This window comes from Manacus vitellinus, unplaced genomic scaffold (assembly GCF_001715985.3).
Source record: "Manacus vitellinus isolate BGI_N305 unplaced genomic scaffold, ASM171598v3 scaffold_69_pilon, whole genome shotgun sequence".
NCBI lineage: Eukaryota > Metazoa > Chordata > Aves > Passeriformes > Pipridae > Manacus > Manacus vitellinus.
This window is the reverse complement of record NW_021940749.1, coordinates 858,918-1,003,096: the sequence shown is the minus strand read 5'-3', so window position 1 is coordinate 1,003,096 and position 144,179 is coordinate 858,918. Positions and strand designations below refer to the sequence as shown.

Here is a 144,179-nt window from a genome sequence, read left to right as displayed (position 1 = left end):
AGCCCCAAAACCTTCAGGCCTTCTTATGGCAACCATACATCCTCAGCTGACAGCAGGGGAAAGAAGGGAGAAGAAGGGGGGAAAAAGAGGAATTTTTGCATTCAGAGATGACTGAAATGCGTGCCAAGGGCATTTCCTTTCCCAAAGGGGGTAAACGTGGTGAGAGCTGTGGCACGGGATCCAGCACTGCCTTCTGGGCACCCTTTTCTGGGAGTGTCCCTTCACTAGGGACTGGAAACAGCTACACTAATCTTGGATGAAAGTTACTGCTAACAGACAAAGTGTCATTTCAGCATCACGGTTACTACCTCACTGTAAAACCCAAAAAGCTGTAAATTCAAAAAAGTATCCGCTCTTAGGTGCTTTTTCACCAAGGGCCACAAGCTGGGGTCTGCTCAGCCCCTGGTTGGAGAAAGCCATGGTAAGCCCATAGTTCCAAGTGGGACTGGTCATGAACTCCATGAGCAACAGGTCAAGCCAGAGCATGTTTTGGGCTACTGAAAGTGCACCTCACTAAGATGCATTTTTGAGTTAAAGGCCTAATTGCCTGGGTTTTCTTATAAACACCTTGCAACTGCTTTTCCTTAGATGAGTGGGAATTAGAATGCACTCTGTAAATTAACACAGCACATTTCTTTCCCTGAGCCTGCCACTCTGCTATCACACACTTGCAGGAGACGTCTCAGACTCTTGCTTTAAAATTCAAACATTAAATTAAGTTAGACTTGTTCACGTGATGCGAGAGGGTCTTAAAACCTACTTATTTTTCCTTGTATTATTTTTTCCCAACCATTGTACTATAACAGGATTATAAAAGTTTTAATTGACTGACATTAAATCTTCCCTGCAAAATTGTAACTTTAATACCCCCTAGGACTATTAGATTTTTATTCATTATTTCTCATTACTGAAAAATCAGTTTGAGAGCGCCCCTGGGGTCTTCCCCAAATAAGGATAAGATCCTATTAGCCCTACAAATCATACTCAAGTAAGTAATACTTACCCAGGAGAGAAAGCCCCTGGGGAATTAAACACAGATTTAGTAGCCAAAGGAAGGGAAGGAATGGGGACTAGAAACCGTCAGTGCTGCTCACTGATGTTTTCCTTCACATCCAGAGACCAGCTGGCAGCTCCAAGACACTTGGCTTTCCCGCACCATCATCATCCCAATCTGTAAACTGCTTAATTTGCATCAGGTTTCTGGGTTTCAGAACGCTGAGACACGTTTAGACTGTTTGACTATAAACAAATTAGCAGCAAATCTGCTGCACCTAAACAAAGCAGCAAGTAGGAGAGAGAGAAGGCTCCCTTCTCCACGATATTCTGGTTGCTTTGTAAAAACCTTCCACCCTGTTTAATCATCCCTGCAAACGTGTGTGAAGAACCTGTGATCCCTTTGCAGCAGGAGCAGTGGCTGGTCTAGCACTGCTCTATTTTGGTACTGAGCAGGTCAGAAGGGAGAAAGGTGAAAAGCATCGTTTTTCTCACTCCCCAATAAAGTTTTAACCCCTTCAAAGTTACATTTTCTTAAATAATAATAATAATAATAATAATAAATAAATTTGCTTAATTAGGCAAACAATGCTTTTCCCCTGGAGGCCCCAGGGGAGGTGTGGGCCTTGGAGGTGTGTCCCGCTGCGAGCGTGCGAGGGTCACGCTGGAGGGGCGCTCATATCCTCATATCCGGACCCACCAAGGGGGGGAATGAAGTAGGAAAGATAAATTATTGCCTTCTGGTTTCCAGTTTTCCAGGTGCTCGCAGTAAGTACCCACTGCTTCTTATCTCAGCTGTCACACCAGCAACAAACATCTCTGCAACTACTGAATTTAATTACCCTGAAGCCAGAGCAGCCCCAGTTCAGGCCAAACCCGAACAGCCCCGCGTGCTCTGGAGAAATCTGTGAGAAATGCTGCACAGGCTGCCATTACCTGCCCAGGTGGGAGGACAGAGCCCACTGAAAGATGCTCAGCACAGGATTTGCCTGCATCCTTCTGGTTAATCAGGTATATTTTTGTTCATTGAAACAGTCATGTACTGGGGCTGGGTTCTCAAACAACTCGTGTTGCTGATTACTCGAAGGGCATTTAAAACCCGTCCTCTAAAATGTCCCCCACCATGTTTTTGGTGAAATCAGAGTATCGGCTACCTCACATATGAACTGAGACCACACTCTGCCTGTTTCTGATGTGTCCTGCACGACTGACACGCTCCCTGGGATGCAATCAAAGCCATCTACACAGTCATGGGATTTTCGACTGGTTCCTGTTACAGCTCCATGTTAACATTTATCTTTCTCCTGTTCCATGGGTGTCCTTGCATACAGCAAAAGAGAAAACTAATTTTGAAAGAACAAATTTCTTTTTAATATTTACTCTCTCTCTCTCCTGCTCTTAACGTATTTCCAGCTTTAAGCACATTCTCCTGGAGTTATGATTTATTATCCTGACCTCTTTCCCGATCTAAGGGCAAATACTTCCTCTCCTAATGACATCTCGTTAAAGTTTTCAAACATAACATCTCCTCAGTCTTCAAAGCTCCTTCCATCCATCCATAAGCATTAGGCTTATTTGAGTCGTTTTCTCAGGCAGAAACTATCCTTGCTTGATCTAATGAGGATTTTTGTTAAAGTACATCTCAGTCACGATGTAAAACAGAGTGGGGAACGCGGCTTCTGCGCTCTGCCTTTTCTCCAAGGCATTGCTCGCTCACTCACTGCTCCACTCGTGATGCGGCTGAGCTCAAGTAGTACTTAAGTCCCTTCTCTGTTCTTACCTATGATATTTGACATAATCCTGACTTCTTCTAGTTTATTCCTGCCCATACAGTCAGTGATACCAGTGGCATTCGGTACCGCACCAGGTGCTCTGTAAGCAAGGTAAACATCAGTCTCATGGCCTGTCAATACACTCTCACACAAAACTTATATTCCAAACATTTATGTTATTAGCTGAGGTTATCATCCCTGGAGCTGGGCATTCCCACCAGTATGTACACCCTTTCGTAAGGGCTTGAAAACTTGTTTTCTTACACGAAGGAGGAGGCCCTTCCCTCCTTCAGTCAGGTCCACCCTTCTCCTCTGCATTTTATAATCAAACAGGAAAAGAAAGCAAAACCTCCCCCGTTATTTTAGCTCTCACAAGTGGCTGAACTGGTAGCCCAGAGCAGCTCTGTCGTCCTCCACATGAACAACATCAGCCCCTCTGAATGCTCTGCACAAGGAATGTGCAGTTTTCATTAGGCTGCCCCTAATGCAGAAAACGTGCACGTTCTGCGGGGTGGGATGGAAACCCGCCGTCCCTGGTGTGTCCATTGGTACAAATTAGTAAATCAGCCTCCTGCCAGAGCAGGCCAGGGGCTGAAAAGGTAAATACCCACTTAGCAAGGCAAAATAAAACCAGCTCTAGAAAGATGCGAGACCCCGAAGGAGGGCTGAAACAGCCCCTTGAAAACAGTGAAGTAATGGGCTTACAGTTTTATTATTCACATAAAGTTTAGTGACTTCAAAATGAACGCGAAGCCAAACAAGACTTGTTATCCCACTAAAATCTGGGCTGTAACTGAAGCCAGTACCCAGATGTTCTGTGGTAAAATCCGCCGCCTCGCTGCATAAAAGCACCACATACCCTGACGTACAGTCCTGGCTTGCCTTTATCCAAACCTACTTAGATTCTGGATTATTTTTCTAGCAATCTTTTAAACTGCCACGGGAAGCATAAAAGGTGGTCTCCTACAAAACCGTTCGGTACCAGCTTGAAATGTAACCATTTGCAGAAATAAATCAGGATTTCTTTTTAATAAACTGTTTATCACCAGCCTCTTGGGATATAAATTGTAGAAGAAAAAGCAGGGTCTGAGTTTAATAAACATCTTGTCTTTTTATATATATTAAGGCAGAAGACCCTGGCACACTTCAGAGTGAAACATCCGGCAAACAGGCTCAATCCAGCCCTACTGAAGGCACGGGACAGGGAGCAGAAGGCCACAGCATGGCTGGAGCTACCAGGAAGGGGTTTACCCCTTCATTTTCAGGGAACTTCTAAGGTGGGCAAACCTTCTAAGGAGGACGAAGGGGACTCGAAGACGGTGTTTCTGCCCATACGTGCAGTTGGGATGTATGAGCCAGGATGCTCCAGGGGCAGCTTGGGCTCTTGCCAAGCTGGCCAGGAGTAGTGTGGCACTGAAGGATGCTCAGGACTCCCAAGGTGGAGCTACAGCACCAACTGTGTCCCCAGCCCAGCTCACAGGAGCTGGAGAGGGGTGCTGGAAAAGCCGTGGCAGATGGGCTGGAGCTGTGTGCCGGGAGCTTTAAGCGTCAGCTGAACACGGAGTACGTGGTGAAGGCATTCGAGCCGAGCAGGGAAGGCAGCACAGGCGCTATGTGATTTTGAACAGCTTGCTTGACAGTTTGCACCATATTGTATTTATAAACATTGGGGGAAACCTAAAAGCTTTTCCTCGGCGTTTCCGAAGTCGCCGTCCACAACAACACAGGCGTGCGGGGCGATCCTGCACAGCTCTGCCTCACCTCTGTGACAGCCTTCTTACAATTAGTTAAGGGGCCCATATTAATCTCTGTGGGATCAGCATCCCACACAGTGTTCAAATTCCCTCTGAAACTGTGATACGATCACCACACCCTGACCTTCCCCAGGGTGACCGGGGCGGGAGGTGACCCGCTGGTCGGCAACACCAGCAGCAAGTTACAGCCGTGCCACCTCCTTCCAGGTGTGGCTCACACCAGGGAGCAGCTGGCTCTGCTCGGGGGTGCCACAGAGCGTGGCATGTCCCCACGTGTGTTGTGTCATCTCACTAGCAGGGCTGCCATGACACGCTGAGGTGCCCACCCTACACAGCAGAAACATCAGTGGGGTTTCTGTGCAGGGCCGTGCAGGCACAAAGCGTGACGCGCCCAAAACCTCATCACAAAAAGGTGACAAGGCAGAAGGAATTTTTCAGATGTATTACCAAGTCCTTTCAAAATGAAGAGGGGCTCTTTCTGCTGGCACAGAAAGCACACAAGGTATCTCTCTTCTCACCACAGAACAAAACACAGGCACAGGAGCCTGAATACACCCACACAGTCCCCACGCATGATGCACTGCTGCACATTTCAGCTTCATCACATTTTTAATGGTCAGAGTAGAACATAAAAAGTCCTCTCCTCCTTCAACTATTAATAGGTTTTAAATCCTAGACATTAGGTACTCACAGAGATTTGTAGTGGTACTAGAAAGCTGCCTGCAGCAGCTCTCCTCTTCCAGGTACGTATGTGTTTAACTATGAGGTAGGAGAGCGAGGCCGGCAGGATGAGGCATTCCCGACAAGGAGTGATCTGAAATGCCATTCCTAAAATAGCTAAGAATCAGCGATTTTCAAAGTAGGCTGAGCAGAAATACAAAGTTTTTTCCCCTGCTCCCTCTTACAGCCCAGCCAAGGGTGCTGATGATGTCTAACACCCGAGCGCTATTTTTACGGAAACCAGGTTATGGACAAGCCAGCAGTGCCTTGCCAGGGTCACTAATGTGATAAATCACTCGCTGTCAACCACCCAGGGAGGAATTCACCCTCCAGTCGCTCTCACCTCTTCCAGTTTTACACAGATACAACTCCATCATCTCGACCAAGCACGAAATCAGTGCATCGAGGCTGGAAGCCCATCGTAAGACAGTGCCAGATGGGGCTGCCAGTACTGCCTGACGGTAGGATGCTCCAGTGGAAGCACAGTGCCACACCGGTGTTACTGAATGTCTCCTGACATCTGCTCACAAACAGCCAGCCGGGCCAGGGAGATCCGTGTATTTACGGCAGGGATCCTGCCTCCCCGCTTAGCTCGCCCCATGCGGCTCAGTCAAGCCACCAGAACAGCGATACTATTTAAGTGCTTTAATTAACGATTGTAACTAGATGCTAACCAGATCCTTTGGCGGGGAGGGAAAATCCAAGGGAAGCTACAAGCTTCACAACCCTCTCTCTGAAACCAGCCTTGCAGAGGCTGCCTAAGTCCACGTCGATGTCCACCGGGATGATTTCCAGAACAGCCCTGGGCAGCATGGCACAGACAAGATCACGCTCATCCCTGGCACCAAGCTAACCCATCAGAGGAACCAGGGCACATTACTGCTCAAGTATTAAATACATCCAGAAAAAAAAAAGTCACAGAATCACAGCTTTTCAAAAATCCCCGCCAGCCTTTAACTGTGAAGGTTTAGACACATAAAAGTTATATCTGCAAGTGATTAAACAACGCTTTGTAGCCATTGTCTCTGCTGTCGAAATAAAAGCGCAACCCAGGCTGCACGTAGCAAATCTCCGCACTTACATCCCACCGTTGAGTCTTCTGTCTACTTTTTTTTGGTAGCCACTTTTTTTTTTCCCCGAAAACAACGTACGATGCTGGCGAAGCCGGAGCCTCTGCCTGCCTGGCACACACCCGCCCAGCGGCAGCGAGGACGAGCCGGGGGTTCCCGGCAGCCGCCCGGGTTGTGGGGCACCGGCCGCCGCCGGCTGTAAGAGGGCAAAAGCGGGGGGGAAAACCCAAAGCTCCAAGGCGAGGCGGGGACCCGGGAGGACGCCGAGGTTCCCCCGGCAAGCATCTCCGCGGCGGAGCGGTGCCGGGACGCGGGCTCGGCGCCTGCCGCCGCAGCGGAGGGACAGCGCCGGGTGGCCGCGTCCCTGCTCTGGCCGAAGGGTCCCGCACCGGGGTGGGGGCAACTGCACCACCCGCCCGCCCCGGCGGCAGTCGGAGGGGGCTCGTCCTGCCGCGGTGGCCGGTGGCCTACCTTGCGGCGTCCGGTCCCGTCCCGTCCGTCCTACCGCGGGAGGGGAGAGGCTTTTTTTTCTTTCGGGGGGCGGGTGTTTACCTACCCCCGCCCGCTCCGGGCGGGGACGGGCTGCAGCAGCGGGGACTGTGTCACGCACGTCCCTTCGCGCTTAATAGCCCTTCCCTTCCCACCCTCCCAGCGGGGAAAGGGGGGGAAAAAAAAAAAAAAAGAAGAATAAACAATAAAACGCAGGGAAAAGGAGCTGGGAAGCTCCCCGGGCACCCGCCGCGCCCGGGCGAGGGCACGCCCCCCGGCTTCTCCTCCTCCTCCTCCTAATCTTCCCGGGAGGAACGGCGGGGCGGGCCGGCAAAAGTTTTGGCGGAGTGGGCGCGAGCGGCGGCGCCCGCGGGCGTCTCTCGCAGCTGCCGCGGGCCGGGCCGGGCCGGGCCGGGCCCGGGCAGGGGGGTCCCCGGGGCGCGGCCGCCCCCGCCCCGTAAGCCGCTCGGCGCAGGGCGGGCCCGGAGAGCAGCCCCGGCACGGGGGGAGCGCCGCCCGCAGCCCCCGGCAGAGCCGCGCAGCGCTTTGTGCCGCGCCGCCGGGGGCTACTCAAACATCCATCTTGGAGGGTTGTATCCTGCCCGCAAGCCGGGACGGCGGAATGCGGGGCCGCCTGGCGCGCAGCGCTCTCCCACTCCTCTTTTTCACGCAGCCGCCGCTTGGAGGGGTCGGGGCTGCGGGAGCGCTGCGGAACATCCCGACAGCGACGGAGGCGGGAGAGAGGGCTGGGGAGACCGTCAGGGATGCGTGAGAAATGGGATTTATTAAACCCTCCTGCAATTTAGCAAACGGGTCTTGAAGCTCTACATTCAACCTCTCACCTTCTCCCTCATTACGTTTTTGTCAGAGGCATCTTTCAGGTTTGGGGAGTCAGGGGCAGTTTTCTTACCATTACCTGGGAGCAGAAACTATCCTTTGCCATTTAAAAACAAACCCCTCTGGTTTTGTTTCCTTTTTGGCACATCAGTCATAAAACCGTCAAGTGCTACATAAGCATTAAACAAGTTATTACTGATAGCAACTGATGGGTGATTTCCCTGAAGGTAATCATTCCTTCCTTACTACTTCAACAGATTTGGGAAGTACAAATAAAATAAATTAAAATCTCTTTTTTTTCTTTTTTTTTTTTCTTGCAAGGCAGCTGGGCAAATCTTACAGCAAATCCTCGGCACGGAGGGATGCAGATTATCACTTTCTGCAGGGTGACAAACAACTTCACTTTGTGAAGACACAATCCCCAGAGGAGCTCATGTCTTCAGGGACACATAGCTGTCCAGACCTCTGCTAATTGCCATTAGTTACTGCCACTTACCTCCCACTCTGTCAACTCACAGAGCAGCCGGGTCGCTCCAGGCAAGGCAGCGAGCACTCTGCCCAAGGGGCTGCTCAAAAGCATAAGTTCACCAAAAGTAACCCAGGATTAAGAAAAAGAGCCCCCCGGGAGCCACTATCCAGTTATCCTTCTGTTTTCATGTCCCTGTTTTGACATCTTTTACAGCTATCCTTATCATTTTCAAATAGGTTTCAAGGGTGGGAGTTTGGGGAAGGGAGGAAAGGCACAAGTTTAGAACTAAATTAGGTATGTTTAAGGGGAAACAAAAAATACCTGGTGTAGGCGCACAGCATCCCGACTTCTCCCTTTCCAGAGGATTGTTCCAACTGCAGCACCTCAACAAAATAATCTCAGCAAAATACACGTGGCTCCTCTTTCTGATGCAGAAGGCGCAGAGGTTCGATCATCCAAAAATGGGAGGATCTGACTAAATAAGAAAGCCAAAATTAGTAAAGAAAACCCGGTACGTTCCGAGCAGATTTTCCCCAAGCCTTCGGAGTGTGCAGGAGGCAGCAGAGAGGGATGTGCTCAGGTGAAGGCAGGCAGCTACCTTCGGGTCCGATTCATGGCACACCAGGATTTTGTAGAGCCTGCAGAAATGGCTGGCTCGGGTTTGAGGTCATTAGAGGTAAAATATTGCTACCCAGCCAAAGAGCTCTCGAGGCTGCGCTTCACACGCAGGCAAAGCGATTATTTTCAACCTGAGGACAGCTTTAGTGCTATTGTTCTTAGGGGGTATTACTGTTTGTGATTTCAGGGGGAGCAGGAAGACATCCCCGGGATATTATTTACAGAGGTATGTGAACACTGCACAGATAACTCTCGTTTTGGATGCCTGCAGCTCCACCTCTATCGCAACTGTAAATCTCTGTCGTGATTTAAAGCTCAGCACGGAGCGACTCCCAGCCAGGGGCACATTAAAAAAACACCTCCACAACTAGATTTGCCGCTCTCAAAAATTTATAAGGTACAAAAAACATTAAACACAGATACCAGAGGCAGATTTGGGATTCACATGCTGGAAGCCACGTGTATGTCTGGAAGGTACTAGGGCAGCCAGTTAAATGGATACCAAATAAACGAAAGCCCCAAATACAGAAAATTCTCCTGTGTAGGTGATTCCTTTAAACCATTAGATAGGGGACTATCCCAGGTATTATCCCAGCACATAGCAAATTGGCATTGAAGAGCTCCCCCTGAAACCAGAGGTGACTCAGGTTTGTACAATCTTTACAGGAACAGGTCCCAGGCATGGAGAGGTGCAACACCCAGGGCAAAGAAGTCCTTGACTGTAAAGTGCTGTTCCTTATGTTTGTGTGGCAAAACCGAGGAACCAAAGGGGCAGGAGATCAGCAAACCTTCAAATGACTTCTCCCTGGGCATTCATCTTCTCCTCCCACCCTCTCAAAGGCTTCCAGGGAACTGAGCAACATGGCACTAAATACTGATGAGAACCAAATTATTCATTCACGCGCAGTCGCAATCTCTGTCTGTAACTGCGGATCATTCGCTTGGGGGCTGGAACTGTTTTGATTTCAGTGAGAAAATAAACATCCAAAATTTGGAACATCTGCAATTGGTTCACAAAGAGGACTGTAAACTGTCTGGGTAAAAATGGCACTGCTCACGGTGTCACCACACTGGGAGACCCCGTTGGAGCGGATGGGTAGGTGCTACCAGGAAACGAGATGTGTGTTATTATGTGTTATGGAGAGAAAGAGCAGGAAATGTTTAGTAAGATATCCAGTGAATAAATCCTGAATAATAAATCTCTGCGAAACAAAAATGGAAACAGGCAATTGGATATTCTAGGAGGGGAGGAAAGAGGGATAATTCATCATATAAATAATTCATTGCAAATTTTAGCACCCGGCGCTGCTGCGCATTTGGTGTGGAGGACAGATGACACTGTGTGTGCTTGAATGTGTGTTTAATTGCATGTATATATAATTTTTTTTCCCAATTATATGGTTCTCATTGTGGTGCAGATCTGAAGATCTGCTATCAGTAATCCATTGATTAGCACTTGTCACTAGGGGAAGGGTACTGTTATTTATTAACATCAGAAACTGAGGTGCTAAACCAGACTCATCAATTGATTATGCCCAATAAACCAGGCTGTGATGGGTTTTAGTTATGCAGCATCACACAGTGCTCACTGTCTCAGAAGAGGAATGGGCTGGACAGCAGGGGCCTCAGGAGGCATCTAGGAAGCATCTGGCTTGGTAGCTGCTGCTGCCTCCCCCAGAGGAGCAACACATGACCGCCCAGGTGGAGCCCAAGCAGCGACAGCACGCAGGTAAGCGATAAAACCGAACGCTGTGAGCATAGAGATGGTGCTCCTGCTTCCAGCAGGAATGCTGATGTTGCTCACTGGGTCTTGCTTGCCCGTGGCTGAGCCACAGGTTCCACCTGAGGAAGAGGTTTTCCTTCTGCCCGCTGGGTTGCTTGAAGCAGAGTGACCTGTGTGAGAGGCGACGGCCCTGTAGGGCTGGACAGAGCATGACCCTGGGAGAACAGCTTCCCCCAGTGCTGCTGCTTCCCTGAGCACAGCCCAGGCAGGCAGGGAGGGAGCACCATACCCTACACACATCGCTGGCTCCCTGCTAGCCCCAATTACGGCTTCTTTTTTCTAATAAGAGCCATTTTCTCTACCCTCTCCTGGGAAAAATCAAAAGCACGTGCAGCAGTTGCTGCTGCATCACTTGAAAGTGCTGGTGGGAGAAGGCTGAAACAACACATCTCAACAGCAGAGCAGTGTTCATACAATTTCATGACACCCCATTACATGCCCTCTAGGCTTTACCCAGATGCAGTGTAGGCTGATGCATTGCCACTGACCCCAAGAAATTACACACTGGGGCTGCCCTCAACTCATTACTTGCCTATTTTATCCAATTATGTTTTATTTATTAAGCTAATCTTGGAACTCTCTTGGCGTTGACTGTTTTACACCTCCAGTGCATTCTTTTTAATCCTACTGTTTTATGAACTGATTAACAAGATGTATTGCTCCAACAGCACGAAAATACAACACAAATTGAAAAGATGGTCCAACTGAATCAAGTCTCCAGCACTGGCGTTTCCCACATCGCCACTGGAAAACACCTGCTGTTAGACACTACTGCAGCACTGGTTTCATTTTGCAAAATTTGATGTAATATCATAAAGCCAGATTAAAGATGAATGGTTTCACTCTAAAATCCCAGATCTGAAGGTGAAAAATAATGACAAGCAGACCTTTCATGCTCCAAGTGTTATTTCCTAATCATAACCTTATTCTACTGAGAAAGAAAAATGATGCTACTTTGCATAATTTAAATAATCGAATCTACTTTCCAGATAAAATTGTTAATAAACCATTGATTTAATCTCAAGTGCCCAACAGACCCCTTAAACTCTGATGCAAAGTATCCATTCCTTTAATTAAAACAAGTGAATTTAATAAAGATGAATGGTATGATAATGAGGCATATTAGGAAGTATGGGCTACTTTGATCTAGAACATGCACCCTTTGATTCTTATGTGACTAGGTGTTCCCACAGACACAGCCCAGACCCAGGTTCTTGTTATATTCCTGTCTTCAAAGAATAATTGCTTTAGACACGTCACTGCAAAGTGTTGATCCAAGGCACTATTTCTCAACCACACTGTTACATGCTCACACACAACGGAGTGACAAACTCTTTCCTTCCAACAAGAATAGTACTTGAAACTAAGCACTAACTCTTTTTTCCTTTTGCATGTAGTGCTTTTGCTTGTAGTGCCCTAAATTTCAGCTCTACATACAGCTTCATTCTGCTCCTCGTAAATCCTCAGTGCAACAGTAGTAATTGCAAATTTTAGGGCATATTTGAGGGGTCCATAAGTACCTCCCTGTGAAACACAAAAGACTGGGACCTATTAGGCAGAAAACTACAACAGATTTAAAAAACAGATTTGGGGTTTATTTTGGCAACTGATTGAGAAGGATTTACCTTTGCACAGGACAGACAAGGGGAGTCTGTAGTGTTCTAGTTCCTTCCAGGCCACTGAAAAATCCATGGCATCAACCTCTTCTACTTCTCCTTCCTCCCTCCAGGTGAAGACCACCCTTTGGTATCCTCAGCTCTCATTCCAAGGCTGAGGCTTCTTCCCTTCTGGTTAACCAGTGATAAGAAGAAAACATAAAATTACAAACTCTAATCAGCAGAAGCACCCAAGTTACCATGATGACAACATTCTTCCCTTTGGGCTTTCCCAGAAGATCCCGAGCTGGGTGTAACACAAATTCTGAGCGTTTTTGTACGTCTGTACCACATAACATTGCTGTGTGCAGTAGGTGTGGGCCCTCTCTGCACAGAACAGCCCTGGATGAGCAGTGACCCATGTCACTGAGTGCATTTAAAGAGCAGACACCCAGAGCACTCCTTGGAAATCAGAACATGCCATTTTCTTAATAGACAGAAAACACCAAGAAAGAAAGAGCAAGAGGAAAATTGTCAGTCATTGACCAGTGACAGCATTGCTGGGAGAATCTGAAATACAGCAGCACTAAGATTTGATTCTCTGTAATTACTGATAGGGAGCAATGAGGAAAAGAACGTGTCTCCTCTGTGGAGTCCCAGGTTTCAACTTTATCCATTTTCAAAGTCTGCACTACAGGCTGTAACGATACAAAAAGAGATTAAATTAAGCATGGTGCAACATCTGGCTACTGCAAAACTGCAACTAGCTGCCACAGAGTGCTTAAAGTATACATGCAGCTATGTTAATGCACATATGCTCCTTTTTTCTTCCCCAAGTGTATCCAACAGCACTTGGCAATTAGCAGTGATGTTTTGTGTGCTGGCATGCACATAGACACAGGGGAGGAGAGCTCCAGGCAATAACTGAGTGGGATGGTGAGCTGTGGAATGGTTCTTCTAAAGGCATTACTGAAGGGAAGCTCAGCCCGTATGATTTAGAATAAAAGATCACCTGACTGTTTTTTGTCAGAAATCCCATAGTATGAGGCAGTTGGCCTGCTTCATGTTGGCTGAAACCACAGGCTGTTCACTAAGAACACATTTTTTGGTTGGTTGGTGCAGCTTAGAAATAAATCTGATAGCAAGTGTGTCACATTCAGCTTTCTGTTCCCCCCAGGACGCCCCCAGTGCCACCGGGATGGCTTCGTTACAGAGAACACAGGTGGGTTATAATGACTTTCCTGTCTCATTAGGAGGTGAAATTAGTGATATCCATTTGCTTTGCTTTCCATGAAGAGCATGACTTGTCACCACCTCAGGGCCTGAATCTCCTGGGTGCTCGTACCACCCATGTGGAAGATAAGCACGATGTCCTCACAGCCAGAGTGTTTACGCTGCTCTCTGATGTATTACTGCAGCAGTTTGATCACATGAATTACAAATGTGTTTCTAAAAACGTGTTTTTAAAGGCTTTTGAAGCGCAAATCTGAGAGGTGACGTGCACACCAAAACTAGCGTGGTCCTGGTGGCAATGACATGGAGCTGCACCTCTGAATCCACGGACTATGGCTTTCAGAAAACTTTGCAGACTAAGACACACTTAATTCTGCTTTCTTTGCCACACTCCAAAGTTTTATTAGCTGTCTTTTAGGTAACTAAATTTAAGGTTGAACACTTTCCCTTCTCACTCCAAACACTTTCCCTTCTCACTCCCCAAATGTGTATTTTTTTCCTCTAAACCTTAAGCAAGTTTTCCAGTGCTTTGATTTTATATGGATTTAATAGCTAAGGGGTGTATTTATTATAATTAAATATGGGAAGCATATTAAGGGACAGAGGGAGGGAGTGCTAAAACAGTTCTGCAAAGTCAGACAGCCACAAGAAAATGGAAACATCAATGAAAGCTTCAAGCACTTCTAGCTGCAAACATACATTTCCTTTTCTGCATCTTTAGCATGGAACATTTCCTCTTACAAGCAAGCACTTGGGAAGCCAGGCTTGCTCAATTCAACCCTGTTGCTGGAACAATCCGATAGAAACAAGGACTACGTCCTATTTTCCCAGCTTCTGCAGCAGCCCGCTGGAGCTTTATCCCTCAAACACGAGCTCCATCTGGTGGGCTTTCCCAAAACGTCGAAGCATCCTTCCAGTCGTCCTGGAGCCAAATACAGGTGCCCCAACCTGGGAATTTTAGACACAGCTTGGTTCAGGGGATTGGTTTTGGTCCTCAGGGTCAAAGCCAGTTACAAACCGCCCCAAGGAGAACTGACAGGATCAGCAATCCAGCACCAGCACTTTGCCGCAGAGTTGGTCTTGCTTTGGTCTGAGTTCAAAGGACAACAAAGTGAAAGCTCCCCCTGCCTGGCTGGTCAGCTCTCGCAGAGGGAAGTCACCGCCACATTTGTGCCCGGGAGCCTCTGAATTCCCGTGCTTTGGAAACAATCACCGCAGCAGTCTTAAATGCATTTTCCAATGTCAAGCCTTACAACATCCCTGTGCAACCAGTACCATGCTCTTTACTGAGGAGAAAACAGGGAAAACGAAAGCTACTCCAAGAAGAGGATCACCTAAGGCAAACTGAGTCGGGTCACACGGCAAAGCAGTGACAGGAGCCCCGACCCTCAGCATCTCCTCCAGCCGCTGCACGCAGCCTCATCCATGGGAGACAGCACAGCTCAGGAACAGCAAAGTTCCCAAGTCTGCACTCTAGGATGTTATCACAGTTTTGAATCCTCTCTTATAAAACACTAGCTCCTGTGAAAGACATTTTGCTGTGCCTAAGCAGGACATCTATTTCAAAGATCTATAATTGCTTCCTGTCTCAAGTGTACAGATGATAAAGGCCAAAGCAGAAGATTACGAGTTAGCTGTAATAAATTGCATTGGCCAGGAAAGCAGAATCTGAACACACACGAGATCGAAATGATAGAGAACACAATTATGCAAAGCTTAAAAACCCACATCTTATGTAAGAGCAGAAGTTTGTCTCTGCCTCAAGAGCACAGCATGTGGGAACGCACGTAACTTGTTCGCCTTCAGTCCTGGTAGGAGCCTCCCCAAACTGGGCAGGGCAGCAGGATTCATATGGATATGTGGATGGCTCACACACAGCCTCAGACGTGCATGTGCAGCCAACAAGCCCCAAGTTTGTCTGTTTTTTCATTGTGTTCATGTTGTCAGGAGCAAAAGGCACAACAGAGACGCTTCTATTTACCATCCCCTTGCAGCCATTCAAAAGGAGTTGCTGGGGACTCTTGATAAGAGCAAGGACTGCTTGTTAGAAGGTGGGCAATTAACAGGGAAATGCCAGAAGAGAGCTGAATGTCTGTGTGTGGTCCTCAGGGAAGTCCACGGGAGAGTTTGCCTCAAGACATTAGGAAATCTGTGTAGATAAGCTACTACCGAAGCTATAAGGACCAAGGAGGAATTGACTGGATACATTTACTTAATTTTTCCTCTCCTTTTTACATCAACAGCTGGAGGAACACAGGGAATCAACCAAATCTGAGGGCGTGGAAAGAGCACCCCTGAACTAAGTGGCTGGAAATGCTTCTGGGTATTCCAAGTGGAACTGTTTGCTTAAAGATAATTATTTTTCTCAGCACCAGCTTTAAGGTTTTTCATACAAACTGATGAAATACTTTGCAGCCCCAGTTACTTCTCCCACTCCTCCACACAGAACTGGCATTTATTGTCTGTGAACACCCTGGCCTGCTATGCTGGAAGGCTTTGAGGAATGTTATTAGGATCACTGCTTAAAAAACACACTTAATACAAGAAACATGTAGGCAAAAAACTCACAAGCCCCAAGTTTCTTACTGGAATCTGCTTTCTCCTGGGTTCCATGGGTAGCTCTTCTCTTTTAATTCCTCTTTTGCTAATCTTTCTGGGGATAATCAGAATCCAAACTTGGAAAGGGAGTTCCCTGTGGCAAACATGTATCCCCCAGGGAGGGGGAAGTGCCCCATCACACCATATAGACAGTGTTTCCACAGTGCTGATCAACTAACACAGGCAGAGAGGGCAAACTCAGGCAATGCCTTCATGTGCAACCAACAGCTGATGATAACAACTGTCCCAAGGACAAGCCCCAAAAAACAAGGCCATCCCCTACATGCCAATATCCCCAATGTTGCTGAGAAAACAGGTCATTCAAAGGGTCAAGGTTCCCTTCTAGGATTTGTAAGTGTTGGCTTAGTAAAGAGAAAGAGAAAGGAAATAGCATTTTAAAACCAGGCAAAAGCAAAATAGGAAACGTGCAGCTTGGAAGTCACTCATTTTCCCCATCACCATCATAATCTGTGAAAGCAGGATAAGATGCAGTACATTTGTTTTCAAATATTTTACTCCTGTTAAGCAAGAAATGGGATGATGGAGAATTAGAGAGAGAGAAGGCATTAGCACCAGCTGCAGCTTAGTCACAGCAAGGCAATCCTGCTTCAGTAAAGGTCTGGCACTACGCAGACAAGGCAGCTCCTCAGGTGCTTCCTTAATACATCCCACTTTTCCAGAAAAGATAGTGTGGTTTCTCTGTGAAGCCACCATGATGATGATAGTGACCGTGTCCACAAAAATCCTGTCACCAGATCAAGGGAAGACCAGCATCAAAGCACTTCAGCCTGGCATCAATAAGGACATTTCAGTGTATTGACTGGATCACCTGCCAGCCCATCACCTCATTTGTCATGCACTAATTCATAACCTTCTCCTGCTTTATTGACAGCATTACAGATTTCCTTGGAATTGACCTGGATCTGCACTACAAACGTTCTACAGCTTCCATGTTCATTCCCTCCAGAGCCAATAGCCAGGCACTGTGGCCCTGGGTCACTGAAGCTGGATCTCCCAGGGACAGGTCTCACCTGGCTGAGGTCCTGTGTGGATTCTCTGGTATCTTATAAGCCCAGAGCACATGCTGAGATTTCCTTGAGATAAAAGGTTCCCCTACCTTCTACCTGCCCATCCTTGAGACCTGCTGGCTTTCTACCAAATTGACTGAAGCTGGCAAATGTGACATTTCGTGGATGATACAGTCACCAGGAAGGTCTGGCAGACAGATGCATGGGCACAGCCAGCACAGCTTCATGAACACTGCTCCATAGGAAACCAGGCAAAAAGCATGGACCACTTCTGCCTGGGTCCCTTCCCCTCCATGCAAGGGAAAGGCTGGGTCATAGCTCTGTTTGGGAACTCTGAAAAATAACCTGCTCCCTCTAACAAAGAGCCTGTGCCTTGGGCAACGGAAACCAGCTCCCATGAGGTGAGGGAATGGCCCGAGAAGCCTTTGGAGAAGTCAGGTATTTTTACTGTACTTTGTCACTCCAAAGGAAATGTGTTTAAATTGCCAGGAATGGTTTTTCATGCTGGTCAAAAATCATGTCATTTTGGGCAAATGCAGCCTTGCTCTCAGCTATGAGCACTGACCTTCTCCCTCCTGCTGAAACACCACACTCTGAGGGGTGAAGGAGGCCAAGGACAGGAAGGGTGTCCATTGTCCATTGCCATTCCAGCTCATGGAGGTGCACCACGGGCCTTTCCACATCCTGTAGGCAGAGAGGAGACAGTGGTTTAGCTCAGGAGGGCCTTCATCATGACAGGAAAAACAGCAGCAGAACAACAGTGTGCTTTTGTGAGCAGGACAGAACGCTTTGGAGCCCAATTAAACTCCCCTAGTAAACTTGGAGCACTCTTATAAAAGAGTAAATAAAAACCCATGGAAACACACTTCTCCCTCAGCAATGTGTAAACATAAAGCTGGCACTGAGAAAGCAAAGCAGGGTGGCAGGGAGTGGGCTCTGCCAGCCCGGAGTGCAGCATGCCATTAACACAGGCAAAGCTGCTCAGCCTGGGAAGACTTCAAAAATTAGACCCTGGTGAAGGCTGAACTCTGGGTTAAAACGAAATCTTAATTTTCTCTTACTGCTCTGCTCTTCCTGGGGACACAGTATGTTATGTGGCTTGGTTTAAAGTGTCACCAACCTTGCTAGATTTCTTTCCTAGAAGGACGAGGATGTATATTTATCATATTTAGCTCTTACACTCCAACCTCCATAGCTGAACACTTATTTTCTATAACAGAAATATGCAAGTACACGCAGGAGCACCTGCACATACAGTCCCCAGACCACCTGGAAGAACCTGAGTTTTCCACACATGTTTTTTCTATAGAGCAAGGAAAACCTGGGCATTTTAGCAAAGCCAGACTTGGCCTGGGCTCTGCAGAGCCCCGCCGGGTTTCTGGGGACTTCAGAGGTAGAATGTCTGCAGAATTTCAGGGACTAATATGTCAAAGTTTAAAGTAGCCTAAAGAAGTTAGTGGAGATTTAGATGCCTGCAACTGAAATGTAATAATTTTGAGAACAATTGACTGAGATGAATGGCATCTGCTTGGTAGCCATGAAACACTGAGCCAGTGTTACACCCACCAGCACACATAAATCGAGGTGCAGTGCCTGGATCATTTTCTTCCCAGATGAAGAAAGGCTTACAGTCTTCATATGATTAAGCTGGTCCAAATAAAACGAAATGAAATACTGCTCATAAACAATAGTGATTTTTACATACAGAAACTAAACAAATTTGGGTAGAATAGGCTGAAAGAATAAGAACAAACAGGAAACTCATAAGGGATATTCCTTCCTTATTAATATCCTCCCCCTTCCTGGTACTGCTCAGAGGTTTTTGTTGTTTGCATTTCCCACATCCCTTATCTGTGCTTTCAGATACAGAAAGCCACACAACATGCTATAGCTTGAATGTTTGCATTCATCAAAGTGAAAACTTCTATTAATAAGAACTCGATTATTTGGAAAAGGTTTCCTGGCAGTACAGCACCACCTTTTTAAGTTCTCTTCCAATGGGAATTTTACTTTCTGCAAACCTCATCTGACTCAAAAAAAAAAAACAAAACCAATGAAACAAGTAAATGGTTTGCTGTGACTCCAAAGTAAAGGACTGCAAAGGAATGAACGTGGAAAGTGGAGCCTGTCACAAGCACCTGTGGAACAGTAGGAAATTATGGTCAGCTTGTGAATAGTAGCACTAAGACCCCACGTGGGAATATTATTAAATTAACAGCACATTCAGATTAATTGCCCTTTTTTTTTTTTCTTCTGGGGACTTTTTTTTGTTTCAGTTGCCCAACAGGTATCTGGTAATGCAGAACTGTGGTGCTCAGAGGTCACCCTGCAAATGCAGTGGGTTTGATTTGGCAGGGAGGTTTTCTGGTTTTGCAGCTCTTTCTTAGCTGTGCTTCAAAGTGCTGCCTTATTAATTTATCAGACAGGGGTAGAAAAGCAGCCCCAGCATTCTGACCCCACCACACCCCAATCCTCAGGGAAGTCAGGTGTCTCTTCAGGCGTCACGAGCAGTGAGATGACAACATCCCACACAGGCTTTGAATTTTAACTATCACCAGTAAGGATTAGGAGCAATCCCTGTGAACAACCAATTTTGCTGGTATTACTAAGCCAGACTCGAGGCTGCTTTTAGTTAACTCTAATGCAATATTCATGCCTCAAACCTGATTTTAGCAAGTTCCCTTCCCTTCTAGAGAAAGCGCATCACTGGAGGCTCCAAGTCCCCTGTTTGACATCCCCACACTCACTTAACTCTTGACCACAGGAGAATTTTAACAGGGAATAAAGTAATCCCTCTCTTGCTACTGCCAGCATAAGAGAGTATTGTTATCCCAGTTCATAAGAAATCAGCTTTTCTCCTGTACAGCTTTTCTTTCCCACAAGAACCCTGAAAATAAGGGGTGATTCACTGCCCCTCCAAAGCTGTTTTGGTGTCTGAACAGGTCACTTATGCAGAAAGGACTTCATTTGAAATATCCTGCTCTTTGGTGCTGATGACTGTGTTTTTCTGGTATCCTTGCTAATCCCTTCCATTTGGCATAACTAGGATTGTTTCTTCTGACATTATTTCCACAGATTCCATGCTGGGTCATGACTATACAGGATAGGCTGCAAATTTGGCACTGGGGAGAGAAAGGGGAAAAGAATAGGAATTACAAAAAGACCAGCTCTGATTTCAATCTTCAGAAAAGGGCAGTTTTTCCTAACTTTTAGCATAGGGACATAATCTGGCTGGTGCTTTGTGCCTAACCTTGAGTAATAAGTTATAAGTGACTGCTATATTTAGTCACAGATGGCTGGTTTTGTGAACAACTTGCAAAGAAGCTATGCATGTGCCAGCCCTACAGGATAATGCCATTGCCTTAAATGGACTAACTTGGGATTAACACAACTAAGAGATGAGACACAGGAAGCCTGAACGCAGGAAGGCACAAAATGAAAACTTCCTCCAAGAAAATTAAAACATCTCCCTCTCTTCTCTCAGCTAAAGCAAATAACTCAATGAAAGAAACCAACCAGATGGCAAAAAAAGCAACAAAGGAGTTCTACCATTGGTCAAAGCTGTAACTTTTTTCTTCAGCAGGTCATGCCATACAAACATCCTGCTGTCGCTCCACGAGACTTCCCTTCTCCAAATCCTTTCCCTTGGCCATGGGAAGAGCCTCAGACCCCCCTTGGTCTGGTGTCTCCCATTAGACCAAGAAAGTTGCAATCCACAGGCTCAGTCTTGCAAGGTCTGACCTCCTGCAGTGATCACCAGACTGCACGTGGCACTGTGCCCCATCACATTCCTGCCTGCCCTCCTTGCCTCAGCCCTGCTCCCATCACCTCCAGCCCATGGCATGTTTGGAGGCCAGCGTGGACCTTCTGCTCTCCCACCAGCAGCTCTTGGACAGGAAGCACCTGGGTGTTTCCCTTTTATAGGGCAGGTGGAAGCGGGGCTGTTGCTGCTATGAGTGAAAACACAGCGTTAACCAGCATCCTGGCTCCTGGTGGGAAAGTGTTTTATTAATCAAAAAAATATTTTCCACCCCCGTGGTGTCTTGCAGGCCTTTAAACTTGCATCTGCACAGATCAGGGGAATTCTTCTGCCATTCTCACAGCAAAGTTAAAATACAGAAACCATTTTTAAATGTCAGGATCTTATTTTTTTTTTAAATAAGAGTGAGAACTTCAACCTGATTAGAAATATTCTCTCAGCTCAGCACAGGGTGCTCTGGGCAAGGTAGAATTTTCCATCTCATTACATTTCCAATTCATTGGAGTGGGAAGAATAGGGAGAGCTGGAGCAGCTGAGATTGCTTGAGCAAAATGTATCACCATACACCAGCTGCTTTTTCTCATTCTAGACTACAGAAGGAGAGAGAGGGGGATAAGACCAGAAATTTGGGGAATCTCATAATCCTAATTACCCAGAAACGTGTTGTTGCCGTGTTATCCAGCCTTCCCACCACAGGATAGTGTAGGTATTTGGGGCACCCCACATGCTTTGCTTGCAGCATTGCCATGAACCCAGCTCCTCTTGTACACAGAGTTTCTCAGGCCATTAAAGCAGCTCCCAACTTTATGAGCAATGTCAAAGTAACAATTTTTCCTTCCTAAAACAAATGACAGCCTAAGACTAAGGAGGGATGGTATTTAGTGATTTATAAAGACAGGCAATTCACTTATCACCAATGAAATCTTCCCATCATGCCACACATTATCTAAGAGTAGAAAGAAATAGATATAGACATAGAATGGAATAAGCATTGACTTGGCTGTCACCAGCAGACCTTCAGGCCTTCAGAAGAAAAAGACAATTTTAGAACAACAAATTTTTGGCAAGGCACAGAACTTTAAATATCTGGGAAGTAAAATAGTGGTCAGTCAAAACAAAAAACTTTAAGTCATGGATATGTTGGTGTCACATCATCACAGAAAAAAAAAAGGGCCAAAACCTCCCAAAAGACACCAGGCTTTTAAGGAAGAACTGGGAGTGTTGATATCCATTTTTGGCAAAGCTCAGGGAAGGAAAAAGGCCTGCTAAGAACACGATGGTTGATTTTAACTAAAATAACTCACCCCCTCAAAGCTGCCTGGGTCACTGCAGAAAGCGTATCCTTTGGGGCAGCACCTGCATTTGGGAAACATACATCACTCCAAGAAAACCAAGAGGAAAAACAACTTACAGGCATTTTATATGCATTTAAAAAGATACAGTATCATAAAAAAAAAAAAAGGAATCCCCCACACTAAGAGGGTTTAGGATTTGTGTGAGTCGGAGTTTAGTCCTGTGCCCAAGCCTGACAAACATTAAAAGCCTGTGACTGAGCAGAGGAAAAAAAACAAGATAGCCCTGCAAACAAACTATTTTCTTCCCGTGAATAGCCCGTGTTGAATCGTCTGCTCGGGGCAGACAATGCTTGCACAAGCTGTCAGATGATGAGTTAAGCACCACAAACGGCAGGAGCAAACCTGCCTGGTTGGTTGGGGGAAACAGTGGGACTGAATGAACGCGGAGGTTGCTGCCTCCCCCCAGGCACACACAGAAGCTCGTCTGTTCGGGGGATTCACGGCGTCTCTGAGTGTGGGGTGCTCTGCCCACAGCACTGGTCACCTGCTGAGACCTCCCATTGAATTGGGTTACATTATAATTGGATTTTCCGAAGGCACCTCATTAGCATTTTCCATGATCTCACCCTTATTAGCCAAAGCACTAATCAGGAGTAGCGCAGTTACATTGTTTGCTGGTTAAATTATCTGCTGCTGTGGTGTCTGCAGGCCAGCTCCAAAGTCAGGCACGGATAAAAACTCCCCTCTCTCTTACAGAGACCCGGGAGTTTATTCTGTAGCCAGTGTTGCAGTCAAACTCCTAATTTTCAATAGTTCATGGAAAAGCAATTTCCCTCCAGAGGCTGCTCTGCTCAGTGCTTTGCTTGTATTCTCCCCGAGTCCATACCGTGGGTTAGGAATGCCATTGCCTGGATCCGTGTCGGGGTCTGCTCTAAAGCAGAAAAATCCTTTCCCAGGGACTGTTCCCCATTGAGCCCAAAATCAAATGCTGAACATGTTTAACCCCGTAAGGTTCTTATTTCAGTGCACAGGCTTTTGTACACGGAAGGGAATGGAAATACCTGTTCTAAAAGCAGAAATGACACAGGCAGGCAATCTTGTAGCTGACGACTCTGTCTTTGCACAGCTCCAAAAGCTGTTTGTGTGGGAACTTCAATCGACATTAACTACTCCTGAGCTATCAGGAAAGCAGGCAGGACTCTCATGTGGCTTCATGGTGCAAAAATCTGATGCTTCTTTCAGGTGGGATCCCAGCAGGTTCAGGTACCTGTCTCCCAGCAGCTGCCTTCTTAAAAGCCTGAAGGGAAGAGACAATCTTGCAAGTAGATTGTGAAGTAGTATTTGCTGAACACCCACACACCATAGTTTTCTGACAAAATTTAATCATCTAAATACAATTTCACTTAAAAAGCCACATTTTATTCTTGGGTTAGAGGGTACACGGTGATCTTCAGACTCATTATAAGAATCATTTGGAAATATAAAGCCATATTCACTTAGAAATTAAACCCATTAAATATTTCTACTAAAATTCTTCTGATACGAATAAGTGCACACAGAAAAAACCCTGTGGTTTCTTTTCTCCATATAATTCTAGAGCCAAAACAAAATGAGAGCTGACCTGGACTCAGAAAGGGGCACCTTTTACTCAGCCTGGCATCACTGGTACCCTGTTTACAGTTCCACAAATGTGTTCAAACAGTGAAGCAGATTTCCTTTTTACCAGCCAAGAAAAAGATGTCAGAATTCGAGATGATACATCAACAAATCATTCCCTGGAATCAAGTAAGCCCTCTCTATAATTCTCAAACAACAACAACAAAAATCACAATGCTATTGAGTTTATAAGCTCTCGGATTCAAAACAGATGTGACAGCCTGAATCCCCAGCAAGGGCTGCATCTTTTCTCATAAGGCTCTTTAACAGATTCTCAAAGGCAGCATAAACAGCATCTTCAGAACAAAGGGCAGTAACGCTTCCCAGCAGAGTTTAACTGGATCCTGAGGATCACCAGCCTGGATGATCTGCTTTTCTATTGTCCTCGCAGGGATTTCACCACACATAAATCACATGCACTGAAGAGATAAGGAGCTGAGGGCAAAAAAAAAAAACCCAGAAGAAAACAGAATAATGAAGTTGCAAGACTTGCTTGCAGCCTCTGGTTTACACTTCTCCAGGTCTCGGGCTGTCAGTGCTGGGCTCCCTTCTCCGGGGGTGAATCTGCATGAGTAAATCCACAGGAATTATTTTGAGACTGAGAAAAACAACTCACTTGTGATTAATTTCCCTCTGTTTTGTAAGATTTTCACAGACACACCCCTAAAGCCAGTTCTATACATCCCTACAAGACTGTAATCAATTCACTACAAGGGGCAGTAGGAGTGAAGAAGCAGAAGAGGGTAGAGATGTCAGAGTGCACTGGTAGTTTCTCTCGACTTTCATCTAGTCCTGATGGTTTATAGAGAGCAAACATCAGGGTCTAATGATCTAAAACCCCCTGTAAAACCTTTGTAGACTTCTAAAAAGCTCAACTGACATTCAGCAGGGCTCATGGGTGTACCTGGGCACTCAGGAGAGTAGGTAAGTATGACAGAGGGAACAATTAGGCAGCAGTACCTATGGCTAAGCAGGTGTCTGTGGCTCAAAAACCTGTTTGATAGTAACTCACTCAAGGTAGGAAAAAACAAAACTGAAGAAAGATGCTATTGCTGGTGTAACACAAGCTTCCTGAAGTTTCAAAAGATTTTGGAAATGCTGTAACACATCTCTAGTAACACACATGCAAGTGTACACAGTATTTCACTTACACGAGAAACATCAAGAGTGAAATATTTCCAGCAGGGTTTTGAATTCGCCTGGAAGAGTTGCCCTGTAGCTGCTACACAGTAACCCCCTCACTCACTTCAAACCCACAGGGCTGATGAGATCCCAATGGACACGACAGAAAACCTGGTCCAAAAGGGCCACATTTGTGCAAGGTAGATAAAGCTGACTTTTAAAAGCAATGCCTTTCCAAAAGAGGCAACTTGACAGGTTCTGCAGTTAGAAACCACAGGTGTGCTAATGGCCTTTCTGTTACATTGCAGTAGCACAAATCAAGCTGTACTAGTAAAAATCCTGACAATAATCACATTTTCATTCCCAATGGGGATGGCAAAGCTGCTAATTAAATCTGTCTCGGCTACTTGGGAGCACTGGTAATTTCTCATGTAACATATGCACTGAGAACTAGCTAATACCAAAAATGTTTAGGGTCTGTGATTTTTTTTCCAGGAAAATTAGGATGTCAATTTATTGACTTTTTTTTTCCTGTCTGGTTTTCACTGAAGACCTCCACAAATCCATTTTTCAGTTTTTTCATTTTTTTCTCCCTCTCCCTACAGATGTCATTATTTTCAGTGGAAAAACTCCTCCTCTTCTTCCAATTAGCTGTAATTATAACAACATTAGCAGCAAATTAGGTACCTCGAGGGCAAAAATCTGGAAAGCAGCAGAGTGTGGAAAGGGAACAGGAGATGAGATTATAATGAAAGTAAGTGGGCACATCCTGCTGCTTCATGTGCTCATCTGGGCATCCTTAGGGCTTTGCAGGTTGATTTCTGCTTTCCCAGACGATGTCAAGATGAAGCAAAGGGCTATATTTTGGTTTGTCCCTGTGCCTGGCATGACTGGATCCAACATAAAACATACAGCTCAGGTCACAGAAATCCATTACTTATATCTGATGTTCTGAAGGGGTGACTGGGGTCCTTGAATACATGTGCTGAGAATCTTTCTGCCAGGAAAACAAATGCAGTAAGATTAATTTTGAAAGAGGAAAAGGCAGTACATGCCAGCAGTTGTGGCATGCAAAAGGGTTCTTGCTCTGAGTAGGCTTCTGAGCAATAAACCTCTTTCCCAGAGAATTTTGCATTTAAAAACTGGGTTCAGGGAAAATCTCCATAATCAATCTTTTTTTTTTTTTTTCAACTGTCTTTTCAATTTTGCATAGTTGGATAAGGAAGGAAGTCAACACTCCTTGCCAAATGAAGTGACATTAAGTACATTTGCTGGAAATCTTTCTGCCTTGCTCCTTAAAAATTAAACTCGAATCACTCAAAAAGCCCAAACAGAACCACACAACCAAGAACAAAAAAGCTCAGGAGCCAGGTCCAGGAACACTCATCCTTCCTATATTCTGATGAAGTTATTTCCAGCTAATTAGAAAGGGCTCAAATCAAAAAGTGCCAGATCCAAACCATCACACCACCCTGAGAGTTCAGTGCTGGACACAACATTGCTCCACAGGCTTGTGCTTAAGTGATCCTCTGCCAACTACCAAAACACATCTCTGGGGACAACAGCAGTCTGGAGAACAAACTTATAAAAAATATGAGTTTCCCAATTAATTTCACTTCTGTTCACCTCTGAAGTTATAACCTGTGATCTGTATTTTATAATTACTACTTAAGAAAAAATGCCCAGTGTCAAAGAAAAATTTGTTAGGGAAAACTTAAGGCTTTTCCTTAGAAATATCAACCTACTGAAATAGCATTCCTAAAGGAAACTGCTTCATGCCTAAAAGTTGCTGCACTGCTGATTTGTTTTTCTATAATGAAGTCCTAGCTCAGCAGAGATAAGATTTATCGGTCAGTTTATCATCTAATGAGAAAATGAAGGATGAGAAAATGAGATTCAGGAATGCTGCTGCACATACTGGCTCATTTAAACCCCCCATTGTAATTAGCACTTGCACAAAATAGAACAAAGAAATTGGAACATTGGGATACTTTGTCATCACATATTCTTGGGGTTTCTATCTTTGAAACCTTTCTCAAAATACTTACATGCAGATTTAATAGAGACCACTATATATAATATATGCACCTATATATAATATATTTAACTGAGAGAAGCTGGACTTCTGTGTGATCAATGGCTAATAAAATCATCTTTGTTTTGTCAGCCAAGATAGAAAGAGCCCTAAAGATGTTAAAGCAGACATCCAGTGCTATGATGGGACTCATTAAGAAATGAAGGACTGAAGGAAAAAAGGGCAGGGAAAGTCTCCAAGTGTCCTACTCACTGTCCCATTGACAAAGGAGGTATTTGGATGTTCTGGGCAAGGAACAGTAAATAAAAAGACAGGGCATGGATTTTTAAAAGGTTTTTTTTTTCAGGGAGCCAAAAGCCAAGTCATAGTCAAGCAGGATAAGAGAAGAACTCTCTTTCCTCAGATCCCCTAAGTGCACTGTCCTGGCCCAGGGCTGCAGTTGGTGGCCTTGTTTCATCCCCTGTTACAAATAACCTCCCTGTATCCTCCGGTGCAATAAATCACTTCAAGTCTAAGTGGGAGGAACAGCAAAATTAATCTCCTGTTCTCTCCTGCAGTCACAGCTCCACTTTCCCTGTGACCACATCAGAACCCTCCACACAGTTGCCATGTAACTACGGGAAGCTCCTCAGCCATTTTGGCAAGCTCCATTCCCACCCTACCCTCTCTTCTGGGCAAATATGGACAACAATAAATAACAGAATAGTTCCTCTGTAGCCATCTTCTTCTTCTGCATGTTACAAAACAGCTTCTGGACTCACCAGTCCCTGCCACCCCATGTGGTACCCACTCGCACCATGGAATGGCAGACTCCCACCCAGAAGAGATTCCTTGTGCTCCCTGGCATCCATCTTTTGAGTGGTCTGAAACAAGTACTTCAAAACAACCAGGAATGGTTTCAAGTCCAGGTACAAACATTAAATACTCCTCCTGGTTTCCAAAAAAAAAATAGTTTGTACTGACACTGTTGCAACTGTTTAACTCTGTTCATTTACATGGCTTTTTTTTCAGACCTGGCACCCTGAACTATCAGAGCAGATCAAGAACAGCAATGGGCATTTTGCCCTTAAGATGAAATGACATCCTAAAGCCTGTACTTTGTTAGCAAGGACTTCTAAACCTATGCTGGCCCCCGGGTTCAGCACATCATCAAATTCAGTCTTAGCTGGAGCAACAGAAGCTCCAAGGAGAATTCTGAGAATATCTTTTCTTTAGGACTATTACCAGGTGTTTAATGGGGCAAATGTGTGATCCTGTAACGTGTAATAGAGACGTTTTATGAATTGCAGTGAAGCTGAAAGCTGTAGCATAGGTGGTGTTACATTAGAAACCTCGCCTGTGTTGTTCTTACCCCAGCCTCTCCAAGGCAAAGCTGTCACATAAGCACTCGATAGATGAATAGGAAAGTTTGCTCTGCATCCCTCAAAGGCCTCCATTTAAAATAAAAGTACATTTAATATGTGCTCTGAACAGCTGCTGTCTTACCATCTGCCTTGTGCTGCACATCTGGCGGAAGCTGGTCAGGAACATACCACTGATAGTCTGGCTGCACAGAACAATAAAACATTATTGCAGCAATATGGCCTTCACAGACACTTCAAACAGAAGAATAGGGACATGATAAAAACATAATTGTGCTGTGAAGCTTTTCATTAGTCTTACAAAAGTAGTTTACCAAAAAAATCTTATATTTAGCTTTATGTTTCCACTGATCCAAGTCCCTCAGCTTGCTTCCTTTTCTATGGCACGGGGTTTAGATGCTGCACCCTTCAGAAATGTTGGTGTAAACCTTTCTAGATCCCACAAATCAAAAGAAACACTCACAGAACCAAATCAGATTTTAAAAGAGCTGGGGATTGAAGTGCAGAAGATACCAGCAGGCACCTCTGTACTAAAACATCTCAGAGAAACCTGGTACACCTGCCAGGTGAAGCTGTTCCAGTTCAAATACACCTGTAACATGCTTCACTGGGACAGGAATTAGTCATGGAATGAAGTTCCCTCCTCCCCTCCCTTTCCTCGTGCCACTAGCTGTTATCAAATAACTTATTGAAAATCTTGTGAGGTAGAAAAAATTCCCATCTTTCTTATAAGAGGAAGTATTGGGAAGGTTATGTCCATGCAAATACAGTTTTGTCCAGGGAAATCTTGCAAGAAAGAAATAGTGCATTATAGTTTACACCACACACTGTGGTAAATGAGCTGCAAACTACCACTAGAGAAAACAACTTTGGGACCAGACATTTCAGGTCAGGCTGTCTGTGGTGTAGGTAGTACATGTAGGCTTGTCAAATTCCAGGAAATTGCTGCTTCAGATCAGCTAAACTGGAAAAATAATTCTTGTTTTGCAGAAATTACTCTGACAAAATCCTGAGCCTTGCCAAGGGGAATCTTACAGATTCCAATCTGTAGGCAACAAATTTCAGAGAATTCTAAAGAAGTTTTGCCTAAATTAAGATGGTAGGATGAAGCTGTAGATACAGAAAACAGATTTAACTTTTCTGTTTTGCTGTCATCCACACTTACAGAGCAGTGATCACTCTCATCCTTCAGGAAAGAAGGAGCTATTGTATTTTCACACCAGTTGTACCATTCATAGGAATTGTTAACTGATTCCGTGCTTATGGGCAAACAACATAGGCTTTGATACAAAGCAAGGCTGCATTGCTTTTAGCACAGGTAGTTTTCCCACCAGTGCCTCAAATTACATTTATTTGCATTGGGTTTTTTGAGTTTCTGGTGGATCTTCTGTTCTCTGATCAACTCTTCTCTTTCATAGCTACTCGCACCACACAAACTCGAATGAATTTCAGAAACAAGACTAAACAAAATGTTTCCACTACCAATGTAAAGAGGAAAGAAAAAGTGCAAGACATAAAAAGACCGAAAAAGCAAAAGCACAGACTAAACACCCAGGATTAGGTATCAGGACACTCATTAAATTCTAACACCTTCCTTCATAGCTAACAAATTGCTCAGGGAGGTTCCCAAGGCTCAGAGCAGCAAGGCTGCACTGGCCCAGGCACAGCATTTCAGACAAGGGTCAGGATGAAACGGGGAGTTCCAAAGCAGCGAGGCAAAGTGACCCCGGCGCTCCGGCAGGAGTGGCAGAGCCATAAACCCGCTGATCCCTCACAGAACTAGAAACCCAGATGATGGAAGTTCAGGGAGAAGAGCCAAAATAATCTGGGCCAGTGTCCAAATTGCAGTGAAAAACCTTCTGCAATACTTCCAACTTTGATAAATAGGCAGATAAGCACACTCCCGAAGCACAGAAATTACTTGTCCGACCGCAGCCCTTCCATTGGATTTCTGCAGTCTGAAAGCCTTACATGCATTTTTCAAAAGGCTGTAACTTCCCAAATAATGAGCATCTTTCCATATGTGACAGCTTTACAGCCAGAAACAGGCACTGAATATTTAAAATGACATTCACCATTTTTAAATGCATTCTCACTAGATTGGAACAAGCACAGCCCACTTAGATAACCTGGAGCACTTCAAAAATACCTTTATTTGAAGCAGTATTTTCCTTGAAATAGATAACTCCCCCTCACATAACCTGCTCCAGTGCAAAGCTATTCTTCCTCGTGCTGAGGAAGACAGGACCCTGTTGTGTGCCAGGAAAAAAGGTAAATTTCCCATGGTGTGAGCCACACTCAGATACACCTTCCACTTCTGCTTTTTATTATTGTATTATTTTATTACTGTAGGTTGAAGGGTCAGAACTGGGCTCCAGAGAGTAGACCCATAATGCTGCTATACAGCTATACAGTTAGAAAGGGCTCTGAATGAGTGTTGTAAATTTACCTAAGGAATCAGCAAGACTCCAATCCAACAACTTTAATTTTCTAATTAAGGTACAAATGTTCCTTACCACAGAACAACCCCGTTTTTCTTCTGAGTGGCATTATAGATAGATAGTGTTTGACAAAGTAAATTTGATATTGATCTGGAACTAACAACAAACTGTGAAACCACAAATTCAGTTGCTGGTGTTGAGGGCACTGTGATAGCACCAGTTACTCTGTGGTCACCATGCTGAGAGAAAAACAGTGTCCTTGACACATGGGAAGTAGTGGGAATCTTACCAAGTGCTGCTGCTGCTCATGTGCCCTGCAAGGCCCTGGTTGTACTCGAGGATCTGCATAGTGAAGAACCATCCCACACCTCCCATAATTCACACAGGGTGAGAGGAAGAGTGGAGGTGGGTAACTGGGCCTCTCAGGCTGTACTGGGAGGTCTTTTGTCTGTCACAAAAATAAAAAGAAATGCATCATCAGCAGGATACAATGACCAACAGAATAGTCAAGCACAAATTCATCAATAAAAGGCAGTGGGGAAGAAACCCTCCTCTCTCAGCATTGGGTCACAATGCTGCCTGTTTAGCCCCTCCTGACCACTTATTGTTTAAAAATTATTTAAGAAAGCACCACAGCAGAGTCCTGGCACTTTTTATGTGAGAAAAATATTGGTTTCAAGAGCGTTTCTGGGTGTGTTCTATATTCAAGTATTCTATATCTTCATTACACACAGTAGCTTTCGATAATTTGAAGCAGAACTACATGGACACTTGCATGACAAGAAAAGTAAATAATTCTGGTATAGGACCAAAGTCAATGGCCTCAAGGTTTAGGCCTGCCTTTTCTTTAGGTCCTCTGCATTACAGTAAAGTCAACAGGAATTTGCTTCAGGACAGAGGAAGGAGGGGTAAAAGATGGTTAACATTCTGTGATTCTGTGAGTCACAACTAAACCATTCGACTTAAGAAAACAAACTAATAAATATTTTGTATGGTTGCTCTCATCTTTAAAATCCTTCACAAGCTTTGTTTAACCAAATCCCGAGGCAGGAAGAGACAAACAAGATCTTCAGTGTGAACTGTGGATGCACTGCAGGGACAGACAAGTTGTACATACATGTTACACAGCACCTGTACAGCCCTTCAGGTGTTGGCATTTCTCTTGATCCTACTGGGGAGGAGTGGGAAAGGCCTTTTAGCTCTGTTTTTAGACACCCCCCCTACTCACTGCCTCTGATACTACAGCAAGACCTTACTAGTACTGATGCTTGGGCTGGTTGAGAATAAGTCAATACTGAAGTTTCTGTTTCACAACAGTGTCAGGGAGGACAATAAATCATCACAGAACATGCTGGTAACCGGCCATTCTTTTAAAACATTGCACAACTCCATCAAGACAGGAAACCTCGAAATTTCGTCATTTTTTTTAATGGGGATTGAGAAAGCTCAGAGTTTTGCATGCCATGATTTTACTATGGCTTCCTACTGACACTACTTTGAAGAGATAAAAAGGATGTTGCAAGAAAAAATTATTGCGGCGGCTGCTCAGCTCATTTGTATGGAGCCCATTTTGTTCCTCAGTGATATTACCATCCCTGTAATTCAATTGCAGAGGTCAGGGTTAACTAGAGAGGCTCTTTATTTCAAAAGTTTGTTTGATGTTATAACCCTTATATCAAGTGCCAGTGAAACAATCAAAGTCCTCTGGACTTGTTTTTGGTAATTCCCCCCTCCCGCCTCCATTTTAAGATACGTTTGAAAAGTTTTTTGCAATAAATACTCCCTTCATCTACTCCTTTTGGAAGCCTTCTCTAATCGTTCCTCATCTTCTTATACTGCATTACTTCAGAATGATTTCATCCCAGGTGGTGACCTCATATAAAATCCAATGTCAATTAATGGAAGCCAGAAAGCTTTGAGTTGCGTGGAAAGTGAGAAAACAAAAATAAAGTGCACATGTGCTGGCAGTGGGAGCTTTCTTTTGCCTCATACCTGAGAGCTGAGTTTATTCAGTTGAGACTGCAATCTCTCGTTAGCTTTCTGCAGTGCTTCTTTCTCCTCGCTGAGTCTTTCTCGGTCAGATCTCTCCTTTCTGAAGTCTTCCTCGTATATTTGTACCTGCAATTGTTAATACCAAGGATGGGAATCTCAGCAGAGCCACTTCATCCACTTTTGTTGTCTGGTTGCTTTTTAAACACTGCCCAAGCAGCGGACTGCATTCCAAAGGGACCCCTCCTCTGGACAATCCTACAACCAGAAGTTTGCCCTGTCTTTTTTTATGACCAATACAAAATGACAAGTAATGACTATTCTCCAATGGCACCTGTCAATCAAAACAGTCCACAGCTTCAGTATTTGTAGATCCTTGATATTTAAAAGGCTGACTGAGAAATATCAGCTTTAAATATTATAAACCAGACAGTAAACACTACTATCAAGCTTTTTAAGGGATTAACAGCAGCAGGACAAAGATTTTACCAACACTTTTTCCAGTTTTCTCTTCCCTGCTGTATCTCAGGTGCAAGCAATTGGGGAAGAACCTCCCCACTCCAGTGAAGAAGCAGAGGGGAATGCAATGTACACAATTCAAAATGCAAATACAGATGTTTGACCTGGTTCCTAGAAAATAAGCTTCTGCTGAAGCCTGGAATGGTTTAGTTGGTTTTGTGTCCCCAGGAATCAAAGAGCTTCATCCCACTAAACAAATGTCTGACCACCCCAGGCTCAGGCAGCAAGAAGCAAGAAGCAATAATTGACACAAATCTGTCAATTGTTTGGTGTTAAGCTGACTGGCTGAATTCTCCAGCTAATGAATGGGCAGGAATTCACCCGGTGAGGAGCTGGAGGTTGGTGGCACTTCTACTGACAAATAACAGCAAAGGCACGTCTGGGTGGGAACCACCACCAGAACTTTCAGAAGTCCTTTCATGTCCTCTTGGTTGCTCCCTAAAGCTGCTGACAGTCTGTTTCCAAAGGCCTTTCTCACTGTGGCTCGTGCCCTGCCCATCAGATAGATCCAGTTTTCCTTTTGCTGGCAGCAGGACTATGACTTCACAGAAGGACTAAAGAAATGTTAATACCTCAGGGGAAGAAAAAAGTCAACACAGGGCGCTATAAATCATTTTCACAACTTGCCTGTTGCAGCTAATTTTTGCAAGGGTTTTTTTGGACCTGGTGGTCCCCACTAGATAGAACCTCCTTCCTGAATAACACCGTGGAAAAGGAACAAAGGCTTTCTGTGTGGCTGTGGGGGGACTCCGCTCCACAGCCCATGTGTGGAGAAGGCCTGCACAGCCCTGACCCTCCAAGGCAGAGGCAAAGCTGCAATCCCTGTGCCCCTTGTCCAGCTACACACTTCCCCCCTCAGTATTTCTTCACCTCTTCTCTCCCAATTTTGTCCCACCTCCCTCCCTCTCACTCCCCAGCCCTACAACCTGCTGAGGCTGCAAGGGAACCCCTTTGGCAAAGAGGGGGACACCTCCCAAGGAAAGAATGCCTTCATCTCTCCTGTCATGACCAGGGATGGGTTGATGACAACCAGGCTCTGGTGAGACCCTACCACGTCACTGTTTGTCCCAGGAGTCCCTTCTCCATACAGTTACAGCCTCCTGCTCCACTTCGTGTACAAGCAAGTCTGGGCTCACTGTACTGATTTATACAACCAGAAAAATACATTCATAACACGGATACCCCATGAGAATTCTGAAAAAAAAACACTGGTTTACTCTATTTTATTGTGTAGAATGAAATAAGTTATTAGTGTACAATCATGTGCAGGATTTTGTTCTCCAGCATGTGGCAAGCATTACATTAGAGAGCAAAATCTGGCTCTGCTGTCAAACGTGACAGAAACAAGTATTTTATTCCCATTGAATAAAATTCACATTCTGATCACATCCATTTGTGTGTCAATAACATTAACCCTAACACTGTCCAGACCCAAAATGTAAAATTATCAGAAAACTATAATGTTTTTTAAACAGGTTCTTTCATAAAGAAAGAAAGGCAGTGCACAAAGCACTTGAGTTGTTCAGAACAAAGATTTAAAAAGAAATAAATATGCATCTAAAGAGGTTGGGATGTAGGCTATGGATGCAAATGTTTTGCCTAGCACTTTGAAAAACTGCAGCGCCAACGTTCTAGTTTTCCAAGACTTCCTTTCAAAAACTCTGCGTAGCAAGTCTGCCAGGCACAATTCTTGGGAGACAAGGCAAAATTATGCTGTGTGAAATCCATCCAGCCTTAATTCCAGCTGCTCTTACCTGCTGCCTCAGCACTTCAAGTTGGGTTCTCATCTCCTCGATGCTATTCCTGTCACCCTTTCCCAGGGGAGTCCCAAGGACAGGCGAGTGCTGCTTTTTCAACACATCCAGAAGGGCCTGTAACACCAAACAGCAAAAATACTAAGTAGAGATTCATTACATGAAAAGGAAAAAAAATATCCTTTTAAATTCTTAGAAAGAGGTTTTCCCTTCACTTGCATTTGCCTCCATTATGTACCCTGGATATAAACCCCATGAATAACATATATCCATGACTAGGTCCACACTTTCAAAGATACCACACTACATCCATGAATTTGAGTCAGTGCAATTTAGGGGACTGTGCTTTTACTTATAACCATATACAATATTTACTTACAGAAATCACAGCTGCAAATCTCATCCATAAACAACATTTCCCTGTGCAAGTTGGAATTTGGGAAAACAGATAGGTGTCTAAACTTAGCTGAGGCCAAAAGCAAGCAAACAAAAAAAACCCCCAAGAAAATAAAAGCAATATTTTAAATTAAAAATGTGACTAGTGGAAAGTCGGACTGAAACATTTTTTGCACTTAAAGTACAGATTTCTTCAACTGGAACGGAGTAAACTCTCCTGTTGGAGAGGACGTTGTGTAGTCTCCATAGCTTGTCACTAGAGGGAGTTAGGAATACACACAACATTGTACCACTCCTGCTCAGCTTTATAGCGAAATTCTGCCACAGCTCTTTGCAGATCTTGTTTATTTTTAACAGCATTACGTTACACAGCTCTCCCTGGGACTGGAATAATTTTTAAGTAATTATCAAAAGGCCAATCAAAACCAAGCCCTTTCCATGGAAGGCATAGGAAAGGAAGGCTTTTTACCTGATGAGCTGCTGTCCCTAAGGATTGTGCAGAAGAGAAATTGCTATAATAGTGGCAAAGCTTGTGTTCCATGTCAACACATAAATAAGGCTGAACTTCAACATGGGAGTTTGTTAAGATACAGATACCTGGCCGATTAACTTACTTTTTGTTCCTTTTTAAGACACTTTTTAATATCTTTTTGAGGAGGTTCTACATCTCAGGATTATGGAGGGGAAAAAAAATAAATATCCAGAAAATTCAATATTCAAGAGGTTAACAGCAGAGAAAAAAAAGGTGAAGATTATTTTAAACTGCATTTGAAAGCAATACTGTGAGACTTTGTTTTATCATTTCAAATAAAAGAAGAAGAAGTTGTTTGATTTGTCATTACTTCAAGTGGCTGAACCTGCAATAGCAGGGGACTAGACTTAGAAAGGTCCCTTCCATACTTATGCGCATTCCTGACATGAGATTTGAAGGATGCAGATACACAGATAATCAGTAAATTACTGTTGGGAAAGTGTGTTACATGAATCGATGCTTCATTTAAAACAATGTTCTATTTACCCATCTGTCTTATTCCAAGCACATCATAAGGCAGCAAAAGAAAACATTGAAATAAGTTGTTTCACAAAACAATGTAAATGAACCTTGAAGAAAAGTTACACTGAGGCTCTGAGCAAGTCCTGTCAATGCATTTCAAAAAGAGCTAGAGATCATATGTTCTGACAGATTTTTTTATTATGGCAAACATTATGTTTTTTGGCTTGACTTTTACACATCATGGCCCTTTAGCTTGTTAAAGCACTTAAAGTTACACAGCAATGTAGTGTAACTGCAGTGTATTTCCTCAGGAAGTGTTTGTGGTTCACCATGAAATAAAAAATTGTTAGAAAACACCCACTGCTTTATGTGATCTTTTGATTAAACAAAATTACATTTATTACTTTCCCTCAGTTAAAAAAAAAAATCCCATTTAGCTATTTAATGGCAATTTCCTCAGTGAGACCTAAGTACACATAATACTTATATGCATGAATATATGTATGTATGGGTACAAACAGTAAGACAGGGCTGTGTCTTGTGAAGAGGAGCCATTATTCTCAAACACAGAATACAAGTAAAACAACAGTTTTAAAACTGTGTGACTTCTTTTTAACCACGGTGCACATAAAGTCATCTTTGTGCCATTTCCCTTTTGTTCTAAGGAGGGAGGATGTAGAAAGAGCTTAGAAATGACATGTAGAGGGGTTTCACAGGAGAAGCCAAAGATTCCATTAACTTTCCTCTTTGCAATGCAGCCCTACTACCTGCCAGGAACATGAATTAGCTCAGGTTGGGTCTTGCTTGTTTCCCCAATTCCCAAAAGCTGATCATGATCTGCTACCTTGTTCACCCAGGATTGAAAAGATGGGCATCTGGTAGTGTCACTGCCCGACAAGGGAGCTCCTGGAATTAAAAGAACAGCTCCTGGTCAGCAGCTCACTCCTGCTCCTACCTTGTTGAGACGGCTTATCTCCCCCTCATAGTGCTCTTTCTTTCTAGCCATGGAGGTGTTCTTCTGCTTCAGCAGCTTGTTCTCCTCCCTCATCTCGTGGAGGGCTTCACTGAGGACTTTTATTTCTTTCTGGGGTGCAAAAACACAGAGAGGTGCTGCTGAAGTGCAGATGGAAACGTTTTTCAAGAACAATTTTCAGAGTATCTTCTGCCTGACAGATGTGCTGCATTTTTTGTTGTCCCAAGCACAGCTGGGAAGGGAGGCAACAGGAAGGCAGATTGTTGGAAGCCCAGATATGATAAAGTCTGAAGACATTGTTTTAACCACTCACCACATGATGGGACAGAGACAACACAGCAAGCTAAATCCCTGCTCTCTGCAGTCACACAAAGGCATGAGAAAGCTGGCAGGCCAAGCAGGGCAGAATCATACAGACAATTATCCCAGACTTGCATTTCTCTTATGTATTCACAGTACAAGGCCAAGGCTAAAGGCTGGAGGAGTCCCAGCCATTCCCAGTGCCATGTAACACTAAAGACAAAACCAGATCTCAGTGTCACGTAGTCTTAAGGCTTTACTCACTACAGGAGAGATGAGACAGGTCTCAGCCCACTCTAGATTCACCATGCAGCCAATCAAGGCTTAAAAATCTACCTTTTTTTGAGCCCATCACAGTTGTTGAATTTCAATCTGACCATTCCTAGTGCATATGCCTACACTGTTGCCTTCCCAGCAAACTACCAGGAAGATGTCCCTACTTGCAACATGAGCCTTCCAAGATGGTACTATAAGAATTGTTAAGGCATGCTTGCCAACCTGTAAGTTTGACTCTCTTATTCTATGGCTTTCACAGTGGCTATTTTCAATTTACAGCAAAGGGAGCTGAGATCCAAATCAGACCCTGAAGCAAATGGCATCCCATGAGCTTCCTTTGCAGGGTAACACATTCCTCACTAGCCCACTCTTGCCAGACTGGTCTTGGAACAAAGCTGTTTGGACATATGAAACACAACAGCTTTTTTACAAAAGAAAAAGACAGTATTTCAAATATTCTTCTGCAGCTGCTTTATGTGAATAAAAAAATCGAGATCAAACAATCACATGCACAGGACACCATATGAATGGTATCTTTTCCCAGCTCCTAGCACACGTTCTCCTTCTCAAAGGCTGGCACCTCCAGGAACATGAACATTTACAACAAAATATCTCCAGTTTCTTCAGGTTTTTGAACCATCTGAATTCTTACATCTTATTGCTCCTTATTCAACACTGAATCTTAGGTGTTCTGACACCGGGATTTTCCGGTGATTAGGCTGGTCTTTAATTCCTGTCTGTGGGCACATAGACATGCCCAGGGAGAAGAAAAATAAACAATTTTTAAAGAAATTTGTGACCTAAGGCTGAAATTCCATTCAGGTTAACCTGTCCCCATAAGAAATTTTTGGATTACATTGTCATTTATTTCATTATTCATGTATGCAGTAAAAAATTTTGCAGAGTGTATTCTCATCCTTGTCTTTGTAAAAAGACAGTTAGGGGTATTTTTCCCAGATATGGTATATTAAAAGGCAGGCAGTAATATGAAGAGGAAGATGGATTGTCTTACATTGAATCCACACTCAGAGTAAATATAGGAAGGGATTCAGCAAGTACATAATGACTTAGTTTGCTTTAAAACATGTACAGAGTCCCCTTGGTTGGAAATCAAGTACATGCTTGGCTAGCACTAATTGATAAGCAGGTAGGATGAATGTTCAGCTCATGCAGATACAAGCTGAGGGCTTTGCACTTCTTTTCCTGCAGCAGGTAACTCACATCTCATCTGAGCCTGGCAGTGACATGCTTGCCACTTGTTTGCAGGTTTGCTTCAAGTTACCAAGTGAAAAGAGAAGCTCAACCTCAGCCATCAGATCACCATCCAGAAACTCTCATGAGAGGTCACCAAGTACATCATCCCACGGAGCAGAATGAGAACAGGAAGCACCTCCCTGTGGGGCTTGGAAAACGGAGCACAAAGTTTTGTGTGTTTGTCAGGCATAAACATGCTGATCACTCTGACTGGTGGTTTTATTGAGGTGGGAATTCAGCTTAGGAATTTAATTTTAGATGCAAAAGAACACATAAGAGCCAGTGCCCGAGGAGTCTTGAGAGAGGAGCCCAGTCACTGTCGGGGTGAGGTGAACAGTTATTAGGCTGGCCAGGCCTAATAACTGCAGTGACTGGGTTACTAACATTTGCAGGGAGCTGAAACAGCCTGTATTGCCAACACCAAAATCTGAGTGTCTGGAGATGAACTGTATTTATTGCCAAGCACTTTGTGTAACACCTGCAGTGATGCTCCCGTTCCATTTGAAACAGCTGTAGCATTTTTGTTCCCAAAGCACTTCCCCCTGAACTGAAGAGCGAGGAGGGAAATCTCTGCAGCGCTCCTATCAATCTGCTCTTTACGCCCCCCACGCACACACCAATGCTCTGCTGTCTGCCAGCTTCTTTTGAAATGACTCTCCCTCTGTGCACAGCAATCTGATGAGGCACATCAGCAGCCACTGCCTTGGCTACAACACTCAGCACCACATCTCATCTCGCAGCCCACGCTCGGCCCTGCATGAGCAGAGAAGGATGAAAGGCAAGAAAGTGTTGAGCACAGAGCACAAAGGAGGTGACAGAGTGCACCCTCCTACCTTTTCCTGCCACAGCTTCTCTCTGCCCAGCACTCCTGACCTCTCATCCCCCGGCTGCTGCCGATGTCTCTCCTGCTCCAGCTCGCTCACTCTCCTCTCCGACACGTCCAGCCTTGCTTTCATCTCTGCCAGCTGAAAAGCAAGGGACAGACCATGGTGGGCTGACTGGAGATTCCCAAAGGCACAGCATCTCCAAGGTGTCTACCCAGGGGCATAAAACAGCTCCATTTTAAATGAGGAAGAGCCATTTGAATTCCTCTTCTCTTTGAAGAAAGAAAAAAATAAAGAGACAGTAAATGATTCAGATCTCGGTAAAGCTTGTTGGAAAACACTGGAGAGAAAATCTTCCTGACGAGCACGAGATCATCCTGTAAACTTCCTCCTCATAGCAGGAAGCAATAGATGAGAAGAGTCAGTCAATGAACCAACTTGGGTTTGGGAATACCAGGCAAAGTTGTAAGCAGTCAGCTTCACTAGGCAGCTGATGATAATGGCTGCAGCAGTGATGCCACACAGCCATAAGCAAGGAACAAAAGCTACGTCAACCAGACCTTGGGGGAAAAAAAATAAAAAAGAAAGAAAGAAAAAGTATTCCTCTAGAATTCATCTTGACAGTCCCTGCTTACGGGGGGCAACGTTCACAGAGGATTTACCTGAGAGCTCCACCATTACAGCAAGGCCCCAGGGAGCTCCCAGGCTTCCCAAGCCAGGCACGAGAGATGGGACAAGAACCAACAGATATGTGATGAGGAGGAGCAGGGGCTGGGCACAGTAGGCACTGCAGGCTGATTTTACCATGGCTGTGGCTGGGTGGCATTTGAACACAGACTCAGGTGACATACATATTCCAATAGAAGTCATCAACAGTGTTACCTGCTTTTCATAGAGCTGCTTCATGTTTCTAAATTGATGATCCCATTGCTTGTTCACCTCCAGAAGCTGTAATTACCAGGAAGTCACAGTTAATAACCCTTATTTCAACATTGTCAATAAATCAAAAATAGATTGGCATTCTAATCCTCCAGCCATGATTGTTCACTACCTCCTCATCATCTGGCCAGTTCATTCCAGAAAAAGCAAGTTTAAGGTCTGGCAAGCTTTCCAGCCCATCTGCCAGTGCTTTGGGATTCCAGCTAAAGCACAGGAACGCTCAGGAAGCAACCTCCAGCAAACATGCAAAGCACCATAAGCTGCAGGTGAATCATTGGCAGTGCTGTACTGATCCCAAGCTGCAGCTCCTAAATGGCCAAGGACTTCCCTGCTAGTTTGCTTTCAGTTCCATAAATAGGTTTCCAATTAGAATGTCTTTGATTCCAAACAAATGAACTGAAGGATATAGGGTCACTCTTTAGGATGCTCAGGAAAAGACCAGCTTCCAGTTTGCTACTACCAGTGACCAAGACACAACTGGCTGCTACTCACAGTTGTTCCTTGGCCTTTATAACTGTGATAATTAATAAAATTTGCCCTTTGCACCCCATAAATCTCTGCTCTTCTACATTCATAGCCACGGTACAATAAGTCATCCTCTGTTTTTAGGAACAGTTCTCTAAATATAACTGCCAAGTGTGGTACAGAGAACTAGGAACTAGTTTTAAATGTAATTTTAAACGTAATTTTAAATGTAATTTAAGTGCTTGCACACTTCAAGCTGTGAAGAAATGCAAAGCAGCAAGTATCCACATAGAAATTATCTGACAAGAGCACAGGATGAGACTCTCAGAGGAAGAACACAGGCCTTGCTGGACTGGTGGATAAAACAAACAGCTGCTTAAATACAGTGTAATTAACAGTGATAACACATTCAGTGATTTCCTGCTTCCATTAGTGATATTGCAAGGTCTGTCTTAGAGGTTCTATCTGTAAAGGTTAGGGGTATATCTAAGGTTACCTCTCGTCTCTGTCTTTCCAGTGAGAGGATGTGTTGTTCCAGAGAACTGGGTGATGAAGTCTTCTTCTTGGTCAGTAACATGTGCCTTGACTGGAGAAAAGAAATGTTCAAAAATTCATGCTTTTGGCATGATTATTGTGTAAAGCTCCATCCACTCTGGCAGGTGCACGTAAAGGAACTGAAACAGAAACTTTTTCCTGCATTGCTTTTGTATTTTGGGACCTTCACACCTACTGAGAGCAGATTCTGAAGTGTACATCTGCCTTAACCTTGCTTAATCTGTGTTTTAACTGAAGCATTATGCAAACAGCCACTGAAATAAACAAAATCATATCTATTTGTACCATCTGAGACACAGAACACAAAATTGGATTTTAATTATCTTCCAGATGGTAATTTAAACAATTAGTACAAGCCACAAAAGTTGAGCATAACTTGAAGTGGGCGTAATTCCCTTCATTTACAAGAACCAGAGTAATTAGTAGCATTGCCCCTGGTAAGTGCTTGCAGGCCCAAGGTAATAAACTTTAGCACAGTGGGCTCAAAGCAAGCAATCCAGAAAACAAATAGGCCATTTGGAGAAATTAGGAAATCAGTCTGCAGTTGTTTTTTGAAGCGTGGAGGTTGGCCCATGCAGGACAACAGCAACAACCCTCATTTTTATAATGGTAGTGTCACAGATCATAATTTCCAAGAAGTTTCTATGGATTGCCATGAAAACAAACATGTGATCTATTAGAGAGAGAGGGAGAACTGCACTGGAAAAAAGAGGCATGCTCATAAAAAAAGAACATGCTATGTACAAATGACTGCTCAGGGAGTTGTGTTTCCCTCCCTAAATCCTCAACCAACACATGAAAAACCAGAATAAAAGTGTGATCGCTTTTGAGGCCTTGAATCTCCTGACATAAATTTTCTTCAGCTAGAGAATTTAATGCCAAATACCAATGAGGATCAAAGAAGAGTTTTGTTGTGTCTTTTCACAGGCAAAAATCCTGACCACATATTTGCCCTGCGGCCAGTCCTGCTGAGCTCAAATGTGGAACCCTTGACTTCCAAGGCAGGAAACATTTAATCCCTCTTCTTGTAGTTCATAGACACGTTTAACTTAAACTATCTGAAGTGATACCTGGCAGCCAAAGGAGTTATTCAGATGCTGAATTGCTTAGGCATATGTTTAATTGCATGTTTAAGATTAATATTGATATGAATAAGACAACTCACATGTCTCACAACTATATATACACTTGGCACCAAACAGCCTGAATATTGGTCAAAGAAGTTTTTGGGTTACTAAAACGAACCACTTTGTACCTTTGTGCAACAACAAATTAAAATGACCAAATACTTCTGTGGGGTAAAAAAAAAAAAGTGCTAGGAGAGGTTTTTCTTTCTAAGAATGCCATATTCAAAAATATTTCTATCTGATCTTAAACATTGTAAATCATTCAGAAGAGTCCACTGGAACACAAAAGTGAACCCACAATTGTCAGTCTACAAAGTCACACACATGATACCTGCACCAGCTCAAGGAGTTCCTGACAATCAGAAAACTCTTCAGAGAACAGCTAAAAAAAGTCACTTACTTCCAGTGGGTCTGCTGGGGCTTCCATGTCACTCCCATCTGCCCACGTGCATCCAAGATGGCCTTGAGTGGCTGTCTCACTGTGGACCTTTGGAAGAAGAAGAGCAATGGAACAGACGTTTTCTGCTGGCTGAAGGAGCAGGAGAATGGCTTTAAGACCCAGGAGATCCACGAGCGCTGCCCGTGGAAGCAGCCAAGGTTCAGAAATAAGGGGTGGAATTCTGATTTTAACCTTTTCCTCCTTCCTGGCTGGGGCTTTCCAGAAAGGATGAAGCACACTGCTTGTGACTAATATGCCGGGCAAGGCAGTTCTTTCTCTGCTCAGAGTGAGTGTAAATCACAGTGGACTGGCCAGATCTCGGCAGAGAGGAAGTTGCAAGGATAAGGGAAGGAAGGGGATATGCTTTTTCAGTAAATAAGAGCACAGGCTTTTCTATCCCTACTTCCAGTTGTGAAAAAGGACTTATGTAAGTACCATTATGAAGTGACACTAGTACAGAGTGTGCCCTGCTCATAAAGGAGCAATAGCCAAGTCTGTTAACAGCCCCATACAAACCTCAAAATGTTTAGGGGAAAACTGTAATTGGAAAATTGATTTATTTCCCTCAAGAAAAGCTGCACAAAGATGAAGAATGACAGGGTTGCTATTCCTCTCCCAGGGACATCTTATCTTCACTTCTGCTACTTGTCTTACACTGAAGCTGGATCTAAGCTTCAAGCTACTCAAGACTTGAGTACTCAAGGTATCCAACACTCCAAACTTGTGCCTTAGTTTCCCATTTGTGAAAAGAGGTTAACCTTACCAAGTTAAACTTACAGGAGAGGTCAACAAAGAAAAGGCTTCCACAGACTTCACATATGAAGTCAGAACAAAATAGAAAAGTGTAAAATATTGTCACCTTCAGTCTTGTGAATAATAATGGAATTGAGAAGGAAGCATGAAAGAAAAATCATATTCCTTACTGTGCAAAGACCTCTATGTCTAGAGCTTTTTCAGTGGCAGCAGAGGTTGCTTATTTAATTTTCAAGGAATGGAATGAATGCTAGCCTACGAAATATGACATAAAATAATATAAATCCTTCCTTCCGTTTCCAGAAAAGGATTTAGATAAAGTAAAGCAATCCTGTGAAATGCTGGAATTTAACAACCACGTTCCAGATTTCTGGTTCACAATGCGTGACTAAGCAACTCCTTTTGCAAGATACAAACCCCAATTTGGAAGAAAGCTACTACTTTATGATATTTGCATATGATATAAATCCTCCTTACCCTGACGTTCATTTTCGTTGGTATTGTAGAGATACAGACACTACATTTGTTTAGGTCTAGGCAATACAGTGGAGGACAACTCAGTTGTACAACAGCACTTCAGAAACCTGAGATATATAAGAAATCCTTGGAAGAGGGGCTCTTGACAACTATCAGACTTCAAAAGTCAAAAAGACAAAAACATTCTAAGGCATTTCTACTTGGTTTGAAGCCATTGAACCACATACACAGTTTTAATTTGCTCTGAGAATTCCGGTTGACCACCAGACTGTAAATGCAGTTGCAAACCTAAAAGTCTGCCAGGTATGGAAAAAGCTTTCCAGGAAGCAAATGGGGCCAGGCACGATTTGCTGCCCTCTGAAACTCCCTGAGTTAACTCCCAAGTGGCAGCATAAACCCTGCCTCCAAGGGCAAGGGGAGATGAACTGATTAGAAGCCTTTTATTAATTTCTCTTCTATTTCTATAATATTCTGTAATTTCTTTTAGTAGCAGTTTTGACACCGGGCTTTTTTTTACTACTCTGTTTAAAAATGAGAAATATTTTGCTTTGTATTCTAGGAAGACCTGAGCTTTCTGAGAGTAAAAGCCTTTTAGCCATGTTTGGAAAGCTTGCAATGGGACAAAAATGAAAGCCTTGGAGCTGTAGCCAACACTGAATCCTCCAAGCGTTGGCACCACAAGAAGATAAAAGCTCTTATTTTCAGAGTGCTGGATTTTAATCTTAATTCTGGAATGCCTTCTGTTACAGTATTACAAAATATCACTCATAAATTAAGATAATGAAAGCCATTTGTCACTTCTGAAAATTTAGTCTGTTCAGTGCAGAAACAAAGACCCATTAAAAGGCTTGATGCAAGTAAATGTGAACTTCCCTTGATGATGACAAAATGGCAAAGTCATTTTTTTTCCTTTTTTTTCCTGCTAGCTGATTGTGTATCCACTGAGAGGTTTGTTGGGGAATTTTTTTTTTTAATTTTTATTTTTTACTTATTGTACTCTTCAGCTGCATAACTGGAGAAATTAGATTAACTCTGAGATTACTTGGGTTAAAATTTGATGGCTTCTGGGGGACCTTTTTTTTGCTTATGTGCTGGCTGAACTTTGGTTTTGGCTCTGTTCCTGTTATGCCAGCAGTGCTTGCCACAGTATCCATCATAACCCCTTTTCCCATTCTGGTGCACGTGGTGAAATGGTAAAGAAGTGAGAGATTCTGGTTGAAGAATAAAATTAGCTCCTAAACCAGAGGAAGAATGTACCTCCTCCTGTCCCAGCCTGGTCCATGTGCTTCACCACAGAAGTGTGCTGGGAAGGGATTGTCCCTTCAGCAAGTGTGTCAGCCTCAGCCTTCTGTGCTGCTCAGTTACAAACTCTCTCTGACACGCAAACGTGTGTCTTGATAGGTGGGAGCCAACCAGACCAAATTAGAGCAAGATGTGGTTTCTGAGTAAGTAAAACGTAGCACAGCGTTTCCTTTGTTTCAGGAACATGTTTCAGCATTTCCTTTATCCACTGGTTTGCACCAGTGCCAAGGAGAGCAGCCACAAGGGCATGGCTACTCAAGCACCCAAGCGTTTGCAAACTCGGGCCTGATGATGAAAATCCCGGTTTCATGGAACAATAACTGGGGGATCATTTGGAACTGTAGCAAACAGGTGATTTTCTAGTTTATAACACAGTGGTTGTGAGCACAGAGCCCTTGAATGAATTTTTTTTTTCTCTCACTTCACACCCAAAACAGTTTAGGTGCTTGAAAGTTTATTGTAGCCTTTTTTTTTTTTACCAGTGGATCCTATGAAATATGGTATCTCTGCCAATCTACTTTATGTTCACACACTGTCAGTTATCCCTTCCTATTTGATACCTTTATCCACCCTCACCTCCCCCAGAAAACATCCCTCCTGTGTTCAAAATCTTGATCAGGCACTAGATATACTCAATACATTCTGCATTAGTACTTTTGGGTAATGTTTGTCTTTTGATGCAAATCTTTTCCCTCTCCCAGAGTGGAGAATGCAACATCCTGACAAGCTGCAGTTAAAGTAGTACAGCTGAAGGAATCATAGGCTGAAGGATGTGCTGAGAATGGGCTCATTCTGCAGACCTACATTTTATCTCTCTCAAATATTTGCATTTAAAACCACACTAATATCATAAATTCCTATGAAAAAAAAATCCTAGTGAGAAGGAGAATCTATTTACAGATATTTTCAGGTAAGTCTTGAAAGCAATTTAAGCCCAGATGGAAATGCCATTTTGCAGAGTGCAAGTTGTACTCTTCCCTCCTGAAAAAAGTTAAAGAATGAAAACAACTTGCTGGCTCTGCCAAAAAACTTCCTGATGAATGACCAATGCTACATGGAAGGTCACGATTTGTTTCATTATTAATTTTTACCTACCTCCTAAATATATTATTTTCCCTTTATTTTACGTCCGAATCAGCACCTAATTTCACAAACTGACATTTTCTGGTGTGTTTTTTTTTTTTTTTCAAATACTATTTCATAACCTTCATAACTGAAAGTCTGCTAGGTGTTAAAAATATGACCTCCTTTTCCAAACCACACAGTCTGAGGCATGTGCTCCTTAACGTCTTATACTGAGGTTGTTGAAGACCATCACTACTGTCAAGCTGTCACTCACTTGAAGTGCAGCTCAGCAACCAGCCAAGTGAAAAGCTGCTTGACTTAAAAGTATAAATAAAAAATACCCAGCACGTTTCTAGTGCAGAAATATCGTAAACCATCCTCCCTTAAGCTGTGAAAACCACACATCTTTCACAGGCAAAAAAAAGTGCCATAAATGTAAAGAGAAAGGCACGACAGATCAAATACTGCCATGGTGCTCTGGGTGAGCACTGAAGCACCCCACAGAAACAGCTGAGGTAAAGCACATCCCTTCTTTTTCCTCCTCAAATCCTTTCCTATTCTCCTCCTGCTGGAGGGAGCCTAACGTGGGGAACCAGGTGTTTCCACAGGTTTCCAAGCTGGATGCTCCTTGACTCTGGGCTGGCTTCTGTTTCACCGTGCTAATTCCTCCCCCTGCATCCGGGAATCCCCATCCCTCCCTGTGGCTTCCCTCTCACTGTTTCTAATCCCACTAGTCTGACCCTGGGGTGTCTCCTTAGGCTCAGCTCTGTTTCATGCCCCGAGGTCATGACTCATTTTGGAGCTGGCGGTTTGCATGTGAAAGGAGCCGTGTGTAATTTCGGATTTCATCGAAGAGAGTCATCTAGCTCTCTTTAACCTCCTCCCCGATTTCCTGCATCATGCCTTGGGGCACAGCCTTCAGAGGTTTCCTTCCCCCAGCCCGTGGGAGTGTCACACAGGCAGGTAAGTGTGTCACCCCTTGCAGGTGGATGGCATTCAGGGCTTGATCACTCCTCCTGCTTCCCAGTTCCAGGAAACAGGGAAATTCCTTTTGTCCTTCTACCACATTCACTATTTCAGGGGAGAGGAGAGAAACTGAGAGGGAAACCTGAGAACAAGTTTCTGTCATGCTTGTTAACCGCTGCTTCACTGCAGGCAAAGACAGGGGCCTTGGCAGGTGGCTGACAATTCTCTGTCTGCAATACCACAGGAGTGTGGGTTTGAATCATCAGCATCTTCCTTCTTCTTCCTTCCTATTCATCTAAAAGCCTTTCTGACACTTCCAAAGATCTCTCTCCCACACACTTCTGCTCCTTCTCAGTTAAACCAGAACTATCAAACAACCTAAAGAAATGACAGTGGTTTTGGGGTTATGTAGTTTCAGGGCTCTGTGTTATCCAAAAGGCACATGTGGCTGCAGAGTGGATCATCACAGTGGTTTAGCTGACCTTTTAAAGCCAGTCTTCCTCCTAACAGAAAGTAGCTATATCAGGGAAAAATAAATGTGTAGCAAGTTCATTGCATCATTTCAGAGATCCAAAAGTTTCGTGCATAACCAAGTCACCCAGGGAACATCCCCTGAATGTTCCTTCCTGGCAGATGAACATTGCAAAAGGACAGTGCCTTTACCTTAAGGGAACACGAAGTTCTCTGAGGGTTCAGACTGTCTTGTGCAATAGGTTTGGGGTCCTCACACGACTGGGGAGCGTTACTCTTCCCTATCAGGTTCCTTATTTCAACATCCAGCTCTTTACTTTCACACCTGCTTGGAAAGAAAAAGCAACGTTAAACTTGACACCAAAACTTGGAGTAAAGAACAGGTCAATTTTTCAGCTCCCTCCTGACTGTGAGCACACAGACAGCAGGGCTGCTCCTGCACTGAGCTCCTGCTCCCTTCCTTCCTGGTGTGCAAGCAGAGAGCACTAAAACACTGTCACACAAGCACTATCTCAGTGCTTTTGGGGCAGAAATTCATTTAAAATAGTTACACAAGCTGTCTTTATGAATTTTAATACATTGCACCTACAGAATCCAAAGCGACCCTTTTGAGGATTCTATGAAGACTGCCACGTGTCCTCAACCCCACCCACTCACATGCAGTCCCAAGAATTTTAAATTGAACTTTAAATAAATTGTGATCAAAATAGTTCGATTGGTTTGGAACTGCAAAACTAGTTACTCAGTTATTAACAACAAAATGGTGTTTATTTGGTGGTAAAATTCATTTCTTTCATTGCTCCCTGCTAAGGACATACAGGATTTATGTGCACGTGAGGGCTCCAAATTCAGGGAACTAGCTGTCAACTGGGGCTGATTCACTTGATACAATGTAATGGGGGAATGTGACTTTCAGGAAATGGACTGAGGCATAATTAAAAGGAACCCCCAAATGTCCTAGCTCAACCCAAGTTATCAAGAAATGTTCAGCCCTTTTGAAAGCCCAGACCTTCATTTCCTAATCAGCTTAATCCAGCTCTAAATGTAACTAAGGTGTGACCAGAAAGCAAACTGCAAGTCTCGAAAGTATCACTAACCTGTTAGAGCAAGATTACTTCTTTATTTAGGCAGAAAACACTCAATTATTCAATTAAGCTACCAGAAAAACTGAAAGCAGTGAGAATTTATTAGTTATGCTGCTTGCAGTTTAGACAAGGATTGCACCGTAGGTTCTGAGGAAACTCTTGAAGCAAAATTGATAAAATTACCCAATAAACAAACCAATCTATCCCAATGATATGAGTAAATAAGTGTGGTGAATTTCATGCTGGTAGCACAGCAGGATTCATTTTATTCTCAATATTTAAAACACAGAGACTCTAACAGAAATATATCTACATCATGCAGTTCACCATCCCCAGCTGGCAGCACAACCCGGCTTGGTCAAAGGAAACAACGTTCCATAAACTCTTTTAAGTCAAATGAAACTGCCTAAAAGAAATATTCAAAATAAAGGAACAACACGGAGGATAAGACAGTAAAAGCTGGGCAGCAATCTGGCAGGAGTGCAGCAGGAAGTATTTAGGCAGGCTGCACTCATCCCTGCTGCTGGCTCAGCCACAGTGAGTGAAGATGAGTGACCACAATCTCCTGAGATCAGAGCATGAACCAAGATGAGAAGTACCCCATGAAGATGGAGATTGGCTTTAGGTATTTCTTTTCAGCCAGAAAAGGTTCATTCCTCTGCTCTCCTCCCCAGAGTTTGATGTTGTGGCTGTAAATGCTGTTCACCTCTGGCTGCTCCCAGCCTGTCTCTCTGCAGTCTCCTTTCTGCACTCAGAAGTGCCTGGGTGAGAGCAGGACCCGGCTGTGCCAGGGTAAAAGAAAGGGAACCACAAGAGGCTCCAATCCCTACAAACCCATTACTGGATATTACCCATAATATCCACGTGTTTCAAGACCATCACAAAAACCAGAAAGCCACTTCATTGACTGGATTTCTTGGTGCATTCATTTGGTTTCCCCTCAGTTCTTAGACTGAGAAACTGTTACCCCATTTATCTGCATTTTAACATTAGCCCCTTTGATAGCTGGCAGGATATTTATTTGTTGTTAATCCACACATCTGGTGTGCAGATCCAATTTAGAATCCTGACTTTCAAGCACACAGGTGCTTTGAGTGCTGGAACTCGTGATTAGGAGCTACCCCAGACCAAGACAGTCCCTGCTGATTACCAGAGCTTCCCCCGATGAGCTCTAGAGGGCACACAGCATTCAGCTTCTGCAGAAAACTACTTCCAAAACTGCTTTTGGTTTTGTGAAGTTCACAGGTGCACTTCTGTACCGTTAAAACCTTTCCTGTTCTGTGCTGTTGCCAACATTTTCTAATATGGGGTGTTTCGGGTTTTAATAATTAAATTATGCAAATAGGCAATATGTTAGAAAAAAAACCCCTAGCAAACGGAAACGGAAATCATTTCAAATTTGGGAGATACATTTTTTTAAATATTTTGTAAAATCGACCATCAGAGAATATTAGAAGCATTTTCATGTGGTCATATGGGATAAAGTACATCCCTTCTATGTGCAAAAGCTTTCTAAAGAACAGGAAGATATAAAATCTACACAACCCATCCTACTTACATAGCATGGTGTGATTAATGCAGGAGCCAACAAAAGATTAGAATATTACTCCTCTTTGTAACCTTCGAGTTAGTTGCTAAATTTCCTTTTATTTTGGGAAAATTAGGACATTTTATATGGAAGCAGAATTTATAGGTGTATTGAAGAAGGCTGGTCTCCCAGAATAAGTTTTAGCAACTTGCAGGAAAAGGGAAGAGTCCAGCCTCACTTGTGATTTCCATGTCCTATCTGAAAAGCAGCAGCCAATATCCTTCCACCCATGTCCTCCAAGTGTAAGACATTCCCTTTGGTTTGCCACTTGCCATATCCATGCAGAACTTGACTATGCACCCCATTAAAGGTGTTTTCATTTCTCCCATGTGTTCATTTCTTCCAGCTGCCTTTAAAGTAGTTTTCACTTTTTTCCGTATGGGACATCTTTGTGCCACTTCAATTTCTAGGCTCCATTGGCCTATTTATAATTATTAACATTATTTATAACATTATAATACATATAATGCTCTAAATAATTAATTTTTTTTTAATTTATTAATGGTTGCATACTTTTTTACAGCAATTCCACTTTTAAGCTGGGAGCCAGAACACGATGAGCCAAATATTTTGGGCTTGTAGCAGCACGGATTGAAGGCTGAGAAATACAAGTTTACCAAATAACCAGGTCCAAGCCCTTAAGAGTCCCAGCTTTGCTGCTGGTACCATCTGTGAGCTCTTGGCTCCCCCTGGTTTTCATTGGAAATTGGCATCATTCCTCACTCATAGAAGTAACGAGGTGACAATGGACATACCTACAACACATCCCAAGGCATTTATTGCACAGTATTAATACCCAGGGCATGTAATTCTATTTGAAATATTAATTTCAAGGCTGGTGTGCCCGGGCCATTCTCTTGTGATTGGTGAAAGCACAAATACACACCATAAACAATCGTGAAAAAGGGGTTTAAGCCAGGATTTACAGCCAGACTCCACCACCACAGAGCCAGATTTTGACGGGAAATGAATTCCAGAATCTAAGGGTTAAACATGTGCTTCATCCCCCTGGGTGGGCATTTGGGATGTAGAAGTCTTGCTTGGCTAAGCCTGGGGAGCAGATTCCTGGAAAGAAATAAATTTCTGCATTGAATTATGGAGGATGAACTGGTCTGGATAAATTAAAAAATGGCAAATTTCAAGACCAACTGTTTCACCTCATACTTCCCCTATTTATGATAATGCACTTCAGTTCAGAAAAGGGCCTGTAGAATATGGGAGGGTATGAGACTGAATTACAGAATATTTAATCTAACTCGGACTAGAAATAGCAATAAAATTAGGGATATAATTCTTAAAAATGATGGTGTATTTATAGAACTAGTCTATTCTCTGAAGTTCCATATGATTTGAAAGGATTTTTACTCTCTTCAAATTCAGTTTTATAGATTTTTTTTTTTCATGTAAATACATTGGGATTTTTATATTAAAAACTTATCCAGTTAAGACTAAAGAATTTCCGGTTTAATAAGCAATGGGAAGGACAAAAGTCTGCCAAGAAGACAGAGAGACTTTTGTTACAGAAAAAAAAGTTCTGTAGCCTCATAAGCTCTTAGAGTTTAGCAGATTCTGAGTTGATAAAGAATAGTTACAATGTGGTGCAATTCCCTAAGGATCAGTGGTGTTATTCCAGTACTCAACACCCAGCAAGAGGGTCTCCATCAAAGTTTAGGCCTGGGAATTTGAGGCAGAACTCTTGAAATTGAGCTCCACGAGTTCTGTATTCCACCTCAGATGTACCACTACAAAAAGATTTTATTGGGTTTAAAGCATACTGTGCTGGTACAGACACAGAAAGAACACCTGCCTTTGAGGATTTTGAGTATATACTTAAAAGGAAAGTTTAGGGGGGGCGGAACAAAAAGGCAACACATTATTTCAAATTATTTCCAACCTAAATTTTTAACCTAAGTTTCACCCCCAAAAATTTACCCAGTATTTCAAGGGCATAGGTGGAAAGCCAGCCAGGCAGCACCTGAGATCTCCCTGGCAGAACTGCAGAGTGAGGTGTTCCAGATGCTGCAAAAAAAAGTGCTGCTGCTTTGGAGGTAAGCGTGAGATTAGAAACAATCCCACTGCAGCCTCAAGGAGAGAGCTCCAGAAGACAAGGTGTATGATAGGGGTTAAAACATGTACTCACTGTGACTCTAACAGAGAAACCACTTAAACTTTCCCTCCAGTCTGATGTAGCCAAAACATCTGCCTATCACCCCATAAACGTCCCTACACTCCTGCTCCCTTTACGACAAAGGAATGGGGCTTTTAAGGCACATTTAATAGCCAGCAGCTGCTTGGCTGTCAAATGCCACATCTGGAGAAGCTGTGGGCTGTTAATGTGAACAGAAACAATTATTCTTTAATAGTTTTGCCTAATTTTAAGAATTATACAAATGACAACAAAAGAGGTGCATATTCTTAATGAAAACACATCTGGTTTCTCTGAAAATAAGCCAAAAAAAAAAAACAAACCACAAAGGGCTCAGTGATTAAGTGAAGCTGCACATCCTGAGTCAGTGAAGAGAGAAGGAAAGGTACTGATACATAGGCACTCAGTGTCTCTCAGCGTTTGATAACCCGCCTCAGTAACCTGCAACGTGCAACAAGACCATGAGTAGTTGGTTTGCATTAAATGACATGTTACTGATCCGAGGGTGCTGCTCCCCTCCCTGCCTGGAGGTTCCTGCCCTTTAGGACTGGGTTTCCATGCCACTGCCTCACTACTGCACCCTGAACAGCTTGTACATCAGGAAAACAGCATCATTCCCTTCTCACTTGGATCTTCTCCTTAATTATCCTACCAACACTGTAATTGAATGTCTTCCTGATGGACAGCATTTGGGCCGAGTTCAAACCTCAGGAAAGCCAATGAAATTATTTCCACCAACTTTCTGAGGCTTTAAATGAGCCATGAGTGAGTTGCAGATGCCTGTTTCTCTGGGGAAGCAGTGAGTGGAGCACTGTCACCCAGACTCATCACCCAGGGCTCACGGAGCTGCACGTGGATGGCCAGTGACAGGGAACCGAAGTTTTGCCATGAAAATCAGTCATGGAAAGCTGGGCCAGGCAGAGCCACCAAGCAGCACGTGCTTTGTGAGCAGATGGGTTCCCCCACTGGAAAACCACACACGCAGAAAGCTGGGGAGAGGTGGCAGGAAAGCATTGAAAGAACTGAAAACTAAGAGCTAAGAGACAGAGAAGGAGGACAGATCTATATGTTTTCAAGTGCTGGCTCTTTTTTCTGTGAAGATCAATATCTAGAAAAGCTTGCACCCATTTCAGGACACTTTCCTATCCTCAGTATGTGCTTTTCTGAACTGGTCTCCCTCCCACAGCCCTTTCTGGACTGGCTGCTTGCCCTACACACGCAGCTTAAGTACCACAGGTCCATTCATATCTTGTGTGCACTTGTTTCTGCAGAAAACTATGATTCTGATGCACTGCAGTTGCATGGCTGGCATTTTTAACCGGTCTTTTACATCACTACTCTTTCTTTTCGAATCAGGCATCACCACAAACAGCCCATTTCAGCCTCCCACTTCAGCCTTGGCCAGGATGTGGATGCTTCACCAAGGCCTTACTGACCCGGGCTCACAGCTGGGCTGAACCTTTGGAGGAAAACAAGTCTATGATTCATTTTGGGTCTGTGTCTCCCACGCAGACCTGAGATACCTTCAGTGACCTACTGCCAGCGCAAGCAGGATGAACAGATGAGAACCATTTGGGAACACAGCCAGGAAATGTAACACACAGTAGTTGAAGGAGGACAAGCCCCTCTGTTAAGTCAGGCCAACTCCTGGCCCATGGCAGCTGTGAGGCAGCAGAGCTGGAAGGCAGGGGATGCTGAGAGGCAGAGGAATCTCCCTGCGTGGCTGGCGGTGTCACAATTCCAGGGCTCGGACTGCCAGCGACCGGCACACGGTTTCACCAGGGGTGTCAGCAACAGATGGGAACCTGGTGCCCCCCTCCCTTCACAGAAACAGGCTGGAGGCAAACTACACTGGCAACAGCTCACAGTGTCTTGAATAAATGGGAAGTCCCAAGGGATTCCCGATTCAGTTATTTCATAATAAACTAACCTGAGACAAAATGTTTCTTTACAGGAGGAAAGAAGGGTAGGATATTATTTCTTAAGCTTCTCCAAACAATCTGCAGTTACCTTAAAGAAATTTTTCCTTTTCCTCTCTTTCCCAAATCCACACACTGCACTTAATACTTAGTATCAGTATTATGAGTAGAGATATTATTGCTTTGTGAAGCAGCAGGTGCCCAAAGAAGTTGTGAAATCTCCATACCTGGAAGTATTCAAAACTTACCCAGGCAGGCCCTGAGTTACCTGACCTAACCAGCCCTGCTGGAAGCAGCAGGTCAGTCCAGACAATCTCCAGGGGTCCCTTCCAAGCTATTCCCTGTGATTTTGCTCGCCTGAGTACAGAAAATTTCCACATTTCACACATTTAAACAGATCTCCACAGTACAGATTAAAGCAGAAAAGAAAAAGCATTAACCTGTGTCTCTGTAAGATACATGGACACACAGGGAACACTCAACTACAGATTTCCAGTAATGCAAAGTAAATTACCTTTCAAGAAATAAAAATAAAAGAAGTCTCTCCATGTAACATTAAGATAGTTAATACCTTTCCAGCTCAACACACTGATGGAGGCACAACTCCAGACGATCCTCTGCATCCTTATTCTTCCTTTTGAGCTGCTCACAGTGAATCTATTAAGAACAGGGAGGGAAAAAATCAGACTTTAAGGGGGAAATAAAAAGATTAACAAGCTAAGAAGAAACAGTTAGGTATCCAGCTACAATGAGAAGAGATAATGGTGTCTCATCTGTATCTCTATTTTATTCTTTATTGATAAATGGTTGTCAAAAAGCCAGGAATATACTTCTTCCTTCCCAGCATCATCCTCTCTTCCATCCAACCACAGTTCTGCAAGGGCAGGAGCAATAACAGTCTCTGTGGGGGCAAATATCTACCCAAGGAACAAACTGCCAGCAGTTGCAGGAACACTGCAAGTGTTGCAAAAAGACCTTTCATTATTCATCCTAAAAGAATCCATTATCTTAAACACTCTAGAGTTCAAGCATGTCCCCGTATTTTCCAGAATATTCATGGAAGCATCCGGTAAAAGTACTCCAAAATGAAGGGAATTTGAGTAAGGACTCTGATCTAAATCACTTGGAGAGAAAAACAAAGGAGCCATGTGTAAGTTATTGAGCATGAGAGTGTTTTTCAAGCCCTCTACAAGCTCCTAACAAGCTTCCCTCTGGTCAGAACCAGTTACTGTCCAGCACTGAATTTCCAAAGAGAAGAGAGAGAAGGAAAAAAAAAAAACCAAAAAACAGCCCTCCAATAGAGAAGGACATACATCAGGGTAAGAGCAAATGTCCACACCAAGATAATCCTTTAGAATGGAGGTTTTGGATTAAAACTCCAAACATGACAAAAGCAGCACCTCTCCATAACAAGTGGGAGAACAGATGGTACCAAGAATGAGCCTCATCCAGAGGAGTCATTTGCTCCTGTGCTGCAGTCTGGGCACAGCCCCAGGGATGTTCCTTCAGGCTGTGTGGGACACCTCTAGTTCATCACAAAAGGAGCCCAGAAGCCTCCTTCTTCTCTTTAGATCCAAGTGACAAACAGTATCATTATGACAGTCACTAGAATTAGAAAGCCAACCTATGGTAAGGGCAGCAATGTGACCACTGAAACACACTGGGGAGCCATCAAGAGCTAAACCTGCTATTTATTTTTAAGCAAATAAGTTTTCAGCTACAAGTCACTCCTTTATTGGTAACATCAGCTTAATGTGAAACCACAGCTGAAGATTTTACAGAAATCATGCCTCCTCATCTATGTGCAGAGCAGAAATCTGAAATGAAAGGTTGCCAGCAGAAGATCTGAGGTGTTTGGCATCCCTCCCCCACTCTTAATTCCAATTCCTGCAGGCATTTCACACGTTTTAAATGCATCTGGTAATCACTAATTACAAGGATCCTATTAAGGAAAAAAATGTCCATTCAGTTTCGTGTGAAACTTGATTCCAGCTTGTCCAAGTTTTATGAGTGTCTGTTTAATCATAACAAAATCTCATTGAAGTATGGAAAGCTGTATTTGATTGATTTCAATGGGAGCTGCACACACTGGGGACTAATGAGGATTAAGCCTCATTTTGGAGTGCCTAAACTTGGTTTTCAGGTGTCTAGCTTCAAAATATTAAATTTGAAAAATGTTGACTCAGAATGAACACTCTGTGCCACCACTGAAACAACAAAAAAAATAAAACAAAACAAAATGACTAAAGAAAATATGGCCATAATTTTCTGAAATAAACAAAAGCAAAACCAAACCAACAAACCAAAAAACACCACAGAATTCATATTCTACTCCAGCTCTGATTTACCCCATCGAGGTTTGACATGTCAGCAGTTTCAGATGGATTTGCCAGGCTGGGCACAGCACTGCAGCCCCTGTGCTGAAAACCAGGCCACGTTAAAGGGATGCAGGTTGGATGTCACTGAAAATGTGACACCAGTGTTGGTAAAAGTCACGTAAGAAGAAAACAATGTTCTGAAAAACCGGGGGAAAAAAATAAATAAATAAAAAAGAAAGCAGTGAAAAACACGGAAAAAAATATCTATGTGTTAACCATGTCCCTTCTTGGTTCTGGAGAGGCAGCTTCAGGTGCTCTCTCTGGGCCCACACTGCGGGTGCTCCAGGTTTTCCCGTGGCCCTGCTCTGCCGAGCGGGGGAAAAGCACAGAGAGGAGCTGCCAGGGCTGCCCCGTCCCAAAGCCCTGCGTGGCCCACCTGCACACCCAGCCAGTGTGAACAAGCAGTTCTCCAGAAGCCCTGCTGCTCACACTGCTGGGGTGGGGGATGTTGGACATGTCTCCTGACTCTTAGTCATATGCAGATTTTGCAGCTAAATCCGAACCTCCCCTTCTGAACCTGAATGAAAGAGATGCAGCTCGGTTACGGTGCCACGTGCAAGTGTTTGCTATCAGAGCAGCCATAAGTTTTTACAACGACAATATGCAATATAACGCTGTAGGGGTTTATTAGATCAGGCAGATTGAGGCCAAGATGGATAAAATTCAGCTACTTCAAAGAATTAAGGCTGTGTAAAGGAGGGGGTTGTAATGGTCATGTAAAGGATTGCTCAGAATTACATAAATTTTCTGCTTTCTGTCAAGGTTTTTAAGAACAGGAACACCCTGAAGTAAAACAGATTCAGTTCTGCTCACAGATTTATGGGGTTTTGCAATAATTGAAAATGTTTGGTAAAAAGCATGCAAAATTTCCTTGGTGCTTAACCACCAAATTTGTCAGGGCTCCAAGCCCTAATTACTCCCTAGATATACCCAGACAAAGCACTTTCTGGTTGGAGTATTAATTTGCATTAAAAACAAGTTTACCACATAGAAGAAAAGAAGAAAACAAGCCACATTTGGAGAGAGAAAAGCACATAGTTCAAGAAAGACAACAAGACTTACTAATTCTAATGAAATCTTAATTGTAAAAACAAGCACAGCCAGATAGGCCCTCAGCACACTGGTGTTTCAAAATGTTATGCAAAATGCATCTCACAAGCATGTCTATTGTAAATGTTAAATCCTGCACTGCTCTTGCCCCATTCTCTTTTTCTTTCTCCAAGTCCAGTTCCAGCTTAAGAGCATCCAGTGTTGGCAAACCTTTGCTCATTTTCCCCAAACCTGCTCAGTAATTCACTTGTTCTTCAGCTGTACCAAAGCAATATTTTGTGGGAATGCAATGTAAAATGAATGCCAGAAATGATCCAGCCTAAGGGAGGCAGAGAAGGGAAAGGAGATTTTTGCCTTGGTTGTGTTTTCCTGCCTAGGTCAACTCAATGATTCAATTTGACAGACCACCACCAAAACCAGACATACTGTCCCAGTGGAGGGAGCAGAAAGCACAGCATTCCAAACAGATGGAAGCACGTGCCAACAAATTATACATAAGGAATAAACCCATTAATAAGCTACCTTTTCAGTGATACCCAGCTTTGTCTTGTGGGCCTGTACAGTCAGGCTGAGTAAATCCACCTTGTTTAGGTATTACCCCATATTGCAAAATAGCTCCAAAACAAAGTGGAACATTTGTCACTGTCAATGCTGTTGATAAACAAGCCAGTAGGTCAGAAATTATCTGTGTGTGGCTGTTGAGTAGGAGGAGTGGGAGGGAGAAATGCATTATTACTGTAAATGTGATCAAAATGGAAGAACAACCAGAGGAATAAAAGAACATTTGATGAAAGAAAGCCTAAGCAACACTCGCTAAAACTGACCTAAAACAGGAAGAAAGCCCTCAAGACTTTTTTTTTTGCTCTGAAGAAATCAAACATATAACATTTCTGTGATGTCCTCCTATCTAAACAGACCCAGGCTTGGTTCTCAGAGCAGCACTGGTGTGCAGTGCCAGCCTTGAACCAGCCTTTGCATTACATGTCTCTCTGCTGAAAATGCAGCTCCAGTCAGGCAAATGCTGCCCAGAAAGAGCCACGAACATAGCAAGCCCTGCCAGTTCTCTCCTCCCCCTGCTATTTCCTGGTTAAAGCGCTGAAAATTCAATATGAGACAGTTTCTAACCAAAACTTAGAATCTGAAGCTTGATTTTTGCCAAAAATAAAGAGTAGTCGGGCTCCTCAGTTCTGCTGTGCCTAATTTGGTTAAGATAAAACAAAACCAGTACCTGCCCTGTGTGATGCAGGAAGATTTAACACTGAATACTTAAAATTGATCTCATCATTAAGAACAATTCTCCTTGGTCGGGGTAACTGTAGGTTCAGAGCAGCAATCACCCCAAAAAACTTAATTCACAGATGCCCTCCCACAGAGCTGTGATATCCACAGCTTGATAAACAGCCCAATCTATGAGTGCTGCTCCTCCACACCAGGGGTGTGAAAGTGCTGCCACTGACACACACAAATTTGTGCAAGTGCTGAGTACAAAACACGGCTTTAGACTACATGACCTTATTCAAAATCAATTCAACACTTTTTTCTTGAATTGAAACTGGGAGAAAATCGTCCCATTTAACAGTTTCTAAACATTGAAGATCTCAAGAATATCCAAAAGTGAGAAAGTTAATCCTTCATAAGTATAAATCCCTTTTTCAAGTAGAAATCAATGGCACAAGTGTTACCAAAAAGCAACCACAGTCATGCTCAGGCTTGGGTGACAGACATAAGTGACCAGAGGAAATCACAAATATCATCTCATCAAGCCATGACATTCACACACAACATAACTCAAAACACTCTCTGTGCTCCTCTCATTAAAAATGACACTCCTCATTTTTAATACATTTAGAAGAAATCTTTTCTTCACAGGAAAATGTTCAGTTCAGCTGAAGCCTATTAGTGCACACAGGTCTGGCTGCAAAGTCCATGATACACCATGAACTGTGCACAGTTTCCACGGAAGCAAACTCTTGTTGATAGAATACTATTCCAAAAAAAGTATAAAATATGTTGATAAAATAAAGCCCTCAAAAACTAGTATATTTGATTTCTTTAAAATTCACTTATCAAGCAACCACAGATCTGTCAAATATACAGAAATCTGTACAAATCTACACAAACCCATTTGCAAAATAGGTCTATTTCATGGAATAGCACTGCATAAGCCTTTCCAATGGTATTCTCATTATCTGTATCCAACTTTAATTATTTGGAGGTGGGCAAGATGGGAAGGAAGTACTTACATATTTTTGAATGCCAGCACTAAATTATGCAGCAAAAAAATGGTTCTTTATTATTATTCACTGCCAAAATAGGGATAGGGAACTTTCCAAGAGATAAAATACAGAAATGAAAAGAGAAGATACTGCAGGGTAAAAGATTAATAAATATGATATTCATTGACAGTGCCCAAGATGTTTTTGCTGAACAATTTTTAATAGAGATGTCACTACATAGAAACTGTGACAGGAAAGAAAAAGGATAGAATTTCTTGTGCAGTCCAAGCCAAGAGATAAAAGTTAGGATCCATCAACTCCAATGACTTTGGAATTGAGTCTCTGCAGGATAACAGGGTAGAACAGTAGCAGAAAGATTGCTCCAAGTACAGGGCCCACGTGGCTGGGAAGGAAGCCAGGCTGTGAGAAAAGAATTCAAGCCACAGGCAGACCTACCTACAAAAATCTGTGCACCCACAAGAAGGGCAGAAGGATTGATTTAGATGAGGAATGCAGCTCTGTTCTACTTAAATTTCATGCTCCCCAGCCAAGCTTCAAAATTAAAAAAAAAAAAAAAAAAAAAAAAAAAAGGAGAGAAAGAACCCCCCAAAAAAGTAGGAAGAACCCAACTAGCCACTTGCAGAAAAACATTGGCATTGTTTGGCTGGCAGGAACACCAGCTCTAAAGAACTTGGAAATATATATTGCTTTCCATATGTTCCAGTATTCCCACGTTCATGGAAATGTGGCACTGCTACCACTGGAAATTAGGACTGTGCCAGCAGCGTGTCACAGTGTGCTGAGGATCCAGAAGCAAGCCAAGGGAAGATGGCCCTTTAAGAAGCTCTCTTTCTCCAGGCTTTGCTGGAAGCATTTGGGAATCCTCACTGGCAATTTGAGAGGAGAGAGGGAGAGCAGTCTGGAGCTCCTACGGCTGCCCTGGCACAACGGCCATGTGCCCTCTGGCAGCAAAAAACACCAGTCCTGAGAAAAGGTTTTAATACTGTGGCTCCAAGTATTCCTTACTCAAGGTGGGAATGTATCAAAACCACTCCTGAGACACAGCATTAAAGCCAGTTTACAGCAACAAGGCAAGCAAAGTGTCACCCAGCCCAGAGACACAGCCCAGCCTCAGATGCCACGGGGATTATAGAGAACAATTTGTAGCAAATGTCCTAATGACAGATCCAGCTAAGGGAATCCTGTGCCTGCTCCAGGCAGGATCAGTAGCACAGGGAACATCCCAGACCCTACAGAACAGGTGAAACCTCCAAAGGTCTCAGAGGAAGCGTAATCCAAGAAAGGAATGTGGGACAAACCCAATACAGGTGCACTGAATCTTTGTATCACTACACTTAACAGCAAAGTAACTGTGTGACATAGTCCCAATGCTCTGTATGTCAACAATCCTTTATTATTGCTGTACCTTTTTTTGTCCAAGTTCATGCAGGAAAACCAGGTAAAAGCAAATTCTGTAGTTATTCTACACGAACAATATAATGAAATAAAAAAGCTATTTAGGAAAAAAAAAGCACACCTTTGAAGTATCAGGTTTTGGATTTGAGGTCTTTTTGGTAGATAAGCAAGGAAAAGAGGTACATGACTTCATTGTGAGGCTGCAAAGAGACCCACTGACACAAGCTCCAAATGAATGCATAGGTTACTCACCATATTTAGGGAAGGTGTCCACCTCTGTGCTGCTGGGTTAGGAGATACTAGTCTCAAATAAAGGCTCTCTGAATCAAATGAGAACTAAGTGGTTTGGAGGCCAAAGTATATGTGTGTATTTATATATATATCTCAAGGTTTAACCTACACCCCAAGCTTAGGGAAACCCCTTTCTTAAAGTCATTCTACCATTGAGAGCATATTCATCTCTCTCAAACAAACACAGCCCACACAGATATACTTGAAAGCACTGCTTGTAAGAGACCACAGAGGATTCCCTCTCGTTCTTCAGCTCACCATGGAACGGTGACACGACGTCCCGCCCACGCCCCAGCCCGAGCTGCGCGGTGGGAACAGCGGCGCTCTAAGCACGGTGGAAAAGCTGCATCAGCCCAAAAGGTAGAGAACACAAATACCAATCCAGAAGCAGAATAATTTACTGTAAGGGGCAAGTAGGTCAGGGACCCATTTCTAGGAATGCTTTTTGATTTGAGTTTATTCTAAAGGTTTCCCTTGCACAATCGGCGCTCGGTTCGAGCAGCCCCAGCCTCCTCATCGGCGGTGACATTCAGCTCTGCCCCGACCAGAAACACTCCAACATCAGATCTGATTTTCATTCTGAGGAAGAGGGCACAGAGAGGTGAAGCTGCAGAAACTTCGCCCCTCCGCCCGCACAAGAAGTGATGCAGCATTTTCAAGAGCATGTTGTTCATTTCAGGCTACAGGTCACTGCTCACAGGAGTTGATTAATCAAGTTTCACAGCTGATAAAAATTAACATTAGCATGCTGTCACCTAAAAATGAAAGATTCATGACAGGCAAGTTCAGAAAAACGTTCATATCTAAGCCTGACTCTGGTATCAGTTTCGGTTTTGACGACAACAAAACCTGTGCAGTTCTGTACTAAGGAGTAAAAACCACTCTGAGATTTTTAGGAGATTCCTGTTGTCTTCTGGGTTGGAAATACTAGTGATCTAACTGCCCTGGGAGCATTCTCCTCCTCCCAGCAGAGATAATACAGCTGCTCAGTAGAGCAGGGTGGACCTTTTTCTGTCAAAGCATTTACACTCAGCTTCTCACATGCACACAGAGAGTAATCATTTGCAAATTCGTGTTCAGTTCACTGCAGTTTTGTTAAAACAAAATTATTTTGGAGACATTTGCAATTATAACAGAGGAAACAATAGGCCAGGGTCAGGATGTGGGAGACCAAGGTCTAATTCTTTCCCCTGCCTTTCCCTGAAGGGGTGTTTGCACCTCCTGGACAAATGTTTTAGCTGCTGGAGTTGCAGGGTGATTTCCACTACATTTACTGTCATTTTGTTGGAGAAAATGCCCATGATTTCAGTTTGATGGTTCAGACATCTACCAACAGAGTTCAGATTTACAGGTTGCCCAGTTAAAATAAATTTTTAAAAAAGCCCCCATGGCACCAACATCTTCCACTCCTCAGAACAGTGTCCTATGCACTCAGCTGCACCTCAGTCACTTTTCCTTACCCTGACCTCCAGTATAATTTTATCTAAGCATTTATAAAAAGCAGAACAGCCTCCACAGGGGAGGTTTGAAACTCACCACCACCAGCCCAGCAGCAAACTGCTGGAGCACTGTCTGGGAGGTGACACAGACTCAAGTCCTTCCAGGCAGCAAAGGAAATCAAAGCCCAAAGACACACCTCTGAGGAGAAACGCTGTTCCCACTGGATGACTGAGAAGAGAATAGCATTAAATCTTACTCAGCAATGAGTTCACACAGAGTAGAGCAAAATCAGCCTTCCATGTTTTTGGCTTTCACTGGACTCAAACACAGTTTCAGACTTTGGGTTGACCAATATGCTTAATTTCTGTGGGACTGGAAATAGTTCAGGGAGTGGTTGCTGTTGTTATTTTGTCATCATCTGTCAGGTCCACAATGATGGGGCTAAATTAAAACCTTCCCTGTGTGCAGTTCCTGGCTTTAATTTCCATCACCTGTTCAACTGACCCACTGTGGTTTCTGCCAAGAAGGCCAGGAATCCTCAGTGTTCTCCTCATGGAGGATGAGGCAAAGCCAGGTGCCTTCTTCCCTGGAAGGCTGTGTGCCATCCCAGGAGTCAAGAGAGGGGATGGAACCACGGGCTCTTCCCTTCCTGTTAACAGCAGCTTCACAGCCAGCCCGACTTAAACAATTCCAGTGTTTCTTTCCTAACTCCTCCTAATATCGCTGATACAAAACATTGACATTTTCATCACAGCAAAGCAGGCACCACCAAGTGTTTTGTGGAGGCAGAGAAAAGCAGTCAATGGAAAAATTGAAGGGGGAACCCCTTCTCTTAAACCTCCAGTGGAAAACTGTGGGGGTACAGCAGAAATCACATGCACCTTTTTACCTGACCTCCCCATTCCCCTCATTCAGAAGAGGAAAATCCCTTTGGCTACTCCACAAACAACTGAATAATAAAAATTTCGTTGTTTCTTCGGCATAGCCAAGCCACTTATCTAGAGAAAGGCCATGCTGGATGGCTGCCATTCAAACTATTTTATTGTCCACTGAAGGACTGCTTGTTTAGGGGCTTTCCATAGGGGAAAAATAAGGAAATGGGTTAGAGAAAATTTAATATAATGCAAGGACAACAGCTTAAAGTACCGGATCCTTGGTGACTTGTAAAGGGCTTAATTGCCATGTAAGTATTATTCAGGAGAGAAAAGACCACTACAAGGAAGGAAAGAGACTGGGGGGGAAGAGGAGAATACAGTTTCAGAAGTGCTCAAAACAGTTTGGAACTCCAGTACTCTGGAAAGGAAGCTGAAAACAGATTTGCTGTCCAGAAATTTTCTGAGATTTGGGTTTAATTTATACTTTGATTAGGGCATTAGGGCATTCACTCCGCAGCAACAAGGCAGCCTGCTGCTCTCCACACGGGTGTTACTCCCTGGCTGTGCGCAGCTGCCCTCCTCTCTTTGGTGCATAAATGAGAACTGCTCCCACACACTTTGGTTTGTCTCAAGCTGAAATACTTTCCTCTGCTTCACTCACAGTTTGGCTGCTATATTTCCTAAACAGGTTCCCATGTCCCAGGTCAGTGGGACTGCCAGTCCCAGCTGTCATGTTTTTGAGGCAAACTAAAGACTTAAAAGTGAGGGTACATCTATCCACATTTCAAACAGAATTAAAACACACTTTTGTGCTCACAGAAGGAGTGACTTTCTGAGGGAGGAAGATGCTGCCCCCTAGTTCTACCCTAAATTTTAGTGAACTGCTTTCATTTTAGTTTGGACTTCCAAAGATTTTGCCTGAGATGTGTTAAAAGTCAAGGCACTTCCCATTCATTTTGTTCCTGCTCCCTGGGTGGCTTTAGTGCTTAGCCGTGAGTGGAAGACCACCCACAACAAATTCTCCTTTCCTTATGGAAAAATTGGAAATGCCACAGCTCCTTTATGAGGTCTTAGATGGCAATTCAATGAATATTTTTACTCACACACACTCTTATGGTGTTTCACTGGATTTCCCTGAAGATGTTCATGAAGTTGATATGATAGCAAGCATGAAAAGAGGTTTTACAGCAGCAGGTTCCAGCAGAACATCCCTTCCATCACATTTGTCCATTCCATAAACTTCAAGCACACAGCTTAGTGCCAAGGAAGTTTGACTACAAACCCATTTTTCTGGGCAATAAGACCACCTTGTCCCCCAGGTTTCTACCACTGGTTTCCACCCACTGGTTTCTACCACCACATTTTTGACTGAAACACTGAAGTGTTTAACTCCTGGTCCAAACTGGAATTAAACCTGATTTTAAGTAATGTCTGAGTCCTCCAAGAAAGTATTTCTGCACTGACTCCAGAAAGATTTCTTTCCTACCCATACGTATTTTCACCTGCTTGCCAATTAACGAGAAAATCAACCCTAAAGCTTTACTAAATTCACTACTCCCCACGTCAGTGAAATCTTAAAGCAGCATTTAGTGGTTTGACAGAAAAGTGACCTTTACCTCATGGAGACAGGGTATTTTTGGATGAGGCAAAGCATTTTCACCCAGGTTCAGCGACTGGCACAAACTGCAAGCTATAGACACTTTTCTGCCTTGGCTGCTTCTTGGCTGAGCTACAAAAAATAAAATCAGACACAAAGCCCTGAGGACTTACAGAGAATTTTCTCAACAGGATGATCTACCACAAAACTGAGTTCCTGGTCTGTGATTTTCTTCTCTGCAGCAAGGAGTGCAGTGAGCTACTGTGTTCCCCTGGAACAGAGGACAGCTCCACAGAAAGGGCCAAGAACAGAACAAGGTGATACCCAACAACATAAAACACTGTTGTACAGAAAAGCCTCTGCCTTGGACAGTAAAGCTTTGTCAGCTCCCACCACTGTTATAGGTTGACAAGGTACAACTGGGCACAGGAGCTACACAGGTCTGGGTTAAAAATGAAAGGAAAAGGGGAGTATTGTAAGTAAGGAAGAAAAGCAGGAATTCTGCTGTACCCCGTGAGAGCTGGTGTTTGCCATCAGTACAGGGGGCTGAATAGAGGATGCCTTCACCTGGGTTTGCAGCTGACCAAAAGGGCAAAGAGGAATGAAGGTATTCCATGGGAGGTATCCTGGTTATTGGTGGACAGGAGGAAAGGCACTTTGGAGGAGAGGAAGGGGATGAGAGGTGACATGTCTGTGACATTTCAGATGAGAATTGCACTCTTTGCCAGCTTCTCTAGAGGATCTGATGACCTTTTCACAACCACAAGTGTTCATCATAACACTGAAGCAGAAGCTGTTCCCCACCACCATAAAGCATTTGAATCTAATTTTACCTTTTTGTGAAATCAAGAGTAATATCTGCTCACAACTGTGCTATATTGTTGTCCAAGTGTGTGGTAAAGCTAATAACCACACTAGAGAAAGCTCTCCTGTTGTTAGAAGCCAGATCCAAATATTTCTAGGGCAGTTCTCCATCATATAATATGCAGACACAATCAAATTTATGAAGGCAAAACCTTCTATACATTGTCCCAAAGCAAACAGCCTCAGAGCTGTTTCCTGTTACCAAAAGAAAAGACTATAAAAGTGAAGGAACTCCTGATCTTAGGCTGCTATTTCCACCTCACATGACCTTAATTTTATGGAAACTGTACCCTTGTGTTATTTAGATTTTACTCATAAAACATAGACAGAGGCAGTGTATAGGCATTGGGGAACAATCAAGAAAAATGTAAAAGGTCTTTGAACAGTAAAGCAAAAAGTTGTTAAAATGATTAATTTTTATAAATGATGTCAGGAAAAGCCATTTGCTGTAGTGGAGATAAGGTCCTTTTTCTTTCTTTTACTTTTTCCTTTAAAAAGAAAAAGAAAAAAATGAAAAAAGATAAGTTCTTGGAGTACTGAGATGCTGTAGCAGACAAAGTTTTACCTCTCTTATGTATTTCCCCAGCAATTACAACCTAGAAAAGACATTAAACACTGAGGATTATTTTATAAAGGAGGGATATATATCCACCTATTAATTATAACCCTACTCTAAACTTTTGCAGTATTTCTCTCTGCATCCTACTTTGAAGGAAGCTTTAAACCACAGCAGAGTGCCAGGGAGTTTGATAAATATTCCATGACTACCTTTAGGTCTTCCAGATGTTGGTAAGCATTCAAGTTGAGTTCAAGCTAATCTCCTAAAAAAGTACTTTCAGCATTTGCAAAGTGAAGGTGGACATTGAAGAGCAACCGAATACACACAAGAGGATTATTCAGATGAGATGTTCTACCACGGGAGAAAAATAGTAATGGTCATAGAAATAAATATTAAAAAAAATAATATTAGCAGTTCACAGTTTAATCAAAGGGTCCAGGTGACCTTAATTGACTCTATAGAGATCTCACTACATACATCAGGCAATTTAGGGCATTGATACAGGGTTCTAAGTCTTTAGCATTAAATACCTTTAAAGACACGAAGCCAAAAGGATTTTGGGGGTTGATAGATGGAGTTATCTGTGTCCTCCCATTCAGCACAGACACTTCTGTTAGGAAGTCAGAAAATGATGCCTCCTGAAGTCCCCAGTTCGGAGCAAGGCCCCTTCCAAGCATTCTTCCTAAGGAAATCCCCTCACCTTCAGCTTAGAGTGGTTTTTTAGCTGTTCTTTTACTTACAGCATTAGTCAAAGGCTATGGGAAATCGTACATCTTTGTGGCTTTTATTAACTTGTTTCCTTTACAGCAATATGCTGCAAAACCGGTAGTGAGACTCTTTCTAAACTCAAGTGTTACTGTGGTGCTTTCAGCAACCTCATGGTCCTTTTCAGTGCTCAATAGCCACCATACCTCAGTATAGAACCACAGACCTCCAGATCTAAATATTAAAGACATTGATACAAAAATTGCCTTTAAATGGTGCCTTCTGTGGTTTTGGGGTTTGGTTTGTTGTAGCCTGTAGAACCTCTCAGGTGAACTCTCAAAATAAGAATGGAAATCCAGAGTTGAAAGAGGCTGCAAAGGAAGCGTTCAGGGGATAGACCTGGATTACCTGCATGCCCCTGCAGGGATGAGCAGGCAGGACCAAAGCCTACTTCAGATTGCAACCTCCATGTCCTGTGTGCACACCCACAGATTTGGGAATTCACAAAAACTCCAGCACGAGGGAGAGCTGCAGCAGTTACTTCAGACAAAAGAAAGTGCCAGACGATGGATTCAGAAAACTGCAGCTTAAAGCACCAGGGCTAAACCAACAGCAACACAGAGACGAGGGCAGTCAGATGTATAATGAAAGAAGAAAATTGAAAGCAACCTTCCATGGCCAAAATAAACAGTTTTAAAGCAATTGAATTTTGAATCCACAATGAATACACACAGACACACACACACACACACAAAAGAAGAGCTTGAACCAAGCTGTGCTTCTTGCTGAACCAATCTTAATATTCATTGCTGGAAGTACAAACTAGTATGGTTTGAGGGGAGTTTTTTTGGTTCTTTATGTACAGAACTTGATACACAACTGCTTTTCAGTTAGAGGTTGGTTTTGATCTACTAAACTTCTAAGCTGCTCACTTGTTACTGGAATTACCATTAATCCCCAATTTCATAAACCAAACCAGCAGCAACACTGCTTGCTTACCCTCCAACTCCCCCAAACTTTTCTCTGTTTTAAGCTACAACCTACGCAACGGAACAGGGTTCTATTTTAGCAATAATACAATTTTATAGTTGGAATCCCCTTCAGTTTGAAGCAAACAGCAGCAGTGACTCATCACAAGGCATTGAAAGAAAGGGGATTTCCTCCTGAAGTAAGGCACCAATGAACATCACAGCAAACAAAAATCAGCTAAGATGACAGCAAAGAGGGAGCCCAAGGATTCACCAGGGAGGTGATATGATAACAGAATAGCCATGGCTCTTATTTCAGCAAGAGGCTCATGATCCAAACTGGATTTTTTATTCTAAAACTGAAACTAGACGAGAGGCTGAAATGTAAGGCTTGGCTCTGAAACCCAGTTGAGCCAAGGCAGGGCTGCTTTCATCAGCCAGCAGTGGGTTTGCAGTTTGCAATTCATTCTAGATTCTGCCTACAGTATTGTCCCTGCCACAGAACCAGGCTTTGGTTTAACTGTTGCACAAGACAGTAGAGAAATGTGTTATCAAGCAGCAAGCCCCTCCCCAATACCTGGGCTTCCTCCATGAGTCAGTGCAAAGCCCTCTACTGTTTTCAGTAAATCTGAAGGTCATTTTTGCAATTACTGTTTCTAGGAAGGACAAACTCCCCCGCAGAGTGAAAGCAGGAGGGTGGTTACACTCTCCGTGGGTTGTTTCATACGTAGGCTGTACATAGGAAGGGGACACATCCTGCCTTGAATACAAATGCCAGCAACTGGGATTTTTAGTAACTGGGATTGCCCAGTGCATGAGGGTCTCACAGAACACTGGCACACCGGTAAGTCTGCAGTGGCATCATGTTATTGAGGGGAAGCTCAGCAGGCAGAGCCTAAAGCTGGAGTGGTTGTGCCACTGAACCACAGTGCTGCCTCAAAGTCACACCATCAGTCTGCTTCCACCCAGGAGCCATATAAAAACTGCACAGCTGGATGGTCCTGCAGTCCCCCAACAAAAGGTGTTACTGCTGACTGAGGAGAGCAGCTTTAGGTATCATCTCTGTACTGGGTTTGGCTACAGAAGTTCTACTTCTACCAGCAAATCAATGTGTCTTCTGCCTCTGCCCGTGTCATCAGCACGAAAACAAAACACCACGAAACCCAGCAGCGAGTCGAATATGTCACCTCCAAATGCCAGGCAGAGAAAGAGAGAGGTAAGCAGGCAGTATCCATGTGCATTAATTAAAAGGAAAGCAACATGAGGGGGTATCAAACAGCTTCGTTTCTCCACAGCAGCTGCTGGAGGAGAACTGGCCAACACTTCATCACTCTGTTTGTGTAATCTTAGTGACTTTATAAATTAGAAGAGGTCAAACTCACCTCTTTGTAAAACTGTTATTTATTTCATACTGGAAGGTTTTTTTAATAGAGCAGGTCCTCTGGATTAATTTCTAGATTCAGGGATTAGAGACCTCTTTTTACTTTCCCCAGGCTCAGGTGGCCCAGTGCTTGCATCTAGACAAGAGGCATGGAAAAAAAGAAAACTATCAATGGAATCAGGGGCATCAGCTAAAGGATGGTGAAATATTGACTTAAGTTCTCCAAATACCCGGTTTTGAACAGAAAAAAAAAAATTGTTTGAGCCTTTTTTCTCTTCCGGTTTTTCCTCAGAACAGCAAAACTTTACCAAGCAGGACAATGACCCATGTAGTGAGTCTGTCTAAATTGTGGCAGCTGCAACTGATCCACAACCTTCCCATTTCTGAATGTTTCCCTCTAAGGTGAATTAATGTATTTATTTTTAAAAGTTAAATTTTATTTCCAGATAATACCATATGTATATCCACACACAGGGTGAAGTGTGTAACACCTCAATGGATGAAGGAGGAACAATCTCAACAGTGAGAAAGTATATCTCTATAGCTTATTTTTAACTTCAGGCAAGTGCAGAGATTTAAGTGTATCCCATGTGGAATATCTGGTAACTTTTTTGCCCAACATTCCTATTTCTTCCTCAAAAAAAGTTATAGACTATTCTATGAAACTTTCCACAAGGTGTCACTAGAGATGCACCAGCCAAAATACTCCTCAAGCACCCTCCCCTACAGATGCTTCCCCTTCCTACGAAGCAGGTTGAAAACACGAACGGAATGAGTTAATGCCTGAGCAGGAGCATCCTAGTGCAGCGCCGGCCTTTGAGTGTGCTAAGCAATAATTTGAACGGTAAATGAACCGAGTACACACAGATCAGTGGGAAATGCAAACGACTTTAGGCATCAACATTTAATGGACTAGCTCGAAAAACTGGTAATGGGTTTTACAAAGTAGATGTGCTGCCCCCCTTTTCAGACTACTAATACAGAAAAAGGAACAAAATCAACCATCAGCTCTGCCTCAGCTCCATGCTAATACCAGGAAGGATGTTCTGTCTCATTTTGGTTTGACCATTCACAGTTTTATACCCACCTTTCACACCCGTCCCTAAGAGACACACGGATGTTTTGCAAATATCTGTTATCAGATATAATGGTGTGGTTTATTGCTTAAGGCCCTTTCTATTGAACAGAGCATGAATTCAAAACTACTATGTTGGATTAAACAAAATACCTCACAAACTTCCCTTTCTTGAAAAAAATCACATATAACTTAAGGGTTAGTTAACATTTGAAAACCATGCTTGACACAGAACTCACATTCCAGTGCCTAATTTCTCATATTCTCTGAAAACTCAGTGTGATTCACAGCCTTAGAAGATGACATATTTACTCCCAGGTGAGCAGTGCAGAGGCACATCACTGCCCCAGCACTCACCTGCTCCAAAAACTCAGGTGCACCAGGTGTAATGACTGCCTTTGGCTGTTGCCTTGCAGCCAGTGCTGCAGAAATCAGTCAGCTCACCCCTATGCTCCACGTCAGCTTCCAAAGAATTCCCTGCGCCATGCCAGCAGCCGAGTCCTTCCTGTGATCCCCAGGACTGACCTAAATTGATTCACTTTTAGCTGTTGGGCACTGGCCCTGATTTGACAGAACCCCTTGAATAACCCTTTCCCCTTTATTTCATCATAAGGCTTCTTGTGTTTTATGCAGAGGTAATTTCTCAACAGCTCACGTGTCAGACGTGAGTGAGCCAGACTCCAACAACTGCAGCACAGCCTCCAGGAACAAAAGTTCCAGGAGCATTTGGCACCTCTAAAAGGTATTAAAACCCAGGAAGGAATAAGGTGGGTACTGCAAAAGCAGCAGAAGCAAAACAGCATTGCCCATAACCACTGGAACAAGCACCTGTGACAAACTGAAGTATCACTGCTTTCCAAGAATATCTGACCCAAATCCATATCAAAACAAACTCGTGAAACTAAAACTTCCCTTACTGCTGGCTGTGTTTTGGATCCTCTTCACAGCTGCTGAATGGATTACTTACATAGTGGATTAATTAATTCAGTTAATGGAAAAAATGGATATATTTTTCTCTTTAATCTCAAAACTCTGTGAGGTTACTTTGGAAAGGAAAATACCACATGCTAAAAAAAGTAATATTTCTTTAGTATGCTCCTTAAAAAGAAAAAAAAAGAAAAAGAAAACCAGTGTTTGCCTTGTATTTCACATGATTATCAACTACTTCCATTGAAAATAGATGATTACTATAAACTCAGCAAATTCAGGTCACTTTGCAAACAAACCAACCACTTTTGTGGCTATGGCCTTCTGAGTTCCTCCCACTCATTAGAAAAGTGGGTTTATTCCACTGCAGACTTCATGAACACACATCAATAACTCATCAAAAAACTTTAGTATTTCATGAGCACAGAACAAATTTATGACAAAGGATTCTTATGCTCCATTTCCATTCTTCAGTTCAAATAATAATTTGTTCATTTGCCCTTGTATTTGTGGAGCTTTCACTTACATCACTATGGCAAGGCTTGTATTTTACAGCTGACCCTGGCAGGTTGCTAATCTTGTTTCCCTGTACAAGGCTATTCTTTGCTTTTTTTAAACTTGAATAGCAATGTTCTTTCACTCCCTTTGAGATTTTAGAGGCTTTTTTTTCTGGTGCATTAAATGTTTAAATTAGTATCTCTGAAGACTGTAATAAAAACAGATCATTTTTTGAGAACCTTTACATTTTTAAGTTCGCCATTTAGGAACTAAGATTTCTTCTGACTGCTAATAAATAACCCTTTATTGTCTCCCCTTCCCATTTCTCCTTTGGCTTCCCTCCATTATATCACCAGATTTGGGAAGCAGGATTCCTACAGCTATGGGCCTTTTAGCACACTCTGGGGAGTCTGGAAATGAGTTGTCTGAAGGATTTCAGAGAGCCTTGATCTCTGTTTTTTTCTTTTTTTATGTAGATCCACTTACTAATTTCTGTTTCAAACGCTCAGCTTCAAAACCAAGATAGACCTAAGTGTGGTGTTTGTTTATTTTGGAAAACAGAAGTTTTGAAAAGCAAATGGGATGAATTTTAGATGAAAACTTAAAACATCTAAGGAAAGACTCAAAAAAACCCAAACCAACAAAACCAATTTCCATAGGATTGTTTATACTGTTGATCCTTGGTCTCTCATGAGCTCCAGCTCCTTAGCACAGGTTTTCATTCTCTCACTGTGTGAGGCCATGGCCAAGTCCAGTGGACCTCATATTGCACCCTCTCTCCTATCAGAGCAGATCCATTCCCTCTCCTGCCAGTAACATCCTCTTTCTGCAGGGAAAACCATTATTTTAAAAGTTCCAAGAGCAGATTTCAATGTTTAAGCTGATAAAATCAGAAAAGTGTAGGCTTTCAACCTCAGTATCCCCCAAACACATCATGGCTATACAGCTTTGTGAGCAGTATCCCAGAAAACAGCACAGAAACACCAAAGAGGAAAACACGGAAATCCTGCAAGAAATTCCTTGTCACATGCAGCTCCCACTGAGAACTGAAGAGACCCAGTGTTTATTAGCACTGTCAGAGGAAAAGAGCTGTGTAACCAGTGCTTTCCAAAGCACCACCTCACAAAGAAAAAAAATTGAACAATCCAGCACCTCTCTCCTTGTTTCTTCGTAGTGCTAATCCTAGGGAAAGAGGAACTCTTAGCAAACCCTTACCAAACCCTCCCATCAAACACGTGCTTCCAGAAGCCTGCAGGATAACAATTCTCCTCCGAGGGCCGGGAAGGGCACGGATTTTCCTGTGCAGCAACGATGCCACCTACAGCCTGAGCGAGGCCACAACAACGCACCGAGCTGCGGAGGGCAAAGAGATTTTCTCAGATGTTTCTGCCGCAAATCTGCTCTTCAAAATTCAAGGCTGACCGAGGAGGCAGCTTTAATAGGATTTTTAGTAGGATATATTTTCTCCTTTACCCACGAAGGTGCTGTATATCTTCTATTTGTTCTCAGACTGCATGGTCTTTAAGACTCTTCAGCTCTGAAGCCACTAAATAGCTAAACTGGGTGCTTGACAGATGTATCTGTGGAAAACATATGGCAGAGGCAAGAAGCAGAAGAACGTTCCATTTCTGTTGTCACACACACAAAAGACACTAGACAGTGTGTGTCTTACAAACTGCCAGAAGAAAGTTATGGCCCTTTTTATAAGCTGTCATCTCTACAATGAGGACAGGCATCTGCACTTGTTATTTGTAGCAAGAAAAATCAACTCTCCCAGTGCAGCTTTCTTTCTCTTCTCTTTCCTCTTCTCTCTTCTTTCTTACCAAAAGCAAGCCAAATGTAGCCAGTGGAGTGGGCAAGGTCTTTCCAAGTGTGCCTGAAATAAGGGCTGGAAATGCAGTTCACAGATCTGATAGCCAGCCCTGATGGAATACTAATTCTGAACCAGAGGACTGCTTCACTTCAGCATTAAAATTCATTGCCTGGTTATTGTGATCTGTATAAAAGAGATAAGGGCACAGGGAACTCAAGGAGTTGCTTGAGGAAAAGCAATAGGATTAAAAATAAAGACAAAGTGAAAAAATAAAACATACTGATGAGATGAGAAAAGGAGCGAGGCAAAAGGCAGAAGTCAAAGCTTGACTTCTCACTGAACAAAGTTTGTTTTTAGGAAAGAGTGATCTTAAACAAAGCCAACTGCAGAGGTCAGGGATGCTATGAAAGCAGGAGGTCCCCAGGGCTGTCAGTGGAATACTGACAAGCAGAGTACAGAAAGTAGCCCTCATACAAATGGAGAACTATAAGCCAGCCTCTTCACTGAGTGCATCCCACAGGCCAGCCACAGCTTTTCCACTCTTCACAGCAGAGCCTGGGCATGAGGGAAAGACACCTAAAAAAGGTGAGTAAGAAAAAAGCTTTAAAAAAAAATAAAATACGTTGACCACCTGCTTTTACAAACAGAAATCTTATTTAGGAAAATTTTTTTTTTTTTCCCAAGAATAATTGAACTCTTTTTCCCCTCCAGTGGGATGGATGTGTAGGTCAATGCACTTCTGCTTTATTTAGTCAGTCAACAATTCATTCTTCAGCAGTGGAAAGTACAGGTCAATCCTGAGTAATTTTTGCTTGAGCAAACTTTTGAAGCAGAAAATGAAATTAAAAGATTACTGGAAAATCATGTCTCATGCTGCAACAGCTATATGTACAGACATTGGAATATTTATCAAGGTGGCATAAATTACAAGGAGCAAGGACACCTATTTCAGATGGGAAAATAAAATGGATTTACAAATCAGCTACAAGTGCATGGAAAAAGCCTGAAATCCTTCTATGTATTTCCAAGATATAAAAAGAGAATTACAGAGACCTTGCCTTAAATTTTAAATCATTTAATTAAGGCTTTTCTCAGGAGCAAGGGGGAAAGATGGTGTAAATAAGAGATTGATTTTGATTAAAGCTGTAAGTTTAAGTTGTAGGAAAAATCACTTCAAGTCTGTAAACCAGATTTTCCAGTTTATAAGGAGGAATAAGTTTTCAGTCATACATTGTGAATTCCGTACAAGGAGAAAGTTAAGCATCTGAAGACACTTTTATTTTGGCAAACAGAGCAAAGATACAGACGCCAGGAAGGATAAATTTTTATTCCATAAGGAATACAAACTGTTAAAGCCTCAGCTGAAAAGCTGCACACAATTTGATCATGTGTGTTTGGAAAAGATTAGAGGAGAAAAGGACCATGTCCAAGGGAACAGTAAACTCACCTGATGAGAGAGAGCCCAGGGGAACCTTGGTGTGATTAATTTAGAAAAAATGAGTGTTGCCATTGAAACAAGCAAATAAAAACTAGAGAGCTCTAAAGAGGTTTCAAGCAGAAGCTTAGAAAAAGAGATTTTTTTTCCTCCAAGAAAGGAGTGCTGACCTAAAGAAGTCTTTCAAGCACAATATTATGTCATTCTAGGACAGAGTCCCTTTCACAAACTGACCATATGCCACAATATGTTTGGGGCAAGGGGTTTACAATTATTTCTCCAAAGAACAAGAAATAAGCAGAAGTTTCTGCTTTGAGGAAAAAAATGGAAAATGTAAGGAAATCAGAGCTTTTCATAGAAGGCTTTGTATTACTCCACAGGAGGTTGATCAGCAAAATTCACCATTTTTCAGGCAGCAGACATTTCTCAAGACTTGGTTTGAGTTTTAAGTGCCCTACAGGGCACAGATGCATTTCCAGAAGTTTGTTTGTAACTCCACTAAATTTCTAGATGCCTTTTACATGTTACAGGTAAATACCCTTAAACCTTCTCAAAACCAACCATGGCTTGTAGGGCAGCCCTTCTACAGCAAAACAGATGGGATCTCAACTTGACTCACAGGACTCTTAGTCTGTGTTTACAGGAGTAACAGGAGCCAGGTTTTACTGCTTTTGTCTGACCATGTTTTGTTTACTGATGTGGTTGAAGAGTGTGGGGGGGTTAAACTCTCATAATAAAACAGTCTGTGACCCTTATTCCTCCAGATGTACCTATTAGAGGGTTACAGATCAGACAGAGCAAAATCCAGAAATCCCAGAACAGGAAACAATGTAGGCAGCAGTAACCAAAAGCTGGTAGAGATAGTACCACATGCTGATAGCAGCACTGAAAATAGCAATTGAAATCAGAATTTATTAGAGGATCAGAGAAATTCTGCCTAACATTTGACCAGGACTTCACATCTTGAGAGTTTTGAGGAACTAGAGCCATTTGCAATGAACTAAATATTAATAACATGGATTCTTTTTCATCTCAAATCACCAGATCTTGTAAAATAACTTCATAATGTACCAAACATCACTGGAGCTTCAACAGAAGCAGCTAATGATAGCTTGAGTTTCCAGCAATACCCCTGGAAGTCAGTTTTGAAGTGTCAAAGCAGGATTTTGAGTATAGACAGAAATAAACAGGTTATGTGAATGCCTCTGAAGGAGTTTATGCAACCCAAAGTCCTGTGTTTCTGCATTAAATCCACATTTACCTGTCTCCTTCTCAGCTCGGCGAAGCTCCTCCTCCATTCCACTGCTCCCACTTGGAGAGGCACCAAAAGGGCAGCTTTTGCTCTTCCCAGCCTTTTGCCCTGTGCATGGAGATGCTGTTATGTTCCCCAGACTGCTCTCTACACAGTTTCTAAGCTTTCCCAACTTCTGTAACACTCTGATCATCCCATATACCTATATAAAAACATAGCTTGCCATGATTATCTTCCTATCCCATCTCTTTATGTCAACAGCTCTACTAAATCCTTTCATCTACTTACTCCTTTTCTTTTTTTCCTGGGCAACAATAATCTGGGCCTCATCTTCAATGCTCTTTGTGTAATTTCTCTCATCTCTCAGGCACCCCTTCCCCAATGCTGGATCCCTTGATTTAACAGTTTCTGCCACACTCAGACACTCTGCAGGCAGCACATACAACCACCATACTTACATTCCCTTCTACTCACTGTGTTCCTTGTTAATACTCTCTGCTATCAGTTGAGTAAGCTCACACATCTGACACTTGTTCCTGGTCCACTCAAATTTCCAGTCTCTGCTCAGCTGAATGTGTCCTTTCATTGTCCTGTCTCCATCAGCATGCCAGTTCCTGCCATCATCTCATTGTAACTTTGAGGCTTAGCCCCTTACAGCTGAGAACAAAAGAAGTTTCTCTTTAAATCAAAGAAATTACAAGTAATTCATAACTAAGACAATTTTTCCTCCCAGATCACAAGAGTTTTGATAAATATTCTCATTTTAGGGGAACGAGCGTGGTTATTTTTTCTGTTCTCCAGTAAAATCATCAGCCAGAAATTTTTGTGACCACATGCTCCACGTAATTCTGTTGTTGTAAGATGGGAACAGGCACGGGTAGGCTGGGGGACAGCAGGGCTGTTCCTCCCACAGCAGTGCCAGCTTTCCCTGGCTTGGAGCTCCAAGTTACAGCCACACACATGGAACCAGGAAGAGACAGGCTGTTAGTCTGGACTAACAACTGACCCAATTCAATAGATCAACTGGGTTTGTTAGTTAATCAAAGCTGAGGCCCTAACAGATTTAAAAAACAAAAAAACATGGGCAAAATCCTGGTTGTGCTTCAATCAATAATGGTTCTTTTATTCCCCGTGGCTCTGAATTCTCAAAAGATTGTGTGGCTCCAAGAAAACCACTGTGTTAGTATCAAGAACAGCACGAGAACTGTCTTCTGTATTTTGGTTTATATTTGATCTAATCATAGCCACATATATCTGTGCTGAAACATTCATCATGCCTCTTCTACCAAGAGACTGGAAGTTTTTTTTCCCCTTTCTCACCTTATTCTGCAAAGCCCTTTAAATCACAGCTCTAAGGGTCACAGTAGCAGCTGGCACCTGTAACAGCACTGGAATTTAATCCCTAAAGAGGCACATATAAGCTTACATGAATCTTTAAACAAAGAGAAACTCAGAGTGAAGTTCACAGCAGGTGCTCCCTAGTGCAAAACAGCATCAACAAACCCCAAAAGGAATTTTAATGAAAAAAAAAATACAATACTGGAACAATTATTCATTGACGAAACATTTCATGAGACAAAAGAAGAAACAGGTAAGACAAAACAAAAATATAAAATACCTGGAAGTTTTTGTAAAATACTTGTTAAAACTTGTCACTGAAATTAGCAGTGCAAATAAACAAAAAGCTTAAAATAAATTGATTTTCCATCACAGATTCTGTCCAAGCACATAGTTCTCACCAGCAATCAGTTAAATTTTACATCTGCTGAGGAAAACTATGATAAACCGCTGTTAAACCCTATTCTTCAGGGCAGAAAGCCCCAAAAGAATCTTAAATTACTGCAAGGGAGCACCAAGGTCTCATAGGTGAGGCAAGGGATGACAGAGAGCACTGACATTTCACAGGCTGTTAAAGGATCCAACCTAACCTCAGCAGCAGTGGCAAATTCTGTATTTCAAAACTTCATTTATGGGATTAGATCCAGTGTACGATTCTAGACCACACTTTCCCCCCAGCCCCACACCTTTTACAATTATTCAGTTTGGTCCAGAGAGGAAAAATTACCAGAATTTATGTGGATTTCAACCCTGTAATTTACTGTGAAGTCTAAAAATAACAGAACACTGGCCCTGTTCTTTGACAGCAATTAATTCCCTTTGAAGATGATGGAGAGACAGAAAGATTTGTGCATGTCTTCAGAGAAGTGTCTGGTCAAAAGAATGTGATATTCAATTCAAAGTCTTCTGTGAAGTCCCAACAGGATCTGGATCTGACCCTTTTATGCCTCCAAAAAATGGCAACACCACACTTTCAAGCCAACAGCCACATATCCAAGCAAGACTGTGAGTTAAACTCAGTGTTTAGAGACCACAGCTCCAGCACCTGCACACTCTTGTGCAGCCCTTTTTCCACCACTCCATTTTTCAGCAGAACAGGGAAGTTTTCAAGGCAGTACCCAAGAATTAACCTGTAAAAACAGCACATTAATTTTGCATGCATTGTTAATTACTAATATGCTTCCTATTAATAAAATATGAACATGCATGCAATGGCTAAATCTCAGTCTCTTCAGAGTCAAATTCTGGCTGTTGGCTCTTTCATATCCCCTTTTTCATTTTTCTGAAACAGAATTGCATCTCAGTCTGCATCTTCCATGAACTCCCATCTGAAGCTCCCCTGTCCTCACAGTTGCAGAGAGTAGATCTTACAATGTCAGACTCACATCAGATTTCCAGATTGTCCAAATAAAGTGCACACTCTTTCCGTAGTTCCTGCCTTCTGGCATTCAGCTGTGTATGGTGCAGACACAGAATAAACAGAGCAAGCAATAGCAGTTTAGGGCAAACAAGTCCCAAACTAGCTTATGAAAAACAATTTTTATCCCCCACAGGAAATCATACAGCAATATTGTCTTCTGAAGTTTTACTCCTCATCCTTATAAAATAAATATTACATTTTTCTCAACCAGCATTATGATAGTCCACAAAATATTTTCCGCCTTACTTCAGCATGCAAAGTAGAAAAGTGTTTTAAATGGCTTATTGAAAGTTCCCTAAGTTCAGTTCTCAACCCCCCTGTGATGCTACTGTCCATTTCCCAGTGCAGAGTGCACAGTGAGCTCCGAGCTGAACAAGACAAGGTGCCTTCTCAAATTCCTTTTGGCAGCTGGCTGCTCACAGAACTTCACTTCGATGTTGCCATCGCTGAACGCCTCCCTCCTGCCTTCATCCGAGTCCGTGGCCTCTCTCTGGGAAACACTTGGCTTTTGCCTCCTCAGAGTAATCCCCGAGTTCCCAAGCTGCCTGCCTGGGGAGGAGTTTTCTTTCACAATGCAGAAGCAGATGGCAGACAGAAAGTTCTTCTTGAAGTTCTCGTTCATGAAAGCATAAACGATGGGGTTGCAAATGGAGTTGAAGAACCCTATGATCTGGACAATGGCAAAGATCATTTTGACTGTCACATCATCATACTCCTTTTCAAAGTTACCTGGAAAGGAGGAAAGAAATAAGCTGTGAGCACGTAATGGCATAAATGCTTACTACTTAGCCCATTTATATCCAGTCTGGCATTAGAAGCTTTTGTTTAAAATCAACAGAAGACCTTGCTGGAAGCTCTCAATATTAGCAAAAGGGTTTCATCAAGGAGGAAAAATCAAGATGTATCACACAGTCCTGCTTTGTAGGTGTAATAACAGAATCAATTGAAAGAGGCAATTTATGAGCCAGAAAACCTGCCCCATGGCCATGCAACATCAAGCCTCCAATTTGCTAAGTGCAGGCCTTGTTCATTCCAGCTACTCTTTTTGCTCCAAGATTCATGTCCTATTAAATGTGTAAGTACTAGAACACCACTCCCTGTCTTGTCACTGACCACACACAGCTTCTTTCTCTGTGCTGACACAGATCAGCTCAAAGAGGTAAAAATGCATCATCTTGGTCACATCTCTCACTTCTCAATCATTGAGATCACAGAGGACTCAGAATTTCTTGAATTCAAATACTCAGGGACCAGACTCTGGATAAATACTACAGAGGTTTATATGGCAAGTAAAACAAAGGCCTTGCAGCACCTGAAATAAATTCCTGAAATTAGCAACAAAAAGAGAGTAAACAGCGTTTATGGAGTGTTATGAACAACTTTAATGTGGGACACTCCAATTTTAATAACCGGAGCTTGTGCAGGTCTGATTCTGCTCAGCCAAACATCATTTAGCTCAGCTGACTGGCTGAACTACTGATTGACCTGCTACCATCTTATTTGTGATAGAAGACACAGAAACAGCTGCTGCCTTTGGCAAGTAGAGTACAATAACTACTGAAAACTTCCTCTTGCTCCTACACATAGCCTGCTGCACAGTCCCACATGTTAGCCCAGCATCCATGGAGGACATGGGAGATGAAGGGAGAACAGGGCAAATAGCAGAAAGCAAGCATAACAAGCATTGAGGGCATTTCCAAGACAATTGTCAGTCAAGACCACCAAAAAAGTTCAACTGCATTCATTGGGTATTATCACTACGATGTCCAGAATTTATATTTCCAATATGCCTACCCCATTAAAACCAGGGCAAGTGAAGGCACAAATATTTCATCAGTTTAACTCAAAACAGTTAAATTAAATTTAAATTAAAGCAGTACTCCAAGAAGGTTTATGCTCAGAAATAACTTTTACCTTCCAGCCAGGTACTTTTGACCTTTCAGCAAATGAGGGCAGCACAAAAGACATAAAAAAGAAAAAGAATATGCAGAGATATGCTCACCACCCCAATGGTCTTGGGGTTTTTTTAAGTCTTGTAAGGGCTAGCAAACCTCCTTTTCAGAACTGGATTATTTGCTGCACAAATTCAATGACAACCTCCTTTCTAAAGAGCTTACCTTCTAAAAGAGCAGGTGGAGAGCTTGGGTTCCCTCCCACCCACCCACCTTGAAAAAAAAGCTCAATGCAAGACAAAGATTGTATTTGTGGTTTGTTTTCTTTTGTTTGTTTTTGTTTAATTCACAGAGCAGGGAAGAAGAAGCATGACTGAAGCAAGTATACCTCATATAAAAGAGATCTCCCAAAAATATATAAGGTCCTTCCCAACCTAAATGATTTTATGATTCAGTAACAATAGGATTTTTGAAATACACTCATTTTCCATGAGCACTGCAGGTATGTCTATCACCCACAGGCTTCAGAGTAATTCTTCTGTCACTGGCTATGTATCTCTATCTCAAGAGAGTGATCCAGGGTTTATAACCACATCAGCCTTTGCCAGCAGAAGGTATTCTGTACCTGAATACTACAGCAGCACGAGCTTGTCACAACCTGTATTGCCATCATAAAAAAAAAAAACCAACAAAAAACCTAAGAAAGCCTTTCTTGTATGACACATGGCAGGTACTCACTGTATTCTATCAGCATGTGAATCACGTGGAAAGGGGCCCAACAGACTGCAAAGAGAAACACCACTGTCACCATCATAACAATTGCCCGTTTCTTCTTCCTGAAATTGCACCAAGACATTCCACACTGAGTCACCAGGCACTCTCTGATGGCTGCAGACGCAAACAAAACCCTCGAAGAATGCTCAAAATTCCCTTGGAAACAAAAAATGCAACATCATATAAATCTGGTACATCAATGAGCACCTTTTATTTCTCCCTTGGGGGAAAGCAGTGCACTTTGCAGCTGCAGCAAGACATGACACGAGTATATCTTGCAAGGCAGTTTAAACTCTATTCAAGCAGATGCAAATAATTCCAAGAGTAAGAGATGGGGGGAAACACACGAAATTCCATTAATTGCACAAGAAACAAGAGTCCCTTCCTAGATCTGGGAGCACTGCAGGAGCTGATCACTCGGAGAATTTGACAGAGAGTGAGTGCAACTGCATTCAGCCTTTGCTGGTAGGTGAAGTTCTGGGAAAAAAAAAGCAAGAAACACACTCCCTGCCTCAACTGTAATATTTCACCAACTCAGGGAATACATAACTTTATCCTCATATAGAAGCCATACAACTGCATGTAGAGATTCCAAGATGGCTCTCTCACTTGAGCCAGAGGAGCAGCACTTCACTGGTAGCAGTTACAGGTTCTTGGGCCACTGTGTGAAACTGAAACTTGAGGAGTGACCTGAAGAACCTGTCACCTTAACTCCTGTGAGATTGCACCCTCCTCCAGCTCTCACGTGCAGGTGTCTGCCTCCTTAGGCACTTTGTTAAACAAATATCTAAGGAAATCATTTATCTTTAATCTGCTTGTCAGGATTCTCCTTGCAGTCAATACTTAATGCTCAATGAACAGAACTGCTGGGGCTTTGTAGCACATTAGGCAGATCAATTTGCCAAGTGAAAGATAAAAAACATGAGGCCATATTAAAGGCAGCCCATATTTAGTGCTAAACAGCAAAGTTGATAACTATTGATTTTGGTAGCTTTTCACACAGAGCACTCTCATCTGGGCAGTCTCCCATAAACACATCTGAGAACATGCAAACACTTTTGGAAATTCTATCAAGTTAAGATGTTGTTCAGAGTCTGAGAACTGTATAAAGAACTTTCCATAGAACACACAGAAATAATGTAGCAGCATTTTCCCCAAATCATCTTCTAACTGATGGCCTCCATCTTTTAAAAACAAGCACTTCACAAAGTATAAATATACTGAGATTTAACGAAAGGATTTCAGTCCCAAAGTGTGGCTGCACCATACTTCGAAGAAAACAATCTGGTCAGATTGCCTTGAATTGGGTATCTAAGTGTTAAATGGCTGGTTTTGAAAAACTGGTCTGTACTTGTAGACTTCCCAACAGATAAGGAAATACAGTTTTTGGGTTTTCTGCCGTGGTTTTAAAGAACTTCCAGGAAGGAAAAAGTCTTTCTAGAAGTCAAAGTTCCACGTGTATTTTGCTTACCAACCTTGATATTTTGGACATTTCACTCCCGTGAATGGTTTGAAGAACTGAAGCATCTCCCACTCGTTTCTTAATCCAGAGCTCATAGCCAATTTTTGTGTACAAAAAAAGCATCAACATCAGTGGAAGAAGGAAGAGTATAACGAGAATAAAGGTCGTGTATATCTTCTGATAGATTGGACTGGCCCATTCTTCCAAGCAACAAACATACACTTTTTCATACAGAAAGTCATATTTAACCTGTAACAAGTGCAAAGAAGATGAGTCACTGAAGTGTTTACCCCAAGTGTAAAAGCCAAGCACCTTCAAATATTCCTCGCTCTTAGCAGAACAACCACAATTCAAGAGACTTTTCAAAGTGGCAAAAATTCTTCCCAACGCTTTTCCACATCAAGTGTTGGGTCAATCCAAGTTGGCAAAAAAAAAAGGTCTGGACATGCTCTGATTTGCACTTCAAAGGAAACCTTGCCTCTGCATTTTACAGGTAAAGATGGTATAGAAACCTCAAATACTAGTAACTTAAAAGAAAGAAAATCGTTAATGTTCAGACTCACAAGCAGCAGAATCTGCTAAGCCTTTTTTTCAATCTCCAAAAATGTACAGTAACTCATCAGCTATAATGAGTGGCTAACTAACTTTAAACTAAGCATGGTTTTTCCAGAGCTTGGGGAACATTTTGCAGTTCTGAAACAGTAATCTAAGTCCCACATTGCTGTGTGCCATGCACCTGTAAACCAAGAGGAAGCCCCAGTGAAAGTCATAGATGTAATTAGAGCTCTTTGACATAATTAGGGAGGGTAGACATGACTAGTCCCTATTCGTATTCCTTCTTCCAGTGCACACAAGTTCTAATCCTCAGCGTTTCTCATGCTAGCACACAAAACAGAAGCTCCATCTCTCTTATTCCCCCCTAATTTCATTGGAGTTGATTCAATTTCATTGCTAAAGGTCCAAAAAGATGCAGTGTAAGACGTGAATTCCCATCTCAAACTGCCATACCTCGAGCCGCTGCACGTGCCACATGGGTGACCCGACAATAAGAGCCAGCAACCAGACTATGCCTGTAAACAAACACAGCTTTTAGTGCTCTGTACAACAAGCAGGGTAAGTTTTGGTAGGAACAGTTCTACGGCTTCATCTTTGAAAAGTCAGGCAAGGCAGACAATTTTAATAAAGAAAATCTGTCAACATCCAGAACAACATCTCTTTTGTTCTCGTGTTTCTGTTTCTCAAACCACCTTCAACTCTTGGTATTCAAGTGGAAAAGCCACTTAATTTGCTTGAGCAATGTTGTGTAAGTTCTCTGTGTAACAGTGGAAGGACCATTTAGCTGTGACATTGCTTCAGCAGGGCTTGTACATTTTGAAACTTTCCTTAAAAAAAAAAAAAGAAAAAGAAAATGCTGCTAAAGGTTTATCAGAGGCTTTGTTAAGGACATTTTTGGCTACAGATGCTAAGCCTGTTGTGAGGGTTTTGGCTTGTTATTACTATACATATAAGCACTATTCTTGAGCTATTTTATAAACATCACAACTTATTAACTGGCCCTGTCAGTGCCTTCTGTCATGCCCTCCACACTGAAGAATATTTCTTTACATACATGAATACTGGAGATGCTTAAAATCTTACCAAGCATCGTGAAAGCTCTTTTGTTGGTGTACTGCCACTTCATTTTTAGTGGATGCACAATTCCCTGGTGTCTTTCCACAGCAATGCAGGTCATTGTAAGAATCTCAGTGACAATGGCAGTGGACTGAACAAACGGTACCATCTTGCAAGCGAAGGCCCCTGCAATGAGCAGAAAGTCAGGTATGCAACTGCTGCACTTCATGAAACAGCTGCTGATACTAAACTCCATGGCTAGAAAGAGCAGACTGAGATTCTCAGATTTATTTTAGCATCTAAACTGCAAACTCACCTATTTAAGCTATCCATCAAATGCAGCTTTCAGCAGTCATTCTTTGCTGCACACACTACACCTGCTAAAACCAAGAGTTCTAAGGACATATTCACTGGCTCTGTAGCAGTTGGACATTTATTCCCATTTAACTTTTGACCACATCTTCCATCATCTGTTTTCAAACACGCCAAGTTACAGGGATATTCATTATTTTTTTTTATCTTGGCAGATAACTCTCCAGTTCTACGAAGATTTAAAAGTTTACCTCTTCTGCTGTTGCAAATACATTCCTTATGCTCTTTTAAATAGTACTCTATTTGCACACTTTAGCACTTAATGCATCATCCTGCCAAGTGAGATAAATAGAGGAGTCCTCTAAGAGGCATAACAAGAGAGGAAAAATTCAACCTCCTCATTATCTTTCTGTTCTCCCTCTTCCCTGATTAACACATTATGTTAATGACACTGTCCAAATCAAATGCAACTTCCTGCCTGCATTTTCAAAGTTGCACAGGTTCCCATTGTATTTCTGTATCTTCAGGTTTTATTGCTGCTACAGCTTCCCAAAAGCACATGTTCAATTCTCAACATACTAGTGATTCTCCGTCACTCACCCTCAAGTCCCTACCTTCTCAGAAACTGGGATAAATTATTCTCTCAAGAATCTCATGTTAACGCCCTTCCCAATCTGCTTCTCATTTACTCATTTTCTGACCCCGAGATAATTTTTATGTCCACATTCTCACAGTTCCCTCACACTCTTACACTTCAGTATCAGCTACTTATCTCACCAACAGTTATTTTCCTTACCTGATCATCAGCTATACCTTACTTACATATAATCCATAAACTCAAAATAGCCAAAGGAATACCTGATCCAATTTTAAGTCAAGCTTTAGGATGCTACAGACACCTTAAGCAGATGTTAATGAAATGTTTAAGTTCCTATTTCACTAAAGAAAGGAGCTCAAGCTTGAGTGCTGGAACAGTGGCAAAATCAAAAACAAAACAAAAAAAAAACACAAAAGAACCCCCCCAAACTTTCACCATATGTTATTTCTTACAGTTTGAAAAAGGCAAGATTAAACAAAGTTATACTGCATTATAAGGATTTCCCTGTGATGCACTGCAGTCCCAGCATTCCCAGATATTCTTAGGAAGCAAAGAAGTATCACTCTATTACTCTACTTAAGTAACAATACAAGACAGTGATTTTCACTGAAGTCACATCAGTCTGGTGACATTTCCAGTTTGTGCCCAACTATTCAAGGACCAAAGAGAATACCCGAGTTCAGAAGGCAGTAACTCCCCAAACTCCCAGATTTTGCAAAAAGCCCTATTTCATCTCTTCGAAGACAAGCACACAAAAAGTGATCATATGTATATATATATATATATACACTTTTACATATATAAAAGTAACTGTTAAAAAAGTAGCAAAAGGAAAAGTCAACATATCACCTGCAGATTGACCTGACTGAGCTGGACAAGGAGGGACAGAAATGGGAAACAAAAGGATGTTTTTCATTAGACAGAGTTGGCTGAAATATAATATAACTCTTCTTAGCTTTCAAAACTTTCATTATTTTATTCAAAAATATGTTTATTTATAAATACACACCAACCACTCCAAACTGCCTAGATAGTTACTAAAGGCTTCCTCCAAGTCTTTTAATACTCTGAAGTATGTTTACAAACTACAAACATTATCAGCTTTTGCACACATGGAAAAGGAAATATATTGTTAAATAAGGTAACTATAAGAATGATGGTCAAAGGCACATATTAAAAACACATCAAGCTATTTTTCACCTTTCACATATTTCTGTTTTTAACACAGAGTAATGGAAGATTTTAAAGGAATATACTGGCTAACATCTTTTTTCTAACCAAGCTGGTAAAAATGTAGCAGTTTAGAACATTGTTTGGAGATTATATGGTTGAACAGATAGTATTATTCAAGTCTTCTTTCCCTGCACTAACAGGACTGCTACATATTGTAGTTATTTGTATCAGGTACTGTGCCCTTGTCATGATACACTCAGCTACAATAAATCAACTTTAGATTAAGAATACAGTGAAGTTCTGTATCTCCCAACCAATCTGAAAATAAAAATGGGTTTGCTTTCCTATCCTCACGATAAAGGCACTTGAATTACTTCACTGTTTAATTCTTTTTAAGCAACCCATTGTTCAAAACGTGATTTCAGATCCTACCTAAAGAGGACAATTTGTGATAGAATAACACACAAACATGAAGAACAAAAGTCTGCTTCAGTGAGTTTCAGTCAGGATTATTTTAAGTTTTCCCATTGCCTAGTTTTAGCACAAAAGGCATCTCAAAATGCTTAATGCACTGGAACTGTGTTCATTTCTGCATTGGAGGCAGTATAGAAAAGTGTTGACTCTTCTGAATAATTTAAATAATAATAATACTTTAATTAATATCTTATATACGTATCAAAATGTTTAACTTTCTACCAGGTAAGCAAACACTTTCAATAGACTGTCAGTCAAGACAGCACTGCAGCATTTAATACTGATCATTTCCAACTGGGAAAGAAAATTATTTGCAGCAGAATATTGGGAAAGGAAATAACTAATTGCTTTTCTTCTTCAAGAATCTGAGAGGTTCCCAAAAGCATTCCTCGTGCACTGCTAAAACTTGCATAGATTATTCAGGCAATGACTAGTTTTCCCCAATGATAACACATTCAGAAGACTGAAAACACAAATGTTACTCCCTTAAACAATGCTTCATGCCTTCATTATAGCACGTTGTGCCTGTAACTGTGATTTATCCATTTCAACACCCATTTAAAAGATCAGGTTTTTCTTTTATTAGTGTAACAAGGGTAAAATCCTGAAACCATCCTCTGGTAAAAGTAGTACAGACAACAAGTAGAACAAGTGTGGGTTTTTTGACAAAGATCTAGATCTCAAGGCAGACTCACTAACAGGGAGCAAAGCAGGACATGGCAAACACATCCCTGATTCACAGAATGCCATGTATTTCCACCAAGAAAAAGGACATAATCACCACCCCGTATGAAACACTAGTCAATCTATCTGCATCCTAAAACTTGTTTTATTTCTTTGCCTGATTAATGCAACAGTAAATACCACATCAGTCTTTCATATTTATGCTAGTTACTGATCTGCACAACTTGCAGTAAGAAATTCCCTATGCTCAATATGCAAGTTTCCTTCTGTCAGCATTCTTCTGCTAAAACAAAACACTCTGCCAATATATTACACGTAGAAAAGCCTATTATTTCCTTTACTGAGGCCTTCACTGTATAACCCTTTCTCAAGCCATCTTCATACAGAATTTTACTCCTGCCTCTACGCATGAGCAAGTACCCCATAATACACAGTATCAGGGCATGGAGAAAGAAGGATAAGGTAAATTTCACCAACACAGATAGAATTACAAAAATCACCCTGCTCTTAACAGAAGCAGATCAATCCCAGGGCATAACCTCTTGCAGTGCAGAAGGCAAATGAGGAGTGTTGCTGTGTCCCTGATCTGACTTACAGCAACTCTTAAGACAACTGAAATTGGGAAGTTTGAAAAAAGAAGATTCAAGTAACTCCATGTCTCATGTCCAGCTTCCCTGTCTAGTACTGACCCCTGTGGCATGACAGCAGTTTTGAGTATTTGGAAACTATTCAGCATCAAAGAACACTCCAGAAAACAGAGTGAAGAAGTTTCTAATGTTCCACTGAAGAATACTGAAGTATCTCAGGATATCAGATACAAAAGGCCCAGTGATTTCCATTGCTAAGATGCAGCTTTCATCCCTCAGAAAGGAATGTTTACATGTTGCACCACAGGAAAGTTGTAAGTAAGGTAACACACTGCTTGACACAAGACATTTGGCAAAGAGCAGAAAGCACTTCAGAGACTGCACTGGGTAAAAGATGCCACTTATTTTTCAACCAAGCCTTTAGAGAAGAGGGAACTGTCATCTCAAGGAGCACCAGATATAACAGATCCCTACAGAATATCCATCCCTCTGAGTGCCAGCTGGAGGCCAGAAAAGATACACGAGGGCATCTCAAATGCCCCGTGTTCAGGAGTGCCTCAGGTGACTCACCACTCCCCAAGAGACAGGGAAAGTCACCTCTGACACCTGCCATGAGAATACATATTCTACTTGATAAGACACAAAATCCACAAGAAAGAAGGAGCATAGCACCAGCTGTACTATAACCTCAAGTTCTGCCCTTATCTTCTGCCAGGGCTGTTCTGTTACACAACCCCGAAGTGACTCTGCAGTCGCCCCAGACAGTTCTGTAAAGACAGCACTGCTGTTCAGAGAACTAAGCAGTGTCAGAAAATAAAGCAACTCCCATCATATTTGACCCAGAGACAAAAGCCCAAATTTATCTTTGATAGTGCTGCCACCAGCGTGACGAGACCACTACTGCTGCCTCCCACCTATGATCTTAGGAGGGTAAATCCTCAGCTGCTCCAGCTTGCACCAAGACATACCATTGCTGAAAGCATCCATTTCCTCTCACTCGACTTCCCATTTTACCTTTCTTACCCAGTGATCATTCATGCCAAAGCCACAATTTTCATTTTCTTCCACGCTACAGAGATCAGCTTGCAGGATTTTCATTAAAAGTTCCCCTAGAAATTACAGCCATTTCAGTTGCAAAGTTTAAATTTGGAAATTAAATCATGTACTGCCACTATTACAGTCTCGCACAGCTACAGAGGTTTTATTAAGAGTTCAGAGAGTCAAAAGTAAGGCCAATTCACCTTAGTCAATATGGTGCTGCTTCCAGTTGCTGCCTATATAGAGCTAAAGGGACTGTGTTAATGCTGCATAATAACCAGGCACAGTGAGGCACACACTCAGTTTTTTAACTGTAGGTGAAGTTAGGGTGCAAATAAATCAAGATATAAAGTGATTGGCTGCTCAGAATCCCAAATATATTTCTAGCATCAACTGTCTCAGGATGCACCACTTCTTTCAGCAAGGATATATTACAAGTCAAATCCCCTTATCTATAACAGAGTTGGAGCTTGCACTACTCAGCAGTGCTGCATTAAGGTGGACGAGAATAAGATTTTTCAGACTAGGAAATGAAAGGCAGAAGGCAAAATAAACCAGCAAATCTAGCAAGGACAAGACTCCTCCGGGACTGGCAGGCTCTGATTTGCAGTATAACTGTAATCACCAGTCACGCTTCCCAGTGTAAGGCTTGGAATCAGACACCCTTGGGATACCATCAGTTCACGTCTCATTTATTTTCCTGAATTTTACATCACCCCCCCTGCCCCCAACAGTGCAAGATTAACACCCATCAGTGATGGTACTTATTATGTCCTCCCAATACTCTGTTAGTTAATTATCTTTCCAGGACCATCAGTGTCAAAGGGACCTATGGATTCACTTGGACTGAAGATGCTCTAGCACAGCAAAGAGGGAAGGCAAAAAGCACAGTAAACCCCACAGAGCAATATTTTTTAAGATATTTGTTGCAACTGTGCTACACCTTTTACACTTACTACTGCTAGAGTTTTGTCAAGCATCCTCACGAAGAGAAGGGAAATGTAAACACACCTATTTTCTCCATACTCTTCCACCTGCCTGTGCTCTAATCTGCTGTAATTCACCCCACATGGGGGCTTCATCCCACCCAGCTTTACTTGATCCTGGTCAGATGTGTGGTCAAGCTGACAGACCAGAGCTTTCCTTAAGAGAGAGAGGAATCACACTTCTTATCTTTAAGGAAAGCTACTTAATTCAGTCCTCTCTCCCCTGTATGTGAGATCACTTGATGTCATCAGTAATTACTGTTGTGTTCTTCTGGGAGGAAGGAGAACTGGAACTACAGTAGTCAAAAGTAAGGCACAGCAGTACAGCTGTCAGTTTATCCCATGATTTTTAGTTTTGGGGCTCGACATCTGTACTGTCTTAAACCAAAGTTTACCTCCCCCAAAGAAGCTCATAAGAAAGCAGCACAGCTGTCCTTACTAGCAGTAGCCCCAGGAGTGTTGTATTCATTGCTTCTCCCAGAAAGTTCCTGTTTTTCAGATAAAAATAAAGCCCATTTCTCCCTGGGATAGGGATCAGTGTGCTTCTCAAGTCTCCTCTGACCTGTCAATTCCCATCCTGCATTCCAGTCTGTGGGAGGTACTGGAAGTAAATCTCCATGCTCTGAAGGTAACCTTCACTGTCTCCCAACAACAGGAGCACAGGAAGCCTTGGAAATTGAACCATAAATATCACTTTATCATAAGTATCACTTTATCAACATCTTTTCCGTTCATGTTGAAATATTCTGAAAAATATTTCAGTTTGTGGTTGTGCATGATATTGTCTGCTACTTGCTGCAAAACCATCCCTTTTATTTTTCCACTTATAATTGTCCAATGCTATTTTAAGAAGAAGAAAAAGAAGATAAATACAACGTGCAGTCTTACTGCACCTTTGTCTGTTCTTTACTACTTTGGAAATGGGATACGTAGAAGAGAAAAAAAAAACAAACCCAAAACACTCTTTCTGGGCATCAGAGAAGCCTTGGCCAAAGGTCCTTCACATCAACAGGAATACAACATATTTCCCAAAAAATAAGAATTGGGAAAAAAAAAAAAGAAAAGTAATTATTTCAACAGCAATTCTGCACGTTCTGTCACTCCCCTGTTTCTCCAGGGGCATTCTTTTTCCTCAGAAAAGGTTATGGAGGTCTGTCTCCAAGCTGAGAAACTTAAGCTGAATAAAGACTGATATTTCACTTGCCAGGCAGATTTCATTACTTAGAAAAGACAGTATGGCAAGACCTCCCCGTCAGCACCACACGACGAACCGTTTGCTAAACACACATCGTAACTTTTAAGGAATACGAGCAGGAGAACGCGCTGGGTTTAACATAACGTGAGGGAGGGAAGGAGTGGGGATCCCTCACGGGGGGAGCGGGAATCAGAGGGGATCCCTCACAGACGGCGGGAAGGAGAAGGGGATCCCTCACAGACGGCGGGAAGGAGAAGGGGCTCACTCAGGGAAGGAGGGAAGGAGAAGGGGCTCACCCAGGGAAGGAGGGAAGGAGAAGGGGGTCCCTCACAGACAGCGGGAACGGCGGTCTCGATGGTGGCGCTGCCCCCTCATCGCCCGCCCGCCGCCACCTCCTGCAGCCCGGCCCGGCCCGGGACCCCGCCCGCCCCGGCCCCGGGCGAGACCCACCGCCGAGCCAGTTGGAGGAGATGTTCTGCAGCATGGTGAAGGGGACGCAGAAGAAGGCGATGAGGAGGTCGCTGAGCGCCAGGGAGCAGATGAAGATGTTGGTGACGGTCCTCATGGCTTTGCTGCGGGTCACCACGTAGAGCACCAGGCAGTTGCCGAAGAGCGCCAGGGCGAAGATGAGCACGCAGATGAGGACGAAGGCCACCTTGGTGCGCCCCGGCAGCTCCGGGATGTACACCAGCGGTTTGTCAGCCGTAGAGGGTGATGAACTGGCTCCCGCGTCACGTTGTTTGTCCCGCAGGAAGCTGCGCGAATGCTCCGGCTGGTGATGTTTCAGGGACCGGCACATGGCGCGACCGCCTTCGGGGAACCACCGCTCCCATCCTCAGCCGGCCTCAGCGCGCCGCCCGCGCCTCGCCATCGCCGGACCGCCGCCCTCCGGCGCTCCAGCTGCCCGAAACCGGCGGTGTGCAGGGGAGTAGGGGCGCCGCCAGAGCCGGGATCAGCCGGCGGGCGATGGGGCAGCGGCGGCACCGCCGCGGCCACAAACTTCGAGCGGCGCCGCCCGCGACCCGCGGGCCACGGCAGGCGGAGCGCGGCCACAAATCAGCGCGAGCGGCGCCGCCTGGCAGCGGGGGCGGTGCGCGGAGCGGTCTCCGCACGTGAGGGAGCGCGCGGGGACCCCCTCACAGAGCGGGGACCCCCTCAAACTGTTCCCTCACGGGGCTGGGACCCCTCTCACAGGGCGGGGACCCCCTCACAGGGCGGGGATCCCCTCACAAACTGCCCCTCACAGCTATTCCCTCACAACGCAGCCCCTCACGGGGCGGGGATCCCCTCACATCGCTGCCCGTCACAGCGCTGCCCCCTCGGCGCCGCTCCCCGCTGGCAGCTGTTCCCTCACAGCGCTGTCCCTCACAGGTGTCTCCCCATCGCAGACTCGAAACGCCCGAGGCGGGAGCTAAAACTCCCGACCCGACCTCTCGTCTCACGTTTTGATCAGGCTGAGAGGGAAATAAAGGAGGTTGTTCGGTAGGCACACGGCTCCCTGCGTGAGGGAGGGCTCATGCCACCCCGCAGCAGGTCGCGCTGCCCAGCCCAAAAGAGGCAGCGCGGGGATTTTATCTGCCCTTCCAGCTCCCTTTGTGCCAAAGCCGCTGCAGGTCCTCGCACGACGACGAGGCAAAGCTCAAATAAAAAAGTAATTTTCCGGGCTTTGGCCGCTGAGCTCACTGAGATCACAGGAGGGTCCTGAAGATCCCTTTGCCAGCAGGATAACCACTCTTGCCGGAGGAGATGGGACAGAACCCCATCCCACACAACCTGTCTAGGCTACTTAGGTAAGGTTATGTAGGCTACTGAGATGCACTCAGCAAACTGGCTGCAACAGGAGTCAAGATAATGCCACCGCAGCTTAAATGTGGATAATAATGACAGCTAAGGTCTAACAGAGGGATCAAGTTGAAAACATGCATTAATTTGTCTTCCAATCTGATTAAATTGCCCACTATGGCTTTCTTACGCAGGTATATCCCCTTTGTACTGTATAATAATACATTTAATAGCAACAACCGATCAGTCACATAGAGAATTATCAAAAAGAATCCAGAGAAGGCAATAATAACATGGAAAACTGTTCTGACAACACTTACCACCTTCCACAGAGGTACGTGTTCGATAAGGAAAAAACATCACCAGGGAAAATGTTGCAAAATTAGATTTTGTACAGAAGGATGCTCCCTGCCCTAGGTATGTCTGACCTGCACCAAGAAAATACAGAAAAGAATGAAAAGTCTAGCAAAAGCTGTCTATTTATAAGGTATTTACAAGGTTTCAAGGTTGTTGAGGAAAACTGGGGAGGTAAGAGTTCACCACCAAGTCATTCTCAGCAAAATGAACACGCCCAGCAAGACCAAAGCTATTTTGTGTCATCTTTGAAAAAAAATATTTCTGTTAAGTGGAAATCAACGGAGAGAAATTCCAGTGCCTGCACTGGTATGTGTGTATTCCAACCTGCACAGGTCAGTCCTCCAAATGCTGACAATCCTCTTTTAAGGTATAGGTCCATGGCACAGATTCTCTTTATTAGCCCATGGTGAAAGGGCCCTGTCACCTTTCTTTGGTGCAGTACTGCCATGTGTTTTCCACTTGAGAACAATGTGATCGGGCTCCCTCACTGACAGGCTTTTTAAGCTTGTTCTGGAAGGCAAGTGCTCATCAAACTGACTTAGTTCCTGACATTCAGACAGCCCCTTTCACATTCTCTTAGGTCTGCCTTGTTGGCTAGGAAAGCTTGGTCTTTTAGTCCTATAATGATCCTGCTGAGCCTATGTTCCATATCAAAGACAGACTCTTTTGAGTTCCAATTTTGCCAGCATATCCCCTACATTGACTACAGCAGGTACAGCCTAAAGCCACCTTCGTGTGCTGTGTTCACACATCCTTTCCTATACCTCTTTTCCTTTTCCCTCTTCCCCCAAAACTTCGTTTAGCAGCTCTTCTATTAACAAACAAGCCAGATGCATTTCAGCAGATTTAATTTCTCTTATAAATAAAGGGCCAAACCTGAAGGCCAGTCTGCCATCCAGGACTGCAGTGTTGTGTTATTCATTGCAGAAAGCATCCAAGTGTTTCAGGAACAAATAAATGGGAATAAGCTCTCACCTAAATACTGCAAATAGTCTGGGCTTATGGATAACGTGCACATTTGTTTTTTCATAGATCCTTGTTTTATTACTATGGCTGTTCATTACAAGTAATCAAACAGCATTAAAAATGAACAACATCTGAACAGTTAATCTACAGAATATAAACAAATCTTGAGGCTGTAGGCTATGGAAGTGGGCCATTACATCTGCTGCAGATTTAGCTGGGGGTTTGTGTGCAAAAAAAGATTTTCCCGTTAATATTTACCCACACGGAGAAGATAAAGGTAGGATTTACAGAAACTTCCATTTCCTATGAGCATTATCCATTCTCTTAGCTGAAACAATAAGAGCATGGACATCATAAAAGTTATAGGGCAAATCACTAGTAACTCTATTTCCCAGATCCTTGACCTGAATGAAATTGCATTTGCAGTAAAAAGGGTTGAGTTACAAAAGGTGACCTCATCTAAAACCTGCTGAAATTACTGAAATGACTCCTCTGCTTCCCTGGGCTACCAATAATTGGTAGGTAGTGAAAAGTGTTGTTTACTTTTCAGGGCAGCAACTTGTGTTCTGTCTTATCCTGCACCCCAGGGCTGCTCCTGCTCCTGCTGCTTCCTGCAGCCCACAAAGCAAGGCCACGTGGGGTTGCTCCGACTTTCCCCACACTCATTCAACTCGTCAGTAAAATGACCTGCCTGTACATACCTTTATAGACAATAATAAATTACAAGGCATTTTTCTGTTCCTTTGATTATTATTTGTGAAACTGATGCATTCACAAATATAAAGCAGTTTGAAAAAAACTCAAAGTATTCTAACAAGTAGCTGACTATACAGAGACAATGCATTTTTCATTATTCTTAACTGAAAAAAAATGAAGCCTCCTACTACTTAAGTGGCTAGAAATATTTTACCTCTGCATTAGAATCCCAGTGAAAAACCTTTACAGCTTGAACACAGATCAAGTCTTGGCTTTGCCAGTAACTCTACTTTGGCTTCAAAGAAATTGTATATTCCTTGGTCACAAACCTACAAATTGATAAACATGAAAAGTGGTTAAATACTTGTACCAGACTGCACTCTGCCAAAACCACTCATTTCTTCATGCCACCATTGTTATTTTTTTTTGCCTAGATGAGTCATTTGTGTGACACCTTCTTCTCATTCAAAAGGGACAGTGAGTTTTCTGCAGACTGAAAAATACTGTTAGTCAGTCTGTAACCTCTCTTACAAAGAGGGAAGAAGCTGTAATTGTACTGTTTCCCTTCTAGGAGCAAAAAGATCCATGTGTGCCAGCTGAGAAAAAAAGGCCAACAACAAGGATTGTGCACAGACAGTGTTGCATAGGGTTTGTCAACTGAGCATGAAGTTTGTAAAAACTGTGAACAGCACACATTTGGAAGGCTGAGAAAGCAATAATCCCCAAACAGAAATTTTAAACCAAACTTTTTTCCTTCCAAATCTCTACCGATATTGTCTAGTTCAGGCAAAAGAAATAGATAACAAAACTACTAACAAAAAATGCCTTTTCCCCTCCTCTTTCACTCCCTTGACATTTCAAAATACTTAGGAAAGGACAATCCAGATCCATGTCACCAGCTTTTAAACAGCCACTGCAGCTAATAGATATGCTGGGGACGAACTCACCTCTAATCCAGATCACTACCACAGCTTTTAGGATCATTCTCCAAAGGAATGGAACACCTTACCATCATCATTAGGTAATTTTAGGTTAAGTCAGAAATAAAGTGGCTGTTAGAATTGCCAAGACAGCTTCTGAAACACAAATTTAGGTAGAGCATTTGCTGTTTGTTGAGAACATATGTTTGGAGAGAGCACTGGAGCTAAATCTTCAATTTTAGATTTACATACTTTTATACATTCAGACAAACAAACCATACATTTTCTTGGGAAAGGGGAAACTTGACACTAATCAGGCCAGAATCTTAGTTGGTAACTAAGGATACAGCTCAAACTTTGTATTATCAGTGTATACCAATAATTATGAAAAAAAAGCATGGATATCTAAAACAGAGTTGCACACTCTTGCAAAGTATGTTGGAGAGGCTGAGCAGAAAATAAATTATGTTAACTTAGTGCACAGGCCAACTCCAAAATGTTTTGTCTCCTACTGTGTGACTGATGATAAACACTGCTGGCTGATCATCTTTATTCTTGGGAAGCCTTATGTCTCTACACCTCTAGATTTAGTGATCCCCACTGAGTTTTATAACCCAGCCACATCTGTCAGTGATATTAATGTACAGGGTGAGGGAGACAAACCTTCCATCCCCATACAGCTTGTCAGTCATATTTGATACAGCAATTAAATGAGAATTACATGCAGGAACTACTCCTTGTTTCAACCAGGAGAGCCCAATTGCACTAGTCCTGGATCTTTTAGACATTTTGACTCCTCCTGCCATTTGTCATCCAGGAATGTTCAGTGCAATTGTGGGATCAAAGGTAAGCTGCAGCAAGGAGAATGCTCAAAGAGAAGAATCTAAATTGACTTGTTTTTTCTATTTTCCTTCCTTTCCTCCCCTATTCTCGCTTCTCTTCCAAATGAAGTTAAAAAGAAAATGGTCAGCAGCTCCACAACTTTAAAAAAAATTACATATCATGTTTCACTTTTGGGGGTTTGTTTGTTTAGGGTTTTTTTAAGAGTGGGTTTAATTAAAATAATTGAGTAGTGCTATGTACACATGTGCAAGGAGCATTTCATACACATGCCAAAATACTAAGCCCTATATTGCTTAGGTTTTTAAGTTCCTTCCCTGTGTTTGTGCTGAGAAGCAGTTCATCCGTCCTCAATTCACTAAAACTTTTCCAATTCCAATTGTTGTTCTCTTTTATTCCCGTACACAGAAAAACCAGCTACCTTTTGCCACCAGTTATCAACAGCCACAGTTTCCCCAGATGGGAAATTGAATTTCCTCATCTTCTGATTTAATATCAAGTCTAAACCCTGCTCCACTCCCATTTGTCAAGAAACGGTGGAAAATCCCTCACCAAAGAGCCACAAATCTCTTTGTGTTCTCAGAGCATTGGGAGATGGTACAGCACCCTGGTGCCAATATCCTCACTCCCTGTAGCCCTCAGGTCATTTGAATTTCTTTCCCTGATTTCTGGATGACTTCTATCCAAAAATCAGCGCTAAACCTCCCATAAACCTCATTTACACCTGCAGTGAAAGGTTTGCAGTAGCATATGTTTTCTTTCATCTAAAATCTTTCAACTGACTGTCTAGCCCCAAATATATTAGAAAACTGGAATGCCTCTTGTTTGTTCTGTCATTTTGGGTCATCATTTTTGTACTAATTTTTAAGACTTTGGCTGACTGTCACACAAAGCCTTATCTAGTTGTAAAAGACCTATTACCTTGCACAGCTTTTAGCTATTGGCCTTCTTTTTAACTTGCACCAGAATTAATTCTCCATCTAAGAGCAGACAGAAAAATTTCCACACTCCCACCCAAGAAATAAAATATCAAAGTAATTTCATTTCCTGATAGTCCAATTCTCCTTTTCTTTCTTTCTATTGGTACTAGTGTTCAGCTTTGTCATTTGCAAGACACTGGATTAAATGTCTGTGCTACAGTGTCTTCTCTCCTTTGCTTCTCAAGTAAAGAACAACTTATCACAAAACAACAGATTCAGTTCTAGATGCCAAGTTAAAACTGAGGGAATGTTTAGATCCAAGTCTTGCCATGGAAATGCATATGGTGTTACAGGGATTGACAAGGGAAGCTGCACCATTTTGGAAAAAAGCACTTCAAAGAATTGTCACTAGCATGTTAAATTTAAGTTACAGTCATGATTTGGTGTATTACTACTAAAATACTGTGATATGAAGATGATCACACTGAAATGCATTCAGTCATTTGAAATGTTTCTATTTATAATCATTAATTTCATGTTGTCAAGCAGAGATTTAAGCTAGTTTGACCTGTAATGACTATGTGACAAAATTTCAGTCTCTCATTTTCACATTTCAAAAACACCTCAGGGAAAGTTCTTTCCCAAAGAATATAATGCTGCAGTCCTGTATGTCAGGTATTCAGTTACATGGATAACCCTAAATTGTTTCTGAGAGAGAAATTTCTATAAACTGTTAAAACTCTTAAAAATCATAGCTCCTGTTGGACAAAATGCCATCAGTAACAGTTAAACAGAAGATGCCACGTTCACTTCTATGTAAGCATTTTTTGTATATAAAACCAGTATTTGCAACCCTTTAAAAATCCTTTGACAAGTTGCAAAGGATTTACAAAGGAAAAAAAATGACCACTTCAGATGCAAAAGAGGGTTGGTGAGAAATTACTTGGGGGAAAAGGCTGATGAATGGAATAAGAAACCTTGGGAGAGAGAGACTGCAACAGAAACAACCAGGGAAGATGAACATAAAAGTATTAGCTAAATAATTCCCTTCCACAAAAGACCTTTCAGAGCAAATCCACAGATAGAGGGAGATGAAGGCTGCCCAGAGGGAGATAAAATATTTCTTATCCTTTTTGATGAAATCAGACTCTCAGACGTTTTTCCATCTAAGAGTCTTTCTACTGTGATTAATCTGCACCTTCTCTGAGGAGGAAGTTAAAACAATCACACTTCTGTGGAAGATTTTCAAAAACCATCTGATGACTTAACAAATACCAATCCCAGTGAAAGGCAGTGTACACCACCACTTAGAAAAATCCCAGGAAATGGCTGATCTTGCCCTTTTGGGTCTGGGAGTTTGCTGCTTCCCCATGATTTGAGCAGCAGCTGGATTGATCCCTCTCAACTCCAGAAGGTTTTGCTACATCCAAGCATGTTCTGGTCTGATTGGCAGCAGTTTTCTAATTTACAGATAATCATAATTCTTCAGATAGGAGAAAAAATATCCAGTTCATGAAACACCCTGTGCACCACTCTACTTCACACAATCCACACAGTATTCCAGGAGGGATAAATCCCAGGCCCTTGAATATGGCCCCTCATGGGCAATGTGGGGCTCGTGAATGATGATCCTTGTCTATAAACTTGTGTGTCTTTTAAGTGTTCTTTAATACTGTTGTGACTGGTGACCCTGCTAAGTTGCTATTGCACCATGATTTAGTTAGGGGTGATTATTTCCACATAACCCTTATTATTCTAAATTAGATCAGCTTGCTCTGAATAATTCCTTCCTTTCAATTAGAATGTTAAATCATCCTTCTTCAAGGTTTTGCATACCATCAGCTAGGAAGGGTGGCATCGTGTGCTAAGCAGCAAGAGGCTTGTGCTAGCACACTTCTGCTGCTTGCATTGATGTTACCACCTGCTGCCCCCCAAAATAAAATTTACAGAGGCAGATGTGTCTGCGAACACACAGGTTTCAAGGTACAGGCAGAGTTGTCATAATCCTGACGAATAAATTGGTTTAGGACATTTAACTGAATGCATATTAAAAATGCCAGGATCAACAGGATACAGAAGCAATCAAATTTTGTGCTTTTAAAGGTTTGGGAGCTGTGTTCAACTTGGCTAAAGATGATGATGGTGATGATCACTCTGGGACTTCCAGTAAATGTATCTCCATGAATCAAGTGTCATGGAACATCACAGAATGTCAGCAATAGGAATAGGTACAATTTGTCACACAGAGTCACAGCAGATGAATGAGATAGTCAGTGGGCTGACTAAAGCTTTGGCAAGAGTGAGACTGAGGAGAAAGAACAGGAGTGGGAAGAGATGGAATCTCACTCTCACTGTTTATTTGCCCCTTCAAGTACCACCTCAGCACTAGGTTATACCTTGCTTTTTGAATAACAAGTTAAAAGTGAATCTAGTTCCAAAAGAATTAAAAATATTATTAAATTATTGAATAACCAAATGCCATGATCAACTAGAAAAAAAAATGTAGGATTTTCATTGTTAATAACAGAATTTCAGCCTAAGGCTGAAACAACAAAAAGCTCCCATAGGTAGATGCAATCACCAGAGACCAGAATTGTGGACAATTTTATGCACTGGGGTGGTATTATAGCAATATAAAACAGGAATATAAAAGCTACAGGAAGCTTTTATAGTTACCTACACTGTCAATAAGACAAATGTTATTTGCAGAAGCAGTAACTTCCTCAGTGTAATTCAAGGATAGAAGAGGTCAAGGAAGTGAGAAAAAGCTTTAAATTGTGTAAGAAATTCTGGGAATCTTAAATTACCTGAAGTGCAATGGAACAATCTGATCTTCAAACAGTGTCAGCATCAATAGGCATTTTTGGCACCATTCATTTTTCCCATTACAGAAATGTATTCAGAGACACTGTGGTCTTTGTTTTGTAAGAATGTGAGTGGTTTACAAAGTGAACACTATGAAATAAATCTAAGGAGCTTTCTCCTGAATGTAACAGAGGTAAGAAAAATAGAGCCATGAATCAAACCTTTGCCACTTCATATTTTACAGCTACTGTTATACTGCTCACCATGAACTTCTAGGTCATTTTATGTGGAAAGAAAAAGTTCCGAAAATATTCAGCCTATTAAGGACTCAGTGGCAGAGAACTCTGCTCTTTTCCAAGGAGGGTTTTCACCATGGCTCCATGCATGGTTCCAGCCCTTTATTGGGTAAATGAATGTTTAAAAAAAAAAAAACACAACAAAAAACCACAAATTTGCCTGGTTATACTTTCTATTTTCAAGCTGACAATGGTGTAATTAAATACAGTAATAATCAAATCCTTGAGGCAATATTCCTTCTTGCTCCAGCTTTTCAAACTATACTCACAGTTCTGAGAGACAGTGTTTAGTGTTCTAGGTTACTGTTAAGTCCATTGCATCAAAATATTAAGTGCCACAGCAACAAAAAATACAAATTTGATCCAGATCAGAAAATAGAGATGGTAAACATCATGTCTTGTCATTGACAACTGGTGGGACATGGAGGGGTGGAGGAACACGGGACAGAGGAGAGAGGGAACAGGAAAGGGTCACTGCACATGGAAGTACCTTTCTCAGCTATCACTGATTTTATATTACACAGCTGAACTTTGCCTGTGTTTAGGATGAAAGTGTCATTTTCTGATTTCTCTGTCTTCCATATCCTCAAGTTAATGACAGCCAAGCTATTTCAGTGCACAGCTGAAAAAGATTTTTAAAGTTATTGCTTTTGAAAAAAAAAAATAACCGCAACTTAAATAGTTTTGCCTGAATACATTTTCTACCTAAAATTACATTTGGAATAATTACATTTTAAACATAACTAAGAACTTTTAGAATTTCTTATTAAGCCCCAGCATTGTAAAGAATGAAAACCACTGGATGAGGAAAGTCACCAACTAAGGAATTGGTACTGAAGTTTTTTGATAGCTGTCAAAGTGAACTGTACTGAATTGATTCTGGAGACTTGACTTCCCTGCAAATCAGTTTACCATAGCAGTTATCATTCAGTGCAGGTCAGCTGTTCCCTGTAAACCAATTAAATATGAATGCTAAAGCCAAGTAAATTCAGTTATGAAAACATGGTTCCTTGCCCCTTGCTTTAAATCATACTCGTTTATACCAGTCCTCATTATTTATCCTTATCTTTTTGCCTTTCCCAAAAGTATCATTGAGGACCTTTTCTTATCATTTCCGTGCAAAAACAAAAAATGTATTTTCCAAAAGATTTTATTATTTTTTTTCTCATTCAGATGTAAAAAAAGTACCATGGCAATCAGACACTTGGTATTTAACATTTGATTAAATTAGAGACCCTCAAAGAACCATCTGTCAGATTTTGAGATTCATTTGAGAGGGGCATATCCATCTTTCCTTAGCTTTATAAAACTCTGCTAACTCCAGAAATTACCCACGAACTCCTACAGAAGGGCACTACAGAGGTTATAAATAATATAATTTTTTTCTTGCCATCTCTAAAGATCTCACAGAGCCCTGGACTGGAACTCTTTTCCATTTTAATATGGTTCAGTGGAAACATTGTTAGAGACACAAGCTGAAAGCCCGAAACACCCCAGGCAACCAGGTATCTAAGAAACATTCCAGGAGAAAGTGTTCCCTGTTTCACCTGCTCCTGCCCCACACCAGTTTCCCAGCTTAAACTACCTGCTGGTCTTCTCAAGTGTTCTTTGTGAGCCTGCAAAGAGCTCACTTTCTCTCTTAGCCACTGTTTTTTTAGTTATTTGCAGGAAAAATAGGTCTGAAGAGAACCTCACAGGTGTCATTTGTCAGCTCTGTTGTGTTCTTATTCAAGGCATGACTCATTTAGCTGAGGTACACAGCATAAATAAACAGCCTGTCAGACAGCAGCGCTGCCCTGGCTGGGTATCCCTTTCTGTCCTTTCTTCCTGCCACTTAAATCCCAAAAGTTTTGCTCTCTTGTGACCACAGCGCAGCTCTCAACCCTCTGGGAATGGAAAAGCCCTCAACATTTCCCAGAACAGTAGTCCTTTGGGACTCTGGCATAAATAAGTAGCTGAAGAGCAATTACTACTCCAGTGCCCTTTCCCAGACCTCCCTCAGGTTGTTCCCAGAGCGCAGGCTGAGCCTTCCCTGTCGCGGGGGCTGGCACAGGGCAGGGGCCACGAGAGGAAAAGGTGCCTGAACCTTGAATGAGCTCCTAAGAGCTTTAATGACAAGATAATTAAAACTGTAATATTGTTATGATAGACCAGGTAAATACCTCTGAAAGACAGAGAGTCCTCAATGTCGTCACAGGCTGAGCATAGTAAAAACATGTCAAAAACCTGCTCCAGTTAGTGGCATGTGGGAATTGCTTGATATCCTTTTTAGATAGATCCATTCCACACACTCCTTTTCCAAGTGCTGAATTTATATATATGCTTCAAAAAATTTGTAATATTTCATGCTTAAAATGTTTTCAATGAATTCTTTTGGCTGGGCCTAAACTCAAAGTTGCAACAAGAGCTGTCAAGTTGTTCTCTCTGTTGTGAGACAAGATAATTGGGCCCTGAAAACAGGCCCATGTTGTACATTGAGCTAAAGGAAATTCCTTCCCACCATTCATCTGTGAGATCTTATTAAACTGCTTAGTCTGGGACTACAGTAAATAGCTTTAAATTTTGAAGTCTATCATGTGGTAACCCCAAATACCATCATTTACTGATAAAACTGAGTTTTGTGGCAATACAATTTTCATCATACCGAATAAATGCATATTTAGTAGCTTAACTCAAATTATATTTATGCATGATTCAAAAAAAAAAACCTCCACCAAACAAACCCTTGAAAATAAATGGTAGGAGGACAAAATGAGCTTTTTTTTTTCATGTACACCCGGCCTGCCCTGGGAAAATAATTCTCTAGATTTCTTTTAGCAAACCCATGTAACTATGTGCCAAACTGGGATTTTACTTGGTCAACCAAGATTATGTAACTGGGACTTTTCACTGATTTCTTCGTGCCAAAAAGTGTAGCCTAAAGAATAGGGCTTGTTTCAAGGAGCTGTAGTAGCAGCTTTTCCCTAAATTAGCAAAGTTAATTCAGTCATCTTGTTTGTTATCCCAGAATAACGATGCACAAGTTTCCAGTGCTTTTCAAAACTCTGTCCAAGTTACCATCCTGTAATTGGGGGATCTGGAGAGACAAGAAGCCTTGACAGGCACTCAAGCTTAAAAACAACCTCACAGCATTTGCATTTCATGTGTCAGAAAGATTTGGCAATAACAGGCAATAATTGTTGGTACCAGGGGGACAACAGATTCCATTTTCCTACCGAGATCCAGTAATGCAGCTGGAGGTGACCAATGGATAGATGGGCACTGCCAGGTCCCAGCAACGAGGATTCTTACAAAGCAGAAGGGATGGGGATGGCCAGGCTTTTTGATCATCTGTGGCTGGCAGTAAATTCGACAGGAATTCAGGGAGTCTGGCAATTACGATCAGCAACGCTTCAGTCACGCTGGGAAACGAGAGAAAAGGACAAGAGTTTCTGTGCATTTGTCAACCTCAACACTTGTATGGGTGAAGATGCCATTTCTAACAGGAAACTGGAAAAACTTGCTTTTTACGTGTGAAATCTTTTTATTCCTTCGGTAACTTTCCTTTTAAACTTCAAATTATTATTTTAACTAAGAAAAGGCAGCTCAGAATAAATTTTAGAGCAGACATCTACATAACATTTGTCTCTAGAGATAATTACTCCCACTTTGCCACCAGCAGCAACTTAATGAAAACAGCAAGTTTGGCAATACCCCACAGGCATCACACAGGCACAGAAGATGTCACCCATCCTGGGAGTCCCAGTAATAGTCAAATCCTTGAGGCAATATTCCCTCTTCCTCTAACTTTTCAAACTTTGGAAAACAGCTGACAAAAATAAATCAATAATAGTGATTTTTGCAGGCATTGCTCGGTTTGTTTTTAGTTGAAATTATTTCCCCAGAAAACAGCACTTGCTTGTATGATCCCAATAGCAACTGGCTGATAGAACTACTTCTAATTCCTATCCTGTTCTCCCCTGGAAGATTTCTTTTCCACAGTGCCCTCACATTTTTACGGGTGCATCTTATCTTAACTTGTTCCCCTTAAAACTGGTTATAGTCAGACATATATAATGTATGACAACAGAAGAGATACAAGAGGCTGTGTTTAAATTATTAACCAGGGAAGGGCAGCCCTTGCTTTTGGTCTGCTTAATAACTCTGCTGCAAACAACAACCCTCTCAGCATCATGTTTGCATAACCACAGTCAGAGTTTCTAATTTACCCCCAGTTCACTGAGTCAAATAAGTTCTGAACTATTAGGCTGGAGTTAAGTCATTTATCTTTCAGATTTATCCCCAAAAGAAACACCTCTCTAGCAACACACTTAATACTTGTACTGGCAACCAGGGTTCTTCCTAGGCCTGACATGGCACAGGACTTCCTATAAAGTCAGGTTCACTTCTCAGAAGTGTTTCTCTAGAATGGCTCCAAGTAACTCCCTGCCTGACTCATGTCCTTCTGCAGCTCTGCACAGTGACAGGTTACAGAGCCCTCTCGAAGTTGTTGGTGAGATCACCCTGAGCTAACTCATGGTGGTGTAGAAAGGCTGCTGAGCTCTGTTACCTGCCCTCTGGGACACCAGCTAGTGACAACTGTTCCCAGGTGGAATTGTGTCCATCCATGCTTGTGCCAGCATTTATTTCCCATCCTGTACATGGACAGGGCACTGCTTGTGTTTTAATACTCCAGGTCAGTGAACCTGGGAGAGAGGACAGCAGATCAAACACTGTTTGCTGCCACAGAACTGTGATAAACTGGGAACTGCCGACTTCTGGAGTGATTCTCACCTCTTCAGCAAGCTCATTGCTTTCAGGAAACACTCCTTTTCCCTGAAAAATGCTTTTCATTTAACACTAAGCTCCATTAATTTTGAACCAGGTGCCATCCTCCTTACTGCTGAGTTGAAGAACTACTGCTTTTATTTCTGTCTGAGAATTTGTAGCTGCTGACAGATTCTTTTATTGGGAGTCTTCCTCAGATATTTCTCAAAATTTCAGCCACAAGAAGGCACAATCCTTTCTGATCTGTTACAAGAATATATTCCCATGACAATCTAGTGTCTCTTTCTTAAAATAAGAGACAAAGTAATAAGGCTATCCTGCCTTACAGTTACAGCCACCTCTGTGTACTTGAAGTCACCCAAAAAGCATTAAGAAATATTTTAAATTGCTGGAAAAACTCCTAGATTTTTGCAAAAAGTTTCTCGTTACTGAGCATTACTACAGAAGTCTGTCTCCAAACAACCCTCTGGCAGCAGCAGCTTTGTGCTGTCACCCACATTGAAACCAGCCTGTGTAACAGAGTGATTCCTCTCCGATAGGCACACCAAGGGATTATCCTGGCATTTGACAGCTGCTTAATCTGCAGGAGCAGGTGTCATTTTCTTCCATGAAGGATTGAGAAAAACTGATTGGCAGTAAACTGTGAAAACATTCCACCCTTTCAGTTCTTAGAGAAAAATGCATCAATGCTTTTGCTTTGCCCTGTTTGATACAACCCAGGACTTCCTTGGCTCAGGGACTGCACAACAGCACCAGGATCCAGGCAGCAACACTCCCTGGGGAAGACATTCCTTTTCCAGCTGAGAAAGCCTTCATTACCCAGATGTCACCTTCTCTTGAACCCATAGTGGCTTTTATAGACATGACTTAGAGGCATCTACCACAAACATCTGATACACAAAATACAAAATAAAAAGTCATGTGGACCTGGACATTTCTAAAATGTGAAAATTCTGAGATTCAGCCCTTCCCTACTAATCACTTCAGTCCTTTGAGCGTATTTCTTCTTTAGACTTCAGTCCATCTTGTCTAATCAGTAAGGCAGGGATTCACCCTTACTCTTACTTCCAGCTACAAGTTTCCAAAAAACACAGTTCTTCCACACAGGTTATAACACATCCCTGCTTTGTCTCTTGACAGCAATTGTGGGAAAAAAATATTGGAGAAAGTCCAAGATTCCCTCAAAGACAGGCTCCTATCTGGTCAGATACCACTTTAAAATTAGTTTCAAGATGTTGAATGGCATTTTCATCCTCAGAAAAGACCCTTGAGGTCAAGTCCAACCACTAAACCAGCACCACCAAGCTCACCATTAAACCACGTCCCTAGGTGCCACACCTACCCATCCTCTAAATACCTCCAGGGATGCCACCACTTAGAGCTTAGAATTATATCTTACTGATTGGCTGTTCAATACAGCCCACCTGCTATTTAGGGTTCAACATAAGGACACAAGCTGCCTTTGGAAAAATTTCATTGTTTCTGTGGTTTGGTTGTTTGGGGTTTTTTTAAATTTTTTTCTGCTCCATTTTTCTATTTCAGTTGTATCTTCTCACAAAATCAAAAGGAAAAGATTCAACTCTCCTTTAGTCTCCCTCTGACTCCCCTGCACAAAGCCCAGAGATTTTAGTCTAAAGTGCAGCAGCTATCAGGAGACATCTGTCTCCCAGATAGGGAACAAAATAGTTATTCCTGAGGTGGCAGTAGTAGCAAGGAAGTGACTGAGTGACAGTTCCAGCAGGAAAACTGCTCCCCAGGCTTCAGAGAAAAGTGGAGATCCGTCAGATCCCTGTGAGGCAAATTCACTTCCAACTCAAAGATGATGCTCAAAGCTGAGCAGATACATGGAAGCAAAAATGTCAGGCAAAGACCAGAAAAAGGATCCTTTGTGCCACCCCCACAGGAGTCTTGTGTCCCATCTCCAGCTAAGTTCAGCCCCAGTGTGCCAGAGGAAGGCAGGAAAATGGATTCTGTGCCACTCACAGCCGAGGAATGAAGCATTCCCAGCCATGACAGGAAAGCCATCACAGGGGGTTATCTTAATGCAGACCCACAGTGACTGAAGAGAAAAGCAGGCAGGGAAAGCAGCTCCAATTACCAGTGGTAATCACAATTTTAAATTGCTGAACATAAGAGCTTGACTCAAATCACAAATTCCAGTTGCCTTTTGCATCTGCACTCTATAGCAATTTTCTGTTTCCAATTTTCTCAGAAACCATTAGAATTTGCAAGTAAAATAGGAGCATAAACACTGTATTGAAACCAGTACTACTGTTCCCAAAACAAGAGAAGCTTTAAATACAGCCGTGTTAAAGTAGCAGTCATGGAACTTGATGTTTATTTACTGCATGATCAGGTGATACTTTGTTTAAAAAGTGCAGGTTTTGTGACAGTTCCCATTGAAATTAAACTAATATAGGATTTAATATTTATGACTTTAACCAGCATTACCTCATGACTCTTCTGCATCATTCCTCGTGGGCGTCACAAGAACGCACTAGTCCCTCAAGGTATCATTTCCTGTTTTCCCAAACTAAGTTGCAACCACTTTGTTAATGGCTGAGCCCATCACAAAGGAGGATTTGTCTCGTGCCCTGCCTGATCCAAGCACAGTGCAGTTTCCTGGTGTTCCTCTGCACACCAGCTTACAAGTGTCACCCTCAGAGCCGCTGCCTCTTCCTGTGCCCTATCCAGGAGACATGATCCCCTAGCAACCTGCTCTTTAAACTTCCTTCCTTGCTCTTGCTTCCAAATGAGCACAGGCTCATTTAGTGCACTCACCCCCAGCCTTCAGCAGCTACAAGGTCACCCAAATTATCTTCTTTTCCTCTACTGAGGGCTGAGGAAATTCAGTTACCTCAGATTTGCCTTCAGCCATGAACACATGCAGTTACCACACTTCCTCTGCTCCCTCATTTATGGCCAGAGTACAAAGTCTTTGCCTTAAAGAAAACATCTCAAAGATGTCTTACATTGTAAAAAAATGGTTTATATATTTTTAAACTTTCAATACTTTAAAACAGAACCACTACCCATACTCCAGTTATAACCTATATATAACTTATATACTCTGCTTGCATATAGACTAGGGATTCCACTGAAGTCTTGGGAAAACTAACAGAGAAACAACTGTCCAAATATGCATTATATTTCACTTGAAAGTACTTTTTTTTCCTGTTTTTTACTAGAATGAATTTCCTCATATAATTATTTTCAAGAAAGTCAATGATGTTTCTTTCCTGCTGATGATCTTTATTTTTCTTTATAGCAAGAAAATGTTAAATATTCACACTTCTGTGATTCCAGAAACTGCTCTGTCTTTGCAGTCTGTGCAAAGAAACTCACCCTCTACTCTTTTTAAAAGAATGTGCTGTTTGTAAAGCAGAACTAGTTCACAGGCCTCAAAAACCTTTCCACAGGTTGATAGGTCGTGACAGTCACACCATGTGATGCCAATTAGTTCCTTGGCTTCAGCAAAGAGTACAACTACATGTATCACACCAGCCTCTGGCCAGACTGCTCCAAATAGGCTGGATGCCCATTCCTGGACAGCTCTGGAAACTCAAGGCTTGGGTAAAATTCTTCCATTTTCATCTGCTGGGCTACATCGGTGTTTTCACTGGCGCTGGCTGTCTGAGTTTATTTATTGGTACACTTGTCTCTGCACTGCTGGGCAGCAATTGCAAATCTAATTACTGCCAAAGTGCCTCCTGGGGCTTGTGCACAGGTGTTTTGCTTAATATTAAATCTAAATAAAAAACTCACTAGCGGGGACCTGTTAATAACAATCTGTGACATGAATGCTCTTGAGGAGAAAAGGCACAGCTTTCAACCCCCTCTCCCCTCCAGCCCTTTAATATTTAATTCTTCAGGCAGTACCAGTGTGCAAATCAGCAATCATCACACCATTTCCAGGTAACAGTTTTCCTAGTTGCCAAGTGAGTGTATTCAAGTGGGGCTTTCCCTCTCCAGCACTGCTGGCAACAAAACCCTAATTGATTTGTGAGGCTTTATCTCAACGGGACAGCTTTGTTCATTTGCTTCGTGTTCTCAGTAACATCTATATAGTGGCACAGATGCAACTGTCAAGGCTAATAAATAATTCCATCCAAAAGACACGAGAAGGAATTGAAAGTAAGCCAAAATGCCTCAAAAAGCAATTTAAAATGTGCTTGCTACTCTACAAGGCACACCTTCTCTTCAGTAAATACATAAACACACAAATACAACAGAAGATGCCCTTGTAAGCATATTTTAGTGCTTCTCAGTAACCCCAACAGCATAAAAGCCTTGTAGTCTTGAAACAAATTTAAAACAAGTGCTGTGTTTTTCAGAGCTTGACTCCAAAACTGTGATGCAAAGAGCACAGCTGTGACCAATACACAGCAAAATATTGTAGAAGATGTTGACACTCACTGTTCTTCATCCTGTGCTTCAAGATTTGATATTAAATCTCTGTGCAGGTTAGAGGAGTGTTAAATGAATGATTAGCTCATTTGTTGTCAGCTGGGCTTCTCTAGTTCTCACAGGATTTATGTTACCTGATCAAAAAGTTATGCTGAGAGAGTTATTTAATTAGATTCTCAAGCTTTTGACATTTCAGGGGAATAGGAGTGTAGAAGACAGGACAAGAATAAAAATATACCACAGTTTCTTTTGCTAACTTCAAAGAGGTTTTTGCTTAAATTTTACTTTCTTCAGAGTCTTGGATGTCTTTTACTTATGTTAAATCAGCCAGTGCCAGTCCCCTTCTGGCCCCTGATTGCTTTGCACTGCTGGTGCTGCTCAGAGGAACAGGGATAACCCTCCAAACAGCCTCCTGTTGTTGTTGCCTTCTACAAGGTAATGAAAAGAAATGCCAAGAGCAGGATTTGTCCCTTTTTCAGTCTGACATGGAAGAAAGGCAAATCTCAAGCTATTTGGCCAGTGGGCACCCATTTTCCAAAGGCTTCTGACTAAGAGACTTAATCAAAATAATTCAAAATCAAAATCAAACTCACTCAATCAAAATCTAAGGTTCACAAGCATTCTTGTTTCATGAAACAGGTCTTTAATTTTTCCTTGAAATGAAATCAAACTTGACCAATAATTAGCTAAGAGGGCAATTTCATTTTCTAACCAGTGAGCAGGCGGGAGAGGGATTTACTTCAGTCTGTAGATGAATTTATTATCAAGAAAAGAGAGTGTCCCTTCTTTCATGGAATGAGCTTCTCCTGAAATAAGTAGCAAACCAAATCCTTCCAATGTTTTTGTTCTAGAACAATATTGAAAAGCGAAAATCAGGGGGAGGAAACTTTAACTGTGCCATGTCATGGCTTAGATATGACTCATGATAATCTCAGAAGGTAAAAAAAAAAAGATTCATTTAAAAAAGAGAAAAAGGGCAAAACAAGATACTGAGAACTTCCTGTAAATACCAGTGGTGCTTAACAGTTTATTTTTAGTGATAGGCTACAGCTGGTTTAGCTGGGTTTTTTTTAAATAATGAATCAACAAAACAATGAGTAGGACTAAGAGTACAGATTAGAATAGCAATTATAGGAGTAAGTATGTTTTCCATGACTATAAAAGCTGCAGAAATGCCTTATTTAAGCTCTTGCTGATTAATTATCAAATAGGTCATTGCTACGTTTGTCCTAATTCAGCAGTGTCAGTCACATTTGTACTGTTATTGCACCAGAGCTATTTCTACTTCATTACTGTGGCTAGAAAAATGAGTGGGTTAAAATTATAGTAGAACCAGAGAAAAATCTGGTATAATACTTTCTTCCTCAGGGAGGAGGGGGATGTGACTTCTCTGAAATAGTCTTTGCCCACCACAGGTTACTGAGAACCTGATGCTTTGCTGTTCCCTAACAAAACAGGGAGCTCAGGGATCTGCACCGGGGTCTGCAGAGCTTGCACCTGAGGAGAAGGGATGAAGGGCTGGGGACTCAAAGAAAGGACTACAATTTCTTCTTGTCATCTTTTTCAGCCCTTCCCACCTGAATGAGAAGCTGAAATGCTGTGTGGTACTGAAGACAAGAAGGCAGAACTGGGAAAATTCAAACCAGGCAACTGGCAGCAAGATTTGGAACATATTGGAAGAAGATACAGTGATTAGCCTGAAAGTGTAAGAACTGGCAGCACAAACCCATTGAGAAGATCAAGAGGTTTTCCAGGAAAACAGGAAAAGTCAACAAATTTCTAATTCCAACTGGGGCAGGAGGTAATGGGTATTCAGGTTTTCTTAATGTTTAAAATCCCAACATTTTTAAAAAGTTATAACCAAACTTGTTCTAAATCCTTTTCTAGGGGAGATTAGAAATCAATTCAGTGTCCCACCTAAAAAAGAATAAGAATAACTGCTGACAAACACAGGTGCTTATTTGAAATGACTCCATGGCCTTGTTTGAGAAGGACATCCCCTTCTCTGCCCAGTGATGGCATTCCCAGAAGAATGAAGGGACTTCATGCAGGTCTGAGGAAACAGGACTGGACAAGGTAAGTCAAAAGCACAACAGTGGACATGGAAGGAGCCCTTCCATGTGGAGATTTAGTTCATTCTGACAAATTATTCCATCAGATATTTCAACGTTAAGGTTTTACTTCAGTGCAACTGAGGTGGGTTTGGCAAGTCAAAAACTTGGAGAATTCTTCCACTGACCTGCAGAAGAAAGCCAAAGTGAATCCTTTTCCTATCCCTGGATAGCTGAACTCCTGGCCTACTCCAAACCATTTGTTTTTAACTTTAGAGGATTCCTGGTCCAAACCAATTCATGATTAAAAACCAAGTTAATTTGATGTGGGCTACTTCTCCCTGGTAATTACAGAACTTCTCCCCACCTAGCATCCTTATCTTTGGACCAACTGCAGAGTGAAAGGTAGCCTGAATTTCCCATATCCTTCCCAGGGAGCTCTGAAGCACATAATGTTTTGGTTCTGCTTTTAAAATCCTGTTTCTTTGTACTTTTATGAATTTACAATGCAGGTAACTATCAAAATATGAAAGATACTCTATCTTCTTTACCACAACCAAATACATCAACAGAGTGAAACATTAGCAACTCATTGAAGTATTTCAGGGAATAGCTTGTCCAGCAATGATTTTTATGCATTTTATAGCCACTTAGCTATTTCATAATAAATTTTAAATATAGAATCTGATAGATAGCTCTCACAGAGACCTTAAAGAGTCAGTCTTCACTTACAAATCAGAAATACTGTTCAGCTTGTATAAAAATGTAACAAAAGAAAATCTCTCATACCAAAAGCCTGAAGAACCAGATACTTTATCCATTAAATGGAAAGCACAGCCTTCATTTATTCCAGCAAATATTCATCTTCTGCCAGAAAGGACCTTTCAAGAGGTACTCACCTAATAAAACAGTAAATCCAGCTTACCTAATATGGAGGCAGGTATAGAGGCAATAGCCAGCATTTTTTGAAAGGCATAAGAATTCTAAACCAGTAGTAGCCACTACACTTGATGTAAGGGAGCTTCAGCCTTCATGCCTGAAGCAAATTGGCAAGCACACCCCGGCACAGAGCAGGCAGAATACAAACTCCACCACAGTTTGTCTGGTTAGTTTTCTACTTCTCCAGTTAGCAGCTCAGAAACCTGGTTTTTAATAACTCACTGTCTGCATTTTATTTTGGTTGGTGGGATAAATGAGACAAGCTATTTGAGATCTGTGGTTGCTGACATCACAAGCAATTCAGCCATTCTGGATTCCTTGTTTGTTAAGATCAAGCTGCCAAATGCAAGGAGGTGGAGAAAACGGCAGATTTTGGGGAGGGGGCCAGGGATGTGTATATGTGATTCTAGGAAGACTAGTCTATGTCAAGAGACATTCTGCAGATTAGCTACCTACACTCAGTCTCCTTGTGCTCCTCTGCACCACTGAAGGATTACTTTTCTGTGCCCTGTGGCACCACCAGCTGTGCACGTTATTCTTGACATGTATTTCTGCAGCCTGATCTTAAAGGCTTCAGAGCCTGACAGATTTCAGTCTTTGCAATCCATGCCAACATTTCCGTATCTTTACCTTAGGAAAGTTCTCTGCATTTTCCTCAGTTTAAGGCTGTTCTTTCTTGCTTTACCAACAGCAGTCAGGCAGAACAAGCCATTCCCTTCCACACTGCAAATGCCTGTAACCAGGTTCAAAGGATGGATCCTCTCAATCCTCTCTTCAGGCCAAAGAACATTAATTTGCTTCACCTTTTCACAGAGGTCATGTTTTCACACTTTCAACAACTCTCTTTTCCTCTCTACACAGTCCTCAATTGGTGCACAGCATTCTTGGATTTTGGTACCCAGATGGTCTGGGATTTGGTACCTGATCCTCTAGGACAAGCCCTTATAATGCTGAACAACTCACTCCTCTCCCACCCAGGCTACAGATCTCATGCACATCCCCAAAAAGAATTTTTCTTTTGCCAGTCTTCCCCTGGGACTGCCATCCTTTCCTGTACCTTTCCTGAGCCAGCTCTCCCCATGCCATCACTATTCCTGAGCTCTGTGCTTCGCATTTGTACCCCTTGATGAACTTTTATGCTTTTCAGATGACACTTCCAGTTTGACAAGATCATTTCAAATCCTGAGCTTTTTGTTCTCCACCATACTCCCACTCCATTTAGTGTCCTCTGAGGATTTAAACAGGCCATTCTCCAGTTCTTTGTCCGAATCATTAACAAAAACACTGACTAGTTTTCACCTCTGTGCTGTCTCCATCCATGCCATGGGCCTTTAGACAGAAACAGCAGCAGCTCTCTGCAGGCTTCCAGAAGAAGCATCAGGGTGCCATACATATGCATAAACAAAGGATAACTGAATGTTGACAACTATCATTATCTATTATATTCTACTTCTAGAAAAATCAGACATGTCTGATACCCAGGAAAATACACATTCAAATCCACCCTGCTATGCATAATTGGATAGGGAATTTGGAATTTAAATTAAGGCTTTGTTTTGTACATTATAAGTCAACAGCACTGAGATTTCAGCTCCTCCAGAACTAAACCAACATTGCATTATTAGCATTTCTCTCTCTATTGTTTTATGGTTTCACCTTCTGCTAATTCTTTTTATTCCATTTACTGAGCTGCTGTCTTATTGTATGACTCCCTACCTCAAAAAATTCATCACTGATACAACGCAGTTACAGTAATAATTGCTGAAAGATAAACACAACAATTTATGTAAACTACCTTCCCACTGACAATGAAGCCCATTGTTTAAGGGTAAGAAAAGCATCTCCTGGAGATGCTTCTCATCTCAGAGAAAATGTACTTTTTTATTTCACCTAAGAGCAATTTGTCAAGAACCTGTTTATTCCTCTAAACCTCTCTCAAGGTTACCTCACAGATGTTCAGAAATGAATTGAAAAAACCAGTGACAAAGCAGAGAAAATTTTGGCTCCTCAAAGCGGTTTTTTAAGTTGCAGTTAACTCCTGCAAGCTCTGTGCACAGCCAGAAACAGGCACAGGCATGGTCCAGAATAACTTAAGCACTTGCAGTACTCCCAGAGTATTTTGACTGAGTTGTATTCAGCCTTGACTGGGAACAAGGAATTGCCTAGAACAGACAGATCAACCAACCAGACTGAAACTCCCCTTTGTGGCTAAGCAGGGAATCATAAATGAGGCAAAGGAGCTGCTGCTGGAGAGACCCCCCAGGCAGCCCTACAGCCAAGTGACTCACAGGCTGACACTGCAGGGTGTGCAAGGAGGGAGGCAACTCTGAGAGTTTCTCAGGAGGAAAACCAAAGCAACTCTGTATGGAACACCATTTTATTGGGAGAGGAAAAGGTGGGGAGCAGGGCAAAACTGCAGTGGGGAAAATCAGCTTTAAGCTTTCTACCACAGATGCCTAACATGTACCATAGCAATCTATGAGATTACAGAGGGAAAACATCTGAAAGCAAAGTAGCAAAGCTCTGATCTGACCCAGAAAAAGTCAGTAATGATGAAGGAATGACAACCTCCAGCTGACTGGGTACTGGTGTGATTCCTTTCCTTTTGTCAGCTGCAGAATAACAACTTCAGTTTAAAAGACTTCTCCCCCCTCCTCGTAGATTTGAAGAGCAGCAACTAAATTGAAGCAATTTGCCTTGAATATTTTTTTCCTCTAAATATGATTTGGCTGCTAGTCTGTACAACTGAGTCACTGTCAGTGTAGGTCAATGGTGTAGAGGCTGACTCACAGGGAGTCAGAAGAAACAGCCAGTCCCAGGCAGTTTCTGTTTGAGACGAATGTTTGGTAAGATCTCACCTTTTATCTGCCACCTAAATATCATCTTACAAGTAATGCTAACTGTTATTCAAATGCCTTTCTTGTATATCAAAAATACGGTCTCTAACTATTAGGAAACTGTTTCAAATAAACATTTTAAAATGTTAAAAATACAGAAGTAGGTTGGTGCTGATCTGCTGTTTCAGCTACTAAATACCTGTCAGTCATTTAACAAGGCTACACAACAAACCTTTTTTCTCCACCCTCCACAAATCAACTTTCACAGCTAGTGCAACAGGAAAACTTCCTTGGGATGTAGCCCAAACAAGCAAAATGTCTGTAAAACTAGTCCTGTAATCCGGGCTCGCTCTCATTTGAGCTGTTCAGACATTGACAGACTGCTAAGAACAACTAAGAATTCTAAAACAGGACCAAATTTTTTCATAACAGTCAGCACATCTGCCTGTTGTTAGTTCTCTCCTAATAACTCTTCCTGCCCCATGTTTATTGCCCCTAAATCGTGTGTCATAATAAGAAACACAACTCTAAGGCAAGTAAATGCAAAAAACTTCGAGTCAAAGGGAAGCCAAAGTTTTTGATGGCTGGCAAGTCAGGAAGCCCCAGAAGTCCAAGCTCAGCTTTACAGCTGCTTTTTATATTCTCCAGGCTGTACTACATGGAGGTAGATTCCCCCTGCACCTCTGGGCACACAGAGCACAGAACAGTTTCATTTTTGCATTACTTTTCCTCCTTTCCTTTTTTCTCCCTCCACCTAATCACAATCCTCAGTGTAATCACTCAGCACTTTGTTCTCATCAGCTCGAGGTGCTGTACCTTTCAGAGGTAAAGACAAGCTTCACTCCTCTCACACTCAGCACGATGCTCTTCTGCTGTTCCTTCTTCCTGCCTTAAGCAGGGAGCTGTCTGAGAGGAGAAAAGGTGGTTACAATACTTCCAAAGGCAAAAAAATCATATTATGAAGTTTGTCTGAGAATTTTTTTTCTCTAAATGTTCCAGCTGGGTTTTTCAGACCACAGATGTTTGAAATCTTCACAAGCCCCTCTGATGTTGCTCATTGCTAATTGGATTTTGGTATTTCTCATGTGCACTGTTGTTCTGCCCATGTCTTTGGGTCTCCAGCTATTTGTTCTGCCAATCTAGATTCCATACTGGCTGACAGCCCCAAGTCTTCTCTGTTTCCACCTGGAAAATCTTTTATCATTCAGAGAGTAATTTCCTGCTTCTTCTGGTTGTCTAAGTTATCCTACCTGCCCACAGTGCTGCCCTGTCTGAGCTGTTATCTCTAAAGACAAATAGCAGTTGGCTTTGCAAACTTAGCCAGGAGCACACATTTACCCTGTGGCTTTCCTTGCTGTTCTCACCACTCCTCCCCATCCCACACCATTTACCGACCTGCTCATGCTGCAGGGAGCCACATAAAAAGCTGTTTTCCTTTAGCTGAAGTATAAAAGGAGGAAATCTGTTGGGATCCAATTTGCCTCTTGCTGATGCATAATGTGGACCTGAAGGGGAGACAGAACTGCATCAGGTATTTAGTATCTCAGCACCCTCTACAAAGCAGTTAAGTGCACACCCCTCCAGGACAGCTGCAAAGCTTATCAGCCCTAACTCTGCTGCTCCCTGAGCCAAACCAGCTCCAGCAGCTGCTGTGTGGGGCAGATGAGGTGGAACATCCAGCAGTGCCCGAGTTTCGGCACGTCCAGTTGTCAGGAAACACAGCCTGTGCCTGCTGGCTGGGGTGGGGTGGGATAATCTCCACGATGGAAATAAAGGAATCCACTGGAAATAGCTGCATTTTATAGGCAGGTCCACATGGCACCACAGGAAACATTAAGATTGCTCTGACTTAGCTACCCAAGGAAAGGGAGATCCATGGATTTTATCTCACCCTGTAGTTTGGCTGCTGCTTCAGCCATTGATTTATCTTTTCCGGGCCATGGCAAACTAAGATCTAATTTATTATCAAATCAGTCTGAAAGAAAACTTGATGGCTTTAGAGCATTTAGTACTTTCCAGCCTCAGCACTGTCTTTCAGTCATTGATTTTATTTCCCCAGATATTTTTCTTGTTAGAGATGTACAGTTTATTGCACATCCTCCTAACTGCCAGGAACAAAATTCTCCACAGGTTTAGCAGACTTTTCCCTTCATGTGCTATTGCGAAATAGTATTTCTCTGTACTAATAAAAATATGCTCTAAAATGGTCTCTCTGCTTAGAAGCACATTACTGTCCCAAATTCCATTGTTGTAAGGGGTGGTATGCACAGAAACTCACAGGTAAAGGGTAATGGCCATGCAGCTTTGGATTAAACTCACCAAAGGAAGCAAGCTCAGTGATTTTGGGATGTCACATAAGTTTGGCTGAAAAGAAGAAAGCTAACAAATATGTTCTGCATGAAATTGTAAGATGTTGTCAATGACAAGTTCGTGGAATTGAAAACACTAGAGCAGAACAGCAGTAGACCGGCTATAAATTTAATTTAAAGTGTATTCCCAGGGATTTCTGTACATAATTAAATGAAAAATTGTTTTTCAATGATTTCTCAATATTCATCTCACTCAATCTGTGTGTTTCTCTGACCAGAATCTTCTTCTGCTCTGTTATGCCATGAGGGTTTGAATGTTACAGACATAAGTAATTTCCCATCCATCCAACAACTGAACAGAACTAATCAAGAGTAAAAGTGAATTAGAAAGCAGAGACCGTTTTTAACCTTACCTGTATTTTACATATTGCAACTCAAGTTGATTAAAATCCACTATGCAGTAACAATGAAGCAGGTAAAGTGGCCTTGATCTTTGAGAAAGACACGGGGAAGCCTTTAAACTGACAGCAATTCATGACATATTTTCTACTAAAAAGGAAAGCAAGCAAGACTTTAAAGACTAATTAAGAGTGACTAAGTGTTCCCATGTGCCAATACCTGATGGTTGTATCAGCTGGAACAACCTCCTCTACTGTACAGCCTCTACTGTCAAATGCAAGTCCTTGTACCACTGGGCCCCCATCCTTAAAAAATAGCACTGAATCAACAGCTTGATTTTAAAGATTTAATGGCATTCATTCTATTATAAAATATTCTGAAAACAATCCCTTTGATAACTGACAAGTTGCCAGAAACAAGGCTCTCGAGAGTCAGAAGTCCAAGAAAAATACGAATTAAAAATAACTTCTGAAAGATGGTTCCTCATCTATATTTCAAAATCTCACCCAGGATTCAGCTTTATGCAACAGAAGATCCTACTAAAGACTGCTTCTGGACTCTTCTTTTCTCAGGGATCTATGTTACTTCTAGTAGAAATAATTCTAAGAGCATCAGAAAATGTGCATATATGATTTACAGCAAACTTCAGTGCATGAGCTCAAAAATCGTATTTTAAAAGTTTATGACATTAATGTATGTTCTGTAGATGAGTAGATGTGATAAAAATAATGAAAAAGAAATCAATTGCAAGGCAGAGATCAGCCAGCTCAGATTTCAAGTGCCTTAGGTTCCTCTTTACCATTTGAGAAAAGCATCAACTAGATTACAGAGCAACATATAAATTAGAATCAATGTCACTGAAATTTATCCAAAATTGGCATAAAGATGATCAGAAGGATTCTCTGAGTTTGCAAGGAAAAGTGCAGGTACTGATGCTGTAACTGTCTGTGCCAACACCCAAATGAACCCTGTGAAGACAGGACTGGCTGCTCACAGAAATGCAGCCACCAAAAGCAGTTTTCAAAGAAGAAATGGCTCACTCCTTGCCATTATTACAGCCTATTTCAGCTCTCTCTAAAGTCAGGGAAAATTGGCCCATAATCACTAAGGGAGCAGAGAACTTCCTGAGAGGCTTGAGAATAAAAAATAAAATGAAATAAAAAGTAAAACAAACCCCAAAAAACCCTAACCCAAACTACCCCAAAACTTTATTCAGACCCTCACAGCTCAGCATTGTTCATGAGCTGGCACTAAAGGGGATAATTTTTTTAATTCCCACAGAAACCAAAAGTGAAAACCAATCCATACCCTAAGTATGAGTAGTATATACATGTCAACAGGATGTCAAAAGTGGGATTACCACACCTGCTGCTCAGTGCACAACCAGACAAATGCCACAACTGTTCCAGTACCCCCTTCCAGGGAAGCACACTGTGGAATTGGGTCCCCAGCTTGTTTTTCTGTAGGAATCTGCCTGCAAAATGTACTTCTAGCTGTCAGTGAGTACCTCCACCCTCTGTCAACACCACCTAAAAAACCCCCTTTTCCTAGACTTGCTAGATTTTTCCCTAAATTTAAATTCATGTTCCTTTCTATCATTTACTTATTTTGTCCACTTCTTTATAGCCTACTAATCCTACTATTTCAGTCCTAGAGGAGGGAAGAAAATGACTTATGCTTCAGTAAGAAAAAAACCAGGCAGACACTCTGAGCTGAGCAGGTGAATCCAAACGACAAGATAAGTGATCAAACCACACAAAGCACTTTCATGGTTGCTGGGTATTGCTAAAGCCTCCTGGAGAAGAGTTCTTACTAAAGAGTAAAGAGCTCATTAGCACTTGTCATACAAGTGATCTACAGCGAGATCTTTCTGTCTGAAGCACTGAACTGGAGCTGACAGACCGTTTGCACCTCAGTTCTCCTGCACACACTTCTCTTTATGCCTTATTTCCTAATACTGGTGTCAGAACAATTATTTTAGCACATTACAAGCATGTGATTGTCAGCTGAGAAAGCGTTATGCTTTTTCCTAACCATTTCAGACGCCTTTGCTCAGAGGAAACTGGAGCACAGGTAATCATCATTCATCACATTTTCATCTATTTCTGAATGATCATATGTTCAAAATTTTATGGAATTATAGGAATTAATTACTAAACATAAACTATTAGTAGTGCATTTAAGTTACCGTAATACATCTGTCTTTCTGTCACTGAGGAATTCCATTCTATTGCTATAAGAGGGGGCTGGGGGTGATTTTTTTGGTTCTCTTTGCTGAGAGGGCCACATTTGGGGTTTAATTGAGGGGTTTTTTACTGAGAAGATTCCTTTCAGAGACAGCCTCAGTACTTGCCTATTCACAAATAATTTCTTACTATAATCTGGGCTACCCTGGGGTATGAGAAGGTGTTGCACACTGTTGAGAAAACAGGGACACTTCTCTATGAAAATCAAGCCTCTTCTTCAAGACCTAGCAGGGCTAAGTGATATTTTTTTATAGCTGTAGGTGAAAATGCAATAGAAAGCACAGCTGCAGAAATGAGATAAGCTAACCCCAAATCTCAGATACCACTTGCTGAGGAAATCAAGTTTGTGAAGAGGGGAAAAAAGTATTTCTTTGACATGATTTAGCTGACAATTACTGAGATAAAACACTGTTCTTTTTTGTGTGTGTTGTGATCCACCCACCACACTCCAGCATTAGAAAGTTCATTCTGGTTAATTAGAAAATGACTATCATAACCTTCTGCTCTGATCACACAGGGAGTCATCATTCCTCCAAGCTCCCCTGTTTGCCAGAGAGCAGTGGCATCCTGGTGACAGGGCTGTGCCAGCTGGGATGGATGTGCCAAGGCCCTGCTCCAGGGGAATGGCCTGGCAGCTGAGCTGGATCCCCACAGGCTGCCTTGGCAGCATTGCCTGACCTTCACAGGAGCCACAATGGCACTTGGGACAGGGACTGGCTGTGATCTGAGCTCTTGAGCTGCCCCTTGAATATCATGGCAAGACCAGTGTATGCCTCTCCTCCAACACCACCATTTCTGCAAAGAACATGGCTGAAGAGCCTGATAATGTTTCTGAAAACAGGAATTCCAGGGAAACAAGTACTCAGCTCCATCTGGTGAGGAAGAGATAAAACCATGCATTCAATTTCATTTTAAGAAAAGCTGTTATTTGCTTCAATGCCTAAAATTGTAATTTGAAAGCTTACCCATGAGACAAATGCATCTCACATTTGCCAGGGACAGCATTTTCTGATCCCCTTTAATCCATTAAGGAAATACAATCTCCCATCTCAGCAATAAGCCATGCATCTATTTCCCATGGCACACACATTTTTCTTCATCAGCCTACAGATCTCTGGCAATGTTAGCAAACATTGTAAGACAGTGCATTCCAAAGGCTGGCACGCAAATTATCAGGCTGAACTTCCAAACACTTTTCTTCCAAAGTGTGTCTCAGACCAAGTATGTGAGCACAAGGGAGAGTTTCCATGTGTCTCTCTCAGCTCACTGGTTCAGTGAGCAGAGGTGATAAATCCACCCAAGTACCATTACAGGTGTACACAAACGGCTGCTGAAGGACAACCACTGGCAGATAAGGGCAACTAAACAATCACTCTGACCAGGAGAAAGTGGTAAGGAAAATAAGATTCCTCTGGGCAGCTGCTTTTGCCAGAGGTTTTCAGCCCAGCTCAGGCATGAGGTGATGTGTAGGTGCAGGTCACTTATCTAGCACTGCATGACTTTCAGTCACTCACACATCCATGTGGGATTGGGCTGGCAAACACACCAGGCACATCACTCAGTGAGCCATAAGCAGAACCTGATTCAGGCATCTAACTTGGAACTTGGCTCTACTTTCATCAGCTAGAAAGTCAGAGATGTAACATGGGCTGGTTACTACCAAGCTCTTAAGACCCTGCAGTGGTGGTAATTAATATCCTTTGGCAACAAAATTGTGTTAAACTACCTATGGAGGGTGAGGATGTGGTGTCGTTCTTCACCAGTGCCACCAGTTCACCAAAAATCTTAGCCATGAAAGGCAATTTGATTTTCAGGGTTCTTTCAGAGCTGGGCCTCTTCAGTTCTGGTCATCCATACCGGAAAAAAAATGAATCCAAGCTAAAATGCTGAACAGGTGTGGAAAGCAGAGCAGCCACCTCACCAAGAGGAGAGTTCATGACTGTTCTGTGCCATCAGCCTGGGACATTAGAGAGGGGGAGGCAGGATGTGACTGCCTCCCACAAACACACTGTGACAAAAACCTGTGAGGAATAGGTGCTGCTCAAGCTGAAAGACAGTTCCCAAGACATGGGAATACAGTGACTGATTTTAAACTGGAAATTAGGAGGATCAGTAGAGCAATGATGTCCTAGGATAGTCAGGACAGAGGGCAATGGAGACAAGTAAGCCCCTTTTAAGATGGAATAGGTACATTTGCAAAGGGAATTATGGTGGCTGTGACAGCAGAAAACAGGACTTGGTCACCCAGGATAACTTCAATCCCATATTCATGAATATAGACATAAAACAGGGCAGAAATCTTTTTCCCTTCTGCTTAGAGAAGATACAAATTAAAAAGGTACACAGACAGCTGCTATAGTGCAAACTCTAGGTGTGGGAGAGGCTGCAAAGCAATGAGTGATTTGGCAAAAAAGGATAAACCCATGCTAATTATACGGTTTCACTTTCAACATTTCAATCAGTGCAGAAATACCTTCCAGAAATACCAATTAGCTGCATCAGACAGCAAGCAATTTATTCCCATTGATATCCATGTGACACTCCAAGTCTCAATTCATGTTTCATGGGTTTCTCTGCCTCTTCTGCTCTGCTGCATTTCAGAAATAAACAGCTTTTTAAGTGTCAGGCAGGAAATTACAAAGCCACGCCATCGTAATGAGAGACAATTTCAGCTTCCCTTGATTGGAATTGCACCCACCAGCCCTGGCAGCACCAGTTTCACTGCTCCCATGGTGAAAGTCTGGGAGCAGGACAGTAAATTCCCAGCGTTACAGCACAGTTTCTAGATTATATTCCTCTCATCCTGAAGCACATTGTGTATAACACTCATGAAAGTCATGCCCTAAACATGCCTATTTCTCAGGGTGATGTGCTCAGGTAAAGCCATTCTGAGTCACACCAGGGTGAAGGACACACACAGGAGCTGACAAGCAACAAGCATCAGTATTGATGGACAAATCTGAAGCAAATGCCTCCCTTGACTAAAACTAAGGGGAAAAAAAAAAAAAAGACCAAGATGTATAAAGGGAAAAGGAAGGTTTCTTCAGAACTCAGTATAAAAATCTACACAGTGGACAAGGGAAAAAACAAAACACAGGAGAGAAGATTAAACACACTCCCCCTAAAAAAGATAATTGCAAACATTGTTCTCTCTGCAATTATTTCTCTCAGCACCTGCTACCCATTTAAAAAGCGCCTTTCATTTTTTATTCCTACTACTGCATTTTCAAGAACAACCAAACATATTTACAGGAAGCAGCCTGGTCTCATGGCTGGTTTTCTAATGTCTCAGAAGTACCTTTTTCTACCTCTGGTCACTGAATTCTGGACATAGAAACATCAGCCCAGAAACCAGTCACTCCAGCAAATTATTTTCTTTTTTTTTTTTTTTCAGTTCCAAGTGGATAACTGTCCCTGACTTCGGGCAAACTAAAATTTGAGTATTTAATTAAAGTGATAACATTGCACAACCATACCATGAAGACAGGGCAAGGAAGTGAAGTTGTGATACACCTTCCTTCAGTGCTAAACAGTTTGGGGTAATATAGAAGGTTTCTACTGGTCTCTAGCTCTGACTGGAGCTCCATTTTTACAGAAAAAGAAACCCAAACACATAACTCCTATACAGTTCCAAGGCTTTTTGAAGCTTTGACAGGATTTTGACTTCCAACTCTGCACTTCAGAGTTGGAACACTTCAATCTCATAAAAGTGCCTTCAGTTTACTATTAAAAAAAAATCCAAAGCCTGTACAAAATTGAGACAAGAAGTGGTAGAAATCTATCCTGTATCTGACTGTGTTTTATGGCAACAGACAGTCTGGCTGGAAATCAATTCCTTGAAATTGGATGCTGCATCTGAATCATTACTTATGAATCTCTCTCATAACTTGAAATTGAGGATTTTGTTTTATCTTCTTGCAAACGCTAAAACATGTCAGGAGAATGAGATTTGATTGTACTGAAATGTATAGTTCATCTCACTTTGCACCTTCCTGCTCTTCATTCTCAGAAGCAATGCTAGTTTTTCACGGTACTGAAAGCCTTGTTTGCATTTGCTCCTTACATAGTGCTTCCATCACTCAACACTAATTTTTAGAAAGCAAGAATGAGGTGACTAGAGCTGACTGGAGTTAATTCTGGAGATGTATCACTTTATCCAGAGAAAGTAGATGAAATTACGTATATAAAACATGTTTCAGTGGCCATTCCTTAGTTCTTTGGGAAGATGAATCTCTTATTCCTCATTATCTCAGAAGGTAAATGACAGAGCCTGTCATTTTCAAGGTTGCCTTTAAGTGATAAACACAAGGTTGTCAGTAAACAGTAGCTGGGGATGCTCACAGTTACCACAGGCTGCTGCTCACATAGTTATCACAGGCTACTAAATTAATATCAGCAACCTAGAATAATTTCTAATCTATCAGAATTTACACATGATCTTTCTTACTAGAGCTGGACAAAAACTTTTCAAGTGTTCTCCGGAGTAGGCATAGAGTCTGCTCACCTCTGCATGGAGCTGAACTGGGCCACCTCAAGGAACCAAGGCATTACACTGAACCAGGCAGGAAGGAACAGCCAAGAGGTCCTGGTATCACTATCTCCTGCACCTCCATACCCACAAAGCCCCAGGAATGCAAGCCCACAGAAAATAATTAGCAACTCCTGTTTATTGTGTAGCACTGGGGATGCTACATCCAGAAGTTACCCTGCTGTGCTGAGCAATGGGGTTTTTCTGTCAGACCACTGTCTCTGCTTGAAATACCAGCCTACGCTGGCAAAAATGACTTTTTAAGACAGGTATCACTTTAATTTGAACCACCAGGAGACAGGTAACAACATGAAATCAAACCCTGGGAGCCACATAGCCCCTGTTTTCACAGCCTCTGCCAACACCCCCACATTTATCTCCAGGTTTAGCCATAACCCTGCAGCCCACTCATACTGTGGGCGTTTTGCTCTCCAGCTTCCACTCCTCGAAAGCTGATTCCAACTTTTGGCAGCACTGGGACTGGGGGCTGCTGGATCCCCCCATGAGCAAAACATGAGCTCTGTGTCAGCCAAGCACAAGGCACACATCCTCTGAAAAGTGGCATCCTGCCACTGGAGTAAATCGTTCAGTGTCTTTAAAGCTGTGAGTTAATAATGCAAAATGTAAACTGAGACTAAACCAGCCACCCACAGGGTGTAAACGGGAAATAAAGATATTAACATCAGATTCCTGCACATCTTAGTGACAGAACTACACCAGAGGGGGGAGAGAGAGAGCTGTGGGCTGACAAATAGTAATTAGCAAATGAAAACCAGCCATCCCAGTCCCCGGGTGGGACCAGCAGCATTTCCAGCAGCTGGTTCTGCGTGTACACAGAGCAAGCAGAGGTGCCAAGGCCTGGGAGACTGGGGCAGAACTTCCCTCTGAAACTCCCTCAGTGGTTAAACACTCACTTCTGCCCAGCCCAGTGTTCCCACTGCCTGTGCATTAATTGTCACATTTCTCCCTTGGAAACATGTCATCAGAAAATATCTCCCTGCTGAAGATAGTACTTAATTTTCCTGCAAGAAATTAATGCCAGTGAAAAGAACAGGCTACTAGCGTGGAATTACAAAAGCTAAGGGAAAGGAACTTTGTATTTCCAACACCACAGACAAACAGATCACATAGAAAGCACAGAAGAGACTCATCTTAAGGAAGATTAGTAGCAAAACTAGAACTGAAAATGGTAATGTTGGCCTCAATCATTAAGTATCTAGTTAAATACCTAATGAGTAACTTTCAGCATTAATATTGGTTATACTAATATTAATTACTAATATACTGTATTAATGCTGGTTATAGTAGGCATTCCAGTCTACTGCTGTTAAATCCTGCAATACTTGCATGTCACTGAAGGCAAAGCTTGAATGTGCTGTAAAGAAAAAGCACCACATAACATTAAAGCATTTAGGTTGTAAGTATTTTTATATTTTTATATTTGTATTTAAATAGCACATCAGCTATTTATATTTATGCCAAAATTATGGAACCCACTACATATGTATTAGGTAGCATCTTACTGCCTCTTTTTGAAAATATCAACAATTGCATGATGCAAAATGATGGGAACTAGTAGATGAGACTCCCCAGCCCTTCTGTGTGGCTACAGCTTTTCCAAATAAAATGTTCCAGTTGGAATAAGATATTCTGCTCAGAATAAAGTAATGAGGAGGAGGGGAAAAAAAGGCTCTATAAAGAAAACAATCAAGATTTGAAATAGCAAGAAATAAAGACTTTAGCATACAGAGAAAAAACCTGAAAGCAATGGCAGAGCAGCCCCTGCTGTGCCATGAGGGGACTCTGCTATCCCTCAGCAGTTCTTCACGTCCCGTTAATGGGTTTCACTGCTTTCCTTGCCAAAGCACCTGCTAACCTGGATTTGGCTCTGAGCAAATGGCAGCCTTGGGGAGGGTACTTAACTGTGCCCTTCACGTAGGGGCTTCCAAAGAAATTTCAATTAAAATGTGACTGAGAGGATCCACAGGATCCATTTTTAAAAAACATACACCACCATCAAAGCTGAGCTTTGCAATTGATACCTACAATAATCCAAGAGTCTGAACTGGAAGGCTAAGTAAGTAGTTGAGCTGTTTAAAAGGCTTGATCTTCTGCCAGATGGGAAATCTCAATAGCGATTTTTTTTCCCTATTTTGAACAAAAATGTCAACAACAGCAGCCAAATAAACAAACAAAAAACTCCATCTCAAAACAAACAAAAAGGAAAAACCCCAGCCTTTTTTTCAGAAGTACTGAACTACTTGTTCAGTTCAGAACTGCAAATGGATTTCATTTTACTAGTGAGGAAAAAATGGTTTGTTGAAGTGGATACAAAGTCATTGAAAACTATTTAAGATTAAATAGAATAGAAACAATAAAACAGAAAAAGGCTATTTCAACATAATTTAAATGGGACCAAGTTGTATTAAGCTGCTTCTGAGACTGACAGGTTCCACAAAATATTTTGCTTGTTTTTACAACACTAAGAGTTAACACAGAATCTGTTCCACTGATTTATTTTTCCATCATGTTTCACTGCAAATGCAGGACAAAAAGCAATAAAAGCAGAGACAGAAGTATAGCAATTAAATTCAGAGGAAGACTACAAGTACCAAAGTCTGGGTTAACTATGACAGAGGTGAAAGGTCTTATTCCTACACTCACAAATGCTTCCCTCAGGTTTCTCTCCCTAACTTTGTAGCACCAGCACAGCGGGAGGAAGAACACTCATTTTGTCCCAGTTCCCCACTGCTCTGTACCCTGTGGAATTACTTCCAAGTGCACAACTACACACCATAAAGAGCTGAGGTATTTTACAGCCACACTGCACAAGTGTAAATCACTGCACAAACTACGGAGGGGTGACTAATGGGGCACAGAGTGATCCCCAAGGCACAGAACATGAGAGCTGTATTTTTGGGTGATGTCAGCTCAGAGAGGCAGAGCACTGGGATGCAGCAGTTGCCCAGCTCTCAGCAGGGCACTCGGGGCAGCACTGGTGTGTGCCCTCAGCCAGCACTGCTTCTGCCACCTGCCGAGCTTAACTCTTGCTCCCCTAAAGATATATGGCAGATCCAAGTCTTTAATAATTCTAAAAAGATAAGGAAATTCATAAACTGCAGGCTCTGTAGCAGACCCTGCTCTGTGTCAGTCAAATCCTGACAGATGGTGAGCCATTAGATTCCCATCCCTGGAAGTTCAGCAGCCCCTGGAACAAGCCCTGAGTGAGCACCAGAGGCTTTAAGTGAACATGCATTCAATACTTTTTATTTAACTGAACTCATTGCTAATGAAGGAACATTTAGGGAATGAGCTAATTTATATGTTTATTGCAGCACTGAGCAGAGCAAAATGCCTGGGATTTATCACAGCAACCCATGAGTTCATTTGAACTAAGAGAACAAACCCTAAACAGCTGTTCTGAAACCAGGGTAAATCTAACCCCGTGCCTGCTTTCCTGAATGCTCATTAGCTTCCTTTCTTTAGTCAAACACAGTGTAGGTAAAGCCTGCTTTCCTCCCCTGCCTCCCGTGTGAAAGCTCTGGAAAAGGAGCTACCTCTCACTTGTAGGGAAATCATATCTGTTCCTCTCTTACTGTAAAACCAGGCTGCTCTGAAATCCCTTGTACATCCCCCCCAAAAACCAAATATTCTCTGCCACTTAAACTGCCATCCCAACTCAGTAGGCAGCCTCGAACACACCCAGAGAGATTTTTGAGGAATTTTTAGCCACTGGAAGAAAACACCCAAATTTGTTTCTTTTCACATAAATTATGTATTATTTATCTAAATATTTCAATCACCCACACTCCTAAAACTCCCCCCTTCTTCCAGAGCTCACCATTCCCACTCAAAAATTGGTGATTACATTTTCCTGCTTTAAATTCTCTCCTCGTTCTCAGTGTGCACCATCTCTTGCTTCCCCTTCAAGCACTCTCAGGCAGAATTGTTAATGCCCCATGACAACATCCCATGCCAGAAGCAGCACTGGGGTTTTGTACATATCCCAACACCAGGCTCCATCAGCTTGATGGGAGGATATAACAATTTACAAACTCCCTACAACTAATCAAATCCTGTAAGGCAGATTGAATCCTCTTAGAAATGCTCATCAGGAAGCCCCTCTCCTTCCCGTGTATTTGGCACATCAGTAGGAGGGCTAAACCTGAGGAGGCAAATGAGTGTCATGTAGCTATTTTGCATTCCATATTCAGGCTTCCTGTACACAGGAGATACCCCTGAAGTCTGATCTGAAGGCAGCAGGGGTCACACTTCCCTTTCCCATCCCAGAGCTGGCTTTAGCAGGGTCCATAACCTTTAACAAGGGGTCTGTAACTCCAGCACTGACTGAGGGAAATGCTGTTCATCCCACCGTGAGAAAACTCTCTGCTACCTGTCTGAACAGGGCAGAAAAGTGCGGGGACAAAGCTGCGTGGCAGGATCCAGGTCAGCTCCAGCCACAGTGTGTCCTTGGGGCTGGGTAAAGTCCTCACACAAACGGTCTCCGTTAATCCCTTATCAGACTGTTACAGCAATGCTGAAGAAGAGCTCTCTGTGGCTTCCAGAAAAATGCTTTAATTATCTTTGGCTTGCACCTTTGAATGCCTTTTGGGCAACCACTAAAAGATTGCGGCCCCCTTCAGGTGAGGTCCATGTGCCAAACCACAGCAGCCGTCCCTAACCCCTAACGAGGGAGAGCTGAGCAGGCCCTCCTCTGCTCATCCTCCCTCAGTATTTACAGCAGAGGGGGCAAAAGGGACACTTGCTCTGTGAGATGCACATTGACACTGAAGGGAAGTCCAAGCCAGGAAAGCTACCCTGTGGAAGCTGGACAGGCAGAAATCCCTGCCTGGTGCAGGCTCCATGCCACAGTGATTCACTCTCTCCACTCCTGTCAGCAGGATGGGGTGCCCAAGGCACAACTATGCCCCAGTCAGATCTACCTCTTCCTTCTGTGGCTCATGCAGATCACAAACTGAGCTTCACTATTACAAACTAATGAGCTGTTTCTTTTGCTATATCCAAATCCCTCTACTCTGCTCTGGTGAGACTCTACCTGGAGTGCTGTATCCAGCTCTGGGGTCCCCAGCACAGGAAGGGCACTGACTGTTGGAGTGAGTCCAAAGGAGAGTCACCAAGATAATCAGAGGAGAGGATGAGAGAATTGGGATTATTCAGCCTGGAGAAGTCTCCAGGATGACCCAGTTGTGGCCTTCCAGTACCTGAAAAGAACCTACAAGAAAGATGGAGAGAGACTATTTACAAGGGCCTGAGTGACAGAACATAGGGGAATGGTTTAAAATTGAAAGAGAATAGGTTTGGATAGATATTAGGAAGAAATGCTTCCCTGTGAGGCTGGTGAGGCTCTGGCACATATTGCCCAGAGAAGCTGTGGCTGCCTCATCCTTGGGAGTGTCCAAGGCCAGGCTGGATGGGGCTCTGAGCAACCTGGTCTAGTGGAAGGTGTCCCTGCCCACGGGGGCTGGAACAAGCTGATCTTCAAGGTCTCGACCAACCCAAACCAATCTATGATTCAAATGTATCAAAGATGACATCAGAGAAAAAACAGAAGAGAGGAATAGACAGGACAAGAATACCAAATCTATGCCTAGAACAGCTGTTTGAAAAAGAAAACCAGAGTTTCACTTGAAGTTTGCAAGCTAGTATGCCCACTATTAAATTAAACATGGGACTTGAATTAAAAACACACTTCTTTGAGTGTGTTCCTTCTAAAAAATAGAATATTCCAGAGTAAGTATACAAGCATATAAGACTACACAAACAGTTTTCTGCAAAACAAAACAAGTATAACGTATTCAGCAAAATGCTGTAAGATGCAACAGGAGCTGTGTTCAGAGATTCCTGGATCTTCCCAAGTGGGGCGAGAAGGGCAAAGGAGAAGTACATACCATCCTAATGACTGCTCACATCACACTCCTGCAGCACTGTGGGAACATCCCAGCTTACAGAACTGAGGAACACCGGGTACAGGCTGATGAATAGTCAGAACAAAGGAAAATATTGCTTCTGTGAAAGAGAATAACCCTTCAGCATGCTGGGAACAAAATCCCAGTTTGGAAGGGTTATCACCTCACTCTAGGGCAAAGCTGTTTGTGAGGTTCAAGTCAGCTCTGTAAAATTCCATATAATTAAGCATAGGATTGATTTAATTGGTGGAATAGCCACTTGTCCCTACCAGCAGAGCTTGCCAGTGGGAAACTTCCCCCATGGCCATGTTCACTGGATGTTAAACCCAGGCTTTCAAGTAATGCTATAATGAGCACAATCATGAGTGTGAAGTGAAATCCAGTAACGAGAGTACAAATTTTAATGACAGTCCTTTTTAGAGCTGCATAAAGAAGCTTCACCTGTTGAGATGTCCAGCAGTCCCTGTTAGTTTGGCCTTAGGCTGCTGGCACCTCCCAGGGCTCTTCCTCAGGTGTTCTGGCAGCTCCAGAGCTGTCACTGCTTGTGGTTTTCCTGCTACAGACTTCTCCAAAAAGGAAGTGATGGAGCAATGAAGGAATGAGACTGAAGCAGTAAAGCACTCCTTGTTTAGGCTACTGGAAAGCTCCTCACTGGTCCTAAGCAGGGGAAAGTCCTCACAATGAGCTACAGCATTTCTCTCTCTTAACAAAGGTTAGCTTTCTTTATTGTACTTTATCAGCTTTTCATCCCTATTGGTTCTAAAATTGCCCAGCAAAGAGTTCAGTGCTTCCCAGGAATCCATTTACAGAGACAGTAGGTCTCACCATGAGCAAATTTCATCCAAAATGCTGTACCTGGCTTCATTTCATCCCATTATTTTGGCTGTAGCCAAATATATCAATCCTTTATCTCTATTCCACTTACTGTTTGTAACACATGGGTTCTTTCATTACCTTCCAATTTGTGTCAGACTCTACCTTGTTTGCCAAAAATCTGTCCTAATGATATCTACAATCCAGTCAGTTTACCTGAGTGTGTCAAAGGAGTCCAAGGGAAAATACGAGGCAGGAGAAGGTGGATTTAGTTCATGTATATATGCTGATTTGAATCCTCACATGTCAACTTGCCTTACGACTCTCTATGTCTCAGTAAAAGCCTAATATTTTATAAAACAGAAAAAAAAACACTTTAGAAAGAACCCTGCACAATGGAATAAGAAAAACAAATAACTCTGCAATGCACCTATGATCTGTCAGCAGGACAGGTCCCTCCTCATCATCAGGAGGGTCACACCTGGTGGGCTATTGCTGATTTTCTGTGTGCTCCAGACTGGAGACAGAAACAGTACTTCAAACAAGATGTCTAAAAGGAAATCTTCAGGGTTCCTGCTCCTTCATGAGAGACTCATTCATTCAATAGGGGCCACAGTGCAGGTCACTGAAACAGCGACTGAAAAGCAGCTCAGGAGCACATTAGAGATGCAAGGAGCACAGACAAGAGGCATTTACTGTGCCTCTGCTTTTAAAGCTCCAAAACCTGAAGTGTTTCTGATGTTGTATCCAACAGCCAATTTTTTTACAAAATATACTGGCCAAATGCAAAAGCTCCAGGAGTCTTTAGCCTACGTGTAGCTGCAGGAAGCATTTGCCACAGGAAACAAGAGAGTCCCACATAAATCAAACAGCCAGACCTGTTTCACCGCTGTTGAGAAGAGAGATGCTCTGGGGTTCACACCTTACAAAACAAATATATCTGCACAAACAAGAAATTGAGCAAAGGTTTGCCTTCTGCTGCACAAAATTTTTAAGTACTTCAAGGTCATATAAATGAGAAATCTTCTTTCAAACAGGGATATGTCTGGTTTTCAACAAAACTGTGACTGGAGTCCCCACTTGAAAGGGGGTTCCAAGGTGTGCGTGGTACTTCAGTGGTGAGATGTGGGCAATTTTAGATGCATTTTCTCCTGGCTTTTCTGCTTAATTATTCCATTTTCTGCCTTTTGGACTCTCATATTATAATCTTGTGAACCAGCTGGTATTGAATATCTCTGCTAAAGGTCATAAAGTCATTTTGCATTTATGCCATTACCACAAGCAAGTTCTTACTGTGCAAAATGATTGCTTGAAGTCTTCTTTTACAGAGACTGTGAGCTCAGCCTTCAGCAAGTGTTAACAACTAATTAACTTGGCATTAGTTTACCATACAGTCAGGTCAAAAACACCTAAGAATTGTCCATTCAGATATATGCAAACTATCAAACTAATTTGCTCTGGTCTACTGAGTGCCTAATTTACCAGTTACATTCTGCTTCAGACTAATTTGAGCCAGCAACAGAGTTCTGTTTTTATTTCCATGTGACTTCTATTTGTCTCATCTAAACTGAGGGAAGAAAAAAACATCACCCTCCAACATCCAGCCCCACAAAAAAACCCCACCACTCTCTTTAAGGAATGTAAATTAAGACAGACCAAAAAAATGGCAAACAAAAAAAAAAGTCTTTTCTCAAACCTCAATAGAAAGAAGAAATTAAATAGCCCAAGGGTACCATGTTCTGTCTTTTTTTAACATTGTGAAAGAAAATTTCAGTTCTTGATTTCCAGGGGCTTTCTTAATATATACTGCATTAATTCATCCAAGTTTAATCATAAAATCTAATTTAATCTCGCTTATTAAGCCAGCATGTTAGCATTTCACTTTCTGAGTGTTTGTTTCAGCTGGTTTTATGAAACCATCTAGAAAAACCAATACCTCCTAACATTTTTCTAACACTTCTCATTCAAAACACCATCACATTTCCTTAGTCCCCCACTGAAGTCTCCCTCTCAATTTTCTCTAGACTTATTTATTGAGCCAGGCTAAATATCCGTCACTCATTAAATAATTTATTTTTTTTTCAAAGTTCCAGAGGGTTGTGAGCTCAAGAATATAAGTCTCTTGTGGTGCCACCAGACAGCCTCATGTATTTCACTGGCACTTGTAGAGATTACTAGGGTGGAAAACATATTACAAACATCAAAACAAACAACAAAAGACAATTTTAATTTATTGCTCCACCATGTCATGTAAATGCATTAAGTTTTTTCTACCTGTTCACCAGAAAGCTTTTTACCTCTGCTCTCAAAATAATTCAACCATCAGCCAAGAAAGGCCTTACTGCATTTACCTTTTCAAGAACAGCCACCCTTGCATTTCATGGGATTATTTAAATGTAAATTCACCATGAGGAGGGTCTCTCAGGCTAAATCATGAGGAACTGCACCTGCTACAGGCTAAATTCCTGCCCTCAGTTACTGTGAGGAAGCCACTGGTGCAGACAGCCACAGATTCACACAGATTTTAAAACTCATCATCATGTTTGAGATCATTTGCCTGGCTGTTCAGTGCTCTGACACCAAAAACTACCCAAAGCAGGAAGTACTGTCCCTGAACTCACAGTAGGCAAAGTAAAATAGAGGGTACAATTCTGGGCAGAGAGGAAGGTCCCACATATCCTGCAGAGCAGAGATGGCTCCAGAGTGGGAAGGACAAGGCTGGGAGACTCAGTGCAGCCCTGAAGGAGGAGCCAAGAGGCAGCCCCTTGGTGGGCCTGAGTGGAGGAAGTAGAAGGAAAGCAGCAGGTATTTTTAATTCTGGAACAAAATTCATACCCAAATGGCCACAGTATCTAATGACAGAGTAATTCTAAGATAGTTTGCAAAAAGGCTTTACTGAAGTGGCCTGTTCAAGCCTGTTAGAAGCCACACATTTATCCCACACGATCCCAAGGTCCCAGCAATCTCCATGCCATTAAAAGGGTGTATAATCTTGTTAGATGGGATCTCTCAGAGTCCACACCTGAACAGGTCCCTGTGTAACACACAGTATTCATATAAGGCATCTGGTGCTGTGTCCAGGTCTGATTTCCAGCTATCAGTGCACGATTGAAATCTCCTGGGAGATCTTCTGGCAATTTCTGAAGCCTGAAAAAGTTGAGGTGCAAGATTTCTTGTTGGACCACACCTGTCTTAAAGCTTCAGAGCTCACTATCAATCCCAAATCCAAGAGAACCTTTACCCTCTGTGCAGGCAGTGACCCTGGGGTGGTGCAGGTCCCTGGAAGAGACAAGGAAGGCTCTTCTCTGCCTCTCTGCTATTTCTCCACAGTAAGCACAGAGGGACTTCTACCAACCAGCAATTCCCTAAGGAAACTGTCACTATGCCAGTGCCCTGTTTTCAATACCCCCCTCTGACAATGTGAGCATGTACAGAATTTGCTGTTGGGGGATTTGAGTCTATTCAACACTCAGCTAAGATCTCTCTCCAGTTGTACTCAGCTGAGATCCATAAAGCAGAGTATCCATTTAGCTTTATCAAGTACATTACACGGAAGGAGCTAAATTACATATAATCATAAAGCCAGATGAACTGATGACAAAAGTGAGTCAAGAGCTCAATTCGGCTTCATGGAGAAAAATTATCAGTTCATTGTATTTTCCAGCTCAGTAGGTTTGGTTTTTTTCTCAACTATGTATAAGTGTTGCCATTAAAATGATGGATAAGACAACAAAACTTTCCATCTTCCATATATCCAATCAGAATTCCCACATGGCACACGACCTTCAGCAAGTCACAGGCAATGCTGGCATGCCAGGAGTCAGCAATTAACATTCCTGGAGCTCTCTGAGCATTCTGTTGGTTTGACAACAGTGATGCCAGAAAAGGGGAAACTGTCACTGACTTGCTGTGTTGAACCTGGGCAAGATACTTCAGCTTTTGCTCCCACTTTCACACCCTCAAAAATGTCAAAATTCAATTTTCATTTGTGAAAGGCTGGCTCATGGGTTATGCAGGTGGATAATGAACCAGCTCAAAATCTTGGCTGCATATTCCATCTGGGTTTTGGTGGGAGAGCTGACAGAGCTCTGACAGGAGCAGTGCCTTCCTGGGCATGCTCTAACTCAGATATTAAGCACACCAGCAAACCAGTACTTTTCTGAAGGATTGACAGTTGGGAATGGATGTTGTTTCTCCCTGTTGCCATCTGTGAACTTCAATAACATACCCTCTGTTACTGTGACTCATGCTAGGAAAAAAAAAGGATGAGGAAAAAAAAATTAGCTTACAGAGTCTGAGACTGAAAGCAATTTTTTTAGGCCAGCCATGGAGTTCTGCAAGGTTTTCATTAGATGAGCATCGAATGAGACTGAAAGGCAATCAAAAACTGCTCTGAAAGTGCCACAAAGTCTTGATTTGTTCCCAAGCCCCTGCTCCCAAGGAACTTGCCCACACTGCAGCTTTTAGTGGTTGACTTGACACCCTTTAATGCTAATCACATCTCTCTCCCTGTAAGCTCTTTGCCAAATTGCTTTCTCCGGGACCAACAGCGGGTTTATGGAGTAAAACCCACCTTCCTTCATCTGTCCCAGCTCCCCATGCAAACCAGCAAGGAATGGTCACACTGCTCCCTGGAGTGGAGACATCAGGAAAGGAATGAAATGTCACCAAGCCAGTGTTCCCCAGGACAACTTTAGGGCACCACAATACCCTGAACACCCTGATTGCTCTAAGGTCCAAATCAAATCATACCCCTAGAATTTAGAGAGAGATAATCCTTTACTACATATTGCTCTGTTCATTCAACTTCTTACAAATAGCTGGTCAAGCACTGACAGTATTGGAAGGGATGTTCTTTTTGTATATAAAACCTCATCTCCCAGGAAATTTTAGGGCAAAAAAGAGTGTAGTTAAGCATGTTCAAAGGTCCTTTCATGGACAAAGGCCACTTCTGAATCTGCAGAAAAGGTTTAGAGTTTCCTATTACCAGAGGAGCAAAGAGCAAAATTTCTGAAAAGCAAACTGGCAAGTCACTTCTTTCTTGCCTCCCCACCTGTAACTGCTGTGAAAGCCAGTTACACTTGCACTCGGGGAATGCAGAGCCTACAGCTCCCATGGAAAAGAACATCCAGACATTTTCAAATGGAATAAATGTAACAATTACAGTCTCCCTCTGTAGAGGTCATCAATCGATTGCAGTCGCACTCAGAGTCCCCAGAGCCTCTCTGGCAGAGTGCTCTGACCAAAGCTCAAACTGGTCCATGCCATATGTTTCATCCTAACTACTATTTCTAATATGGGACTCTCTAATAAGGTGCCTTAAAGCCTAAACCACATCCAAGTCTTCCAGTGTAGTTCCTGCATGCTTAAATCCACCAGGACTACAAGCCAGACAGCGTAAGTACAGGTTTTGTGAAAGTTCCCCCAGTCAGTGTTACTCCTCTTACACAAGTCTCATGTGTGGCAGTTTAATGTCCCCATTTTAAAAAGAACAACTCCTCCAATGAGGCTTGGAAAGCTCTGTGCTGGGGACTATCTGACCTTTCCCTCACTGTTGCTGGGGAAGTTGAGTTGACAAACTTGAAGAAGGGAGTTCAAAACGCAAACTGTTCAATTGTCAGGCCTTCAAAAAAAGGAAATTTGTCCCGAGCAAACAACCTGTGGAGAAAGAAGGGAATGCAGCAGGAGAGGAGGAGTTGCAGCTTTTCACATGTATGGACAGAACTAAATGCAGCTGTTCCCATTGGCAGCTGCAAACAGAATTTAGGCTGCTCATTTCTCACCCCAATGTGGTTGGTACAGGCCAGCCCATGAGATGCTGGGCAGGTTCAGTGTTGGGCACTGAGAGCTGTGGGCACCCTGAAAGGTATCAACAGGAACAAAGGGACAGACCTTATGTCAGATCTTCGCTGTCCGTGGGCTTGGCATTGCTCCAGGCAAGTGCAAGCCCGGGAAGCCTCTCCCCATCCATCATTTCCAAGACTAGGAACTGGCAGGAATCTGCTGAAAACAAAACTCCTTAAGAACACAGTCTAACAAACCATTGCAAGCACTTACTAGAAAGATCTTGTTCACCTACACACACACACAAACCTCATGTGAATGAATGAAATAGGAGAGGATCAGGGAAAAACAGATGCATGTTCCAAGCTTTCCTTCATTTTTGTTGGTTTGTTTTTCAAATAGGTTTAGGTGAGTCTTCAACTAAAATAGGTTGAGAAACACTGTCCTCTCTTCTCCCCTCCCCAAGGCAGGAACAACCACATCTCCAACACTCCTTCCAGACTGTTGTCTCCTCTGAATCACTTCAGCTCAGCTTGGAATTCATCAAGGTCACTCCCCAGAGGCTGTAGATTAACAACCTCATAATGCAGCACTTTCTTGTGTGGAGAAAGTCTTATAGGAATATTTTAACATTTTTAACACATGACTTAGCAGGCAGTCAAGGGGAAGATAAATTAATTGCTAGCCAAGCATTATGAGGGGAAAAAATAAAACCTGGTACCTGTCTCAGAGGGTGGGCAATTTAATCCAAGAACTGGTTGTCAGCAGCGACAGCGCTCCCTGCTACATCCCAGAAAAAGCAGCTGGGAACAGTGTGAGCTACACACTGTATCTGCTGTAAAACCCACCAAAGGACCTGTTTGCATGAACTGGTCTTTTTATCCTACCAGTGTCACTTGTAGTCACGGTCTCCATAGTGCCATGTAACAGCAGGGTCTATAATTTAATCACGTCGTGACGCACTTTTCCTTTCATTTTGTTTCCAAGCTTCCTACCTGGCAGTGTTGCTGGGGGGCCCTTCTAGTCTGAGAGCAGTAAATGACTCTCCTCTTCTCCTGGTCATTCATCAATTCCAAGTCTTCTCTCCTCCCTTCTTCCCACCAGTCAACTCCCAGTCCCTGAGTAGCTCGTAGGTCACAGTAACATCAGGGGTCTGCCTGCACAGGCACTGAAGTAAACTGTGAGGAGGGACCTTTGGTGTAAATGTGGCATTAACCTGGGCCATGAGTGCTGTGAGGGCTGCTTGGATCCCACCCTGCAACACAAGAGCCCAGTAAGACAGACTGAGACAAACAGCAAGAGGCTTCAGATAAATACACATCATGATCCATCAGCCTTGAGTGGAGGTGACACAGTGGGTCCTGAGCCAAGGCAAACCACAAAGTAAACAGGTTAAATAATCAGGCAATCATTTTGCCTGGGTTTTGTTTCCTGTAGCCAGAGGATGTCTTTGATGGATGGCAGTGTATTTTTACCCACTGTAAATGGCACTACAGGGTGGTTGCTGTATTATACCCTTAAGGTTAGCAGATGTTTTATACCAGCTGTGTGGCAGAATCACTGTGATGCTCTTCATGGAGCAGCAAGTTACATTACCTGGAGATAAGATTTTAAAACATTTTATAGATCCTGTTAACATAAAGCATGAAGGAAAAGGAGAGGGAGTGTAGGTAAATAAATCCCACAGGAGCAAAAAAACCAGTCTCATTCTTCCTTCCAAGTCTGTATCATCTGATACCACGTCTGTATCATCATTAAAGGAAAATTTTGGCTGTGTCCATTAAGGAACAACCTGGGAGAGACCTGTTTCAAGTGAAGCCCACATGGGGGTCTGCATGTAATATATAATGCAAGCACTGCTACTAAGATGGTGAATACAATAGAAGTGTAAGCTGTGACTGAACACTGGTTCACTTCTTTGTTAGCAGCAGTGGATGGCAACGGTGGAAAGTCAGTTTTAAACACTAAGCTGCCATTGCTGAAACACACCAAAAATGAATGCACTTCTTTTTCCCTTTATTTTAGCATTCATAGTCACTTGGTGCCAGTACAATCATGATCTATAAACTCTTAATTTCCTCCATTCATCCTTATCATCAGAGAATCGTTTTCTGAAAGTAAACATAAAGTGCCAGAAGGATGAGCACAGATAAACAGGCAAAATAACTAATGAAGTTTTAGAGGCATCCAGAGTAAATTCCCTGATTTAATATTTCTGCATACAAAGACAAAGCAGTCAGCACGAAAGAACACAACATGTGCTGAATACACAGAGTAAGGCTTCTAATGACATTTTCAGTGAATTTCACAGGTACTGTTGTGTCTTTTAGGCCTCATTATATGCAGCTTGTAGCCTGTTATTGAAGGAGGCTTTGAGAGTAGGAAGGGTACGAGGGAAGCACATTTACTGCAAAGTGTGTGGAAATAAAAAGCCAACCAGTGTAGGTGGGACTTTTTTCCTTCATAGATGTGTGTAAAAGAAAGACCAAGACCAGGACCTCTTGCTTTACCATTGTGCTACCTACTGAAATTAAGGTTAGAAGTAGCCAAAAGTTAAAACCATGAGACTACTCTGTGGATGGAATTCTATGTGCATATACTCTAGGTCCAGGAGGATTGATGAGCCCACTTCCCACAGATACCAATGCAAGATTACTTTGGCCCTTTCCTCTTGTAGTAGCAGACTAGATTAGTGTCTTACACCATCCTTCCTCTTTCCTGCTCTCTGTTATCCCATCATACACAACTGGTTGAAATGAAAAAGAAAAATTAAAAATATCATCTTTCCTGTCCTTTCTGCTCCATGAGAGTGATGAGTTTTTCCTGCTAATTACGCAGTGACTTCCTAAAATATCAGATCCTCCACAGCCTTTCCATTTCTTTACACAGTGCAGGGCAGTCATGCTGTTGCTTGAATGATATGAAATAACCTCCCAGGCTCACTAAAACATGGTAATAATTCAGGGACTGCAGGTGAGAAATCTCTGTATATGAAATAATACTGGCACAGCAAAATCAGTTCCACTAAACTCACAAGTTGTAAATGCATGAGTTTAACAAAAACAGATTTTCTAATTTTTCCTAACTGTGACTGGGATGGAATACTGGAGGCTGGTTGTGCTCAGACTGCAGAAGGGAAATGCTTAACATTAATAAAAATGTCATGTGTGTAAACCCAGCTTCTGTTTCCAATAAAGTTCACTAGTCTCTCTCATTTCATAGTGCACAAAAAATTATATTAAAGGATCCTGAAAATATAATAACAAAAAATTCAATTGTCTGACTCATGCTTTAGGTTGAGGAAAGCAATCTGAAAGAGGTACAAAAAAACCCCAAAATATTAAGCAAGTGATTCAAGAGAGAAGTGAAATCTTGAGCAGCACCATGACAAGGTTATTTGGAACAACAGCACCATCCCCTGCCTGCACAGCGAATGGCACAGGCACTGCCTGGAGAACGTGACTCCCGTCCCATTTGGGAAATGGGAACTCCACTCACTCTCACTCACCCTATGGACACCCAGAGGAACTCGAGCTGTAACTACAGGCACCAAAAGACCGGAAGCAAACCTCTCCACTCAGCTCTTTTTGCTGATTACAGCAAAGCTTCTTGAAGGCACGACTAGAAAAAACCCTTGTGGTTGATTTGCTTTGTTTGCAGCCACTCTGTGAGGTTGCAACGTTTCTGTAGATGCTCCGTTGGACAGGGACAAAACAACCACGTGACTGAAAGCTTTACTGAGACAAAGAGATAAAGTCAGACATGCAACATCAGGAGCAATGACCTGCACATACCTGACAGGTGACTTACCTACAAAGTGCTTTTGAGTCACACAGCTACTCCAGGCTCTGGATTCTTTTTCAACAACATCATTTTTTATACCATAGTCTTTCTGAGGAATTTTTTTTTTCATTTCAAACTTGCAAGACATGGAAAGGGTTAATTACAGAGGAGAAAGTTACTATTTCTGATGAAAGCCATCCAGGGCAGCTCCATGTTCTGCACCAGCCACCTCACCTTTCCCTGAATGCCAAATGGAGGCAGATAAAAGCCTGCCTGTTACAAATGTATACCTATGGATACTTGTGGATAAGTTGGCTG

General features: G+C 42.5%; 3 protein-coding genes and 2 long non-coding RNA genes across 7 annotated transcripts in view; all 5 read right to left on the bottom strand.

Annotated features, from left to right (window-relative positions):
• Positions 1–8,798, bottom strand: part of NDNF (neuron derived neurotrophic factor) — a 21,650-nt gene extending 12,852 nt beyond the window's left edge. For 2 of the 3 annotated variants that reach the window (XM_018083864.1, XM_008928841.2), the window contains exons 1-2: positions 8,703–8,798; positions 8,426–8,579 (exon numbers count right to left, since the gene is read on the bottom strand). Coding sequence is in view for 1 of the 3 variants with exons in the window: in XM_008928841.2 (XP_008927089.2) it covers positions 8,426–8,445 (20 nt within the window). In the remaining 2 variants the exon portion in view is untranslated. Of the gene's footprint in view, positions 1–6,780; positions 6,819–8,425; positions 8,580–8,702 lie in introns of those variants that run through there. The other variant, XM_029964054.1, reaches the window with a different exon arrangement.
• A 14,617-nt stretch (positions 8,799–23,415) lies between these two features.
• On the bottom strand, positions 23,416–58,853 carry TNIP3 (TNFAIP3 interacting protein 3). Its single transcript, XM_029964046.1, has 13 exons — positions 58,740–58,853; positions 55,777–55,862; positions 48,660–48,792; positions 43,395–43,481; positions 41,809–41,898; positions 40,791–40,856; positions 39,918–40,049; positions 37,237–37,365; positions 34,892–35,008; positions 32,622–32,747; positions 30,919–31,077; positions 28,313–28,373; positions 23,416–24,234 (listed from the first exon to the last, which is right to left on the bottom strand). The coding sequence occupies exons 1-13, from the start codon at positions 58,851–58,853 to the stop codon at positions 24,203–24,205; spliced, it is 1,332 nt and encodes a 443-aa protein (XP_029819906.1). The 3' UTR covers positions 23,416–24,202.
• Positions 58,854–79,725: 20,872 nt separating this feature from the next.
• On the bottom strand, positions 79,726–94,321 carry QRFPR (pyroglutamylated RFamide peptide receptor). Its single transcript, XM_018083865.1, has 6 exons — positions 93,940–94,321; positions 86,470–86,628; positions 85,840–85,901; positions 84,845–85,080; positions 83,334–83,431; positions 79,726–81,432 (listed from the first exon to the last, which is right to left on the bottom strand). The coding sequence occupies exons 1-6, from the start codon at positions 94,286–94,288 to the stop codon at positions 81,029–81,031; spliced, it is 1,308 nt and encodes a 435-aa protein (XP_017939354.1). The 5' UTR covers positions 94,289–94,321; the 3' UTR covers positions 79,726–81,028.
• Positions 94,322–97,554: 3,233 nt separating this feature from the next.
• LOC108641553 lies at positions 97,555–118,977 on the bottom strand. Its single transcript, XR_001922080.1, has 3 exons — positions 118,889–118,977; positions 106,287–106,472; positions 97,555–97,619 (listed from the first exon to the last, which is right to left on the bottom strand). It is a non-coding gene; the product is annotated as an uncharacterized LOC108641553 (long non-coding RNA).
• Positions 118,978–119,487: 510 nt separating this feature from the next.
• On the bottom strand, positions 119,488–141,218 carry LOC108641555. The gene is made up of 3 exons (XR_001922082.1): positions 141,074–141,218; positions 140,187–140,294; positions 119,488–119,577 (listed from the first exon to the last, which is right to left on the bottom strand). It is a non-coding gene; the product is annotated as an uncharacterized LOC108641555 (long non-coding RNA).
• Positions 141,219–144,179: the final 2,961 nt, after the last annotated feature.

Coding starts and splice junctions, on each gene's coding strand:
- TNIP3 (XM_029964046.1), bottom strand. CDS start 58,853: ATGAGCAAAGGTTTGCCAACACTGGATGCTCTTAAGCTGGAACTGGAC. Junction 41,899..43,394: donor CCCCAGCAGACCCACTGGAA/GTAAGTGACTTT, acceptor TCTTTTCTCCAG/TCAAGGCACATGTTACTGAC. Junction 37,366..39,917: donor AGAAGCTGTGGCAGGAAAAG/GTAGGAGGGTGC, acceptor TTTGCACCCCAG/AAAGAAATAAAAGTCCTCAG.
- QRFPR (XM_018083865.1), bottom strand. CDS start 94,288: ATGTGCCGGTCCCTGAAACATCACCAGCCGGAGCATTCGCGCAGCTTC. Junction 85,081..85,839: donor GGCACGTGCAGCGGCTCGAG/GTATGGCAGTTT, acceptor CACTTGTTACAG/GTTAAATATGACTTTCTGTA. Junction 83,432..84,844: donor GAAATGTCCAAAATATCAAG/GTTGGTAAGCAA, acceptor GTGCAATTTCAG/GAAGAAGAAACGGGCAATTG.